The 109,716-nt window shown below is 30.1% G+C and overlaps 14 protein-coding genes, 2 non-coding genes and 1 pseudogene across 35 annotated transcripts; 8 read left to right on the forward strand and 9 right to left on the reverse strand.

The window, feature by feature from the left end:
* The first annotated feature begins 690 nt into the window (after window positions 1-690).
* Window positions 691-3,901, forward strand: LOC101218541. Of its 2 annotated transcripts, XM_031881405.1 has the most exons (4): window positions 691-873; window positions 1,349-1,409; window positions 1,509-1,593; window positions 3,694-3,901. In XM_031881405.1, exons 1-4 carry the CDS (start codon window positions 776-778, stop codon window positions 3,762-3,764), a joined length of 315 nt encoding a protein of 104 aa, XP_031737265.1. In that variant the 5' UTR covers window positions 691-775; the 3' UTR covers window positions 3,765-3,901. The 2 variants fall into 2 exon arrangements, with proteins under 2 accessions (XP_031737265.1, XP_004141024.1); XM_004140976.3 differs by lacking the exon at window positions 3,694-3,901 and having other exon boundaries at window positions 699-873; window positions 1,509-1,883.
* A 562-nt stretch (window positions 3,902-4,463) lies between these two features.
* On the forward strand, window positions 4,464-9,870 carry LOC101218300 (hexokinase-1). 6 transcript variants are annotated; one of them, XM_011650326.2, is made up of 11 exons: window positions 4,464-4,705; window positions 5,002-5,059; window positions 5,157-5,565; window positions 6,284-6,434; window positions 6,518-6,700; window positions 7,568-7,642; window positions 7,789-7,944; window positions 8,153-8,251; window positions 8,350-8,480; window positions 8,902-8,983; window positions 9,072-9,870. In XM_011650326.2, the coding sequence occupies exons 3-11, from the start codon at window positions 5,294-5,296 to the stop codon at window positions 9,417-9,419; spliced, it is 1,497 nt and encodes a 498-aa protein (XP_011648628.1). In that variant the 5' UTR covers window positions 4,464-4,705; window positions 5,002-5,059; window positions 5,157-5,293; the 3' UTR covers window positions 9,420-9,870. The 6 variants fall into 6 exon arrangements, with proteins under 6 accessions (XP_011648628.1, XP_011648629.1, XP_011648631.1 ...); XM_011650327.2 differs by lacking the exon at window positions 5,002-5,059; XM_011650329.2 differs by lacking the exon at window positions 5,002-5,059 and having other exon boundaries at window positions 5,188-5,565.
* Window positions 9,871-10,173: 303 nt separating this feature from the next.
* LOC101218062 (probable 3-hydroxyisobutyrate dehydrogenase-like 1, mitochondrial) lies at window positions 10,174-11,536 on the reverse strand. The gene has a single exon (XM_004140974.3). It carries the CDS (start codon window positions 11,456-11,458, stop codon window positions 10,430-10,432), a length of 1,029 nt encoding a protein of 342 aa, XP_004141022.2. The 5' UTR covers window positions 11,459-11,536; the 3' UTR covers window positions 10,174-10,429.
* A 1,370-nt stretch (window positions 11,537-12,906) lies between these two features.
* LOC116402204 lies at window positions 12,907-15,602 on the forward strand (annotated as a pseudogene).
* A 318-nt stretch (window positions 15,603-15,920) lies between these two features.
* On the reverse strand, window positions 15,921-17,222 carry LOC101217826 (probable 3-hydroxyisobutyrate dehydrogenase-like 1, mitochondrial). Its single transcript, XM_004140973.3, has one exon. The coding sequence runs from the start codon at window positions 17,219-17,221 to the stop codon at window positions 16,178-16,180; it is 1,044 nt and encodes a 347-aa protein (XP_004141021.2). The 5' UTR covers window position 17,222; the 3' UTR covers window positions 15,921-16,177.
* A 1,172-nt stretch (window positions 17,223-18,394) lies between these two features.
* LOC101217588 (mitochondrial import inner membrane translocase subunit TIM17-2) lies at window positions 18,395-19,518 on the reverse strand. The gene has a single exon (XM_004140972.3). It carries the CDS (start codon window positions 19,422-19,424, stop codon window positions 18,714-18,716), a length of 711 nt encoding a protein of 236 aa, XP_004141020.2. The 5' UTR covers window positions 19,425-19,518; the 3' UTR covers window positions 18,395-18,713.
* A 734-nt stretch (window positions 19,519-20,252) lies between these two features.
* On the reverse strand, window positions 20,253-22,714 carry LOC101217356 (cytochrome B5-like protein). The gene is made up of 6 exons (XM_004140971.3): window positions 22,555-22,714; window positions 22,234-22,316; window positions 22,102-22,139; window positions 21,239-21,319; window positions 21,037-21,128; window positions 20,253-20,680 (listed from the first exon to the last, which is right to left on the reverse strand). The coding sequence occupies exons 2-6, from the start codon at window positions 22,301-22,303 to the stop codon at window positions 20,614-20,616; spliced, it is 348 nt and encodes a 115-aa protein (XP_004141019.1). The 5' UTR covers window positions 22,304-22,316; window positions 22,555-22,714; the 3' UTR covers window positions 20,253-20,613.
* Window positions 22,715-22,917: 203 nt separating this feature from the next.
* LOC101217117 (tRNA A64-2'-O-ribosylphosphate transferase) lies at window positions 22,918-27,176 on the forward strand. 3 transcript variants are annotated; one of them, XM_031880556.1, is made up of 8 exons: window positions 22,929-23,289; window positions 23,495-23,649; window positions 23,947-24,640; window positions 25,069-25,169; window positions 25,252-25,360; window positions 25,610-25,669; window positions 26,157-26,348; window positions 26,814-27,176. In XM_031880556.1, exons 1-7 carry the CDS (start codon window positions 23,007-23,009, stop codon window positions 26,315-26,317), a joined length of 1,563 nt encoding a protein of 520 aa, XP_031736416.1. In that variant the 5' UTR covers window positions 22,929-23,006; the 3' UTR covers window positions 26,318-26,348; window positions 26,814-27,176. The 3 variants fall into 3 exon arrangements, with proteins under 3 accessions (XP_004141018.1, XP_031736416.1, XP_011648633.1); XM_004140970.3 differs by lacking the exon at window positions 26,814-27,176 and having other exon boundaries at window positions 22,918-23,289; window positions 26,157-26,521; XM_011650331.2 differs by lacking the exon at window positions 26,814-27,176 and having other exon boundaries at window positions 22,946-23,289; window positions 23,500-23,649; window positions 26,157-26,509.
* Window positions 26,381-28,491, reverse strand: LOC101210842. Its single transcript, XR_004214302.1, has 4 exons — window positions 28,370-28,491; window positions 28,072-28,140; window positions 27,622-27,693; window positions 26,381-27,045 (listed from the first exon to the last, which is right to left on the reverse strand). It is a non-coding gene; the product is annotated as an uncharacterized LOC101210842 (transcript).
* Window positions 28,492-36,578: 8,087 nt separating this feature from the next.
* Window positions 36,579-36,929, forward strand: LOC105434709 (E3 ubiquitin-protein ligase RNF115). Its single transcript, XM_011651791.1, has one exon. The coding sequence runs from the start codon at window positions 36,579-36,581 to the stop codon at window positions 36,927-36,929; it is 351 nt and encodes a 116-aa protein (XP_011650093.1).
* Window positions 36,930-44,185: 7,256 nt separating this feature from the next.
* LOC101211045 (E3 ubiquitin-protein ligase RNF181) lies at window positions 44,186-44,533 on the forward strand. Its single transcript, XM_004150801.1, has one exon. The coding sequence runs from the start codon at window positions 44,186-44,188 to the stop codon at window positions 44,531-44,533; it is 348 nt and encodes a 115-aa protein (XP_004150849.1).
* A 6,142-nt stretch (window positions 44,534-50,675) lies between these two features.
* LOC101210309 (2-oxoglutarate-Fe(II) type oxidoreductase hxnY) lies at window positions 50,676-54,970 on the forward strand. Of its 3 annotated transcripts, none has more exons than XM_011650332.2 (12): window positions 50,676-50,833; window positions 50,985-51,128; window positions 51,229-51,424; window positions 51,510-51,617; window positions 51,695-51,746; window positions 52,310-52,431; window positions 52,522-52,622; window positions 52,716-52,774; window positions 53,032-53,088; window positions 53,723-53,768; window positions 54,000-54,079; window positions 54,538-54,970. In XM_011650332.2, the coding sequence occupies exons 2-12, from the start codon at window positions 51,024-51,026 to the stop codon at window positions 54,617-54,619; spliced, it is 1,008 nt and encodes a 335-aa protein (XP_011648634.1). In that variant the 5' UTR covers window positions 50,676-50,833; window positions 50,985-51,023; the 3' UTR covers window positions 54,620-54,970. The 3 variants fall into 3 exon arrangements, with proteins under 3 accessions (XP_011648634.1, XP_011648635.1, XP_031736358.1); XM_011650333.2 differs by having other exon boundaries at window positions 50,705-50,855; XM_031880498.1 differs by having other exon boundaries at window positions 50,705-50,855; window positions 51,513-51,617.
* A 626-nt stretch (window positions 54,971-55,596) lies between these two features.
* On the reverse strand, window positions 55,597-65,411 carry LOC101210798 (golgin candidate 1). 3 transcript variants are annotated; one of them, XM_011650334.2, is made up of 21 exons: window positions 65,024-65,410; window positions 63,510-63,590; window positions 62,809-62,858; window positions 62,095-62,718; window positions 61,922-61,984; window positions 61,082-61,159; window positions 60,607-60,810; window positions 60,069-60,125; window positions 59,879-59,953; window positions 59,709-59,780; window positions 59,263-59,325; window positions 59,040-59,138; window positions 58,560-58,637; window positions 58,404-58,472; window positions 57,700-57,747; window positions 57,507-57,602; window positions 57,259-57,338; window positions 56,925-56,970; window positions 56,748-56,846; window positions 56,605-56,649; window positions 55,597-56,114 (listed from the first exon to the last, which is right to left on the reverse strand). In XM_011650334.2, the coding sequence occupies exons 1-21, from the start codon at window positions 65,049-65,051 to the stop codon at window positions 56,043-56,045; spliced, it is 2,127 nt and encodes a 708-aa protein (XP_011648636.1). In that variant the 5' UTR covers window positions 65,052-65,410; the 3' UTR covers window positions 55,597-56,042. The 3 variants fall into 3 exon arrangements, 2 of the variants coding, with proteins under 2 accessions (XP_011648636.1, XP_004150848.1); XM_004150800.3 differs by having other exon boundaries at window positions 62,095-62,721; XR_968616.2 differs by lacking the exons at window positions 55,597-56,114; window positions 56,605-56,649 and having other exon boundaries at window positions 56,823-56,846; window positions 57,259-57,334; window positions 62,095-62,721; window positions 65,024-65,411.
* Window positions 65,412-65,629: 218 nt separating this feature from the next.
* TRNAA-AGC lies at window positions 65,630-65,702 on the reverse strand. Its single transcript has one exon. It is a non-coding gene; the product is annotated as a tRNA-Ala (tRNA).
* Window positions 65,703-68,828: 3,126 nt separating this feature from the next.
* LOC101210555 lies at window positions 68,829-70,082 on the reverse strand. The gene has a single exon (XM_004150799.3). The coding sequence runs from the start codon at window positions 69,922-69,924 to the stop codon at window positions 69,292-69,294; it is 633 nt and encodes a 210-aa protein (XP_004150847.2). The 5' UTR covers window positions 69,925-70,082; the 3' UTR covers window positions 68,829-69,291.
* A 14,622-nt stretch (window positions 70,083-84,704) lies between these two features.
* Window positions 84,705-90,825, forward strand: LOC101211583 (protein phosphatase 1 regulatory inhibitor subunit PPP1R7 homolog). Of its 6 annotated transcripts, none has more exons than XR_004214413.1 (9): window positions 84,705-85,117; window positions 85,549-85,779; window positions 86,055-86,201; window positions 86,321-86,463; window positions 86,560-86,674; window positions 87,313-87,439; window positions 88,005-88,121; window positions 88,341-88,447; window positions 90,645-90,825. XR_004214413.1 is itself a non-coding variant. In XM_004139307.3 (7 exons), exons 1-6 carry the CDS (start codon window positions 84,839-84,841, stop codon window positions 87,397-87,399), a joined length of 1,002 nt encoding a protein of 333 aa, XP_004139355.1. In that variant the 5' UTR covers window positions 84,705-84,838; the 3' UTR covers window positions 87,400-87,439; window positions 88,005-88,286. The 6 variants fall into 6 exon arrangements, 1 of the variants encoding a protein (XP_004139355.1); XR_004214414.1 differs by having other exon boundaries at window positions 88,349-88,447; XR_968617.2 differs by lacking the exon at window positions 90,645-90,825 and having other exon boundaries at window positions 88,306-88,566.
* Window positions 90,566-96,188, reverse strand: LOC101211333 (SNW/SKI-interacting protein). Of its 3 annotated transcripts, none has more exons than XR_004214410.1 (4): window positions 95,955-96,188; window positions 92,144-93,988; window positions 91,872-92,009; window positions 90,566-90,942 (listed from the first exon to the last, which is right to left on the reverse strand). XR_004214410.1 is itself a non-coding variant. In XM_031880814.1 (3 exons), exon 2 carries the CDS (start codon window positions 93,964-93,966, stop codon window positions 92,149-92,151), a length of 1,818 nt encoding a protein of 605 aa, XP_031736674.1. In that variant the 5' UTR covers window positions 93,967-93,988; window positions 95,955-96,188; the 3' UTR covers window positions 91,744-92,009; window positions 92,144-92,148. The 3 variants fall into 3 exon arrangements, 1 of the variants encoding a protein (XP_031736674.1); XR_004214409.1 differs by having other exon boundaries at window positions 90,566-90,949; XM_031880814.1 differs by lacking the exon at window positions 90,566-90,942 and having other exon boundaries at window positions 91,744-92,009.
* Between the last annotated feature and the right edge of the window lie 13,528 nt (window positions 96,189-109,716).

A 109,716-nucleotide genomic window follows, 5' to 3' on the forward strand; every position in this document is an offset into this window, starting at 1 on the left:
GTGTGCCACCACAAAGGAAACGAAGTAGCATCCTCCGAGGTCAAGAGGGTATATTAAGCCTATTTGTCCAATCATTTCTCTCGTTTTTTTTTTCTTGGACCTATTGCTTGGAATTCTTTCAATCAGATTCTAAGTTACCTAGGCATTTTGCTCCTTTTGAGATTGTTACTCTTAATCTAAAATAACCCATAAAATTAACATAAAACCAAAAGTTTATGGACATTTTACAAACCTCTGAAAGTTTAGAGATCTATTTTCGTTAATAAATTTGTAATCTTAGATAGATAAAAAGACCTAGGGTTGTTTGTTGGGCATGTTGGGCCTCTTCTCCCTTGCATCGAGATGCCGCCCACCCATTGAGCGGCTATGGAGAACCAACGTAATGGGCTTTCCATCCGTTTATTGGGCTTCCATTTTGGCAATTCCGCATTACTAATGGGCTCAATAAATGGGCCTGGGTCAAACTGATCTTCTTGTATTTGTTCGTAAACTTCGGCGCAGCCCGCATCCACTGGGCTTCGACCTAGGGCTTGTTTTTTGGGCCTTTTGTCCTAGTGTGGGCATGTTGGGCCTCTTCTCCCTTGCATCGAGATGCCGCCACCGATTGAGCGGCTATGGAGAACCAACGTAGTGGGCTTTCCATCCGTTTATTGGGCTTCCATTTTGGCAATTCCGCATTACTAATGGGCTCAATAAATGGGCCTGGGTCAAACTTATCTTCTTGTATTTGTTCGTAAACTTCGGCGCAGCCCTCATCCACTGGGCTTGCTTCGAAATGGAACGGAAAGTTCCGATGCCGCGAAACGACCGGGAAATTATGGCGCCTTCGTCTCAGATCAAGCGGCGGAAAATCGATCATCCTCCGTCGCGCCGGTAATTCTTGCATCTCCTTCACGACCACTGCCGTCGTGAAAATTGACAATCTTTTTGTTGTTCGCCTCAGTTTATTTTTCCTTGCCGTGGGCCGTTAACGATGAAGCTCCAGGGATGTGTGGGTTTTACTATTTTGAAGGTTGGGATTACGACGTAGATGTTAGTTACCGCTAATAGTTTGTTAGGCTATTGAAGAGACTGAAATGAACTTTAACAATCTTCAATCGTTGAGGTCTCTTAGGTTTGTAGCTGTTAGTTTGAGAAATAGAGTTGATTTGAAGGATAGAATGAAATTAAGTAGTGTGGAATTTTGATATGTTCCTTTTGGATGATTGTATCAACTTCTGGTTTGGATTGCATCTTTGTAATTGATTTATTTGACAATGAAATAAAAGATTAAAAAAACATCGGAATTTTGTATTAGTTGCTTTAATAATTCTGAGTTGAGTTCATTCGTAAGACTTCTCTATTGCAGATCTTCATCTTCAGCTGCTGTAGAGAGACATGGAGTTTTAGCATCAACTAAAGGCTCAACTGTGAGAACTTTCATTTCTTTGGTCTTGCCTTCACAGTAAATTATCATGATTATTTATCAAGCATTAGCTTATAATTACGATGACTTTGAATTTACACAGTTCCCTGTTGCTAGTGGGAGTGAATTTCGGATGCTACAGGATAAGAGTTCTGCCATAGCAGAGGCCAAACAAGATGGTTGCACTGGTAATTTTAAGGTCCTTGATTCTCCATTTGGAAATTTTCTTTTACCTGTTATTCCTTCTTCCACGGAATTCTTTGAATAGTAGTTTCGAATCTGATACTGATTCCACCAGATTTTTATAGCTGATATGCTTTTGGTGTTAAACTTTTTTGAATGATTGAGATACGATTACTGTAAGAAATTTAAGATAATGAGCGGATTATGGATTAAGTTTGTTCATAAACTACCAAATGATTGAGAACCCAGTTGTTACAAATTAGAATCCAATGAATAAATCGCCACTTTGCTAAAAGTTGAGAGTTTAAAAAGTGTCTTTCAACCTTTAATTTTTCTATACAGTGGTGCACTGAGAACTCTTAGGCATAAATATCAAATCACAGCAATCTGATCACTATGATTAGGCATATTCGTCCTACCCATTTCCTTCTCCATGTGTTGGGTTCTTGTGAGTACCAATCTAGTATTGACAGGAAAAAGTAGGAGAACGAACTATTATACTCTTTTGGCATATCAGAACCACGGGAAATGGAAAAGAGTGGAGGGTTGGATGCCCCAGGCATAGAAACGTGGCTATGTCTTACTTAACAATCTGTTAGTCGAAAAAGGAAAATTACTCTTCTGAGAACGTGTGGAATCAGGAATTTTGATTTTTATTTGGATCTAGATATTGAGTGACAAGGACCTAACTGAAGGCCTGTGTGCCAAAGTCCCCTATTCCTGGATAGCCCTTCAAGAGTTTGCCTTCTATATTTTAAGGAAACGTTACCTTAATTGTTGTTAGGTACAATGCATGTGAATATCACATCAATATTGAAACTAGCATTACCATTGATATTTTGTAATTAGGATAAAGTTTCTAAGGATATGGCATATTGCCTTCTTAGGGATGAAGCACCTCGAATAATCCTTTGTATATCAATCCAAACATCAGCCAAATTTTGATGAAAGATTTCTTTTTCTTTCCCAAATTTCTAGAAAGTATAGATTGATTCGGGGTTAATTAAATAATTATGGCTCTTATATGAATTTTAAGTTAATGTGACTAAAAGTAATCCAATTACATTTGCAATTGTGACCAATTATGATTGAGTTATCAATGAAGTTTGATTATGATCCTCAATTTTCATTTCAAATTGGTAAACGTGGCCCAAGTGTAGTACATAGTTTTTTGTGTAATTCAAGCATCCCAACATTCTCAATATAGGTTTCCAATAGTCTTGACCTTGATTGCTTATGTAATGGCTTAACTTGCTTACAACTTAAGCCATTATATATATCTTAACTTGCTTACAACTTAAGCTATATCTTGATGTGGGGAACTAAGATCCATTACACCGCTAACTTTCATCATAGTTTTGTTAAAAAGGAACTATATCTTTTTGCTAGGAACCTCTACAATTTCAAATATTTATATGAAGTTGCCTTTTCACAACTTCATATGAAGACATGTGGTATGCTTTTCTCCTAAGGATGACATGTCCACTCTTTAAGTTTTCCATTAATAATAAGAATGGACTAATTAATTGTGCATCATTTGTAGAGATGAAAACAGTAGTGAAACATTATAACAACACAAGATCATCAGTGATAGATTCAAAATTATCTAAATTTTTGTTGATAGATGGTTTTATAATCCAATAAAAATTGTAAAAAAAGGTGATTCGAACTTGGGTCTACAGGGAGCTAGAAGACTAATTTACAAGTGATCTCTTTATTACATTTATAACTAATATGATGTTGAGAACTTTAACTTAGGTTAGAAACTATAGGGTTGATCTTCTTTAGCTGCCTAATTATTAAGATATTAAATATGTCATAATACTTTGCAATCAGAGTCGTATTCTTTAGATTTGGATGGAAGTGGACATAGATATCTCAGTTGCACTTTTTTTCCTTCTCTTTTTTTAGTGGAAAATTAACTTCAACCTTTCTTGGAATCTCTTTATATATGGAAATACTTTACCTTTCTATAGATTTTTATTTTACCATGTTTTTCTTTAAGATATTGCCTAAATTGTTAATGTGTTACTATTTTTGCAAGTTGAAATTTAATTATATGATTTTTTTTACATAAAACCGACCTAATTATTACCCTCTTTCAGGGAGGTTCATACATCAGATTCTAGAGGCAGTAATTAAATTTGATTTCATAAAAGAAAAAGCTCTTTTTTAGTTGATAAAGTGTCGTAAATATATAAGGTTGATATTTATTGGATGGTAATGAAATAAAATGTAATGTAATCCATATGGATCCATAATCCATATTTAGATGGAGCATTTTCAATATATCTTTTCTAAGGTTTTTTACTATCTAAATTTTTATTTCGTTACTTTTGATTTTCCACCTATTTCAACATTCTTTCGATTCGCAATAAGATTATGTTGTAATATATCACAAATATTTGCGTGAAGTTTCGGTTAGAAAATTTACTAATAGCTTTTTTAGCCATAAAATTTAGAGAGAAGCTCAAATAAAAGGAACGGACTCAATTGTATGGTCAAACATATTTTCGAGGGAAAAATGCTCATTTTCAAAGTCCAATGAGGAGGAAGGACGCTTTTTGATGCAACTCATTTGACTTTTTACTGTTGCATCATCTTTTTCTCATAACTCAAATCATATCCAATCAAATACTTTCTAAAAAAATACTCATAATTCATAATTTACGGATAATTATCATTATATAGTCCATATTTGCATCTCAATGATTTTTTTTTTCTTTCTTTTATACCTTTTATAGTTAGAATGAGCATTTTGTTTATTAATTTAAAATTTAAGAAGCAATTTTAAAATACGAATAAATGGTACTCAAAATAAGTCATATGAAATATTTGATTGGTTTGTGGGTATCTAATGGGTGAAAATTAGTTCAATGAGTTCCATAAATTTGAATCCATCTCTACCCAACATATGCTTGAGTAACGTATGAAATGACAAATAAAATAATCAATGATAAATCGGATATAAATTTAACCTTTTCGATATTCAGATTATATGAATCCAATTGTGTCTAGAAGCTTTTCTTCCATTTTGTTGCTTTTTTATTTTATTTTAAATTTTATTTTTTTTTTGTCCTCTCCGGCGATCATTATTTTAGAAGCATATGATCCGAGGTAATATTATATAATATCGTCATCATTTTCATTTCCTTTCTTCAAAATCAAAATTTTCCATTATTATTCTTTAGAGAGAATTCTGTAAGTGGAATCCATATTCTTATCTGAAATAAAAGGATAATTATAATTATAAGAAAAGTTTGTAAAAAAATTAGATTTTGTAAATTTTTATCAAGTTGAAATCAAACTGAAGGTCCAGGATAAGAATTTGCATGTCCATAAACGATCTAACTTTTCCCTCGGAAAAGGTATAGAATGATTTTCGATTAATCACTTTTCTGGGTTTCTCTTAGGTGTTGAAATCACCGAGAAAAAAGTCGATTTTACTGGAAACTCGCGCAAATTCTTTGGGTTTCCTTCAAAATCCCTAATTTTACTTTTTTTTTTCTTTTTCCTTTTAATGAATAATACATTTTTCTCCATTTCTACTTATTTTTCAAACTCATAGGCACTGACACGAAGCTTTTTGATGAATCAAGAATTTGCGTGATTGAAAAGAGTTGAAACGACAAAGTGTGTGGCTTTTGCCTCCGCGCCTGACATTCTCATTGAATTAGAATTTGGGGTGTTTCCGTTCGTTGTCAGATGGGCAAGGTTGCGGTGGGAGCGGCGGTGGTGTGTGCGGCTGCGGTTTGTGCTGCAGCGGCGTTAGTGGTGCGGCATCGAATGAGAAACTCCGGGAAGTGGGCGCGAGCAATGGCCATTTTGAGAGAGTTCGAGGACAAATGTGGAACCCCAATTGGAAAACTCAGGCAGGTGGCCGACGCCATGACCGTCGAGATGCACGCCGGCCTTGCATCCGAAGGCGGTAGCAAGCTCAAGATGCTGATCAGCTACGTCGATAATCTCCCGACCGGGTACACACCAAATTGTTTTTTATTCTGTTCTTTTTTTTTTATTATTGTTATTTGCCTTCTGAATTTTATTAGATCTGTTTGTTCGAGACGATTTAATACAATGAAGCCTTTTGTTTGTTTGAACAAGTTCCCATCTTTTCTGAGATGGTTCAATTGCTGATCTTGAACGAAAAAATCCTGTTAATGTTTTTGTCCTTTGGTTTTGAAGTTACTGTTTCCTAAGCTCATGCAAATGCCTTCAAATGATGACGAAGCATTTGATGTTCATTTTGTGATTTGGAGAGTTTGAAGTTTCTAATTTTTATATGTATTATCTCATGCAGTCCTTCCCTAGATCTGTCTTGAGGTTTTTTATATAGTATTTATGCTGTTCATTTTAATTATTGGTCTGTTGAATTTATATTAGTTCTTTCATTTTGTTGCTATGACCTGTATAACTGTTACACTTTGTTTTATTCATTTGTTTTATCTCTTATGTTATTGCTATCTTCATTTCTTTTTTTTGAAGTTGTTTCAAATCTCAATTAATTCTACCCTCTTTTAGTTATCTCAATCGACTCTTTTATTTACAATAGCAATTTTGTGGATACACTTCAAATGCAAGATGCACTGTTCACTGGGATACAAAATTTTGTTGGGATAGTTTGAATCTAATTGTATATGGCATATACCACCTTTGATGATGTATTTTGAAATGACACTTTCCCCAAAAATTTAGAGATGAAAAAGGGCTCTTCTATGCATTGGATCTCGGCGGTACAAATTTTCGAGTGTTGCGTGTGCAGTTGGGGGGGAAGGAGAACCGGGTTGTCAAGCAAGAATTTGAGGAGGTTTCAATACCTCCACACTTGATGGTTGGGTCATCAGAAGTTAGTATTCTCCTCTTGAATTTATACTCTGGATTTCCTTAGGATGGAGCATATGCTGAAGTATCTGGTGCTGGTTCTGCCAGGCTCTATTTGATTTTATAGCTCAAGCACTTGCAAAGTTTGTTGCTGAAGAAGGTGAAGGCTTTCACCCAGCACCGGGTAGGCAAAGGGAATTGGGTTTTACCTTCTCCTTCCCTGTTAGGCAAACATCAATATCATCAGGGACACTTATTAAATGGACGAAAGGCTTCAGCATTGAAGACACGGTTAATCCTAATTCCTTGAACTTTATTCTTTAATGTTCATAGGTGCCCACTTTTTGGACCTTTTAATCTATTTTAATATTGTTGTTTCAACATTGTCCTATAAAGTGGCACCAAAGCCATACTGTCATTATAGATGAAAAAACAGTTCGCATTCTGTTATAAGGAAGAATTATGCCCTTGTCCTTAATAAGGAATTCTTTCATACCCTCTGGGATGAGGAAAGATGAAGTGACTTTACAGTCTTTACTATTGTAGTGCTAGACTTCATATTAAAAATGTAATATGTCATGCTTGCAATATAATGTATTGAATCAGAAGAGGATTTCTAAGTGGAAATTAAGATAATAAATGAGTCCATTACTTTTTTGACTGTTATAAAATTTCCATGCTTGTCCTATGCATTGAAAATGGCCACAACTCATATAGAAGTGCTAGACTTCATATTTAGTTATGAAATGTGTCATGCTGGAAATATAATGCTTCGAATTAGAAGATGATTTATTTAAGTGAAAATTAAGATAATCAATGTCCATGCTTGTTTTATGCATTGAAAAAGGGCCACAGCTCTTACAGAAGTAAAATCATCTTGCCATGCTATCAAAATACATTAGTTACTTTCTTAAGAGATTATCGATGGACCACTGATTTTGAATCTGTTCTCCATACAAGAAGTTCACATTTAAACAAATCATATTTGATCTTGGCTGTACATTGTCTAAAAGATTAAATGAGTAAATGATTGTGATAATAGTATAGGAAACCTGCTTATATCTCGTCAGGAGTTTTCCACCCACCTGAAACATTGATTCAGTATTAGATCTTTATTGAAAATTGTCATTCTGTTTTCTCTTGGCTGATGCTATTCAGGTTGGAGAAGATGTGGTCGGTGAATTAACCAAAGCCATGGAAAAACTGAAACTCGACATGCGTGTAACAGCGTTGGTAATTCTTTTTTCTGATGCTAATGCTAGATGTTCAGTTTTACATTATCTGATTATCGTTGGACAATTTTTCATTGTGAGTTGACGGTTGCAGTGGGTGTGAGTGCATGTACTTTTTATGCTGATTTTGTCCTTTTTGAAATTTAGGTAAACGATACGATTGGAACATTAGCAGGAGGTAGATACCATGATAACGATGTAATTGCTGCTGTGATTTTAGGCACCGGAACAAATGCAGCTTATGTAGAGCGTGCCCATGCAATTCCCAAGTGGCACGGTCTACTTCCTAAATCAGGAGAAATGGTTAGTTAATTTTGATATTTGTTATTTGTTCTTTGGCAAGTAATAATCCTACAGGCTTCCCCTGCACTCTCCCCTTTAATCAGAAGAAATGGTTAATGGATTGTGAGATTTATTATTAGTTCTTTGATGATAATAAAGGTACAATCCGAAAGTCTGTGCACGACTTTACCAAAATATTGATACCTGAGGGTAAAATATATTAATGCAGGTAATTAACATGGAATGGGGTAACTTCCGGTCCTCGCATCTGTCGCTTACAGAATATGATCATGCATTGGATGCTGAGAGTTTAAACCCTGGAGAACAGGTAAAACCATTCTTAATACAAACCTCATCTCAAGCATCACTTAAAGAAATATGGTTTTCCTGAAATGTATTGAATAATTATCTTCATTATACTTGCAGATCTTCGAGAAGTTGATTTCTGGTATGTACTTGGGAGAAATTGTACGTAAAGTATTGGTCAAGATGGCTGAAGAAGCGGCTATCTTTGGTGACACTGTTCCACCCAAACTGAAAATTCCATTTATATTGAGGTATATATTATTTGTGAAAAGATACAATCCGTTGTTCACAATCATATTTCGTTTCCCCGTAACCAACGAGATTGATATTGGAGTTTCATGATGTGACAACTTTCCAAATGATTGTGGCTAGTTTATATATTAGCTGGCACTGGCTAGCCCATAATTGATACTCATCGTCATGCCCTCTGTTTCAGACTGATGTTTCAAACCCGAAACTTAACTTTCTTCATCATAAACAGTTTAGATTGTATTATGGCTTCACGTTTGGCTTATATTAATGTACTTGACTGTTGTAAAAAAGTAGATGCTCATCTTCTCTACCTGTTAAGAGTTAACTTCATATTTGAATGTACTACTTTCATTTTAGTTTTATCTCTAAATTCTCTTTCAACTTGCAAATGTAACTTTTTGTTGCTCAAAAAATTTGCAGGACTCCTCACACGTCTGCGATGCATCACGACACGTCACCCGACCTCAAAGTTGTTGCAAGCAAACTGAAGGATGTCTTGGAGGTTAGGCACCCACCCAAAATCTGTGACTTCAAGAAGTCTTTGTTTTAAACAAAAACTACTCACCCTATGTCTTTTGCTTGACTTCCAGATATCCAATACCTCCTTGAAAACAAGAAAAATCATAGTGGAGCTCTGTGACGTAGTTGCAACACGGGGCGCCCGACTCTCTGCTGCTGGTATCTTAGGCATCCTGAAAAAACTGGGAAGAGACACCGTCCGGGTTGGGGAGAAGCAGAAGTCTGTTGTAGCATTGGATGGAGGGTTGTATGAGCACTACACAAAATTCAGAACTACCATGGAAAACACACTGAAGGAGCTACTTGGAGATGAGGTAGCTGCAAACGTCTTCGTCGAGCATTCAAACGATGGTTCTGGCATCGGAGCTGCACTACTTGCAGCCTCTCACTCTCAATATCTTGAGGTAGAGGAGCCCTAACGAAAAAAAAAGGGATCAAATTACAGATAGTATATTATGGAGTAGCAGAAGCTTTAGATTTTTTGTTGAATTTTCTGCTCTCCTTTGCATGTTATCACTTTCTGATGCCTTGGACCCTAGCTCAGGAGTTCTCTCCCAATCTCTCTCTTTTTTTTAATTTATGGTTATTGAGAGCATACAAAAAATTGAGTCGAGTTTTCTGGTCGGATGAACCTTTAAAAAGTAGCCAAAAGAGAAAGGGAGGGTAAAAAATTGGTGCTCTAAGGATCATTTTTCGTGGTTGCTATGCAAATAAACAAGGCACAAAGCATAAGCAATGTGGTCGTTTGTACTGCTATTGAATTTTGGATGTTGTAAACCAAACATCCAAGTGCCTTTTCATGTTATCTTTCATACAAAGGTTTATCTTTAATTTGAGATAGAGGAAATATTTCCATCATCTTCTCTTTCTCATTATTATGGTCCATTTTTTTCAAGTAAGTTTTCTTCTTGCACATGCATGAATGGCTTAAAGTTTGTTGTTGTTTTTGAGTTCTAACAATTGTAAGGGTAAGATTGAACCATTGATTTTAATGTGAGGTTTATAAAACTACAACCCTTATTCATTATTCAAACACAAATTATAGTAATTGTTAATTTTTCTAAAACTTGACAATTGTTTTTCAATGTGACAAGGTCTTAACAAACTAAAGATTAGAGATGAAATTTTGAAGTTGTAGAGACAGAAATCTTTTATCTATAAAATAAAATAAGATTTGAGAAAATTGAACTAATGGATGCAAAGAATTGAAATGAGTTTTGGTGCTATCTTGTCTTGATTCTCCTCATAATTCGTCATCTACCAGAACACAATTGTTTAGCAAATCACTAAATCCAAACTCACACAACTTCATAAGTTCCTTGTTTATAATTGTAATAAACAACAAATGGTCATAAAACAACCACAATTTGGAAAGGTGAAATTTATATGATGACCTCTTTCTCCATTGGTATAACCAAATAGCTTAAAATCAAGAAGAACCACTGCCCTCAAGTGAAACATTATTGAGCCGTTCCAGAGACAAAATCAGTGCCTGAGTCCCTAAATTCCCTTCCCCATAAGCCTTAAGCGAAACATAAAGTTGTTGAGCCAATGCCAATCCAGGAAGAGCAAGCCCCATATTCTGACATTCCTTCAAACAAATTCCCAAATCCTTCACAAAATGGTTCACAAAAAACCCAGGTTCAAAATCCCTTTTCAAAATCCTGCTTCCATACAAATCCAGAGATTTTGATCCAGCTGCTCCTGTTGATATAGCATTCAAGAACAAACCCACATCAAGCCCCGCTTTCTTAGCATAAATCATCCCTTCCACTAGTCCCACCATTGTTGAAGCTATGGTGATCTGATTCGCCAGCTTTGCAAATTGCCCTTTCCCACTTTCTCCCATGTAATTCACTTTCCCTAAAAGAGAAAACAACGGACTCAATCGCTGGACTTCGTCTTCATCGCCACCGGCAAAGATCGCCAGAGTGGCGTTCTTCGCTCCGCGATCGCCGCCTGATACCGGAGCGTCGATTGCCCCACAACCCTTTGCGGTTGCAGAGGCGGCGATTTCAGAGGCGAGTGATGGTTCGGAAGTGGTCATGTCGATAAGGACGCCTCCAGGGCGAAGGCCAGCAAGTGCGCCGGAAGAGGGGTCGAGAAGGACGGAGCGGACGTCGGATGGGTAACCGACGATGGAGAAAACGACATCGGACTGGGCGGCAACGGCGAGAGGGGAAGTGGCTAAATTGGCGCCCAAATCGAGGAGGGGTTGGGCTTTTGAGATGGTGCGATTGAAGACGGTGAGTTTGTAGCCGGCTTTGATGATGTGAGAGCACATGGAGCAGCCCATAACGCCGGTGCCGATCCAGCCGACGCGGGTGGTTGAAGGGCTGACGATGTCGCCGGAAGTTGACATTGTGCGACGGAGGAAAGAGAGGAAAGGAAGGGATAGGGTGGGGGTTAGTTTGTGGGATTGAGTGTATAGAGACCGAAGAGAGAATTGGATCGGCATCCTTTTTCCTTTATAGAAAAGAGAGATTGCGAAGATTTTTCCTTTCTATTTTGGTTGAAAATAAGACATATTCGAAGAACTGTAAAAAAAAAAGATTGATGTATTCTTAAGAATGTTTCGTACTATCTAACTTTTATCTTTACTTTTGTTCATTTTTCGAAAGATTCATGAAATAGAATCATAAAATCACCAATACTTGTTTTGTTTCTACTAGTTAAGTTGTAGTCATGTTGACAACCTCACATGTTTAATAATTATTTCCTTTAACAATAATAAAAAAAAACCTTTCGAAAAAGACTTAGAACCAACAATTTTTAAGCCTAAACCTACCCTTTTCATTTTTGAATCCTTATGCAGTAATTTTTTTACTACGGTCTAGCACTTTACATAATTAAGGAGTTGCAAGCCTTAGAGCATGGAAAAAAGGAAAATTCAAGAGATAAAATCAGTGTCATTTTACTCCTATAGAAAGATATGAAAACTCAAATAACGATTAAAACAACAATGAAAAGAATTTTTAAGCATCGAAAGGTCATTTCAAAAATACCAAAAGTGTAGAACCGTCAAAGTAGTACACCAAATGTTCAACTTAACAAAAGGTGTGTTTGCTAAGAGAGTCATTATTCCAACCATGCTCCACAAAAACAAAATAGATGCATCCATTTAAATGGTTTAATCATATACCATTCAACCCCAAACTATTACAACCTTTTTTTCGTTGGGTATATGCAGTACACAGATGCTACAATAGAAACGTATTTTGGCTGATACTATTTCAGGTTGGGGGAGATATGGTAGGTGACTTAACCAAAGCCATGACATGCGTGTAACAGAGTTGGTAATTCTTTTTACTGATTCTAATGTTTGATGTTCAGTTTTACATTATCTGATTATCGTTGGACAATTTTTCATAGTGAGTTGATGGGTGCAGTGGGTGTGAGTGCATGCATGTATTTTTTGTGCTGATTTTGTCCTTTCTGAGATTTGGTAAACAACACGATTGAAACATTAGCAGGACTATGAGGTAGATACCATGATAACAATGTAATTGCTGCTGTGATTTTAGGCACCGGAACAAATGCAGCTTATGTAGAGCGTGGGCACGGTCTACTTCCTAAATCAGGAGAAATGGTTAGTTAATTTTGACATTTGTTATTCGTTCTTTGGCAAGTAATAATCCTATAAGCTTCCCCTGCACTCTCCTCTAAATCAGAAGAAATGGTTAATGGATTGTGAGATTTGTTATTACTTCTTTGATAATAATAAATGGTACAATCCGAAAGTCTGTCCACGACTTTATCAATATATTGATACCTGGGGGTAAAGTATATTAATGCAGGTAATTAACATGGAATGGGGTAACTTCCGGTCCTCGCACTTATCACTTACAGAATATGATCATGCATTGGATGCTGAGAGTTTAAACCTTGGAGAACAGGTAAAACCATTCTTAATATTAAAGTAATTAGATTATTTTTAGGTAGATATTATTCTATATTATTTCCTTAACTGTATTTCTCTTTGGTTATATATAAGTTTGTACTCTACTAAATTATCAATGAAATAGAGATTTATTCCATAGAAAACAACATGGTATCAGAGCCTTGTCTCTTTTGAATTCAAGTCACCACATCCCGTTCTCTGCCTCCGTTGATCATTCATCGACGGAGGTAGAACCCTCCTCAATGTTTCAAATCCATTTTTGTTCTTGGTGCAGAACCATCCGCTGCCTCTCCTCTTCGTTCTTCGCCCAAGAAGTGAAACCAAAACCCATTTCCTCTCTCAAAACGCCGCTCAGCCTCGCTAGCCACTCATTGCTCATCGTCTTCTCTATACACGTGTTTGTCTTCTCCGTTCAGATCTGAAGACAGATCGTCGTCTTCTCCATGCACGTTTCTGTCTTCTCCGTTCAGATATGAACACAAATATGTCTGTCGTCGCACACACGCTCCGTCATCGCACACCTCACCTCAGCGCCGGTCACACCATCTCCAGCCTAGATCTGTCTCTTCCCAAGTATAGCGTCGACCTCCCCTCTGTTTTCCTTTCTCTCTGTCTGCGAAGCTCCAACCCAGATGTGTCTTCCTCCAAGAAGCTATGCTCGTCGCCGCTCCTTCTCTTCTCAGATTTGCCACCGCTACCTCTGCCGTGAAACCCACCGATGACGAAGTCTTCCGTTCGCGCATCGCTCAGATCCAGTCACGCATCTCCACTCACATCTGATATGAACAAGATCCACAAACGAATCCCCACAAATGTGTATCTCCGCTCTTCCGACCTTCGAAACCACTGCCTGCTGATGAAACTTCCATTCTGAACCGATGAAAGGCGTAATTCAGATCTCGCTTTCGTCTCATTCCAATTCTGCTCTGTTTTTCCTTTGTTTTGCTTAAAGTTTGTTTTAGCTTGTTTTTGTTTTTCTATTTCCGTTCTAGATTCTTTGTTCTTAGCAAACTCAAGTTGTGAGTTCAACCTTGAGTTTGAGGGAGGGTATTAAAGTAATTAGATTATTTTTAGGTAGATATTATTCTATATTATTTCCTTAACTGTATTTCTCTTTGGTTATATATAAGTTTGTACTCTACTAAATTATCAATGAAATAGAGATTTATTCCATAGAAAACAACACTTAATACAAACCTCATCTCAGCATCACTTAAAGAAATATGGTTTTCCGGAAATGTATTGAATGATTAACATGATTTCTGGTATATAGTTGGGAGAAATTGTACGTAAAGTATTGGTCAAGATGGCTAAAGAAGCGGCTCTCTTTGGCGAAACTGTTCCACCCAAACTGAAAATTCCATTTATATTGAGGTGTACATTATACCATCTGGGTGTGTTATTTGTGAAGAGATACAATCCATTGTCCATGAATCATGATCACATTTTGTTTCCCCGTAACCATCCAGATTGATATTGGATTTTCATGATGTGATAACATTCCAAATGATCGTGGCTAGTTTATATATTAGCTGGCACTGGCTAGCCAATAACGGATACTCATCGTCATCCCCTCTGTTTCGAACTGACGTTGGATCTGAAACTAATTTTTCAAACCCAAAGCTTAAATTTCTTCATCATAAACAGTTTAGATTGTACTTTGGCTTATATTAATGTACTTGACTGTTGTAAAAAAGTAGATATTCATCTTCTCTACCAGTTAAGAGTTAACTTCATATTTGAATGAACTGCTTAAAAAAAATCATCCTATACGCCATTTTCATTTTAGTTTTATCGCTAAATTTTCTTTCAACTTGCAAATGTAACTTTTTGTTGCTCAAAAAATCTGCAGGACTCCTTAGATGTCTGCCATGCATCACGACACGTCGTCCGACCTCAAAGTTGTTGCAAGCAAACTGAAGGATGTCTTGGAGGTTAAACAAAAACTGCTCACCCTATGCCTTTTGCTTGACTTTCAGATATCCAATACCTCCTTGAAAGCAAGAAAAAATCATAGTGGAGCTCTGTGACGTAGTCACAACACGGGGCGCCCGTCTCTCTGCTGCTGGTATCTTCGGCATCCTGAAAAAACTGGGAAGAGACACCGTCCGGATTGGGGAGAAGCAGAAGTCTGTTGTAGCATTGGATGGAGGGTTGTATGAGCACTACACAAAATTCAGAACTACCATGGAAAACACACTGAAGGAGCTACTTGGAGATGAGGTAGCTGCAAACGTCTTCGTCGAGCATTCAAACAATGGTTCTGGCATAGGAGCTGCACTATTTGCAGCCTCTCACTCTCAATATCTCGAGGTAGATGAGCCCCAAGGAAGAAAAAGGATCAAATTACAGATAGTATATTGTGGAGTAGCAGAAGCTTTGATTTTGTATTGAATTTTCTGCTCTCCTTTGCATGTTATCATTTTCTGCTCAGGAGTTCTCTCCCTTTTTTTTTTTTGTTTTTTTTTTGTTTATAGTGATTGAGATTATACAAAAAAGTTGAGTCAAGTTTACTGGTCGGATGAACCTTTAAAAAGTAGTCAAAAGAGAAAGGGAGGGTATAAAATTGATGCTCTAAGGATAATTTTTTCGTGATTGCTATGCAAATAAACAAGGCACAAGGCATAAGCAATGTGGTTGATTGTACTGCTGTTGAATTTTAGATGTTGTAAATTAAACATCCAAGTGCCGTTTCATGTTATCTTTCATACAAAGGTTTATCTTTAATTTGAGATAGATCATCTTTTTCTTCATTATTATGGTGCAATTTTTCAAGTTGCTTACATGGTAGTTTCCTTTAAGATGAGAATTAGTATTTCATTCACACGTTAATGTGAGTTTTATAATTTTGGTAAATTTGACCATTTTTTACAATGTGCATTAACAAATTAAAGACTAGAGATGAAATTTTTAAAGTTGTAGGGGCCATACTGAAAATCTTAAATTTTTAGAAACCTTTTATCTATAAAATAAAATAAGATTTGAGAAGATCGAAATAATGGAAAGAATAGAGCAAGAATTGAATAGAGTTTTGGTGTTATCTTGTCTTGATTCTCCTAATAATTCATCATTTACGGACACACAATACTTCATAAACAGAATTCTCCAAAATCACTAAATCCAAACTCACATATAACTTCATAAGTTCCTTATTTATAATTGTAGTAAACAACCACAAATTGGAAAGTTGAAACTTATATGGATGACCTCTTTCTTTATTGGTATAACCAAATAGCTTAGAATCAAGGATTAGTGGTCTTTGTAATGGAGGCATAATCAACAACCACTGCCCCCGCTATCGCCGTCATCAAGTGAAACATTATTAAGCCGTTCCAGAGACAAAATCAGTGCATGAACACCTAAATTCCCATCCCCATAAGCCTTAAGCGAAACATAAAGCTGGTGTGCTAACGTCAATCCAGGAAGAGCAATCCCCATATTCTGACAGTCCTTCAAACAAATTCCAATATCCTTCACAAAATGTTCCACAAAACCCCCAGGTTGAAAATCCCTTTCCAAAATCTTACTTCCATATAAATCCAAAGATTTTGATCCAGCTCCTCCTGTTGATATAGCATTCAAGAACAAACCCACATCAAGCCCTGCTTTCTTAGCATAAATCATCCCTTCCACTAGTCCCACCAATGATGAAGCTATGATGATCTGATTCGCTAGCTTTGTAAACTGCCCTTTCCCACTTTCCCCCATGTAATTCACTTTCCCTAAAAGAGAAAACAACGGGCTCAATCGCCGGACTACGCCTTCATCGCCACCAGCAAAGATCGCCAGAGTGGCGTTCTTGGCTCCACGATTGCCGCCTGACACCGGAGCATCGATTGCCCAACAACCCTTGGCAGTTGCAGCGGCAGCGACTTCAGAGGCGAGTGATGCTTCGGAAGTGGTCATGTCGATAAGGACACCGCCAGGGCGAAGGCCAGCAAGGGCGCCGGAATTGGGGTCGAGGAGGGCAGAGCGGACGTCGGAGGGGTAACCGACGACGGAGAAAACGACATCGGACTGAGCAGCAACATCAAGAGGGGACAAGGCTAAATTGGCGCCTAAATCAAGGAGGGGTTGGGCTTTTGAGATGGTGCGATTGAAGACGGTGAGTTTGTAGCCAGCTTTGATGATGTGAGGGCACATTAAGCAGCCCATAATGCCGGTGCCGATCCAGCCGATGCGGGTGGTTGAAGGGCTGACAATGTCGCCAGAAGTTGACATTGTGCAGAGGCGGAAAGAGAGGAAAGGAAGGGATAGGGTGGGGGTTGGTTTGTAGGACTGAGTGTATAGAGATCGAAGAAGATACAATTGCAGTGGCATCCTTTTTTCTTTATAAAGAATAAAAAACTGAGATTTTATTTTGATTGAATTTAAAAATATTCTTTTTTATTTGGATTGAATTTAAAAATATTCCAACAATATCAAAGTTTGAATATATTCCATAAAAAGTTCCATTTTGTTTTTCTCGCCTATTAACTATCTAACTTGATCTTTATTTTTCATTCTTTTCAAAAGATATATGGAGTAGAAAATCGAACCCTATTCCCTACTTTTAACACATATACATTATACGTTTTCTTTATACGAGTTAAGTTTATAGTCATGTTGACAATCTCACATATTTAATAATAATTTCCTTTTAAGAATAATAATAAGAAGAAAAGCCTTTCCTTGAACAATGATCAAGGAACCATATACCCAATGTCATTATGAAAAAGAGAATACAAACCATTTTAAGCCTAAACCTACCTTCTTTGTTTTAGAATCTTTGTAAGAAAGCAATGACATTGTTTCTTCCAGAATGCAAGAGATTACTAACCTGTATGTTCAATAAGAAGAGATATTCAAACCTTCCAAATCCTCAAAACCTGTACTATTGAATCCATGGTGTCAATCAATCTGTTCCGTACCGTCTATGCAAACTCATTCATGCACAATGAACAGGTCAATTATCAAATTCCAACACCATATTGAAGCCAACTGTAAAATGCAGCAGAAAACTCTGATGTGCAGAGTATCAACAACATAATGCTAGACATCAACATCAACAGATATAAAATAAACCATCAGAAAAACAAAGAATGGCTGTCTTCAACTTCTAAACCATTCATACAACCACAACAACTTGATAGGGGGCAATCTACAATATGATTTCGCAAAGAAGCCTTTGAAAATTTTTCTCTACTCTAACAAAAACAAATGAGAAAAAAAGAGATATGCAATTAACATCAAAAGTATCTGCACAAAAACAAAAGGTGTATTTGCTAAGAGAGTCATTCCAACCATGCTCCACAAAAACAAAATAGATGCATCCATTTACAACCTCAAATGTTTTTGAACTAAAACAAATGCATACCTGAAAAATCCAAACTATTACAACCTTTCCTTTTGTTGGGTATATGCAGTACACAGCTTTCTTATCGATGGATGCTACAATAGAAACGTATTCAAAGACAAGCAGTTGAAGGACGTGAAGGAGAAATTGAACTTGAGTTTATAAGCATGCTAGCAACCAACAATATAATCAGATCATGACTAAAAAGATATGAATCAGACCCATAAAGTGGTAGTTTATTTACAACAGAAAATAATACCAATACTAAAGCCTACAAGCTTATTGTACAATTCAGCATAACCTGAATGATAATTTGATAACTTCATAACAATGTCAGCTGATTGCACGATAATCGTTAATTAGAAGTAACCTATAAGGCGGCTATAACACACACCATACATTCTACAATTGAATTCATTGTCTACTTATATAAAAATCTCAGCTTATCTCAAGCCTTAAACCCCAGATATAAATATTTTACTTAAACTCAAAATTTGGCACAGGCGGTGCATCGAAGCTCTCCAAAATCGTCGTCTCGCTTCCTCCACTCGATACTTCTGATTCCTTCTTCTTACCTCCGCCAAACCAACCTCCAAACCACGAGCCATTACCAGAATCTGAAGAAGAAGAAGAAGAAGAAGAAGAAATACTTGCTAATTCAGCTTGTGGTAGAGACATGGGAGGAGCACGGCCAGGTAACTGGCCTGTAGGATACCCAGGCACACCACCCATACCAGCAGGCTCCTCAATCACAACAGGCATATTCTGTTGCTGGCTCAGAACTTTGTTGAGCATAATTCCAGCTCCTTCAATCAAAGCTAACAGAACGCCGCCAAACAACGCCGAACGAGCTGCCGATGCAGGTCCCTGTCGCATCTGAAGAAAACCTCCGGTTGCGGCGCCAGCGATAATTGAATTCCATGGATCCTCCTTCTGGCGGACATAGACCATGGTGCAATCGAAAGCAGAGAATAAACCACCCCAAACGGCGAAGCTTCCACCGACGCGCGGCGCATTCATCCGGACAGCCTGAGTACCGCCGATAATCCTGGTTCCCCTGGGAGAATTGTAAAGACCTTTAATAAAGTGAAAAGCTGAACCACCAACAGCTCCCATGCCGAAAGCGCCGCCAATATCATCGAGAATGCGATCGGGGCAAGGTTCCCTGGAAGTTTCCGGCGTTCCCATAGCGTCGATACAATCAGTCTAGGGTTTTTCTCTGTTGTATGCGTTCACTAGCCACCGCCAAATTCTAATGTAGGTTTTTTTAAGAGAGTTTAATTGCTTGGGGTTGTAACTATATATATATAGTCATTTTGTTTAATATTTTTTGGAAATAATAATTAATTGAAACAAATATCTTAAACCTCCAGGGGTGTAAAATTGAAAGACATTCTCAACCCAACGGATTGGATTGATAATCGGAATGATAATCGGAATAACTGACATTAATTTTCAATTACATCTTTCGCTATTCTTTTAACTTTTTATCGACTAGCTTTCCATATGATCATTTAACTTCACAAAATACTCTTAATTTTACTTTTTATCGTAAAAAAAACTAAAAATTTTCAATTCAACCCAATTCATATCCAAAATTTTCAACTCAACCCAACTAATATAATATGAGTTAGGTACTCCACATTGTCGGCCACCCAACTCATTTGATAGAATCCAATCCAATTCATATTTTAAACTCACCCAACTCAACTCATATAATATGAGTTAGGTAGTCAAGGTTGTCAGGTTATTCGTGTTGAACTTACACCCTTGCCTCCATCCAATAAAAGTTTCCTAAAAAAGTAATTTTAAATTCTTTGATTTTAAGTCACTTCATTAGGTGATAAATATTTAAAAGTTTAGGTGAATATATGAAAGTAATTTACGATGAGAAGACTTTTATTTCTATATTGCATTTACTAGTGTCTATTTTTAAGAACACTGCAAACACTAATTGGTGAAGAAAAGTTAACTTGAATTTAACCAATTGCATACAAAAGCAAATCTACAGTCAGATGGGTCTCAAGAATCTCAACAGCACCAAATCAGATTACACAAACCAGATCAATTCTTGAAGAATAAAAAAGCACTTTACCAAATGCTACAACAGAAAATACAAATTAAACAAGACTACAATGAAAAGTCTCTCCCCTCTAGCAAATTAGAAATCAGAATATCCACAAGAAATGTAAAGATATAAATCTAAAAAGGAGAAGATTTAAATTAAGTGTACACCATCTATAGATGTTACAATTTTCCAAGAATGCTAACTAGATAATTCAGATCTTTACATACATACCCTGCAATGGCAAATCCAGATCTGCGATGTGAAATACGTCCTCGCCTTAACAGCACAAAGCCAAACATTATTTGGATGTTACAGCTTCAGATCTCCAATATAGAAGTCTTCAATCATGTCAAAGACTCGAGTTGCGTGTTGTGGCCTGCATAATAAGTATCGAGGTTGAAATTAATATGTTTAGAAGATTGTTGCGTTGATGGAATCTAATATTATAGCTTATATGTATGTTGAGTAAAACCAAACATGTTCCTTACAGTTTGAAGTAAAAATGAAGGGAAAAGGTTCGGTATCTTTCTTAGTGAATACTGTCTAGTTGCGAGTGAAAGTTAATAGGCAATATTCTCTCACTCGATGGTCTTTGTTTAGTGAATCAAGCATGGTGATCTCAATTATTGTCTATTTATGCCAAAACAATTTTAGAGCAATTCAATCAAGATTGTTTGGACATATCAATTTAACATGACATAATACAGATGAGGTGATGTCCGCTTGGTTTACCCATAAAACCCTTCTGTAGAATCATCCCCAGCATGTGTTAGGATGGCATCGCCTCCAGGATGTTCTTCAACGTAGGAGGTAACATCATACACCTATGCTCAAGGATAATCAAAAAAAGATAATAAGTACAACAATAATATACAAGCAAACTCTAACTTTTGCTAAGAGCTTGGAAATCAAACCAGAAGATAGAAGATTATACCCTGTTCTTGATAATGACCCAACAATCAGTTCTCTTGTTATGAACCGAAACTTCATCTTTACTGTAGTAGACTTTCGATGACTAAAAGCAAGAAAAAACATTTAGAATTTAATGAAAAATAAGATCAACGCAGATCCTTAAATTTAAAAAACTAAGGCCTATCCTGGAACTGCACATTACCAACAGATAAGCTTATGCTAAACCAAGAGATTTGAAATCACAATACTAAAGTTCAGCAATCCAAGCAATAACGGAAAGGAATCCAACAGAGAGTTAATAACTTAAAAGGCGCTTCAAACATTTGAGAATTAAATTTGGGCGTACAGCTTTGTTTCTATGGTGAATGAAGGCACAAACTGTTTCACTAAATCTCTTGTAAACTACAGATTCTTTTCTGTTTCTCAACTGTGCATTGTACAAGTTCAGTATTTATAATCCTAGTCAAAGACTCAAGCCACAAAGCTTTAGCACTCCAGTTATAAGCAGTTGGTTAGTACAACAGCACAATCATTTAAAACACTTGGACTAGCAAATCAATCAATTTACTCTACAACTTTTTTTCCCACTTGTTCATGTTTGAGAAAAGGCTGAATAGATTGAACATTATACATTTGAAAACTCCAACATATTTTTAACAGGATTCAATATTAAAGCAATACATTATCTTTAGCTGGATTCTGGAAATAGAAGATTGCACAAGCCAAAATATTTACCTATGCTACTGAAGCTAAAAACATTCACGTCCCAGCTTCTCAGCTGGCAAAGAATTGATCAATTCATTTATAAAATTGAATCTAAAAGACAACTAAGTCTTCAAATTTTCAGTAAATGTAGTAAAAAGAAAACCTCCATATCCAAAGTACCTTGTTGATAGGATTTAGTTGGACCTTTTGTGCATTTCCTGCATTAGAAAATAGCATTGTCTGTTCAAATCGATGTGAATTTATGCATTGGAGAATTGAAGAAATGAAACAAATATACTTCTTCAAACTTACGGTCGCGTGGGATTAAAAATAGAGCTCCCAACAAAACACTGAGAAGCAATGCAGCTATCACGATCACCATTTTATGTACCTGACTGCAAAATCAGATTCACAATAAATGCAAAATCAGCATACTGAAACAAAGCAAGAAGCAGCATGATTCAGATATTGAAATCTTAAAAAAAAAATTGAAAAATCTGTTTGGTAAGAGCAAGAGAAATGCTCCTGAGCTCGGAAATTCAGCAAAGAATCTCGGACCATCCAAGGTCACTGATTCATGCTAGTCTTTGAAGCTGATGATTTAGCTGAATTAGAGCGAAACTGAGAACTTACCGTAAGAATACCGATCCGATTTAGAGATGAATCAGAGAGATTATCCACTGACCGGTGAACTGAATGCCAAAATGAATTAGCCGGGGAAATGCTTACCAGAATCACTCTCAAAATTCCGCTGCATTCAGCCAAATACCAATCGGATCCCCGTCAAAACATAAACCGGGTACGGACCACCCGGCAATTCTAATTCAGGCTTGGGCTTGAGCTTGAAATTGGGCCCAAGCTTCGGTTTTGGGACGGGCCTGATTTTCTGCTTCGGTTTTGGGACGGGCCTGACTTTCTGCTTCGGCTTGGGCTTGCGTTACAGCTCAGGCCTGGCTTCCCCTTTGGCTTAAACCTCGGTTTCGGCCCGGAGTTAAATAAATTATGGCGCCGGCGGTACAAAGTTGAGCCGCATCCTTTCATCTCCTCGACGACGACGCTCTGCACCGCCATTGCTTGATTTATCCATGGAGGACGGCGCGAAGCTGAGCATATACAAGGCCATCAGAAACATAAAACGTAGAGATAATACTCTCTACAACGCTCTCAGATCAATTTACGAGGACTCTATTTTCGTCGGCGAGATCGCTCAGCTATGGCCGGAGCTTCCTCTTCTCGCAAATCTCCGTTGCGGCCTTTGGTATTCCCAGAAGTTTCACTCCAATTGCTACTTCAAGTCCACCGACGGCCACAACAACAACTGGTCTTTCAGTACTTCCCGCCTCAATCTTCATGTGGCGCAATTGGCTGGTACATCCTCTCTTTTTCCCTGTCTGTTTTTCTTTTATTTTTCTAACGAATAAGCTGCTTGAATCATGACAAATAATTACAGACTGTAGAATTTTCTGTATTGGCTTATTAATTTTGCCGACTTTGAATTCTCAAGGAATGCATCGGGGGATTGTTTTACATTTTTGAAGTGTTTATGTGATTCGCTTTTTTGTTTGATGGGTAGGACAGAAGGGAGGATGTTTTATAGTTGATTCCACTCGAAGAGGAAAGCGCTTTCCTGATAGCATGTCCAAAACAATACCCATTTGGACTTGTGTTTTGAATCGGTCTATAAGCAAACATTTGAACAAAATCCACGGCAGTTCATTGGAGCTTGGGGTGAGTATTGGCTATTTTGTTCTTTGCTTTTTCATCATTTGGCAGTCTATGATTCTGTGCAGGTCTAGGATCAAGAATTCACTCCCTCTAAGTCGGGTTTTAGTCTGAAATTGATTGAAAAAATCTGTTTGATGGGTCAGCAAGTAGTTTGAATTGGTTTCTATGTCAGTTTTTTTTTTTTTTTTGTCCTTTTTAAACTGATCGACCTAAACTGACCCGTTTACATCTCTATCTCAAGGGTGAAACTCTAAATGAGAAAGTTCATACATTTTATGTATGGCATGTCTTTTGTAACAGGAGCCTTCCATTTCTGATGTGCTTGCTGAAAATGGAAAGGAATGTGCTGTTGGTTGGGACTGTTCCTTGCATCTACCCCTTTGGGTTTCTGAGACCGAGAAAGCTGCTATTGAGGAACGTCTTGAAGAATGGACGAAACAGTTAGAGGACTGTGGAGCTGATGTTGCCACATTGGCATCAATCTTGAGAAAGCCATTGCGCCCCTTGTGGATTTCACAAAGATCGGTTATTTGGTTGAACGAAGTACCAGATCATGACTTCTGGGATTTCACCCCCATTATACTTGTTAATGCTTCGTCCTCTACTGGTGTGGTTCAACAAAGGACCACCACAGAGTTTAGCTGGAACTACATTTCTGGAGCAGGAGACGATGAAGAAAGTTGGGCAAGAGGCTTGACTCCAAATCTGTTTTGGAAGCACGCACATGATCTTATGAGCTCTGGGCCTGATGTTTGTAATCAGAAGGTAGCTGAAATAGTTGAAAAGGACAGAGTATATCGAGCACTAAGGGGAAATGATGCACCTCAGATCAGTGTTAAATCTCAGAAAGGATCATCAACTCAAGTCCCGCCTATAGAGCAAATGTTATCTTTTGATATTTCTGATGCTGAGCTAGATGTAAAGTCTTCTGACGGAAATTGTGGATTATCTTGGCTTGGTTTAACTAGACTTGCAGTAGGCTCATCTCAATATGGTATTTACCTCCAATTTCTGTTGTGTTAAGGATAATACAGTAGATGATTATTGGTTTAGTATAGAGTAGAATGCTTTCTGTATCAATATTGGAAAAGAAGGTTCAAAAGGAAAGAAAATATAAAGCCTGGCTACTTGTTTTTCCGCTAAAGGTCGTCTTTGTCTTAATAATTGAAAGGTTAATCATATTTCAAGAAATAAAATGCAATATTCAACATCTGTAAAAGTGATCAATGATTGTTTTACATGAGAAAATATTTCCAATCTTAGCCATTTTCCAAATTCACTTTTGACTATTCTTGGTTTTCCTGTGGAAATATTATTAGTTTGGCAACAAATGTAGGAGTGTATTTTATGCGGTTCACTAATTACATTATTGTTTCTTGACATCACTTATCTGATGATTACTTTTGTTTTATGTGTGTGCAGCTGTGACTGCGTGCGATATTGATTGCATTTTAAATTGCGATCAAGAGACCTTATCTGTTTGCCTTCCAGTTGCTAGTGCATATCTTCATCTACCTTTGGTGGTGAGTATGGGAAAATGAGGGTGTGACCATTCTTTAGTTTGCAGCACCTAATTCAACTTATTTAACAGCTTTTGCTTTTCAGATGTCAAAACTGGATCGATTTTCCCTGTCGCGAAACCTTGCTTCTGCCGTAGATTTTGCAAAGTTGAATCTTAACCAAGGGAAAAGACTTCTAGTTTGCTGTAGCAATGGTAAGAACACCCTTTATTTAACTATAACTACAATAAACTCACCTATTTGAGATGAAAATCTACTGAAGAGGGTTGGACAGATTAGGGGAAGTGTTAGTTCTCTTCTTTTGAGTAGCTGGGCTAATCGCTCTTTGTAACTTTCTTTAAGTTATTTATTTAGTCAGTAATATGGTGTATGAAGATGTCAAGCATGAGTTGATGCAACATTTCTGAAACTTTTGCTAAGAGATCTCTTTTGTTTACTTGCAGGAGAAGATATTAGCATATGTGTTTGTTTGGCAATACTGACATCTTTATTTGACGAAGAAGGTACCCTGGCTGAATCTTTTTCTGTTAAACTTTCTTAAAGTACACCAAATGCATACGTTTATGCTCTTTTCATCTTTTCATCTGCCCTTCAGCCCCTTCCTCTATTAGAACTTAGAAGGAGAGTTGTTAATAAATGTCCTTTTAGGGATTTTGGATATTTTAAGATGTAAGGGTGTTTTTTTTGGAAAATGAGTCTTCAGCAAAATTTGACTCAAAATGTGAATGAGGTGAAGTTGAAAAGGAGGTTTTAAATACTCAATCCCTTCTAGTAGATTTTGTGTTAAATTAATGTTGAAAATGTACACTTGAGAAGAGGAACTCTTTTTTCAATTTCAAATCCAATTTGAGTCTCTCAGCACCTCTTCTCCAAGAGAGAAAAAGAGAGCAATTATCTTCCTACTTGTACAATTTTTTTTATTTCAAAGAATAGAAGGAATATGTTGCTTTCATGTATTAGTTCATTAGTAACTGTGTTAAATTACACCAGGAACTTTCGATTGCGGGAAATCTTTTAACAACACGCTTATTACAAAATTGGAAATGAAAAGACGACTCGTATACATCTGTAAATTTGCAACAAATGCAAGGCCTTCCAGAGGAAATTTGAGGCAGGTTTTCAATTTTCTTAGTGGAGGAAGAACTGATTAACTACAGCAAAGCAGCTTCAACAACTTTATAGGTTTTTCCTTTTACTTTTTATTATTCTTTTTCTTTTACTATCTTTTACCTTTTATACTGTTGAAGTTGATAAGGCCAAGATCCCCTGATACTTTGAAGATATTGCTTATTCTTAATTATTTTCTTAAAATGAAACCAAGTTTGTGGGTAGGATCTTGTATATTTATGCATCTTCATTTCATGGTGTAGTCAGGAATGAATTTAAATACTCATTTTGTGAAACATGATTTTGATTACTCCGAACATTGCATATGAGAAAATAAAAAAGGCATTAAATTGATTTAGAATGATTAAACATGTGTTTCGCCATGCACCGAAAAAGTGAAGCACTACAAAGGAGAACAAGATGGTTAAACCTTAACCTTATTACATTGGTCATGGACGTGCATTTTATATGATCTAAAGTATTTATTTTCTTCAATGTGGGTAGCACATTAAACTTCTTGAATCTATCTTGGACGAACAGCACGCTCAGAAGGTCCAGCTTGTCGCATTAGCTGATTTAGTAAGAAGATCAATTGTCAGAATAATGTATAGTGCTAGATGTATAAATACACTCACAGACACCTACATACACACATGCACGTACGAATGTATGTATGTACAGAGAGAGAGAGAGGGAGACCTGGAAGTAATCCTGGAGCCTACGACGCAGACGTATATATTCATTATTTATCCGTTCCACAGCAGCCTTGGCCCTATTTGATAAGTTCCATAGAGTTAGAACTTTGCACTCAATTTTTCCTTCTTTTTTTTTTGGTGAATATGTAACTATCTTTATGAGATAAGAGATTGGGCTATTAAAAAAAAGTTATATTTAAATAGTTAAGGGTATGTTTTATAAATTTTTCTTATCCTGAAATTCATTCTATAACACTTAAATTCTTGGCTAAATTAGAAAAATAGATAATTATAGAAATAAGATTTTAAAAGGTTTATAATTGGGTTGATTTTAATAACATTTCTAAAAAATAAACTATAAATTATTTATAAAAAAATGTATTCCACCCCTTCTCGCCCCAGTTATAAACAAAAATCAAAACCAAACAAGGTGCTAGATGCAACCCTTTCCCCATTTCTTAGACGTACCCATTTTTTGTCGTGCTTATGAGTTAAATTTTTAAATTAAAATAAATAAAAACTCACATTTTGCATTTTACTTATTTTGAATGATAATATTTTTTAAAGTATAGCAAAATAATATAAAGTTAATTTTACTATATTTTATAAATATTATAGTTAATTATGCTATATATTGAAATGTAATATTTTACCCATCCACGTCATCTTCCCTGCAAGCTTGAAGTGCAAGGTCTACTTCACGGGTCACTCTAATGGCACCAATGCTACATAAATAAGCCATAATAGAATAGTTAATAAACCATAATTGAGAACACAAAACAAACAGAACATCTACCTTTCAATGGAAAAGTATTCATATAAACTACTTTTTAAATTCAAGTGGTAAAAAGGTAAAACTATAGTCTTTCCAAGTCCAACTCTAATGTTCATGATTTCTATACATTTTATTTTCTGTTTTGTTTAGCAGAGTTTCAAACATTCAATTTTCTCATAAATTCAAAATAAGAACATATAATTACTAAATTACTAAATGTGAAATTGAATTTATTATCCACCAAGAAAAATTCTAAATACGTGAAATCTAAAAGTACACAAACTAAGTTCAGATCTCATTGTACTAAAAAGAAATAAGAAGATCGAACCTGACACAGGCCCCCTTAAACTTATGAAGTGGCCTTTCCAGTGTTCTGAGATTGCACGAAGGCCGCTCCCTGTCAGGAAGCCTCGTATTATTAATTTTTTTCCAACAATATAAGATGAAGAAGAAAACGTCTAACCTCAAGGTCAATAGTTTTATATATGAATAACTAAAAGAGATATTATTAAAATTTTAAACAAATGTGTTCCCTCTACTAATAATTGTTGAATTTTCACAATTAAAAAACAAAAAATAAATAAAAGTTAAAGAATTGAAGTAAAATATTTTGAATTAGGGCTTACAGTGCATTTTCCAAAGAAGTAATAGACTGGGTTGATTCTCTAAAGTACACAGTGAGAAGCCTCTGGAGAAAGTGTGGATCATCAAACCCTAATTGCTCAACTTGGGCAAATTGTGCACTCAAAATTCCCTACAACAACAAGCAATTTAACTTTGATTTGTACAATTTCTTCATAATATAATCACAAACTAAAATTTTCAATTTAATTTAGCTTCAATTAACTTAGAAACTCATCAAAATTTACCCACAACAGAGCGGAATAATATGAAAACTTGAAATGCCAATGGATTTCTTCAAACTTTAAAAACTTATTTTTCCACTAAATTTATAAAAAAAATCACCATAAAATAAAACCATTTTAGGTTCAAAAAACATATTTTTAACAATTTATTAAATACAGTCTCAACATAAACTCCTTGATAGCATTTTCCCTTTTTTTTTTCTTTTTGTTTTCCTACCAAACTAAGAAATATGCTATTTGATCATAACTTTTTTTTAAAAGAAATTTACACTTTCTTCTCCAAAGAAATAATTTAATTACATCAAGATTTTGAAAAGAAAATGTATGAAACGGATAATTTTATCTATATGCGAATGAAAAAACCACTAAATGTTGTCATTAATTCATTTCCATAAACATTTCTATGCAATTGAAAGAAATTTTTCAAAATGAAGAACAAGAAACTAATTTTTTGAAAACAAGAAACACATTATATGAATAAACAAAAAAAAAAAAAAAGAATAGAAATGGTAATTCAAAGATGAGAAAAAGAAAATCATAAAAGAGAGAAAAAAAACCAACATCACCGAATAACGATTGCCTCATTTCAGCAATCTCTTGATGCAAGAGAAAATTATTGTCCATTTTGCATACAAATGATAAAATGAGCAATGCTTTACTTAAAATCCCATTCCAAGAACACACTATATATAACCCTCAAAGATAAACCATTTTTAACTTTTCTTTCAAAAAAGAATTACAATATTTCATTTTTTAAAATACTATTTACTGTTTCATTCTTCTGATGTAATCTCTTGTTTTAGTTAATTTTTTTTTAATTTGTTAAATAATAACCATAATTTTCATGAAAAAAAAAAGTTGCACAATCAAATAGATTAAAATTCTTAAACGAATTAACAATTTAGTCCATAAACTTTTATTTCTAACGATTTAATCTATATTTTTTCAATTTAAAATAATTTAAGGTTTAGTGTTCCTACTTACACTTTATATATAACCATTCTTAACTTTTGTGTTAGTTTTAGAAAAACCAATAAACTAATATTTTTTAACTTTGTCTTAGTTTTAGAAAAATTAATAAACTAATATTTTTTTAAATTACAAAATAATTAGGCTTAAACAAATATTTTTAAGAAATTAATTTTTTTTTGTTTATATAAAATAAATAATAAATAGAATTTTGAATGGTAATAAATAATAAGGCAGTAATTATGAGAAGAGTGACAGATTGCAAGCATGCATTTGCATAAAATGAAAATGAATTAAGAATTTAGTGGAAAAATTATATCGAATATTTCCATGAGAGAATAAATTATGAGCAGAAAAAAGATCAAAGGTTTTATATTCCCAGATTTTGTATTAAATGAACCCAGATTTTAATAAAACCATGTTACATTACATTCACTGTTTCAGCAACAATTTATTTAAGTTCGTGTTTGGATTGAGTTCTTAATTAAGTGTTTACTTTTTATTAAAAATATATTTGTAAACATTTATAAAGTTAAACTTCATGCATCCTCTCATATGAAAGTTGATTGTCGATATTGTTTTTGTTATTTGATTTCTCCCATGTATATATTTTATTTTTTATAACTGTTAGAAATTATTTTTAAAATTTCTATAGTTATATAAATTATTATTGAGTTAAGCTCCCTTATGCCTCCAAAATATATTTTTAATTACTCTCTCACAATAAATTAATACAAAATTTTATATTTGGAAATTGGATTCGAACGATTTTTATTGATGATTTTGAAAATAACAAAATTATTTTAACCGTTTGAAGTTACCAAAATAAATTTTAATTAAATTACTTAAAAGTTTATAACATATTTGGTAGGCAATATGGATTATACTTTTGAGAGTGGTTATTAAACTATGTGATTGAAAAAAAAAACTCGAAAACAAAGTTTTTATGTTACATTCTTGAATGATTTTGAATTTTAAATTTTAACCAAAAAATTATATTAGGGAGTGATTACATCTAGGAATATCTTTTAGCACAAAACATGCTACTAAGTTAATAGACCAAAGTTTATATACATTCAAATATTGAGTGAGTAATTATAATTAGTTTTATGTTTTATAAATATACTCTCAAATTCTCAAATACATTTAAAACAAGGTTTAAATTATAATCAAAATCTAAATATGTTAAAAAATTAGGTTTGAAATAACAAAATATCACTTCGTTTTCATCGAAAATTATTCTTTTTCGAAATTATTCTTTCGGATTTCCTACCAAAACAAGCTATTAGTCTCTTAACTTTCAAATTTACGTTAAAGATTCTTCAGACTTTAAAAACGAGTGAATGTGTCTCTGCATATATCAAATTCGGGTTTTCATGACACGAAGAAAGAAAGTCAAATCTAGGGTGAAGAGAGAACAAAATTGTCAGGAAATCCAAAATTGAGCGTTTTCTTTTTATTGAAAATTGAGTTTTTTTAATTTTTAGAAATCTTTATAAGGAAACTGTTACGAAAAGCAGAGAAAATGAAACTGTTTACAAAATATAGCAAAATAACTATGTAAACAAGAGAGAATTGGATCCATTTTACTATATTTTGTAAATAGTTTTAATATTTTAATGTATATTTTTATAATTTTTCACATCACCAACTTAAAATTAATTAACTATCATAATAATAATAAGAGAAACAAAGAGAGACAACTCAAAACAATACTCCATGGGAAAGATTAGAAAAAAAAATTCCTCCAATCCATTATATATATAACATTTTCAAAAATAACAAAATATTAAAAAAAAAACAGTAATAGATTTTACAAAATATTTAGAATCTACACCAAATTTTATCACCGATAATCATTGATATGTTATAGTAATAGAATATTAATAATAATAGAATTCAAAATTTTGCTATAGCTTGTAGATATTTAAATTTATTTTGTTATTTTTAAAATTGTCTCAATATTAAAACTGTTCATAAAATATAGAAATAGAAAAAGTTACCAAACAGTTTACAGTCTAATAAAAAATTATATTATATCTCGTAAATAATTTGACTTATTATTTATAATTTTCTCCTTTTTTTAATTTGTTATTTTGACGTGAGTATTTCAATCTTTCAAATCTTTATAAGAAAACTATGTAATAGTTGGAATATAACATCCCACAAATACTACTTTTCATCCATGTGTATGTTTCATTTATTATTATTATTTATTTACTTTTCTTAGAGGAAGAAAAATCAAAGTCTAAACCCAATTTTTTTAAAAAATGAAAAAAAACAATTGAGAATTTTATTCTCTTTGTATAAAAGTTGCAAAATAAATTTAGAAATATTACGAGAAATACTAAAGAAATGGTGAGTATAGTTTAAGTTTTAGGTAAAACAAAATAGGTTCAAATATTTATATAGCATTGATATATTTCATATTCACTTAAATTTTTAATTAGTAAATTATACACTACAAGAAAAAACATATTTGTCGATGTCTAAAAGTTTCGACAGATACACAAAAAAAGTGTTTGTAGATGATTTTCCAATAAAAGAAAAGTCGTTCGGTAGTGTGGTCAGGAGAAATTAAAGGCATCATAAGTTGATATGTTGACGCCATGAATATAGTGTCAGCATATAAGAATAATTGTCGATAGGGCAATACGTTGTTGGCATTTCATTCTCCCAACGTCTTTACTCTATTTGTCAATGCATTATGTAGTCGTTGGTAGATATTCGCGAGAACTGATTAAACTATTTTATGTTAAATCTTTCAACGACCTATTTCAACGATTCTAACGTATTGATAGGTCTTTTGTCTAATTTTTTTTAATCGTCTTCATATAACCTAATATTCCAACAATTTTATGTTAACATCTGCTAACAACCTAACTTAACATCGTTAGTAGTACTTGTTTACTTTTTAATTTTCTCTCAATTTGAGCATCAACATAAATGACCTTTCTTTCTACTCTTTTAATACGTTAGCAGTAGTGTTATTATATCTTTCTACACCAACATCCCACGTCGACGAAAACATTATTTATTGACCATTAATCCATCAACGCTTCTTTTTTACATCAACAGATGCAATTTTTCTTATAGTGATAGCGATGATATGACTACTAGTCCACAAAGATTTAATTAATTTGTAAAATTTGAAACATAATCCGTACAAAGGTTTATTAAATTGTTATATTCAAAGCATACAGACATAAATAAATAAGAAATATTTAAATAAAAAGTAAACGTTTAAAAAAAACACTAAAAAATAAATATGTCCAAATCATTAGCTTAATTATTGTAATTAGAAAGTTATATATATATATATATATATATATATTGTAATTATTAATTAGTTTAATCAAGTTTGAAGTCTAATTTGGTTCAAGAGTGGAATTTTTCGTCCAAATTATAAATATAAAATTAATATTTTATCCCATTAAATTCACTAATCCCCACTTTCCCGAAGTTTTAGTATTTTTTATTTACTTTATAAGACTTTTTAACAAAACATTAACACTTTCACTATTTGTATATTGTAATAGTTTGAATTATGGAAAATTTGAAGCTGCTTTTGGTTGTAATATTTCAACTTTCATCCTCATCTTTATCCATGAGAAGAAGCATATATTTTGTAAGATCCTGGTTGTATGACTTATTTTAGGGTTGAGGTATTTTTAAATATAGCAAAGAAAAATGAAATTTTACTATATTCTGTAACTATTTTTCTTAGTTTTGTCGTTTTAAAAGAATTTATTTATGTTAAAAGCAAATTTAATTCAATTTAGTGATAATTATACAACAGTTCAATTTCTTACGACTATAATGCTTTTAGTGATAATCATACAATACATTAACAGTAGTTACTCTTCGATTATAGGGAGAAAATTTATAGTTTAAGATTTTTTTACTTGAAATCTTAAATAGGAAAGAAATCAAGGAATTATTCTTTATTAGTGCATAAATAATTTGGCTAAGTCTAATGATCCAACAACACTATATCATAAACTAATAATTAGACTCTTCCGTAAATTTTTAATCAAAACGTATCATCTAAAAATAAAACTAAAGGAATTTATATGTGTGTATATGTGTGTGTATGTGTGTATCTATACGTATATATATGTGTATATGTATGTATATATAAACTTTTTATATTAACAACGAATCGATAATCCCAAAAGAAAAGAAATATCAAATGATATAGATATATAGATATTTATTTCTCTCTCTTTTTTAAAATATATAGATATAGATATTTCATACTAACATTAATTACGGTCCTACACTAATATTCAAGGTCTAACCAATTGTATTTTGTTTATGATATTTTTCAATAAAAGGATAGAATTTGTGTGGTATATATTTTAATCCTAAAATAAACTAATAGATTAGAATTTGTTATTAATTATGAGTATTTTGTACTAATTGCTTTTTTTTTTCTTACTTTAAATTTGAGTAGAATCTAATTTAGTTACTTTTATTATCCATCATCGTTTATCAACAAAAATATTATTTTCAACCACACTTTTCCATTTACAATAATTTTACACTATCATACTCTATAAAAAAAATCTATATATATACATATATAAATAAATGCGAGTAGTTGAATGAGAAATTAAAGTTACATAACTGCATTTAACTTTGTGTTATATCTCTATCATCAAACGTTTCTTTGATTGTCCTGTCCTTATTGATGAAATACATTATAAATAAATCAATCTAACAAAAAAGGTTAATCCTAAAATGCGTCTCACTTAATTAAAAATAACTCTCCCACCTGCCAACTCAGCATATTTATTTATTAAATATTTTTTTATAAGATTGCAAGTGTGACAAAATATATTAAGAGAATTAATTAAAAGCATACCTCTAAATATCTTTGACAAAATATTCAAATTCTAATCTTTATTTCTTCATATTCACCAATATTGCCAAGGATGAACAAGAACAAATCATGATGGTTTTAAGAAGATAGATTAGTTAAAGACTAAGGTTAGAAATTTTAGGAGAAAAATAAATGTTAAGAGAGAAAAAGTTTGATTTTTGAATTGCAAATATGAAAATATATTAAGTAATTAAAAGTGAATGTGCATGTTTTTTAGAGTATATTAACGATATCACATAACTACATCAAGTATATACATTAGTCAAATGTTTTTTCGTATAAAAATGTGTATATCATTATCAAAGTATATCAATAATATATTAGTCAAATGTATTACTTTGAGATTCATTTGAGTTATATCGATCATCGGCCTTGAAAAAAAAAAACTATTTCTTTTACCAGTTCAGTTTATTTGTCGATTAAATATGTTGTAAATAAATGAATTTTAGGAGAAGGTGATCCTAAAAGCCCACTTTGTTAGAAACACCATCCCACCTACAAATTCAGCCTAATTGTTGATTGAATCATAGTATAAATAAAAGGTGGATCTTAAAATGATTCAATTAGAAAAATTAGAAAAATTATAAACATATATATTTTTCTATGACTGTATCAGTTTGGTGCATCAATTTTCTATGCTTGATTCTAATAGGTACTTGTTAAATTCAATATATATTATGATTCAACGTGATATATAAATATAAATAAGCAACCATTCGTTTGATATGTAATATAGGTATAGATTAACTCGTTTTAAATTTTATAATCTAAATCGTAAAATTTTGAAAATAATATTTTTACATTTATTTCTTATGTCTAAATTTTAAATTTTAAAACAGATAATTAGATTAAAAGAGAGTTTTTCAAAATTAGAAGAAAAAAAAAAAAACAAAGCCTTTACCTTTGAAATTTTTTACTAAAAAGTTGGTAAAAATTTACTAAAAAGACAAAATTAACGTTTCTTTATTTTTGACAATTTTACTTAAAGAAAAGCAAAAACTTTGTTAAATATATTATTTCTCGTGTAATAAACTCATTTCTTTTTTAAAAGAACAAAGTATATACATTTAATCACTAACATATTACTTTTAGGGTTATGTGATAATCAAACAACACATAATTTAAACAACCATTTTAGTTTGATACAAATGTGAACAAAAATGGAAAAAATAAAATAGCTCTATTTTCCAATGAGATTGAATTGAAATGAAAAAGAAAAGAATTCAATTTTCAAATGTGTTTAGAAAAAAAAAAACTATATATTATACACTTCCTAGAAAAAATCACTAAGTTAAAAATCTTCTCAACACTTCATTTTATTTTAAATAGAATGTATACTTTTCTCTTTTTTACAATTTACCTATTTTTACATATAATAAATATCCACCATGAAAATCTAACCTCAAACACGAGTATATATCAATTAATTTATATCATAATTTATTTTATCGATATTATATATATATATTACATGTCCCTCTCATTTTCTGTCATTGCAATCAATTTTTAAAAATAAAAAATGTGACCCACCATAACAATAACATGATTATTCAAAGTAGTATAATAAATCATATGGTGCAACTTATATTCTGTCTGACTTAATATATTTTGTAATTTATCTCTAATATCACTATAAAAAGAAAAACTTGTTTTTCTCTCTCAATGCAAGAAATATATATGTGGGGGAAAAAATAGACTTTTCAGTGCTAAATTAACTTTCAAGAGAGAACAACCTCTCCAACACCATTTTCAACAATAATTTCCCTAAATTATTTATACAAACAATTAATTTTTGAAGTCTCTTCTTGGAATAATTAGTCTTTTAAAGTCTCCAAATCATAATTTTTCACTACATCCATCCATCATTTCAGATCATCCCTCTCTAATTAATAATTAGCATGGATGATGTTAATTTTTAATTAGTTGCGTACTTAAAACTGTTTAATGACAAAGACACATTTCCATCCTTAGCTAAACGAATTAATATCTATAAAAAAAAAAGTCAGACTTGGGTTCCTTTCTATTTATATATAATACTCACATTGTATAGCTAAGGAAAATATTGAAATCTTCTTACAAATCGATAAAAGAAAAAATAAACAAATACTGATCTCCATGGCTACATCAGCTAATTATGCAGCAAGTTACATCATGGACATTGAATCAATGTTCGATCTCGACACAGTCCTCACCGGAGCCGATGACTTCTATTACTTCCACACCGTTGTAGCGCCACCACCCGTGATGGTTGCTGAATTACCGACAGTGGCTGCAGCGGACGATGTATGTGCGGTTTGTATGGAGGATTTTCTGCCGGATGAAGGCGGTAAGCAGATCCCATGTGGCCATGTGTACCATCAATCTTGCTTATCGTCTTGGCTCTCTATCCGCGACTCTTGCCCTCTCTGCCGTTGTCATATCGCCCCCGGTGACAAAACGGAGACGTCCAAAACCGTACAAGTTTAGTTTGGTTTTGTGCTAGATTTGAATATGAAATTTGGAATTCGGCTATCATTCAATCAAAATGTGGTAAAGATTCAAAAACTCACGTTTTGAACAACTTGTGTATTCGATTCGACGATTATTAAGAGCAAACAAGTTCTGGATGTGTATATTGTTCTAACGATCTCATGACAGTAATAATAATATATGATTGTTATAAGAACTTTATGGAATGAACTTTCCTTCACTGGTCTAATAATTATAATTCTCTTCCCCTCCTTTAATTTTTCTATTTTCTATGTTTACTTTTTATGAAATCTTTAAAGAAACATTAGGCAAACAAACGCTTCGAAAATCAAGTTTACGTATAGAAAAGTAACGTTAACTTTTAAAAATTGAAGTGTTGTTTGATAATGAATTTATTTTTTCTAATTTATGTTTATCTTAAATTTCATACTCACTCTTGTGTATTTTTGGAGAAACTAAGCATAAAATTGATTTTGGAACATACTTTTATACTTTAAATTTGTCTTAAATTTATGAAAATATTGGTAAAAGAGTGATTAGAAAACGTTATATAAATCTAAATTTTTAAAAATTAAAAACTAAATAGTTATTAAACTTGACATAATTTATATAAAATATAATTAACAAATTTGGCAGAAAATATATTAATAGACGTGAACGTGTGTGCACTTATATAATCCTGTAAATGTACTAGCACAAACCTACTTTATGTCTATTAACTTGAATTCATTTGCACAAATTCAAACTTTCCCAACTTAATTGTGGCATAATTTTAATAATTAAGTAGAGAGGTTTGTTAATACCATACGCCAAACATTATTAAAAGTTTTAATTGAATTCGGCCCCTTTGTGATATTGATTTTTTTAAAAGCTCCTTTTTTTCTTTTTGATAGATGATTTTGTTTTCAAAGTTATCTACTACTAATTCAAAGATTTTTTCTCTCCCAAATTCATTAATTACAAGGGACAAAATGAAAATCAAATCCCCGCCTCTAAAATGATATAAGGTAATAATAATATACATGAATCATTTTATAAAAAAAGAAACCTCAAATAAATCTCAATTAAACTTGACATATACACAAAATGAATCAAATATTAATTTCTTACTGGATGACAGGACGATTATTTGCATAATGAAATCAACCGACAAGATGCGTAATCTTCTGCTAATTAATTTCAATACTGGTTTAATTGATGAAGAAACAAAGAGATTGCTAGTCGTTAATTTGTTAATTGTTTCATGTTTGTTTCTCTTTTTCATCAAATTTGTGTCATGAACTTTATCAAAATTGTAATAATTAAATTGGTATAATTGTAAAAAAAGAAAATAAACACAACTGATTGATCCAACATATATGAAATTGAATTTCAATTTTGTGGAACTTAGAGGTTAAGAATAATTGTTTGAATATATTAATTTTAAGCCATTAATTCAAATAACAGATCTTAATTAGACAGAGCAAAAGTACAAGACTCAATTTGTAATTTAATCTAAATAGTTCTGTATATTAATATTAATTTTAAAGAAAATCTTTTCAAGCCATGACAGTCTTTGGGATTGAAGATTTTGTTTATTTATTTATTTTTATGATAGAGGCTTTAGGATTGAAGTTTATATTTTTCTTTTTTTATGACAGAGACTTTGGATTAAAGATTTGGTTTTTCTTTTTCTTTATGCCCAAAAGTTATTAAAAATTATTGAAGAAGTCCAAATTTCGAAATCTAATTGGCCAAGTTGGTCAAGAGCAAACTTTGTCAATTGCCATCCCTCTAAACTGCAGGAGGATAATAATAATCAATTTGTATATTTTCTAGTCAAACCTAACGTCGTTATCACAAGCAAAAACAATAATATTAACGATTTTAAAAGGAAATAGTCATCGAGAATAGTTTACAACATGTCGTAATTTGTTAACTTTAGTTAGGAAAACAATGGGGGTATATATGTCTATATATTTAATAATAAAGAATATAATAATTTCGTTAAATTTGTAGAAACTAAGTGTCAAATAATCCGTGTCGTATCGTAAAAATTACTATTGTTATCACGACTTTGATGCTAATCGTCTCACGTCAGTTACTTTCTAAGGCTAACACAACAATCTTCGTAGGCATTTGAGCACTTGTTGAAAAATAGTTGAAATAACCAAAAAAAGAGATAACTCCTGCCCTAGAGAGAATCAAAGAGATGCATGGAAAATAAAAAGGAAAGAAATCTATATGTTAAAATATAATTTCTAATCTCTATATATAGAAAAATTATAAACGTTATAGATTTACCAGAAAAATATTCGTAATTGTAAAAAACGTTTGTAACGGTCAGAATATTAAATACGCAACATTTTAGTCAAAATGTATCATTAAACGTTTTATATTTTTTTAAAAAAATTATTATAAATGATAAAATTATTCAAAATATTTACAAAATATAACAAATCTTCTAATTCTGTAATTGATATCAATGTCTATCAATGTTACTAGTAGACACTGTATAAATTCTAAGTATCTTTCATAACTTAAATTTTTAATATATTTTAGTTTATTTTACAATATTTGAAATGTCTTAACATTTTTTAAAATGTATCCACTAAGCGTGAAAGTTTCAAATGAATTAAAATAATATGTGATATGATTCAAAATATATATATATATATATATATATATATATATATATATATATATATATATATATATATATGAGCTTTTTAAGCTCACATTCCTAATTTAGGTTAAACTAATTAGGTTAAGTAATACATTTTAGTCTCTCGATGTAAAATATTTTGCACATCTATAAGCCATTTAAAGGTACAAAATATAAGCTATATTTTATACATATATAATCGACATCTATATTTTATACATATATAATCGACATCTAAGAATAAGTATTATAACTATTAGTAAAATAGATGTCTACTTTCCATTATGCTTAATTTATTCATATAGCTTAGTGTCATCTTTTCTCTCATTCAGCTCCTATGTTACTCGTCTTGAAAATGTCAATCCCTAATAGTCATATATTATGCTGCAAGAATGTCAAATTGATTATAAATAATGACATCAGGTGGATTTTGAAAGAAACACATCCATGAAATTGGAAGAAAGTGGAGAAATTTGTTTTAAAATTATCTATTTTAATACTATATTTTTCGGATATCCGTGTTTGGCTCTGCCTTATTTTTACAACATTTAATGTAAAGTTCTACTTCATTGTAGACCATAAGCTAAAGAGATGAACTTTGGGCACATCTGTGTTTAAACCAACCACATGGTTCTGGTCCACTCAATTTCATGGGCCTTTCCTTTTTCTTCTTTTTTTCTTTCTTTTCCCTTTTTTTCTTTTTTTGTGTGTGGAATTATTCTATGTGCGAAAATTTCTGTACAAATAAAGAGATGAATAGCAAAGACTTTGAAATAGCTCCACATGTCATGGAAAATTAATGTTAATTGCTTGTTTGAATGATTGGTATAATAATAAAAAATATGCCCTCAATTTTTCTTTTTGAAATTTTCTTTTTTTAACTTTTCGTTTAATCTTTTATGGAAGATGAACTCGGTCTACCAAACCGTCTTTAATCAATCGGTTCTTAAATACTTATTTAATGTTGGTTTTAAAACAATAATTAGTTTTCGCTTCTTTATAAGCCAATATTTTTATGAAAAAAATTGTTAAATTTCAAAGACAGTAAATTTCTAAAATTGCTTTTTAGGTTTTAAATAGTTATCAAACCCCAAAAATTATGAATAATGTTGGAAAGGTATTCTCTTTTAGGTCATCATAAGAACTTATTGTCACTTTATGAAGAAGAAAAAGTTTATTGCCCCTTCAAAATTATAAAGTTTCGTCTAAGTAAAAATAAAGAAAAACAATCTCTTTTTTCTACTTTCACAATTGACATTAAGAAAATAATTTTATTTCATTATTATTTTTAAAAATAGTTGCGTTGGATCAACCAAAAGTACAAGTTCGAGGGCTCTAACTCATTCAAATATATATAAAAACTAAAATGGTATCAATATTAGTAATTAGTTTAATAGTAAAATTGTCTGTGATTTTGTTTAGTTAATTATGTTAATAGGTTAGAAGTTTAGGTGTTTAGTTAATTATGTTAATAGGTTAGAAGTTTAGGTGTGGAGGACCAATAAGTGGCATCCAATGGAAATTAATGATTAATTCATCTAAATTATTTATACAAAACAATTAAATAAACTCATGAGAATAAATTAATCGATTATAATTTATAAGAAATGAAACGGCAATTTTCTTTTTTTTTTTTCATTTAACTTTTTCTTTTTGGAAATGGATGAATGAGAGAATCAATTCCACGATATCTTTTCTTCTAGAAACCCTATAATAAATTAACAATCTAACATGTTTTTTTTTTCCTTAAAAAAGAAAAATTAATTATCTATCATCCCAATAATTGAGCTTCGTATATTTTATTTTTCGAAAAAACGAGACATGATGTTAAAAAATAGAAAATTTGTAAAAAGAAAAAATAAAACAATTTGATAAAATGCATACAATTTATTTTATAGCATAAATAGTTTATCATTTTTTTATTTTTAAAACTCTAAAAAAATATATCCATTATGAATCAAATTGTATTTTAATATTTTTTTAAGTATATATATTTTCTTCCAACATAAGTAACGTGAAGTATTTTTTAAAAGAAAAATTACATTAGATTAAAATTTAAAAAAAACAGCTCATGATAACTCTTTTTTTACCTTGCAAAAATGACAAATAATTAGAGAGTTATCCATTTTTAAATTTACTATTTTTACAATTTAAAGAATGTCGGTTATATTGGTATTGTTATAAATTTGTTAAGATTTTTCATGTTTAAATTGATTCATTCGATTAAATTATCAAATAAAAAATCAATCACGTTAACTCATGTGTATGTTATGATTGGTTACTTCAGAATAATATCATTAGAGCAACAATAGTACAAAATTAAATTATCAACGTTGAATATAATAATTAGTATTTTAATTAGAGAGTACGATATTAAAGGAAAATATTTAAAGAACGAAGAAATAATAATAATAGGACCCTATTCAATTCCGTTGCCTCCAATAATCACACCCTCTCGAATATTGGGACGTATAATAAATAATAAACTACCATGTTCGAGAGATTCTCTAGTAATAATATTAAAGCCACATTTTTAAAAACCATCTTTAAAAAATAGTAAAGTAAATTAAAATATTTACACGCTAGTAAAATTTGAATTCTATTGATAGTTATTTCAACTTTTATAGAGAGTACTATATAACAAAAGAAATAGAGCTTTGAAATGGACACTATAATATTAACAAAAAAAAATATATATAGAAATAGTAGACAAGATTTGAACCAAAAATCTTGGAGATTTGAAGGAGGAGCGTAATCACTATAACAGAGTAAAATTTTAATAATAATAAAGTATTATTTAATATATATTATAATCTAACGCTTCATAATTAATATTAGGAGGCAAGTGTCACAATGGCCCCTTAATATTAATAGAAATATATCAATGACTACTGATGTCTATTATTGATAGAATCTGAAAATTTTGTTATATGTTATAAATATTTTGTCAAATTTATTATTTTGACAATTATCTCGTTGTATAAACTATTCTAAAGTTCGGATTAATTGAAAATACAGTTTACAAATTATTTAAGAAAAACGAGTAAATTTTTTTTTTTTTTTTGTATTTGAGAATGTTTCTCACGAAGTGACCCACTTCAAACATGAGTTCTTTAAAAGAATAAGAAAAAATTACGAACAATTTACCCTTCATATAACAAAATTTGTAAAAGACTCACGGTTTTATATTTTATTTTTAAGTATTTAATTTTTTTCATAATTTTCTTATTTCTTTATAATTTTTTTTTACTCTTATCAGTCACAAGTTAGACTTTTTTTCTTCAATTTAATGTTCATTAAATTCTTTTTGTTTACGCATTAAATTGTTATTTTTCACTATTTGTTATGTTTTTTTGTTTCTTCAACAAAATTTAATGTTTGTTATTATTTTCCGCATTAAAGATGAAGTGTTAAAGTTTGATTTAATTTCAACGCAATTTTTCTTTCATTCTTTAAATTTGGAGATTTCAACGAAGTTTGGAATTTGGAATTATTTCAAGTTTATAATGGAATTCAAATTTTACAAGTTAGTGTTATTTTTTACAAACGATTATTTTATATCTTACATTTGTAATTTCGTACGTTTATTAGTTTTTCAGCTTTATTATCAATCCAAAAAATAACATACATTTACTTTTAATATCATTCAAATTTTTCATTAAATTCTTACGTTTTTTCACCACAAAGTGGCATTTGCAATAGACATCGTCTAAATATTGAATTCTTATGGAAGTTATGATTAAAAATCATTACAGTCTAATTAAGTTACAGTCAAATTTTCATTTATTATAACCATTTTCATCTATATTTTTATAATTTTTTTATGAAGTTTTCATTGGCATCGGTATTCTTATAAACTGAGGACCTCAATATTTCCAACATTAATATTGATTATCTCAAATCTTAATTAATTATAGTTAGATTTACTATTAACAAATGGAAAAATTCGAATTAAAATTAGGATTGATCCAACTTTAAATTAGAAAAATAATACCTTCTACAAGAATCAAGTTAAACAAAATTAAAAAATGAAAACAAATACAGTTATTTATTGAAGCTAAAAAAAATGCATAATGTCAAACCAAACTTTAACATTACAACATATTTGATTGGAAAAAAGCATATCAAACAATGAAAAGAAAAAAAACGATTTAATGTGGAGAGGAAAAAGTCAAATTTCTAATGAATTACAAGCCAAATCTTGACAGAAAAGTTTAAAAAAGATTATAAATAAAATATGAAATGCTCTAACAACGACAAAAAGATTTCCCTACATTATAGTGGTAATTACAATTAAAATTAAAAGTTAAGTCTCCAAACTTATCCAAGTTTTAAAATTGCACTAGGGGTGAAATACAATATTATCATCAAATTGTTTTTTTTTTTTCTTTTATTCATCACAATTCAAACTTTATTTATTTGTTTTTTCTTGAAAGATAAAAAAAGAAAAAGAAAATTATACGATTGATTGGGTAAAATATTTGACATAACAAATAAAATAGTGTATAAGAATAAAGCCTTCTCACACAAATAGAACCCGCTATCTACTCCTCCATTTCCTTACTTCCTAACGCACTTTCTCCCTTAAATTCTCTCAACAATCTCTCCAATGGCTGCCGCTGCTGTCATGACTGAACCCACAATTAATTTACCTTCGCCATATCCAATCGAATTTCTCTTTGACCTCGATACAGTTCTCTCCGGAGCCGACGACCTCGGTTGCTGCCAGATCACCCCTTCCGATTCTCCCGTGGCGGATTTCCCGACGGTTGTGGCCGATGTTTGTGCCGTTTGTTTAGACGATTTCCACCCAGATGAAGCCGGTAAACAAATACCCTGCGGACACGTGTACCATGAGTCTTGTATTTCCTCCTGGCTTACCGTCGCCGACTGTTGCCCTCTCTGTCGATGCCTTGTCGCTGGCCAACCGCCGGATTCAACTTTGATCCGACGGTAGAGGTTTCTTCTTTCTTTCTTTTTTGGCTTTTTTTGTTGATGAGGTTTGTTCGACAAATTACAAGTAATTAATTGTTGTTGATTATTGTGATTGCGACTCTTCTCCAAATTTGGAATTAGCTGCTAATTGAACATATTAACTCTCTCTCTCTCTCTTAATTTCTTTCTCTAAAGTTACTTAGCTAAAATGAGGTTAGTTTAACCTCCACCTAACTCACTTTTTAAAAATTGGGCACATTTAGTTTATGGAATAAAGTTTGTGAAGTTATGATATTATGAATGACTCATAAAAAATGATAGCTTTTTAACTGTAGAACTCGTAAATTCTAGAAGGATAGAGTTCATGAACTCTCTACAACTTCTTCTCCATTAATTCTTTCGCCGAACATCCATCATGTCTAATCTGAGTTTAAAGATTTAACATAGGTCTTTAAAGTTGCTATTCTAATTTTGGTCCATCACCTATTTGGTATATACTTATTTACACACACTGCTGTATATTGATAGATGAAATTGGAAGTAAAAGAAAAAAGTCTACTATTTTGATAGTTCACTCAAACATTATTCAACCAACACGTGTATGAGATTTTATAGGTTAGATTAACTTAGCTATATTCAATCGTAGCAATTTTCAACAGTTTAAAAGCTAATTTTGTTATAATATTTATATTATCAATTTAAAGTCAATGTTAATTACACTCCTCGTGTAGAGTTAAAAGAAAATAAGCTTCTTTAAAATTAATTTTTTAATAATAACATTATTTATGTTTTGGATTAAAGGCAGTGTTGTGTCAGTTTGTGGGGGCAGCGTGTCACAATCGAGCGGGAAGACGTTCAATAGTGACTTTGTGGCGGCCCCTTTAAGTCGGGGAAAAGGAAATATCGTGGAATTATTCATTTCGTCCAAAATTTTGTTATTTCCAATTATGACATGAGAGTTTCTAGAAAATTTAATTAGTTATTTAAAAAAAAAATTAAAATAGAATATTTGATAAAATATTTAGATAATTATAATGAATTTTATCGGTTAAGTGTAAATAATTTGTCATTTTTTTTTATTTTTAAAAAAATTTGAATTTAATAATATATAAACATAAAAGGCCGTTTGACCCTCACATTATGAAAGAACCCTAATTTACTCCAAGGGTTATCATAGTCCTAAGATTAAGATTAGGACTATTATATTTATTTCTTATTTCTCTATTACCGATGTTTACTCTCCTTTCACCACTTTTTACTTTCTCAAATATACATTATAATAATTTATACTAAAATAATGCAGACTATAATAACCCACAAACTACTATCATGTATCCAAATAACTCCAAAAATATTATTTATTCAAATATCATATCATTCCTATTAAGAAAATAAAAATAAAAGAATTGGATTATTGTTTCACTTTGACGGAGGCAATATTTTCAATCTCTCATTTTTTATTTTTATAAAAGTAATTTATTAGTGACCAAATATCTTTATAATCTTAAATACTAAAAGGTTAATTATAATAATAAAAAAATGATATTTATTTTAATGAGATATTTCATGTTACAGATCCATCGATTATTTTATAATAAAGTTTAGAGATTAGGACCTCGTTTTATATTTACTTAATTATTTATTTTTGTTTTATATGTATGTATGTAATCATAATCGAAAATGATAAATAAAGATAAAGTTTAGAAGTGCTATTTACTATTACTCTTAAAATATAATGCAATTAGGTTTGGTATGTAGCTTTCCACTAGGAGATGTTACACATTTAAAACAGCCTAAATATCATTTCATCAATGTAATTTGTCAAACCTAATGCATAATGATTAAGGATAGTAAATTAGCACCCAATAAAATATGAATGATGATTTACAATAAAAATTATATAAACTACCTGACTCAATATAAACTATGTACCATAAGATTAAAAGTTTGAATTCTTATGCAACTATACATGTATAGTAATTTTATTCAAAAGAAAAAATGTAGCTAGTTGCTTGAAAATCGACTTAAAAAACATGAATGGTGTTTCATTTTATTGTATTGGTAGACCATTTTATAAGAAGTAATTTGTTTAAACAATCTTTTGGGCTATGTTCATCATTCATATATTTAAAAAAAAAAATCATTACCCTAAAATCTATTACCATTAAAAAAGCTTAACATTGTCAAAGTAAAATTAGCTCAGTAATAATTAACATGATATTTCATTTTAATTAATGTGAGATGTTAGATCCACGAACATATCCAACTTCATTTAATATTATATTTGTCAAGGTATATTTTCCTCCATATATTTTTTAAAATTATAACTCTACCTTAAAAATAGTTTGAATTTTGATTTATTACTGTCATTAAGAAGAAAATTCTCCTTAATAATTCCAATCTTTGATAGTGAAAAAAATGGGAAATGATTTTATAGAAAAAGAAAAAAAGAAAAATCCACAACAACTACCCATAAGTTAAGTAAATATTTCAAAATAGGATATAAAGAGCCACCCATACATGGAGAAATGATAATCACGTTAGAAAAAATAAAAACTTTCGAAAATTGTTAGTAAGTTTTAGGGTTTAATTATGATATTTGTAAAAATTTGATGGACTAATTTTTATAACGGATTATATCATATTCATTTCAGGTAGTTTTTCTTAATAATAAAGCTATATTTTCCGATATATAGTTTTGAAAAGTCATAGCTTTCAATTATGTAAACTTAGATTAAAGAAACAATATTATCCCTAACTCTAATTAGTGGCAACTTTAGTCCCATCCAAACAAGTTCCATTCATTTATAATATATATGGAAGAAGACTTTTGTGCACTTTCATTGAAATGACATTCTGAAAATTATATTCAAAACATATCTATGGTTTGAACACCAACATACATAGCTTATATACTCTTAGTTGACAGCAAACTGAACATTGAATATATGATAATATTACTGATCTATTTAGTTCAAATTCTTCTAGAGAAATATTTCGATCATAAACATAAACTAATTTAAAAAATCACCGTTCAAATATTATATAAAGAAATAATTTAATAATTAACTTGCACTTTTTCTATTCGAGTAAAAAGGTTTCACGTTTCGACCAGTTTTTATATTAAGAAGAAAAAATGAAACAAAAGTTAATATAAAATACGTTTCGAGTAAGAAGGCAATTTATATACTATTTTTCGGAAGGAAGAAAAATAAATCTTTTAGTTTTATGATCTAATGATTTATTTATTATTTATAAATTTTAATATCGTATGATATTTGATATATATATAATTTAGGATAAATATGAACGTTTAAACCATAGATATTTAAACCATATGGTTTAAAAATCTATACTAATAATCATATACAAATTTGGATTTTTAAATTGTATTAATTTAAATCTTATACTAATAATCTTAAAATAATTATATTAATTTAAACCATATACTACTTGTGAAAAAGTTAATGAGAAGGGAGACTTTGTGAAAAATGTCAAATAATTGAAAATGAATTTTTATTTATCAATTTTGTAAGTTTATTTTAAAATTTTAATTTATGATGCATAAAAATATGTTGAAAACAAAATTTAAAATTTTGAAAAAATTAATTATGCTATAAAAAGTAAATTTAAATTTTATGTTTGATAAAATCCTAAATTTCTATTTTTTCTATTAGGTGAATTTTAATAAATTATATCAAAGTTTATCATAATTATTTGTTTTATAATTTCGAAGGTTCACCTACTCCAAGACTAAATTTATAATCTAACTTATAATAAAATATACGAAAACTTTACCATCTAATCTCCAAACTTTAAAGAATATGTTAGATTAAATTTTTGAAAGGTATATATTTTTTTTCGAGCTTTCTGAAGAATATTTTTTTAAGAAATAAAATATTACTTTATATTTCCAGGATATATTTTAAAAGGTTTGGAAGTGATTTTTATTATTTCAATTTTTTTAGAGAAGTGATAATCTTTTAAAATTCAAGATCTTGTACTTTCAATTGTCAAATTTATTAAATTAAGAGAAAAAAGAAAAAAGAAAAGTTGCCTCCTAATCTTTTAAGCCTATTTTCAAAAGGTCGAACATAGAATGAATTCCTTCTACTTTGGATAAATAGATAATTATTAAGAGAATTTTCAAAAATAATAAATTGTACAAAATATTTAGGATCAAATTTGATACTCAATCATATACTACTAGAATCCAAAATTTATTTTGCTATAGTTGGTAAATATTTTAATTTATTTTTTTATTTTTGAAAATGCTCCTATTTATTAAAACTAAAATCTATAGAATAAATTGGTTACATTAGCCAAACAAATTTTAAAGATTACCATAGAATCTAACCTTTTGCATAATTTTTTTATTATTTTGTTATATTTAAAAATACTTCAAAATTTTAGACTTTTTATGATTAATTAAAAAAATGTTCGTAAAATTAGAAAAAAAATAATGATAATAAGATCTTATTACTGTATTTTCTAAATTGCAAAAATAACATATTTAAAAGTCGATAGCTCTATCATAATTGTATGATATAATTAATTAGTTTTCATATTCGTAATATGCAAAAAAAAAAAAAAAAAAAAAAAATCTTAATATTTTTATTATATGCAATTTTCCAAAAAATAAAAAACTCATCCCACACAATTTGCCATAAAATATAAATATTTTATCAATTTTATCGTTATTTTACTACTCCCCTAAAATAATCTTCTTCCTTTTTCATATAAATAAAAGTAAATATTTCATAAAGTTAATAAATATAAAACCCAAAACTTAAAAAGTTTCCATATAAATCCATTGCTCATCTTCATCATGAACTTGGTTGCCTCCATTTTCTTCAATGTCACTTTATGCTTTTTTTTCTTCCCGAAGGAAAGGACTTAAAAAGAATCATTGTAGTGCAATTCACCTAAAGCTTAAATGTGCTCAAGTAGTCTCATCCAAACCCACAAAAAGTTCTAATAAATTCTAAGAAGAGACTCAAAAGTTTCACAACTTAATCCATTAAAAGCACATTTTTAAATATAACAAAAAAAACACACACACACTTTTAAATATAACCAAAAAAAATTGGAGCTAACTTTAAAAACAAATAGCAAAATTTATTAAATTGTACATTATTTATTTATTATATTTTTTAAAATAGTTTCAATTCTTTTTTGCTATCTACAATAATTTATCCTTTAGATTGTTTATAAAATATTCAAAAATTATATCTTACTTTTTTTTTTCTCTACCCAAAAAGTGAAGTTCTCTTTTTTTTTTTGCTTTAATAAGAAAGAATCATGTCACCAGCAACAATTCCATTAGGGAATTCTAAAATTTTATTTAGAAGGGGCATCATGCACTATATAATATGCATGCTAAAAGATTGTTAAAAAAACATATCGACATTTAAGTGACATTCCAATAACATTCACTACATTTATAAAAAGATCGACAACTTTTATGCAAGTTTTTCTAAGGTAAATATGTGGATTTAAAAATTGCATAAAAAAATAAAAAAGAAAATACATTTTTCATGGAATATCATTAAGAGCGGAAGTTTGGATCACCAACTTTTTACATTTATTATGAGAGCTAGAAAACAAGACAGTGTTATATCTAGATATATATATATTTTTCATCTCTTTTTAAAAAACTATCTTCTTTTTAGAACATCTTTAAAATTTAGGAAGAAAATTGATATTTGAAATAGTTGTAATAGACAAGAATCAAACTCTTAGCGTTTTGCGATGGGACACAACTACTCCATCGGAACAAAAAATTAATAAAAATAAAGCATTATTTAATATATATTGTAATCCGACACTTTAAAATTAATATTAAAATATAAAAATCGATAACCTTACTAACCTTAAGCTGCACCTAAATAGTTTAGTGGAGGTACGAGTACACCTAACCCCATACTTTATTATTATTATTATTATTATTAAAATACAAAGAAATATATATATTAAAAGAGATTGTCACCCAGACAATCTTGTACCATAAACTTAATTTTTTTCTTTACTAATTGGAATCAAAGATTCGAATACAAAGATAGATGACCATAGATAACACTTGAATTTATAATAATAATATTAACACAAAAATAAATAAATAAATAACACTTAAGTTTATAATAATAATAATATTATTATTATTAATATTAACACAAAAATAAATAAGTGGGCATATAAATGAAATTGATTGCTCATCGTTCATCATTAAGTTGCCATCTTCGTCAGTGCCACTCTATATTCATAAATCATAATCTAGTGAAATTGTTCTCATCAATTGCCAAAATCAGCGGCTACAAATTTCGTATGTAATCATAACAATACCTGTATGTCGCACCATTACAGATTACAATGATTGATTTGTTTTTCTTCAACTTCTTGCTCTGTTTCCTAACGAATCGTTCTTTTCGCCGATTCTAATGGTGTTTTGTTCCATGTTTTTTGTTGAGCAATAGGAGCTATCTATCCTTTTGTTATCAAGTTTCTCGGCGGCTATGGAAAATCCAACTGAAAACGATCCGAATCCAGAATTCTTAGCTCTCAACTGTATCGACCTTTCGAGTTCAGATGTCAATCTATCGGTTTCGTTACTCAAACAGGTTATTTACAATTACATGATAAATAATATTAGTTCATTTTTGTTTTTGTGTATAGAAATCGAATTTGTACTGTGATTGAACGAGTTTTTGATTCATTCAGGCCTGTTTAGATACCGGATTCTTTTACGTTGTGAATCATGGAATAACGGAGGAATTCATGGATGAGGTTTTTGCTCAGAGCAAAAGGCTTTTCGATTTGCCGTTGAGTGATAAAATGAAGCTTCTGAGAAACGAGAATCATAGAGGCTACACTCCTATTCTCGACGAATTGCTTGACCCTGAAAATCAAATTCGAGGTATATTTTGTGCAATTCATATGTTTTCTTTGAGTTGTGGAGATTCGATATTCTTCATTGTATATTGATATTGTTTTCTATTTAGTAGGGGATTACAAAGAGGGTTATTATATAGGAATTGAGGAAACAAATCCTGGAGATGGTTCAGATGGAAAAAGGCCATTTTATGGTCCAAATGTATGGCCTGCAGAAGGTATATATCATTGAAGTGCTTATTTTTGCTTTTAACTTAGAATGACGGTTTATACAATATGTTCTGTTTTCTTTTAGATATGTTACCTGATTGGAGCAAGATCATGGAGAAGTTTCATGCACAAGCACTGTATGTTCTGGTTTCTAGTTATTGTACAAATTTGTTTTTGAATAGCCAATAGATCTTCACCTTACAAGTTATGTTGTCATAAAATGTTTGTTTGTTTGGGTGAATGGTGACATTTTTGTTTTTACAATTATGTGAAGCGTCCAATCACTAGCAAAAAGAGTTCTGTCAATCCTTATCCCATTTTTAGTTTCAAATCGTTATTTACATATTGCTGATCTAAACTGACAAGTTGGTGGTTAGCACCGTTTGAGCCCAAAACCAACGTGTCCCGGCCGATGATCAGCCCTAATCTGGAAATTGACATAAGCAGTCACCAGATGACAGAGGTGAAACGTAGCAATCAATTCTTGGAAGATTCACATTATTCGGTTCATATCAATTATTATGTAATTGGCATTTTAGAAATCTAGTTCTTAGTTTGTTAATATTTGAACCCTTTTCTGATAATTTGCATAATTCAATGGATTAGTTAAACAAATTCATGTGTTTGTTAGCCATCCCCTACCCGCTAATGCGACCCTTGTAAATGTGATTTATTATAATTTTTTTTAATGTGAAATCAGAGAGGTTGCAAGAGTAGTTGCAAGGCTCATTGCTCTTGCACTTGGTCTTGAGAAAGAATTTTTTGACAAGTCCGAAATGCTCGGCAAGCCTACTGCAACCTTGCGCTTGTTACACTATGAAGGTTGGATACAGACTTTTTGTTTCTTTTACTATTGGCCCCAAGGTGTATGCTGGCTATAGAAATAATAGAACAGTCCACTTTGTGCATCAGGCCAGATTTCTGAACCCGCAAAAGGAATATTTGGAGCTGGAGCTCATACAGACTATGGTTTAATCACACTGTTGGCGACAGACGAGAACCTTGGTCTCCAAGTAAGAATTTCATTGTACGCAAGGATGCTGTTTAACCTTTATTACAATATTGCATTATTGGATTACCAGTTTATGTGTTTGTAATTAGTACAGATTTGCAAGGATAAGGATGCTAAACCTCAAGTATGGCAATATGTAGCACCACTCAAAGGGTGAGTTTTATGGATAATTAGGAACTAGTTCACATGTTCGATATCATTTTAATTTTATACTCTTCCATGTAAAAGTTCGAAAGGCTGTGAGTATATCACAGAATTCTTCAGTGTGCATCATGTTAATTATGATCTAAAATTTCATTCAAGAATTGAATAGATGATAATATATAAGAGAGAGCCAATCTATTTTGAGAAAGAGTAAACAAAAGATTGTTTTCTGGCATCTTGGTTTCAGTCCGTTTGGTTTTTGACAGAGCTTTTGTGGTGAACCTTGGAGACATGCTGGAGCGCTGGAGCAACTGCATATTCAAGTAAGATACGTTATCCTGAAAGAATTATGTGATGGAACCTTGGTATATTGAACTATAAAAATAGCGGAATACTCTCAAGCCCTAATATATTTCACCAAATATTGCCTACCTATCACTTTCCTCACTTCTTGTATTTTGTAACTGAACTTTTCAAACAAACTCCTTAACTAATTGCTAATAGCCCTTAATACTCTAATTATATACTAATTGCTAATTGCCCTTAATTGTATGGTCCTGTTTTACATGATCTATTCTAATTTACAGCTTCAATATTAGGTTGACTTTTTCGTTTTATTTAAATTGTTTTACATCATAGCAAAACTAAGCTATGAATTGAGATTTCATTCTATACGGGTGACAGTTTTAATGTATATGTTAAGACACGTCTACTTTCAAATGTGATATTTTTTTTATCTCGGTTTCAATTTTTCTTCAGTATGCAATAATGAATTGTTTACCTTCTCAAATGCCTTCAAGAATATCAAATGACTATATCGTTTGTAGATTTCATGTTGCATCCTATTGTATAATAAAAGTAGTTAATAAGATCAACCATTTAAGTATACATACTTCATTGGTTCTTTTATCCTAAGTTCCTGTTCCTAACATTTTTCCTTTTTATATATGATCTCAGGTCCACATTACATAGAGTTCTCGTTTCTGGTCAAGATAGATACTCTGTAAGCCTCTTGCAACCAACCTTAGCTTAATATATCAATGGATTATCCAATTACCAATACCATTATAAACATCTCATCCCAATATTCTCCATTAGTCCCACTATTTACAAATAAACAAAAAGAAAAGAAAAGTAGACTATTGTCTTAGCCGCCATGATAAATATGTATTGCTTGTTACGCGGCATTTCATCTGATTACTGATAGCAAAAATTTATTTTTTCATGGGAGCAGATTGCATATTTTGTGGAACCTAATCAAGATTGTCTAGTCGAATGTTTGCCAACCTGCAAGTCAGACAAAAACCCTCCAAAGTAAGTATATACTGATTAAATATTTTTCTAGCCTAACAAATACATTTATAACACATGAGATCAATAAAGTTTTCCGTGCATACACACGCACACAGAGGCCTTGTTTTCTCTTTAGTTATTGGTGTTTGATGTTGAGCTCTTCAATTTACGGATGTACTGACATGTTGAATGCTTTCATCCCTTCGATACTATTTACTAATTTGAAGCCAAAATAAAAAAGTAGCCTACTCTGTTTCTTCCTAAAACTGATGAATGTTACATCTCCTTTTACTTTCATAGTTTTGCTAATGAGTTAATGTTGGTGCATATGCAAATTTGAGGACACCGTTCATGCATTCAAGCCTATTCTTTTAAAGCTTTGGTCTTACCAATTTAATACTTAGGACATTTGTTGGATGTACACCAAAAATAACACTCTTACTTTGCTGCTTCTGCTGCTACTTTCTTTTTTTTGTCAGGTTTCCTCCAATTAGATGTGGTACGTATTTGAGCCAGCGTTACAAAGAAACTCATGTCGATCTAGAAACTTACAAAAAATAAGCTTTGATTTGAGCTTGAAATTTGGGTTTCGCCATGCTAAAGGAGCAACAACGATATTTTCCAATGGTTTGAAAATAGTTTAAGGGTAGTGATAACAATGAAGAAACTCACGTGAGCCTAAGTCTCTCGAAGGGGGCAGGCAGAAGGTGGGGAATATGGCTGAGGACAGAGGAAATCTTTTTTGCCCAAATTTTAGGTTGGATTCACTCACTCACTCTCCCTAAACCTGTACCCTAATTTAGAAAGCAAGTAATTCTATGTTGTCTAACCCAATTTGTACTTGTATTACTCATATAATTGGAAATATTTATTCCTTTTAAAACTAACAAGTTTGCGAGGGTTGTTTTATTATATAGTAGCATATTAGCTTTTACAAAACATTTTATAACAAATTGAATGAAAAAAGAAATTTCATTTACTTTATGAGTTTTCGATATTTTTGTAATTTTCTGTGCATGTCAAATTGATAAATTGTTTGCTCATATCGACAAATAGTTTTCCTTCAAAAGAATCCAAAGAAATAAAAAAATAAAACTATTTTCAAATATAATAAAATAAATAAAAATATTTAAAGTAGTAGTATTTAGCTATGTTTATAAATATATTATATTCAAATGTTGTCATTTAAAATAATTTTCTTGTACTTACAATTAATATAATTTGTCATATTTATAATTTTTTTATAATTTTTCTATAATATTATTATATAGTTAATTATTATTTTTAGAATAGTTATCTATTGTAATTACTCTATATATTCTTTATATATTTTTTAAAGATAAAACCGAGTTTTAAAAACTAAAAGAAAGCTAAAATTATTTTTTGAGCTTAGGCTAAAATTCCAAATCTCCTTACATCAAATAGGCTTTAAAGAAAACACAAATTTCAAATGATTTCCAACTTCAAATTCAACTTTCGAAACACAGAACATTTTCATAAACACTGACGCACAACTCAAATCCTATATGAACTCAAGCTTTTATATTGAAGTTGAGCATAGCATAAAGTAGGGGTTAAAGGTCCCAATCTCTGTTGAACTTAAAAATATCAAACCTAAAAGTAATACAAATCCATACCTCTATTTCATAAAAAAAAAATAATAATAATAATAAATAAATAAAAAAACGTAAAAAAATAATTAAGTTTATCATAATAAAAATAAACAAAAAGGGAATTTTCCAGTGCAGTATAAAGATGTGAAGACTTCTTTCATCTATATATCACCCATTCTATTTCTAAATCGATTGCTTCTCTTCTGTTAAGAAACAACCAAAAGGAAAGTAAATAATTAATTCATTATGCAGTTGACAATAGATGAACAGAACCCAAGAGTTTCAACTTTTCAGTTGAATTTTCTTTATCTTCACGTCAAGAGCTATTTGTCATTGTTTGTATAAAAATTGGAGACTGAAGTTGAAGAGTCTTATGGTAAATTAGGGTTGGTTAGGCCCATGGATTCGGCAACTTCTCTAGCAGTAATAGTATCCGCTTGAGCCTGCAAAAAACTCACCACGTTTTTGTGTTAAAATACACGTGTAGATCCAAAATAAGAGAAAAGAAAGAGCTTAAAAAGTTCAACCAGTCGAACTCGCCAAATTGAGTTGTTTGGTAAGTTATAAGGTACATTCGTGGCTCGATTTCAATCATCAATTTTGTTTTAGGACATATTTGAAAGTGATTCTAAAATCATTTTAAAAATCAATGTGGAACATATTTGATTCAAAACTATTATTAAAAATGATAACACAAGCATGCACCTTCCTTAAGACGTATGAGAAAGATAAAAAAAAAATCATGAAGTAAACAATAATAATAAAAAATATAGCTCTTTCTTTCCTTCGAAATCGTGATTCAAAATTGACGATGATACGAGTGCTTATATCGAAAACAAGCTACATGAATTTCACGATATCCAGAATCAGATTCAGATAATAGATGGGGTTGGGTGAAAGGTAGAAACATTAGGAAAGAGACTAAAAACATACCTGTAAACGGTGCAATAGATACATCATGAAAAGGTGAACAAATACCTGCAAATATAATACTTTCATGGTTACGATCGGGACTTCGATAATAGCCTTGCTCGTCATTCCAGACAATTTTTGGAGAACGAGGAAAAAATTCTCACCAAATAAAATAGTAGAATTAGTCTTGCAGTGGGATACCGCCACAGAAATCTTGTTGCTCTTACTGCTCCAGAATCTAATAGTTTGGCTGCTTTTTGCAACTGCATGTTGCAAGTTGAAAAGTATGATCAAGTCCAAGTGAAAGGAAAGATAAACATTGCAATTAGCAGGATATTTACCTGTACGCTTGTCCCGACCATGTATCGGTGATGCAGCGGTAGGGGCCTGAAATCATTACTTGGTAAGGGAAGTTCGAAAGTGAAAGAATAACAAGTATAGATCACAAGACCAACAACTCATTCATGTAAAGATATAAAGCAGTTTCATGTGATTAAATAATAAGTATCATTTCATATCATCAAGAACCTGATGTCAATATTATTTCTTCAACACGTTCAAATATTTAATGTATCTCTGGGCATTAAAAAAGGAAAACAATATTTCTTTGTAGAATAATAAAGTTGAAAGTTGAAGAATCTAAAAATGACTAAATAACCAAGGCAAGGAACATACTCGAGAGATTTCATTTCAGCATCTTCTTCCCAAGATGCAGAAGAAGCTCGACGGGAGGCTCTACTTCTTTCTACCTCTACCTTTTCAATAACGCAGCCAAGTTATAAACTAAATATAAGCTTTCTTGGTTTAATGAACTTTATACAATATGACAGATAAAGGTTATTTGTTCAACAAATAATATGAATAGCGAATAGGGAAACAACGGTTATTATTAATTAAAATGAATAAAGCACTGAAAGGCAGACCTGTGCCTCTTGAGCACGGTTAATTTCCTTCTCCAGTTGAAACTCAGCGGCAGCTTTTTCACTTGCCATAGCTTCCAACTGTGTTTGCTTGTAGTACTACCATAAACATATAATTTCATGTGTAAGAAACCGAAGAATTCTAAACATCCTTTTGTAGTAAATAGTAGTGTGCATGGGCAATTAAACTCGGTACCAATAGGTCAGTTAGTTCACGATAACGCTTCTCAAGCTCCATGTGCTCCTGGTCATTTGAAACTATAATCAGTGAGTTGATGATTTGGTTAGTCAAAAGTGAACAAAAAGGGACAAAGAACATCTTCAATATTAAGAAAAGACAGTCCAAAAATATCATAAGGGCTTTAAAAAACGCCCACAAAGGGAGGCAAACTAAAGAAAGGGCCTTGTCACCAAAAGCACACAAAGAAACATTAAACATAAGAGCCCAAATATTGTGTGTACTTCCCTAAATTTTGTATAAAGAACTATTTTGGTCAATATCATTTATCCATCAGTTTTTAAACTGGCAGGTTTCTATCAAATAATTTTTGGGAAGTTACAGCGTGGACTAAGATGGTTTTTTTTAAGTCCAAAGTTAAAAGGACTAAAATAGAATGTTTGACGGTTCAAAAACTAAAATAAGAATTGTTGGTGATATATAATTAAATTTGTCTTCAACTACCACCTTAAGCTTTTGGATGAATTGATGGTTTAATAAGAATAAACAAAAAAGTAATACTAGCCGTGGATGTGAAGTGAGTTTGTTAGGTTAACAATAACTGCTAATGCTAATCACAATAATATGCTAAACAATGGAGCAGACATCAACAAACATACCCAAGTGTATTTGATCAAAAGGGTATACTCAATTTCTTGATCAAACAGAAATAAATTACGGACCTGACGTGAATAATGTTCAGCATCCCTTTTCATAGCAGCCATTTCAACTCTCATTTTCTGCAATTCAGCCTGACATTGAGAAGATAAAAAGGATAGGGTCAATGTCACTACACTTAATTCAATGAGCTAATTTGCCAATATTCCTTAGACACTTGCCTCCATGGAAGAAAGTTTCAGTTCAGCATCTCTCTGACCTTGCCGAGCACGTTCCACTTCTTCTTGCCAGGCTTGCATCTTGATGTTCAAAAGTAGAGGGGAAAATAAATGATAAGTTAGACAAATGCAACTTAGAGAGAGACAATACCACAGCTTTTGCAAGAAAATAAATGCTTTTTCTTTTCTTTTGATAAGATATATGTGCAGTGCTTAGTATAGCCTCCAAAAGATAATAATCGCATTGATGACATTGCTGTCAGAATAGTTAGCTATGTATAGATATAACCCTAGGCTTGGAAGATGACCCCATGAGTCAGAAATCTCTATCTCGAAAGAGATTATGCATGAAAAGAAAATGGAGTGGAATCTGATCCCATAACAATATAGAAATTAAGTTGTAAAAATCAAATTCCAGCCCATGGTAAATAGAAGTAACATATGGGTCCCAGAAACCAGCTTCAACATCAGTTTTATTTTTACCTGAATCAATTGGTTCGCCTCGTCAGGTGACTTCTTTTGTCCACGGCGAGCACGAGCTTCTAAATCTTGCAGTTCTTGATTTAATGATGAGCATTCGACCTAAAGGAAGAGACTTACTAATTATATGAAGATTAAATCTGGTCAACTAAGGAACGAAAATGCATAGTTGAAAATTATATCAGCATTGGTATTTCATAAAATAATGAATTTATGTCTATCTTACCTCAAGCAGTGCTACCTTCTGCTCAAGCTCTGTTGCTTTTGACGTTCGCTCATCTGCTACTCTCTGAATAAAGGGGAAAAATAATCACAGGAAATGATACATATACAAGTTAAGGTGACACAAAGGATAGAATCGTGGTTCAATTTTTTATCAAAAATTTGCAGATGTTGAGAAATTAAAATTCATTAATTGGGTTAAAAAATAAAAATTGGTACAGAACTTTTAATTTTGAAGTATAATTCTCCATTGTTATCAATATGATTATATTTTAAAAAATGTTTGGGAGAGCTCGAGAGGAGAGACATAGGAGGGGGGAACTTCTTAGAGTGGGGACAAAATGATAGGAGGTCGTATGTTGGAGAGAAAAATGAAAAGTTGTATTTTGAAAGAAATTTTTGAAGAGAGAAAGGTTAAAGAAAGTCCAATTTGACAACTTCATGCTTTACCTGGATCCTTGCGAGAGCTGATGCCGCTTCCATGGCTCTATGTTCCAGTTCCATTTCCCTTTCCATGGAAGCCTGTAGATACCAATGATCATCTATTTGAAGACAATTGGACAAAACACACACCAACATAAACATAAAAAAAGGGTCGCAATAGGTTTGTGCACATATACCATCTTTGTAGCATTATGGGCAGAACGTTCTTCTTCTGCTCTACGCTCTGCAGAAGCTAGCTCCTCTCTTAGAGCCTATAAAACAATGGATATTAGATGAGGAAAAATATTCAAATAATAGAAAGCTTTTCTTGTTTATAAGAAATACAAAAATTGTTACTACAAATAAATAAATAAAGAGCTAACTCACTTGCATCATCCTAGTCTCAGTTAGCTCTCTATTCCTCATCACTGACTCCATATTTGCCTGAAAAAATCATGTAATAAAACAAAAGGACAATATATGTCAGTAGTCAAATATTATAATCAGTACAAAAAGCAATAAAGATTTTCCATTGCATGGGAATTATAGGCATATAAAAAATAGAGTATTATTATAAGGAACATTGCATAATACTAGAAGAAAGGAAAATTATGAATTATTAAGGAGCTAACTGCAAACCCAGACATTTGAGTTCACAAGTTTAAAAGGTAGTCACTAATTATAAGTTAAATGTCTAAGGAGTTTTTTATATCAAATGCAATAGGGTAGTTGTTCTATAAGATTATTCAAGGTTTATGTAAACCGGTTTAAATACACGTCTATCTTATAAAAGTAGCAACTGATTTTTAGTAAACTGCACAAGACAATAAAGGTAAGGTGAGAAGGAAAGTATATGTGCAGGAGTTACTATTTTCATAGTCACAACTCATCCTACATTACAACAAAAACAGAGTAGGCAACAAACCTGCATTGATGCAAGACTTCCTTCTGATAAGGCAGCTTGCTTTTTAAGTGCATCCATTGAACCAATAAGAGCCCCAATTTCAGTGTTCTTTGCTGCCAAAGCTTCAGCCATACTTGACTCAACTCTAGAAACTTCATTTTTGGATTCCAACAGATTTTCCTCTAGCTGCTTTATGCGAGCGTCATATGATCTACTCAATTCTCTCTGTCAGATGACAATCTTAACAAGTGAAAAGAAGGAAAATAAATAACAAGCTGGAGTGTACCAAGACCAGTATAAGACACTAATTATTGTTAATAATGACTATGGTATGGCATAGACATAAAGATATAAATTCAAAATGCGTTTGGAGCAAGAAGTAGGGTTGTGATTTCTTGGAGCCAAACAAGGAGTGGTGTTCACAACTCCACACACTCAAATCCTTGGACCAAACACTCCCTAAGAGTTCACTTGATCCATATGCGATAGCTCTCACCTCTGCAATAAGAAGTTCCTCCAACTGTGCATTTTCAGACTTGAATTCTTGAAGTCGTGATGAAAGTCCAGCACAGACCTATGCTCCAGAAAGAAATCAGTCAATCATCCATTGAATTCTAGATATCTGATTATTAAAGAATAAACTATTAAAAAATAACAATTCCAAGATACAATTGTATTCTTATAAGCCTTGCACATCAATGAGGTATGCAGTTTAAGATTTGCAGAGCAACATGCACTTGGTTGAATTTTACCTTTATGATATTATCATATCAATAATGATATATACAGAACAGACGTAAGATGTAAGGAATGCCAAATGGTACGATAGAGCAGATAACCATAGCATGTAAGCAACAAATTCACAACAACGCTTACTTCATTATTCCAATAATAGCAACAAGATTTCCATGCCTATGTAAAAGATGAATAAATAAATTCTTAAATCACCTGTTGATCCAAAAGCTTAAGCTTATGGGTGAAGATACTTTTTTTTTTTCACGAATCAAATAGCTTTCATTGAGAAAGAATGAAAGAATACAAGGACATTGAAAAAAACCAACCTGCCAAAACACCCCTACTAACCGAAGGGGGACCAACTAAAGGTAAATTTAATTATATATTAGTAACATAAATCATTGTGATAATGGATATGTTTTTTCTCCCCACTTTTCCAACACCTGGACTCCAAAGTTTACAACATATGTAACATCATCAAATATCATTTTAGAGTAAGTAATTCATTTAAGGGGACTAAGCCCAATTCTACACCTGTCATATTCTGATCATATACAGAACAAAATGAAGTTCATGAATGGGGCATGAAGCAAGAACATACCTTAACTAGCCTTGCTTCTTTTGACTGACCAGTGGAATTGGAAGTTTTAAGTAGCATTTGTGCCTGCAAGCCAACTAAATGACTTTTAACAAAACTAGCCATAGAAAGAGGAATAATACTCAAAGCTAGAAGACCCAAATAATATGATACTACTCATAGAACCACTATTATACCTCTTCAAGTTGGTCCTGCACTTTTATAGAAGACTTGTCGGCTGTATTCTCTTGATGCTTTTGATTGACTGGGGATTGAACCTTGTTAGAATCATCTTTTGTTTGACTTTCGCCATTATTCTGGAACTCTGTAGGAGCAGACTCAGACATTTCTCGATCTATCTTTGAGATAGTTTCTACACTTCCCAATTTATTACTCTGCTCCTCGTCTTGATGCTCTTTATTGATCTCCACAGCTTCTTTATTAGGTGTTGAAAGTAAATTTTCTTCATGAACATCCGAGGCATTCACATTAGTTAGTTCAGTTTTAGAAGTTGGCGCAATAACTTCAACATCAGCAACGGCAGCTGAAGTGTCCATCCCATCAGGAATTTGTTTTCCTGCTTCAACTACCAGGCCATCTGTTGATGGAATTTCTAACACAGGAATAGTATTGTCATTGTCATCTGGCTTCCTTTCATTTACTTGGGTTGGAGACTTGTCAGATATCATTCGGTCATCTTCAGTGGAAGAAACAATTCCATGCTTTCCAGGTGACAAGACCACATCTGCCTTTGATGCTAATGTGCTTGATTGTTCTTCTGGAGTGGCACTTGCTGTAGGAAGCTCGTTGGATAATACTTTCTTCTGTGCCAAAAAATATTCAAACTCAGAAAAGAATAAAATTATAAAGCTTATATGAGACAATGGTATAAGAGAGTCTAACCCACCCACCTTTTTCTTTGGCTTTGTCTTCTTGGTTTGAGATCCTTGGCCATTAGAAGCTTCATTCAATACAAAATGAAAACAGAAATTAAGCAGATTCATGACTAACTCACGATAACAAATGACAACTTATGAGAAGAGTCCAGAAATCAATTTCATAATTAATATTTGTGAGTTCTGCTTTTTTAACTCAATTTTTATCAAATTTTTGCTTAAATTTTGTCTATGCTTGAATTGTGTACTCTGAAGGCAGCATAGTCAGAGATAAACAAACATTCCAAAATTCAAAGTTTTATTTAAGAATATAATAGTCTAATAGACTTACAGCTGAACATAAACAAATATATATATCGATAATTTTATTGGACATTGAGGATTGACCAGCCAATATAAGTTTCTGAGGACATTCAAGACGAAAAAAGTAACAGTGTATTTGGATGCTTCACTAAATCCATCATTTAGCTGCAGCATATTACTTCAACTTTCAAGATACAGGTATTAGAGAGCTCGACAATTTTAGATTTGAAATTAGAATGTTTAGTAAAACAATCGATCATATTGATTCAAACAATCCTATTTGGCAAAGTTTTCTTTATTTTTTTCTTTGGTAAACATTCTTTTTTTTTCTATAGTAAACAAACAAGCATACAATCAATTCTAAAATTAAAATGAAATAAAAACATAGAAAGAAACGAGCTTGCATCACATACCTGCTGTTTGAGCATTAGACTGCTCTTCTGATAACTCACTGACAACAAGCTTTGCCTTTCGATCTACGACTTCAAACAATCCTGACAAAAAAAAATGACATCTAAGATATTTCTATGCAAGAGCAATCTACATATAGATGGCTAAATAGGCACGCCCAAAGGTATTTATAACATCTTTTTATGACTCATTGCCCAATTCTTGCTAGCCCATTCTCACTAATCCCCGGGAAGGATATTACCGGGCACCTCCGGAGAATAAGAGGAGGTATATAAGACCATTACAAATCTAAAAAAGAAATGTGGGAAGGTAGAGTACAATAAGAAAAACATAGATATGATCTCCGATTGACTATAACATGTAAATTCTATGTTTCTCAAAAAAATGTGGATATAACCTCCAAGTGATCACCATAAGGTTGCATAAACAAAAGATGTTAAGTGGAACTTCTGTTTTTCTCAAAAAACATGGACATAATCTCCAAGAGACAACAATATGAAAAGTCCTTTTCTCCATAAGAACTATATATAGATATGTGCAACAGTAAAAGTAATGAAAAGAAAAATAAACTCTAAATGACTTTTCAAAATTAAGGTAATAGCCAACACCCGATGGTAACAATCAACTGAGAAAGTACAAAGGTTGATGCTCATTCAAAGTTCAAACTCACACCTCAACTTACTTTTAGAAAGCAAGAAAAAAAAATAATGATTTTGTTAATCACTCCTATCGTAAACCTTGTGGTGATTTTGTTACTTTAGGGAGGGTTCAAATCGATAGAATGCAGGAGCAACGGGTGGTTTTCAAAATTATAGACAATAAAATTAATGCAGAAATTTTAATTATTATGAAACTTAGAATTATAACAATGGTTCTCAAATTTGATGTTAACTCCCGCGGTGAACTTCTGAAATTGTAATCCTCATTCCTAGGCATCGATCTACTTTTAAATCACGAATGAACCAAAAAGCTTGAACTCATGGATTACGGTAAATTTAATTACATCAATGCTTCAATATCTACCATTACTAATATACTAAAGATGAAGGAAAGTTACAAATAAGAAGTTTTAATTTGGTATATCTGCAATTGGGATCTCTTTATTAGATACTCACAACTAAGCTTGAGAACAAGAACCTTGGTATGATTCCATCAGAACGAAAATTAACGAAAACCTAAATTCATCATTTATTAAACCAGGTGAACTCAGGTTGGAAGCAAGTTTAAATGAATTAATGGGGGAAAGAACCCAGGCCGACGTAATGCACTCTCCATAACTTTTCAATCACAACACTGATTCGAAATTCAACTCAGAATGTCATCATAAGTCAATAGCATTTTTACTCAGACGATAATTCTTAAACAGTAACACATAAAACTCGAATTCATTGAATTTCAGAATCTATGAAAAAATTAAAAGCTATAATTCAATACAAATCTAGAATTGATTAAAAACCGATTCAGATCAACGAAATTACGAGCACATGTAAGCAATAGAAACTGAATAACGTCGAACCTTCGGCAGCTTTGAACCAAGACGCCATTAGAAAGCCGAAACTCGGATCAGAAACAATGCCGAGCTCAACCAAGCTGTAGCCTGGGATTTGATGAACCAAAGTGAGCGATTCCAAAACGGCGACGTACGTTCAGATAGCACGAACGGGGATCTTGTTTCGTCAAATGCCACTTGAAGCTCTACGAAAACACTACAATGGCGGGGAATTTTGAGCTCAACCAATTAATCGGAGATTCGGAGAATCGGCCACCGAGTGCGACGGAGGATTACGAGAAAATGAGAATTTCCGACGAGGCAGTCGTTAGTTAAGGATTCTGTTCTGATCGACGAGTGAAATTGAAGGAAACTCGGTAGAACTGATCCAGTGCTGTGATGAGTTTCGCGCCGATTGTGTTCCACCAGTTAATAGGTTCCACGTCACCAATAGAAGGTTTTTTATTCTTTTTTTATTTTAAGAAAATTGCATAAAATATAAATATGTTTTCAGCCAAATTAACTTAATTCGTTTAAAATAATTATGGTATTTGTGTTAGTGAGAAAAATTCAATATTATAGGAAGCAAATTAATAATTAGATTTGAATAAATAGGAAAAAAAACAAAACGAGTGGAGATGCGGGGTATCGATCCCCGTACCTCTCGCATGCTAAGCGAGCGCTCTACCATCTGAGCTACATCCCCATGTGTACTTTAGGCTAAAGATTACCCTAAATAAATCATAAACTTATCTAATAAATGGGCTAAGGCCACTGATATTCGACCCAGTGGACCTATTTAACTGATTGGAGACATTGGGCCCAACTACTAGCCCAGACCTGAAAAGGGATAATTGCATTTACTTAACTCTCACATTATATTACCAAAGATAAATGAATTTGACCATATCTTTGTATTCTATCTTTTTAATAGGATTAAGTAAGTTAGTTGTTTTTACTTTCCAATTAAACTATATAAGGTATATGTTTCGTATTGTAAGTAATAGCTTTTTAAAGTTTTGTCAGTACTTATAAAAAATTATCGAAAAATCTCTATTCTTTAAAATCATTGTCAAACGTTCTAATATATATCAACAAATATGTTTTTTATCCTTGCACTTGAGAGTCATGAGGACTATATTTATAGTCTCTTAGATTGTTTGGAGTAATTAGAAGTGGTTATTATAGTCTTACATATTTCTCACCCAAACGGTCCTTTCATGTTCGAACACACCATTAACATCATTAACAATAATTTTCATGAAAAATATGCAAATTTGATTTCAAATTTGAGAGTAAAAATGCAATGAAAAAAAAGCTAGCATTGGGACTAACATTTATTTATAGTTACTATTTTGTTTAGAAGAATTATCCACCAAATTTTAGGAATTAAGAAGGTGGGAAAAGTATTCAATGTCTTTTTGCTAAAATTTAGACAAAGCTTAAATTGCACTCATGTTGAGTATGAACTCAAACACTAGTAATTAGCTTTTACTTTGTTGCTTGTTGTTTACTCATAATTATTATGTCTAATCTTACTTTTAACCCATTAATCATTAGGTGAAAAGAAAGTGCAATTTTAAACTTTTGGCACGTTTAAATTGGAAAAATATAATCTATAATAATAACATTTACATGCAAAAGCTAAAACAGTAGAGAGGATATGCTCTCTCTCTATATATATATAATTTAGTTTTCATAAATTCAAATATTTAACAATTCATTATATATTGTATGAAAAGTTGATATGGTTAATTAGGAACAATAATGATGATAGATAAAGAAACCTTTACAGAAATAGTTGATGATAACACATGTGATGACTTATGAAAGAATACTTATTGGTTGTCAAACTTTGAATGCTGCATGCAACAACGACGACTAAAAGCAAGACTACGATCGTGTCATATAATATGAAATGACGACACGACTACTATTAGGTACACGTGTCTTCGTGTTTAAATCAAACTGTTTTTAATTGTCGTACGTGGTCTAAATAGATGTATAACTTAATAGAATTTTCTTGTTCAATCAACAGTGTGTATCTTTAAGATGATAACCATAAATAATTATACCAAGTGGACGAATAATACGAGTTATTACAGTATTATATAATTACATCTACAACAATATATCTGATAGATAAAATGAAATCATAATTCAATGTATACTTCTTTCCATTCAAAATGTCAATTTGGAGTGTTTTAATTTAAAAGGATAAAACAGATCGAATGGTTGATAGATTACACGTCAGCTTTTGTTAACAGTTTTTAACACATGTAACCTTGTAACCACGCAACGAAATGGAACTAGAACCACAAAAGAGACATCACTATACAAAAGAGAGAACTAAAGAGACCCATAATAAATTCCAAAGGCAACCTTTCAACGACCATGAAAAAAGCAATCTAAGGAGAGAGAAATATTAACATATGGGGTACCGTTGAAGAAAGAGAGTGAAAGGGATAGCTTTTAAGTGTATGTGTGAAAGTTCTTAAAGTATGACGATGATATCGAACTCGTGTCGAAGAGATGAATAGTGAAGTTAGATACGAATGTTTTTAGTACACCAAATTTGAATTTGTTTACGTATAAGCTAAGGTTGTAACTCTCAAATAAACTCTGATCATCATTTGTTTATAATATTAGAATACTTTAAGAAATCATCTCTTCTTCTAGCATTGAAGAAGTTGTTGGATTTCCTTGTAATATTCTAAATTTATTCTCCTTCCGCCTTTTATTCACGATAAGGTATATGGTATTGTTATTACTTATTAGCTTGTTCAACAGATTTGTTTTGAGAAAAAAAATGAGTTAAAAATGTAACACCTATATCTATAGTTCAATAGATATGAATTTGTACTATATTATATTTGATATTTGATATTCAAAATATTTAAATATATCTAGATTTTAAAGAGAGTTAGATCTTTTGGTAAAGTATTTGTTTACACGTAAATCTACTATTTTGAAATTAAATGCAAAGATATGATTCAAGTATAACATCACTTCAATCATTTCCTAGTTGATCCAAAAGTTGTGGATGAAACAAAATAAATCATTTTCAAAATATTGAAAGCATTTATCAAGATTTTTTGTCCCCTTGCATTATTATATTTCATTCTAAACTTTTAAATTATAAGTTTATCATTTATAATCTATATTTTTCTAATATTCACTCTTTTATTTTTAATTGCAATACTAACCATGAGGCGACAATGGATTTAAACCATCACATATGATACACATCTTTTGTTTCGATCTTATCTTTAAAGAAACCTTGTCCATATATATTATAATCCATCCGCTTGTCTTTTTGTTATAAAGTAAATTTATTGGCTATGTGACATGCATACTAATGTTATTTCAATTTATATATATATACAAAACATAACATTGAACGAGACTTGAGCCCCAAAACCAAGACTAAACCTACGTACATCGAGAAATGCTAATAAATTAATAATTAGATTCAAAATAATTAAGTATATAACATCATTTTAAGAAATAATTAGATTCAAAATAATTAAGTATATAACAATATTTTAAGAAAGTTGCAAATATTGGTGTATCGAGTCCATCAACAATATAATAGGTTTTGCTATATTTATGATTTTTTTAAAAGTTTGATATATGCTTAATTATTATTCATAAAATTGCAACTAATTATAATTAATGGAAGTTTAAAAATTTATTATCCAAAAAAATTATTAGATTTTTTTCTCATACTTTGCCAAAAAAAAAATCTAAAAACTAAGCATATGACACAATATAATGATCCATGATAATGTCTACTCTATTTGTCAACACATCCACTTGATTCGATCGAGCATAAAATAGAATAAAACTTTCTATTTGATCCAAAACTCATGAATACAACATATGGTCACGATCAAAAGTAAAAGATTCTTGAGAAGGAATGTTCGAATTAACTCAAACAACTACACTGTGACATTTTCAGTAAATTGAAGACTCAAATTTCGAGTCATCACTGAAATACATACTGTATAATAAAAAAAGAAAAAAGAAAAATTACTCTAAAATTAGAAAAAGATTCAAATCTAAATTTTATTACAATTACTAAAAAGAAAAAGAAGAAAGTAATGATCCAAACTTATAGATATGAACTGCTCTCGAGCTTTAAATGAATCTCACGTCTCTCGAGGCCATTAAACACGTCGATTCGACGCTCATTTATGACGATGTGTAATGTAATTGTAAACCCAAACCCGCCTATTCATCGCCAATTAAACGCCGATCGGAATTAAAAAAGAAAAGGAAAACAAAAAGCACCTTCATCGGCAAAGTGTGTTCCGATACGGCGATTCAAACGCCGCTAAACTTCTCTCCAGCCGTAGATCCGTGTAGAATTTCTTGATGAATTCCTCAGCGGCTTTATCAACGAACTGACTATCGCCGTCGTCCTTTAACGAAAACGGCGAATCCGTAACACGTAACTGCCGTACGACTAACGGACTTTTTCCAAATCCAGGCAACGGCACTAACGGCGACGCTTCGGATTTCTGATCGGTATGAAGAATATCAAGAACTCTTTGAACGGCGGTAACAGTGGAGAAATCGTCGTAGCGGTAAGATTTGGGGAAATAGTGTTGTTTACGGAGTTTTTTGTTGAAGTAACGGAACGGATATGCTGTATTAGCAGGACTGTTACTGCAACTAAATTCGTAATCACGAGTTGAGATGTAAGAATTAGCGATATCAATTGTTTGGCAACTGAAAGCAGATCCGTGGTGGAATTCGACGAGATTCGCAATTGCTTTTCCAGCGATTTTGCTTCGTTTAAGCATTAAATGAAGATCGAATGTGATCTTGCTTTTGCTTAATCCTTTCCTCAACATGAACACAACCGCTCGTAATACGTTCCATAGCTTCTTCTTCACTGCCGGACGAATCGGCTCCATTTCCATTTCTAACAAACGAACAGAATTTCAGAAAAAAAATTCGTAATAATACTGCCGCTCTGTTTCTTCCTCGTCTTCGAGAGAAACGATTTCCTTCTTTTCTTCTTTTCTTCTTTTCTCCTTTTTCTTTTTCAGTTTTGAGGTGCTTGAACTTAATCGGTTACAATGAGAGCGATATATAAAGGGAACTAATGGTACTTAGTGAAGAATATTATCTCACTCGCAGTAACAATTCGTGTTCTTAATTACAACAAATATAAAGGTGTTTGTGTATTGTGCAAACGCCGTTTTCGCGAGTGGGTGTGAGATTTGTCTTTCCTTTCGTTAAGTAAAGCCAAAAGAAAAATAATAAATATCTAATACAAAGGCTAATAATATTTCTTTTTTGGGAGTTTTTTTTTTTCTTAAAAGAATGGAAGTAACATTAATTAATTTGGAATTTTCTTCCAAATGAATCGAAAATTCGAATTGCTTTTTCTTTTTGTGAAAATTAATTTTGGAATTGGTTTGGCCAATGATTACATATATCATGATCGTCAACCTTTGCCCAAATACCAAGTTACTAGGTGACATGAATTCCAAGTTTAAAGTTTTAGATGATTTCTTCTTGGAATTCCCACCATCATTCTATTCTTTCTAACGTTGAACATTATCTAATTTAATAAGATTTCTAAAGGGTTAAAATAGAGGGCAAATTTTCGAAAATAATGTTTTTTTTTAAATAGTGACAAAAAAAAATATGGCAGTGTGAATTTTTTTTTAATTATGTTTAACTTGGAGGTCGAGTACACGACGTCCATTAATCTACGTCAACTATATAATACTTTATTTATTTTAACCCTAATCTTTGGTCTTCTTTTCATTCCTTTGCGGGGGTCGTCTACATCCCTCTCTAAGCTTCATCTTCTTCTCATAGGAGTTGGAGTCGCCAATATCACTTTTCATCTCCATCTCCATTCAAGTGTCGATCCTTAGTTGCAAGTCACACCTTTTTGTCCGAGTTCAGCCACAAGTTAGTTGTGCCCTCTCCTCTATCACGCATGTTACCTGCTTCCGCTAGTTGACTGTCACATAGGATTGATATGTGTGCAACATCGTATACCACATAGATTTGGTACACAGATTCCACCCTACTGGTTTTTACCTTTCTTTTCCGTCTATCCTACTTTTTACATTATTAAAAAAATAAAAGTTTAGTTTTAGTTTAAGATTTTTTTCATTATTTTTAATAGGTTATAATATATCTAGTTTACTTTACTAGTGAACTTATTAGATATAGTTTAAATTATGTTTAACGAAAATATTAGACTTTAATATTTGTGTTTAGTAGAATGGTTAACTTTTAAACGTACGGAAAACGTCAACTGCTTATGAGACAAAAATATAGTAATGATTAAAAATGTAAGAGAACTAGTCAAGCTAATGAGAATATTTTAATGTTTAAAAGAGAAAAAACCTAATAAAAACATTGCACATATGTCATCGAGTCATATGTGTAAATTTCCTATCGTTTTTAAATTTAAAAATTTAGTCAAGTACAAATTAAGTTTCTACATAATTACTTCGATTTAGTTTAAAAAAAACGCATCTCTATCGTATTTAAAATCACTATCAAACATGTCTTTAATCAATCAAATATAATTCTATACTTTTAATTGCAACTTCTCATATCGTGAAAATTGATTTTAAATTATAAACGCACGCTTAGAAGCGGGACTTCCAGAAATGCTAACTTTACTTTCCAGAAATGCTAACTTTACTTTTTTAACTTTATTTTAAAAAAGTTTTGCAGATCAATTTAAAACGTTTCAATTCATATCTATTAAATTTGAAGTAAATTTAAATATTTAATGATATATTTTTTTAAAATTCAACTATAGGTTTACTGTGAATTTGAACCTCTAAATCTTTAATTAATTGATGATATATATATACACGATTAGTTCACTTGCATGTTTCTTTCTTACCTACCAATAGGTTGATATTAATATTTTATAAATGTTGTGAAGTTACCAAATTAATTGACTATTTAATCTTGAAATATTTGTTAAAGAATATTTGTTAAATGATTGATAGAATAATATTCATTTACAAGAGTTTGGAGTCGTTTATACTTTTCCAATCCGACTTTCTTTAGTTGGTTTGGTTTCAAATTTCAAACTTTTCAACTACAAATATTTTTTAGTAGAACATGGGATGAAAGATTGAATTTCAAATTATAGAAACTATATCATACTAATATCACTAAGCTAAGTCCATTTTAACATAAACAACAAAATAATTCTACCATGTTACCCTTTTTCATCGTCAACAAATAAGTATACGAACGTTTTTCAAAATCAATACTATAAAATTAAACTATTACCACAAAAGTTACTTTATAATTTCTCCCAAATGTCCATTCTAATTTCAATAATTCTTAAATTTAATTCTTCTGTGTTTTTAATCAAACAAGCTAAATAATATTAAGAATGTTTTCCATGCAATAAAACACCACATGTAAATATGTTTTCAATTTTTATCGTAAACACGCTATTATATAACAAACAACTATTTAAAAACAAAATCAACGATAGCTACTCAGGTTTATATAGTAAATTTTATCGCTGATAGTTATTTATATACTACCGTAATAGAATATAAAATTTTGTTATAGCTGGTAAATATTTTAATTTATTTTTTTATTTTTTAAAACGATAAGAAAAAGAAATAAAAAAATAAAAAAATTTAAAAATGAAAATAACGTATACATACTTATTTTTTAAAAAAATTACAAATTAAAAAACGAATACTATGAGTATAAGAGTTAAAATTAGATTGATTAAAATTGGAAAAATTTTGAAACAGAAGATTAAAATAGTAACTTACTTTTACTATTCTCTAAGAAACTATTCGGATTGAGGGAAAAAAGTATTAATATATCTAAAGTAAGAGAGGCTGCGTTTTATTTAACCGAATCCGACAAAAGAGTGGTTGAGTCTTTTGACGATTTACACATGAAAGATGGAAAAAGTGCAAATTTGTATTTTTTTTTTTTCGCCTAAGAGAAAAACAAAATACAAATATTGTAAAAGAATGGAATCTATTTTTTACTTTAAAATAAACATTATTAATGATTCAAATACTTCAAAATCAACAAAACTCCAACTTCCAATTCCATACAACACCAATAAACATATATATATATATATATAAACAAATATAATTCAAGTTATTATATCAAATATATTTCTATACATTGATGAAGGATATTACTAGCTATTAAAATTTTGTTATGATATTAATATGAAATTTTGCTATAGCTTATAAATATTTTGTCAAATTTGCTATTTTTATATTCTTTCTATTATCTTCTTATCTATATATTAAATTAGTCTAAAAACACAAATTGCATATCCGTTGAATTACCTTGTATCAAAAATGCAAAGTTAATACAATTAAATTATGTAACATTCACTTTACCGCTTTAAATTATTTATACGTCGTCAATTTCTATCTAATAACTAAATATGAAATTTCATGTATACGTTTACGACTAAAAGTCGAATTGATAAATGTATGATAAACGTAAAAAAAAAAAGGACTAAAATTAAATTTAACATTATTTATTAGTGATTTGCAGTTGCTTTTACTTGATATGGTTTAAATTCAAGTAATTAACATTATTCTTGTCTAAAAATCCTGCTAGAGTATTACCCAAAAAATTATTTCTAAATAAATAAAAGAACAACTAGAGAAATAAGAACCAATAAAGATTAACAAATGCAATAAAATTTTCAATTCACTTTTAATAACATCAATGTGAAATTGAATAGCAACCCTAAATAAATATATTACTTTACAAGTTACAGATGAATAATTTACATTACGAAGAAACCAAAATTTAATATCCAAATTCAATATGGGAAGAAACCTGACCCCAACTCCTTTCATTTTCCAGCTTAAATGCAAACAGAATTTAAAATTTAACAAATAAATATAGAATACAAATAAATGAATGAATGGATGAATGAAAGCTTAGAGAATTTCTTGTGCTGCGTTTTATACCACACGCCGCCCTCAGCAGCCAGCTTGAGAAAGTTGGCAGAATGAATTTCATTACCTAACAAGTTGACACGTGTCACATTAATGCCCTTCTTCCGAGCTACTTTTATAATATGCAGAAACGATGATGATCTTACTAACGTATTTCTATGTCAGTTGAGTCTGATTTACTTTGATAGGATGATAGGTTTTTTTTTTATATTCGATATAATATCAATTTATTACGATTTAGTATTTTAAACTTATCGTTAACTATTTATTGATTTAAATACGAACTTATATTTCATACACCTAATTTAACTAGTCATATTCGATCATCATTATTATTGTAAAAAAATTAAGTTTGTAATTATTGTTCTCACGATCTCATACATACACACACATATATATATATATATTATTTGTTACTTTTTTATGAATATTATTTTGAAAACTATGTGATTTTTTTTTTAATACTGATAAAAATTAGTTGTAAAAGAATTTGTTCATCTTGTTGTAATTTTAAGATTTAGCAAATTTAAAAGTGATGATTCTCTGATAACCCTATGATTACCGTTTGATAACTCTCTGGTAGTTCTATGATTATTGTTTGATAGTCATACGATATTATTAATTTTGTTATAGTCGCAAATATGCAAAAAATTGGTATCATGAGCTATTTTTTTCTAAATGTTCTTTTTCACAATTTTAACTATAATACAAAGTGCTTGGTTAGAACAAACAAAACAGAAAAGGAAAAGATTACAAGTAGGTATATTAAGAAATCTTAAAAATTGAAAATACAAACGTCATTTTTTTAAAACATGAAATGACTAAGGACAAAATTATTATTAAAATAGCACGTTTTTGCAATATGTTTTTAGTACATAACGTTTAACAATTATTACCACTTTGATTCTTGTACTTATCATGCTCGTTTTCACTATGATACATGTATACATGTACTTAAAGTGATATCATTATAATTTTAGTCTAATGACTAAAATAGAGCAAACCTTGCAAACAAAAACGCAAAAGTAAGGTTGAATTGAAACAAAAATGAAATTTGAAAAATTCATTTTAAAAGTTTAAAAGTTATTTATTTATTTATTGAGGAAATAGCAACAAAATTTCTGTATATTTTATGGCATTATTATTTTTTTAAAAACAATTATTTTAAATAATTCAATTGCACAAAGATAATAAAATTAAATATTCGTCTTATGTGTCTTACTGCTATTTAAAATAGTATTAAATGTTCATGTACAACCTTTGTACTCAAATTCTCTCATCTTATATCCTTATGTGAATTATTTATGAAGTTGTCGCCTTTGAGCTCGTTTTTATTTTAATGCTTTGTAAATATCTTAGAAAATCAATTTATTCTCATTAAATTATCGTCACTATTATTTATTTGAATTATATATTTTTTTCTTAGGTTGGAATTATTATGATTACAACTGAATTCTTTTTTTATGTAAATAATTTTTTTTTTGGGCTCAATCACTAGAAATTTGAACTTTTTTCCTTTTATGAAATGCATTGGAAATCAAATAAGACTACAACTGTAATTAATTTAGAAGTAGGTAACAGTTTGGAAAGTTTAAAACATAAATATGTAATCGAGAAGAAGAAGAAAAATCAATCAATTTCAATGGTTAAATAAATAAAATTGAATTCTCAAAGTCATGAATGTATCCAATCTCATTGCTGATATTTGCTTTAAAAAAAATATATAATTAATTTATAAGTACGGTTTAAAAATTATACCATAGATAATAGTATTTATTACATGTCGTGGCAAGGATATATAATTCAGCTGACAAAGTTTATATTACTTATTTCAAAGTTTAAAGCTCAAATCTTCACCCACGGTGAGAAAAACACTTATTAAATGTATTTCTTTTCTATATACATATTTATTAGTTGACACCACGTTAATTTAAATCTAGAACAAGCTAATTGAGTGAAGTTAACTTAATTGTTATAATAAAAAATTTGAACTCTCGAGAAGAAACAAAAGAAAATACAATAAGGCTCTCGACACCCTCGATCTCTAACACGCAGTAGATGTATGTTGATAATTAGTGGATGATTCTAAATTTATTTGCAGGGTTTAGTATAATCGTTTAGGGAAGATAATTTGAACTTTAAATAAGATGGCCAATAATAATAATAATGTATATCTTGTATACTTATTTTGATAGGATGATATATACTTTAGAGTTTCTATTTTTCTCAATGACAATGGATTTTTATAACCACTCGATTTAAACATCAATACACAAAGTTCATTATTTATATCTCTCGTACTTTTAATAAATTGTCGTAAAACACAAAAAAAAAATCGTAATATAAATACTAAAAACAACATCAATAACTTAGTTTGGAAACACACAAAACTTTAACTATTAATCTAAATAATCTTTATAAAATTTTTTAACGAAACATATTATTCAATATCAGTATTTTAAATCTATATATATATTCGTAAAATAAAAATCCTCCAATCCATATCTCTCACCATCAATATTTTAATTCTTACTCACTTAAGTATATTATATACTAAATCCATGTATAGTCTATTAACATATTAATTGTGGCAATGGACATATCAATTTGTAAACAAATGAATATTGCACAATCAACTTCTCAACAAGAAATTTCCATGCAACAACAAAACAACAATAAATAGAATCGATTTTTGTACATAGGTCTTCGTTGAAATTATATTAATAATTAATCCAATGAAGAAAAATATATTGTATAATTTCTTATTTTTTTAATAAAAATCACGAATCGCTAGTTGGTGGGTGGTTTAAGTTCAAAGTCTTCGCCTAGTGGAACGACGTTGTGGGGTCGGATAGTTACGGGGGCCTATACGATATTGAAAGTTCATAGATCAAATATGTGATCACCAAATCAAAAGTAAATACCCACCAATTTTCATCGTCTATTATATTTGTATATTTAGTCTTTAGTCAATTATTTATGAATGAAAAATACATAAACAAATTATTTTTTCCATAAAAAAGTTACCAACTTTGTTGTCAATACAAGAAATTTCAAATTATTTCTTTAACAAAGTTCAAATTATATATCTACAATATTTATCTTATGAATAGTAAATGTCGGTTTGAATTGAGTTAAAAAAAAATTGAGAAGATTTTGATGAATATGTGCACTTGGTTATAAACTTTTTTAGTTTTTCCAAGTTTACAAGAATGAACTCATTTCATCACTGAGTTTTCAAAATGTATGTTTTTAATCCTTAAGATTTTAAAAATAGGTTTAAAAAATCCACTAAATAATTACATACATTTTTATTTTGAAGAATAACTTCTAAAAATCATATCATCTCCATAACAATTTTTTAAATTTTAAATATTAATAATTATTTATTTTAAAAAAACAAATATACAATACTTAGGACTTTTTAAATCTATTTTTTTAAAAACAAGTTGATTAAAAATATACATTTTGAAAATTTGATGACCAAAATCATCTATTGTTATAAATCTAGAGACTAAAAATGTTCATTTTAAATGTGAAGACAAAAAAACACATATTCATATAAACTTCAAGCCTAAAAAAATAAGTTTAGCAAAATATTTTTTAAAAAAACTCATTTTTATTTAAATCGGTTTAAAATTCACTCTCTATAACTATTTCAAGTGGCTGCACTCTCTCTCTCTCGTATACTTACCTTAATTTCATTGTATAAAATTTTCTATTCACACGTCAACATTTTTCATTAATATTATCTCCAATACTTTGACAAAAGTACAACTTTGACCTAAAGACTAAATCAACATTTTTATCATATCACAGGAAAATCATTAAAAGAAAACAAACAAAATATGAGTATAATCAATAAAAATATTTAAAATAAAGTCTTTAGAATTCTTTTTAAAAAAATATCTATCTAATTTTCGTAAAATAACTCCTAATCAATTTAAACATTTTAATCATAAATGTCAATAACCAAAACTCAAAAAGAAAAAAAAATCAAATTAAATTTTTGACGAAAAGAATAGAGAAGTATAGAATGGGAGAAAGAAGAGGAGACCATTTTTTCCTTAAAAGAAAGAGAAAATAAATAAAGTTGTCAACTTCAGAGAAGTTAAGTAGTATATTGTTTCCATGTATATTATTTCATAGACAAAATAAATACTAACTTATTTATTGTTATTGATGTTATAAATAAATAATAAAAACAATAAGAAAAAAAGGAGGCAAAATTTGAAAAAATTGATATGAAGTTAGTACAATAATGGGAGTGAAAGCTGGCTTTGAATATGAAGTCGTGGAGAGAGACCAACCAAACCATTTTTATTTTTCTCTCACCCACTAAGTATATATATATATATAAAAGATATGTGTATTTCATATTGGTAATTTTTAATAATAAAGCAAAAATGGGTGCTGGACCGTTTGGGTGGGGCCCGGGGGGGCCACTTTCACTATTAAAGTCTGTTTTCATTTCTTTTTTCTTTTTCTATTTTGAACGTTTATGAATAAAATTAATATTTATTTTATAATAAGTGGTGGAAGGGAAGGATCCCGAGAGGCTTTTTCTTGAATTTTATTTATTTTTATTAGTATTTTTTCTTTTATATAAGAAATTTCAATTGTTTTTCTTGGAGACATTTAATTGAAATAGAAAGCTTCGAGGTGACGTTGAAATAGAGAAGGATAAGCTTTACCTTTAAATACTAAAATAGTTAGTATATATATTACAAATAAGCCTTTTTTTTTTTTAATATAATAAAGTGATAAAATATTTATATCGTATAAATGAATTTTGAAAATGAAAAAAACTTACGATCCCACAATCAATAATATAAAAAATGCCTTAGTGATTAATTGAAATTCATATTTGGTAAACAATAATTTAGATTTGGATAAGAAAAACCGTAGAGAATGAAAAAAAATGATAAAAAAGAAAATAAAAATTGGTGAAGAAAAAAAGAAAAGACACACCTGTAATATTTTAAAAAAACAGTTGGCTTCATGAGCCATTAGCTTTTTTATTTTGTTACATGACTCGTGAATATTTTGATGTTTTGTTATATTTATGAGAATTTTTGTTACAAATATGTCAAAAAAGGTATTGAATCTAAAATAAAAATTATATGAGATGAGAAAGTCTCTCGAGAAAACTATGGAAATATGGCTAAGTACTAACAATGTGCACTCTAGCTTTCGATAGCTTAATATTGTATCTCTATATAAGTATGTTTAGATTTGAGCGATTATATGTTAGTGAACCTATAACAAATTTTCTACGAAACATGTGAGTGATGTGTGTATATGTATATATCCTATTTGGTAACCATTCGTTTTTAGTTTTTCATTTGTAAAAGTTAAACATATTTCCTCTCAATTTCATACCATAATTTATATTTTTCTCAATTAAAAGAAGTTGAATTATTAGCTAAATTCAAAACTACTTTTTCTAGTCTTCACAAATTGATTAGGTTTTTGAAAAAAAAATCGATAGAAAGTAGATAACAAAATAAAAAATTTAAAATTGAGAGTTTATATATTTGATTTTAAAAAACTAAAAAGAAAAATGACATTCCACCAAAAGTCAAAATTTGAAAACTCAACAAAATAGTTTTAAAAAAATCATTTTTGATTTTAAAATTTAACTAATAATTCAATTATTATATTTAAGAAAGATGTTAATCATTATAATAGGGAAGAGAAAATAAACTTAATTTTCATGTACTAAAAATAAAAAACAAAATGATCACACAAAACGTGAACTAAATTATTACGAAGTCGATGGTTAGACAAATTTTATGTTTCCTTTTAACCCATTTCTTAAGAAAATCGTGTTATAATACTCGAGATGTATGGTTAAATTTAAATTTGTAAGAGAATACTTAAGAGTGTTTTAATATTTTAAAATCTACTTTCGATTGGATTTAAAATCACTTTTAAAACATGTGATTAAACATTTAATAACAACCAATTATTTGATTTTATGAATTTTCATATCATCCAAGCCAATTTTAGATTCTTAAAAATACATTTCACGCTAATTTTGAATCATGCAAAAAAAAAAAAATCACTTACTAACAAAATCCTAAATACATGAAATGATTTTTTGTCACTAAAAAATACATTATTAACCACTCAAAACTAATTTACTTTTTTCAGTGCAACTTTTTATATATCATCAAAACTAACCTTCACTAATTAACTACATATTTCAAAGTTTATTTCAATCCTTTCAAAATTACTCTCAAATATACTGTAAGTTGTTAAGATAATATATTATTGTTGTATTAAATATCAATCTTTCTTTAAAAAAAATTATCCAAAGAAGATTTTGGCTTCCACCTGCCAACCCAATCAAAAACCAATTAACCAAAAGACAACAAAAAACCATCATGAAGAATTACACTTTTCTTTTCCTTAATGCAAACATTATGATATAATAATTGAGCAATTTCAACTTTGGATAACAACTTGGGCTCTTTCACTAAAGTGTTTCTTTTTTCAGTTTAAAGTGAAATTGAAACTGTTACACATTTGAGACATAATCATTACTTAGCTAAGCATGCCTCTAAAGGAGAACCCAAAGTCAAGCTTTTGTTAGAAACTCTTTGTAAAGCAATTTCCATTAGCTAGAGATTCCTTAGCTTTTCACTAATAAATTAAATTGGTGTGGAAGAAAATTTGAAAGAAAAAAAAAAAAAGATACCAATCAATAACCATTTGATATTCCTTTTTGAATTTTACCTTTCACTTTACCAACATTAAAAATTGAAATTTGTGATATATGCTTGTCAATTATAATATGTTCTATTATTATATATGAATCTCACTTTTATCTTTAATTAATTAAATCTTTTTTCTTGATATCCGTGCTCCTATCATGGTTCAATAATGCTTCTTCAACTAATTATAATGGTTGTAATTTATTTTAGGACCCCTAAATTCAGGATTTATTAAAGCACAAAAACTAGATCAAGGTTTTTTTTTTTTCTTTCTTTTTTTAAAGAATAATAAAAAAAACAAATTATTATTTACACTTAAAGTGTAAAAAAAACTATTAAAAGACAAAAATTACAAGTTGTTCATTGCACTTCATTTTGTCACAAGTGTAAATAATTGATTTTGTCTAGTTGGTACAAAAATTTCAATACCCTTGATTTTGTCGTGAGTGCGAAAAATTTGTCCACTTTTGTTATTTTTGAAAATTTTCTATTTAAACATGATCAATTATACCGACTAAGTTTAGATAATCGAAAACATAGATACTAAAATTATAAAATTATAAAAAAGGTTATAGAAAATAGAATGTTTGACATAATATTTATATACTTCATAGAAAAATCAAGTGTCATTTTTTTTTGTCTTTCATGGTTTTATTCCATGAAATGTAAATAGTTTGTCAAATTTTTATATTTTTGAAAAAACACCAAAATATAATGTAACCAGAAAGATTTTAAAAGTAAAAGAAAATACAAACTATTTCCGATTCATTTAGAAAATCGATAAAAGATATAATTCATTACACTTCATTTTTTTTTGTCATGTATGATAAATATTTTGTCAAATTTTGAATTTTTGACAATTTTTGGAGGTAACTAAAGTATAGAAACAAAATGGTGTTTTAGATTTATATATATATATAACGAAACTGAAGAATAAAAACATCATAATGTATATTAAAGAAGACTTAATTTGGTATAATCCATTAAAGAAAAACATTTTAAAAATTATTGTTATATTTCATAAGCTACAAAATGTAGTTTTTTCTCCCGCGAATTTCTTTTCGTACGTTTTGCAAAATATTTTTGAAAGGCTTGGACGAGAAAATGTTAGCATACAATCTTTTATTTAGTTTAAATAAACATGTAAAAAAAAAAGCACTATTATTTTTTTAAAAAAGAGAAAAGAATAATAAAAACAAACTATTTACACATTACCCGATAAAATACTAAAATAAAAAATATATTGTATTGGATTTTATCATAAAATATAAATATTTTATTTATTTTGCCATTTTTCACTATTCTCATCCTAGAAACAAAACAATGTCATAATAAAAATAGATCGAATAAATTTGAAGAATTTAGTAACTTTGATAAGATAATAGAGCCAACATTACAACATTTTTTAAATCGACAAAAGTAGCAAATTTAAAAGCGATAATTCTTGAATAAAACGTTTTTATATCATTAATTACTTGTTATAGTTGTCATATTCGCAGTATAAAAAAAGAGGTGCTATGAGTTATTTTTTTATAATTCTTTTTATTATCGGATGCAATTTTTTGATATTTTTTAATTGAAATAACACACGCCACTATTATATATGTACAAGAAAGAGTATTTCTTCTTAGCCTTTTGTCTTCTACCTTAGCAATTGAGTGTAAAAATTTTCAAGCCTCCCTATATAAAATATTAGAGTAATTCATAACTAAAAGTAGTTGTAACTTTCCTGATCTTAATTTGATACTAATCTACAATTTCTACAATTTCGTATATGTGATTGTATTATATAGTTCGAACAAATATTAAATTTAACTTTCAATTTTAGAATTGTATCAATTTAAATTTTTATTTTTGAATTATTCTAATTTAATCTTCAAACTAATAGTTACATCCAACTCAAACCTTATTTAACATAAACACATAAAAGAAAACTGAGTAAAAAGTTGCAATAAAAACAAAGTTTATTTTAAATTTAAACAAAAATAGGTGGAACAAATTTTTTTTATCATTGTCATTCTCTGTAAACTTATTCACTTTTCCCCGCTCCCATAACTTCCTCAAAACGTCTAAAACTTCATTTTTCTTAATATTCATATACCACTCTCAATCATGATGAACTTAAACTTGAGGATTTAGTTTATATGATTGCCATGTGGTCATTTGTTCTTCGTGTTCAAATATTTGAATGAATTCGTAATTTTCACGTTCTTTTAACTTATACATGTAACTATATGAAAAAAGTTTATCAATATTGCTATCTATTTATTTATTTTTATATAAAAAAGTAGTTCTTACAAATAAAAATTATTTAGTCCAAAATATTTTCAAATCCTTCCTCACGGTAAAGAATTTATGATATGCCATAGAAGTTTGAAATCTTTATCATGTTTTTTTTTCAAATGATAATAAATACACAAAAACCTCATATCTCTTATGCATGTCAAATTTCCAATTGAATTGTCATTTTTTTAACAAAAAGAATGAAAAAAATTTGAACATTTTAAAATATGATGTTAGTTTATGCACAATATTCAAATTTACAACAATCACGATGTTTACGATGCAGATTAAGTACTATATGGTTATTGTTGAATCATTGATAAGTCTTTTTCACATATATACGTCAATCGATGTTCATTCAAATACTCGTATATTGTATATGCATTCAAATGTGTAATTTTCAAATTAATTTATGTTAAGTGTCATTGAAAATTCAAATTTAGAGAAACGTAGGCATGTTACATTAATAGAATATAATTGAAAATATTATACATGCAATCTAGTATCAATAGTAGTAGTTTGATTGAATCATCGAAATTACGATTCTCTATTTTTCACATATTTTACCTTCTATGTATGTGATTTTAAGTAACAAGTTTTGATTTGACAAAAAATGCAATGTGAATTATATACTTAGAGTTTCACTGTAGAGAACAAGACTCAAACTATAATGATCAAAATAGTAATTTGACCTACATAATAAAAGCTCAAGAGCGGCCCTAAGCTGTATGACCTATCAAATTATTGGTCAAGCTCATAGCTAGTTGTTTATCTTTTCATAAAATGACGCGTACAACATACTTTTATCTAAAAGCGTATCAACTTTATTTTATAGATCACGTGAATTAATTTTTTTCCCTCTCATTATTCTATTTTACCATTAAAGTTAATAATATGTATGGAATCAACTGACATTTATCCAATCTACTTGATGTACTAAGAATAGAAACTACTAACATGTTTGTAAGTCATTTTTAAAATAGTTAAAATCAATTTTATCGTTTTTAAAATCATTTTGAAAATTGTTTCAAATCAATCGTAATTAAATAAATATTTTCATAATTATTCTAACCGTTAAAAGTTAGTCACAAACAAATAGACAAGTATATAAAATAAATAAATAAATAAAGTTCAATTATTAACTTAAAACAAGCTCTCTTCCTCTAGAAATAAACATGGGACAACCTTAACCTTGGAGATGGACTTTGGGCCTTGTGGCAAATTTTGATCAACAATTTACGAAAGAAGTTAGAGAAAAGTTAACTAGATAAGACGTTAATTGCTGCAATGAATAATAGTATTGTAACTACCTAAAACGTAACCACTTAGCGGTTTCATGAATTAGTAAGGAACCAATAAGTCTACGACTCTATATAAGCAAATCAAAACCATTCATAAAAAATACGCCCAAAGCACCTGGGACTACTTTTTACTACTCTTTCACTCATCTCGATCCTTTACTAACTTGAACATCAAGAGTACCCATGTACACCACACCCGTATTAGATTGACTTCATTTTTGAAGACATTAAAAAGTTTCAAATTTAATCGTCGATCCATTTTTCCACGTCAACAAAAGAAATTGTAAAGATAATTTTGTATCAAATAGGAGATATAGCAACATAGGGCAAAATCTAGATTCATACTCTCAAATTAATTGTTTGGGCCTTACCTTGTTGGATCTGATTTCGGAAAGCCCATTAGATAAATTGGGCCCATTAAATTTACCTTCGTTAGACACCAAAAGAGATCAATTCCCTTTCTTGAACGCAAATTAAGAATTTCGATTTCCCAATCAATCAAGCGCAAAGCAGAAGCTCCATTTCTCCGCAAAACAAGCTTCAGCTTCAAGATTCTTTGCCGTCTACGTCTCAAGGTTTCGCATGGCCGCCGTAAGCGAACCATCGCCAGTTTCGGAATCGAAGGAGGATGATCTCAATTCTACGTTTCTTGATCTCACCAGCTTTCAGCTCCATGACCTCGACTCTATCGAGTTGCCTTCGAGTTTAACGGAATTGGACCTGACCGCAAATCGACTTACGAATTTGGACCCTCGGATTGGAGAGCTCTCGAACCTGAAGAAGCTCTCTCTTCGTCAGAATCTCATCAATAATGCTGCTGTTGAATCGCTATCTCACTGGAACGCACTGTCAGGTCTCGAGGTATTCAATCGTTCTTCTTCGTTGTGTTCTTGTTTTTTTGAAAATTATTTCAAAATCGACGGGACATTTTTTCGCATTACATTATCAGATAGCTATTTTCGCGTAGTTCTTGCTGTGTGAATGCGTACAGTGAGAGTTTCAAAGCTATATCTATATTCTAATATCGCTCGAGGTGTTCAATCGTTCTTCTTCGTTTAGTTCATGTTTTTGTGAAAATTATTTCAGAATCGACGCAACACTTCTTTGCATTACATTATCACATAGCTATTTTCGGCAGTTTTTGCTGTGTGAATGCGTACAATGAGAGTTTCTAAGCTATATCTATATTCTAATGTCGCTCGGTGACTTTCCACACTTAATCTAAAATGTAACTCGATGATCGTTTAAGTGAAACAAGATCTTTCTGCATTTTTATCTTCGTTGTTTTATAGGAACTTATTCTCAGAGACAATCAAATGACGAAGATACCTGATGCGAGCATATTCAAGAGGCTTTTAGTATTTGATGTTTCTTTCAACGAAATCACTTCGTTACATGGCTTATCGAAGGTCTCCAATACACTGAAGGAACTTTATGTATCTAAGAATGAAGTTACTAAAATGGAAGAGCTAGATCACTTCCTTCAGTTGCAGATTCTTGAGCTTGGTTCCAATAGACTGCGGGTTTGCTCTCTAAATCTTTTGTTAAAAAAATTTCACATATCAATTAGTCTACCATATGAATTTTATCTGTGTTTTCTAGCAAGAGCTGTATTCTTTATATGCAATTAAAGACTCAATGCACATGGTGAATCAAAAAGGCTTTAAAATAATAGTTGATTATTCTCTCCTGAAGAATTAAACAAATAAAACTTTTGTTTATCTCCACTAGTCTTTTTTTCTTTTCGAAGATCTTTGGATAATAATACTGTGATTGAAGTTTCTACCCTGCTTCACAGGTAATGGAGAATATGGAAAACTTAACCAATTTACAAGAGCTATGGTTAGGGCGTAACCGAATTAAGGCAGTAAACCTTTGTGGACTGAAATGTCTCAAGAAAATTAGTCTGCAAAGCAACCGTTTGACTTCAATGACAGGATTTGAGGTATGCTACCTGAAGATGATAGATATTTCTCATTTCAATTTGCAAGATAAACATCCTGGTGCATTCAATCACTGTTGTTCACTCTCAACAACTTTTCTGCTCTTCTCCTAACTCATCAGGACTGTGTTGCTTTGGAAGAACTGTATCTAAGCCATAATGGAATTTCAAAAATTGAAGGTGTTTCAACCTTAGTCAATCTTCGGATATTGGATGTCTCTTCAAATAAGCTAACGAGTGTGAGTGACGTTCAAAATCTGACATGGTATGACAAATTCCCTTGCTCCATGATCCATCTCATTCATCATGCTTATCTTTTCTTGTTGATAATCTGGTTCTCTCATTGGATCAATGTTGGCAGTTTAGAAGATTTATGGCTTAACGACAACCAAATTGAATCACTTGAAACGATCGCTGAGGATGTTGCTGGTTCGAGAGAGAAACTGACAACCATATACCTTGAGAACAATCCATGTGTAAGTTTTCACACTCACATCACTCGTAAACTTTCTGTCAACTTGGTAATCCGATATGACTGCTAGCTTCTGAGCTCTGGATGATTCACTTGTGTGCTGACGTATAGGCTTGTATTCATAACAATTTATTTTTAGTTTTCTGTTTTTAAAGAATAAAACTAATTACCTTAGGGCTGTTGGATAAAATTATTTGTTTAGTTTTCTTCTTTTCAAACACTTTTGAAATTTTAGTAACCTTTTAAAGAAATTGTCAGGAACAAGCCCCCCTATTTTATTTTATTTAAATCAAATTGGTATGAATTTGATTTATTGCTTTTGAAAATTGAGTTTATTAACACTACTTCAGTCTATTAGTTTCTACATTTTGTTGTCTACATGCTATGAGTTCTATTAGCTAGTTTTTGTTTTTGGAAATTGGCAAATAATTCAATTGTTTACATAGGAAATTTTTAAAAAAGATGGTGCCTAAATCATTATCAAATGAGGATACCTTTTTTGTTTTCAAATTTAGCTTGATTTTTTTAAAGCATTGGTTGAAAGTAATAATGATCTTTCTAATTGGCATTTCCTCTAAGTTGTCAAACATATTCAACGTCCTTTCATTGATATATAAACAAAATTTGATGGTCTGTTTGCAGGCGAAGACTTCAAATTATTGTGCCAGACTAAAAGAGATCTTTCCAAACATTCAGCAAATTGATTCAGAGATCTTTACGAAGTTATGAGAGCAAAATGCAGGTTCTCGTGGACAGTCACAATATACAAGTAACATGCCTCCACTATCCATTCTTTCGCTGTTTTAGTTAATTTTAATTTTGCAATTAATATTTTTAAACTTGCTTCCTTATCAATCTTCTAATTTAATTTGCTAAAAAAGATCTGACAGTACGTTCATTAAAATGCACTATACATACTTAAAAGATTCAGTATTATTGGTTAAAACATCATGGGAAGAGTGGAAACCAATTATATTTATTATTTTGTAAAAATGAGTTGATTATATATTGTTCTCCTAATGTTTGAAAACAGAAATGGATACAAAATCTCTTTCACATATAAAACCAATCAAAAGATTGGATAAATCCGTCAAGCGTGAGCATAAGTATGACTCAGCTTACGTGAAATTATACTATTAACCTCGAGTTTCGAGGTTCCATCTAAAATCAAATAGAGTAAATCTGGAAATTGTGTAATATTAAATGAAAAAAACTGACACTTTCTTTATTTGAATACTAAAACCCAACTTTGATCATGATTACTAAACAGACTTAAATCACAATCAAATTAATTGAGTATCTAAATTGTTAATTGTTTTTATTCTTATGGGTAGGTTCAGCAGGTAAATTATGGATAAACTCGATGATGTTTCATGTTAGGAGAGAGGGAGATAACAAGATTAAGGAGGCTTTATCTGCTTGTTGACTTCTGCCCCACTCCCTATTTAAAGGTTCTGTGTTGAATAATTAATACTATTTAACCAAATTTTGCATATTATTTGAGTGAAAAAACTTGTTTGTAAAGTTTGAAATTGGAGAGTCAATAGAAGTTTTGATGTCCTAATTAATTTTGGTCAGTTTCAATTGTTTAATGTCTTATTCTATGCATTGTAAAATTTTGTCTTGAGTGGGCAGCTGAAAGTGACTAATTTGTCCCTCCGTACCCAAAGGAAAACAGGAGCAGCAGCAGTAAAACCAAGGGCAGAACCGAACAAGTGTTCTACGAATGCTGTCGAATGTGACAATGCAAACCTACCTTGGTCTTGCTCTTGCTCAGGTGAATGCTCTATATTCACTAACGTACAAATGTTCTTTCATTATTCATTGAGATTATAATCAGCAGTTTTAGTAATAACTTTAATAATTATTATAATAATCTTATTTTAATACTTAAAACTATGCTCATGAATTTTCTCAAAGTAAATAACATTAGGGGAAAAGGATTGATTTTACTTTTTTTTTTTAAAATGCCCCAACATTATGTTTCATTTTTCTGAAAATTTATTTAAACACGGCTTTTTTTTTTTTTTTGGAAAAGTTATTAAAATAACACTTCACATTTGTGTGACTAATTTATTTATCTTGGTTGTGTCTGTCTGAGTAGTTTTTTAAATTAAACGAATAGCTATGTATTGAGTTAGTGTTTTTTATTTTAAGGAAGAACTGCCAAATTATTTGATAAAATATTTATAAATATTTTACTTTAATTTTTTCTATTTTTAAACATGTCGCTATCTTTAAAGTAAAATTTTTAGAACTTTTTTTAATCTTTTAAATGGTTAAAGTCAATTTATCACTTTTAAAATGGCATCAAAATGCTTTTTTATTCTATCTAAAGTTGTAAAATATATGTTAATTTTGAATAATTAAATAATGTGATTATTTTTAGCCATTTCTATAACTTTTAAAAGCTTGAGTTTATTTCGATGATATAAAATATGTATTCAAGGTTGTGAAACTAAACAAAAAAGATATTTGATTTCTTCAAGGATTATATAATTTATCTATATGTTAATTTTGAATAATTAAAAAATGTGACTATTTTTATCCATTTCTATAACTTTTAAAATCTTGAGTTATTTTGATGATATAAAATATGTATTCAACGTTGTGAAACTAAATAAAAAAGATATTTCATTTCTTCAAAGATTATATGCTTTATCTCACCCTTCTTCCTTTTCATATTTTCATCGATCATAATTTCTTAAACTTGATTGTTAATGCATATTTATTCTTCCTCAAAAAGTTGCCAAAAAAAAAAAAATAATAATAAATTTGAGGGCTCTTCTTCATGATGCACAATTAAATACTATTGATAATTGGTGGACTCTTAAATCTACCATTTACCTAGCGAAGAATTAAAGATAATAAGTATTTTAAAAATAAGGGCTCATTTATATATGTTCGATATTTCATTTTTGTTTTTTGCAATTTAAAATTAAAAAGATAAGTGATGTAGCAATTAGTTAACCTTTTCTTTTCGCTTTCTTTAAAAAGATGCTTATACTTTAAAGTTCTGAATGAAAAAAAAAATACATTTTTTTTAGAAAAAAGAAAACAAAATGATTAGTCAAACATAAGCAAATTTTTTAATAACAAATGAAAAAAAAACAAATAGTTACTAAACATAATCTTTGAAATAAACGTACTTAGTAACTAAAAATGGTCTAGTATAACAATTTCAGATTTCTGTTTTTCAAATGTACATTTTGTTTATTAAAAACAGAAAACTAAATTCGTTGTAACACATGGTTTTTGTTTTAAAAACAAAAACGAAAACTGAAATAGATACCGTACAAAATTTATAAAACATTTTAAGATATCATATGGAGTAGTTTTAGTTATCAAATAACATTCATTTTGTTCACAATTAAATACTATTAACTTATTTACTAATCAATTTTTATTCGGACAAAAATGTTAAATAAAATAAAACTTGAATGAGTTATGAAAATTTTGATTGATATTAATAGTATCAATTTTTTTTTTTTTGCTATATATAAAAATGTCTCAAAATTATATAATCTGAAATAATTAAGAAGAAACATAATTTAAAGGATTCAACGTGTCTTAGAAAATTTAAAACTAAAATTGTGATCAAATGAGTTATTGTAACGTGATGAATAAAAAAGAGAAGAAAAGGTTCAATGAAAAATACGTTAGTTGAGTGAAGACAATAAAAGTTAGGTGAAAGAAAACAGCTTAAAATCATATTTCGGTAAAAATTAAATGTTAAAAATAAATCAAAATCGAGTTTCCGCAATGAGACCTAAAAGTTTTTTATGTTCTTTAAAATTCTCACATTTCCAAGAAAAAGAAAAATAGTGTTTTAAGGTTTTGTTACAACAAAAACCAAGGAGGTTAAATATCAGTCAAACAATTTATAGTTTAAAAATTATGAAACAGAACAAAATGCAGCAATTATATATATATGTTCTAACCATAACATTCAACGTAAATTCTTTTTTGTAAAGGTATGGTCGAATGGGAATACCTGGCTGGATCTTCGCCGTTGATCTCCTGGTTTATTAATTTTATAACTTTGTGATGGGTGGGTGGGTTGTAACAAATCATCCATCGTTTCTTTGCTTCGTTACTTTGCTAAAAACAAAAGGTTTTGGTCAATAAAGAGCAATACAAACAGAAAAAAGATCACCCGAATCTGCTTTTCATTTTTCTTTTCCTTCATGGACGTAGCGGTTGAAGGGATTTCTCTGTTGATCCAATTCGTCATTGACGAACAAAAAACTGATCGACACTGAAGATAACAAGCTGTCCCCTAAAGAAAGAGTTGGTTCATTAAAATGCACAAAAAGGATAGACAGTAGTTGATCAGCAATCATAAAACAGATATTCATATCTAAATCCTAGGTGGAATCGTTGAAAAGAAAAAGATTTATAGCATCAAGATTCAAGTAATAGTGTGCTTAAATAAGAAATTTAAAGGATGACCATATTTGCGAGCGGAATTTTGATTGAAACGAATTATCAATTTGAATGAAATTTTCAATGAAATAAGGGAAAATAAGGCATATTGACCAAAAATTTGTATGTATTTAACAATAGTAAATGACGTGGAGAGGTTTTCTTTAGTTGCAATTTCAAACCCCGAAAAGAAGATGCATACACTAATTCATCCTTCTGGAAAAATACAAAACGCATGCAAATACATGGGACTGTAAGGGGGGGTATCGCAATACCAAAAACGAAAATCATACACAGAAATTTCAATTAAAAAAACCAAATTCCAAAAAGAACAATATACATTTTTCCTTTCATAAGTGTTTCAAAAACTATTTAAAATTAGAATTCTCTTCAAATTGTTGGATAAAAATTGAGACTGGTGTAGTGATGACTTGGAACACAGTATAAAAGTAGTTGGGCACTAATTTTTATTCTACGTCACTACCAATTTTCATCCGACTTCCTACGATATGGTAAGACCAATGTGATATTGCAATTTTCTAAAGAAGTTTATTTATTTATTTTTTTTTTGAAAAAAATTATGGGCAAAAGTAACAAACTGAAACGGAAACGGAAACGGAAACGGAAATGAGAAAAAAACAACGATGCTAAACAGAGAAGAAATAACTTAAACTTAATCAAGTTGGACCAACTCAAGAAAATATAGTGCTGATTCATCAGTTAATAAGAATACCAACGGAATATGTTAAAGAAGGAATATCAAGTAAAAGTGTCACCTGAAGGCATCTAAAATATATGTGGAAAATTTGGCCCCATTTTCTTCGAAAAAGTATCCTCCTGATCGGGATGCCAAGTTTTCCACATGTCGCAAAGAGAAATTCAATCCAAATGAATGAGAGATCTTCGAGAAAAATCTGGAATAAAATAGCAATATATTAAAAGCGCAAACAAACGAATACTGTATGTTACTCACAGTTTAGAAGCGGTTTGTGTTGCCACTTGAAAATTAAAGAAACAAATCGTAATATAAAACTGATTGGATTTGTACCTCTCCTAATGCCCTCTTTCAAATCCAATGCGAGTTCTACCTGAGCCACCATCGTAGCCATCTCGCGTCGATGAGCCACCACTGGCTCTCATTGTCCCACCACTGCCAACTTTATCCATAGCTTTCTTACCTTTCTTCACTTCAGTCAAGAACTGATCGAGTCCAAATGGATCGGCTTCTTCAACTTCTCTTTCAAACTCAACTGGTCGGTCTCTAGGTCCGGACCTTTCTGATGTGCCTGAGAATGACTTGTCTGGTTTGAAGCGATCTGTTTTCGTAATCTTGTCTAGCTGTTCATCAGCACCACCGTACATGTCGGAATCGGCATCTTTTTTAGGTCTGTAAAGGGTTGAGAGAGTGGGTTGAGCAGTAAATAAACCCCTGTCGTATATATTGTACTGGTCGTCGTTGGCAAATCCCGAGTCCATTCCTTTATCTTGGTTAAATAGCCTTTGATCATACATAACTTCTCCTTCTCTACCTGCTCCAGTAGAAGCCATACCAAGTGCAACTTTCTCACTAATATCGCGATCTCTATCTCTTGTAATCTTGCTCTTCTTTCCCATTGCTGCATCTTTCGCCTCCAACCTTCTTTCCCTTTCCCTCTCTCGACGTCGTTCCTCACGAATCTTCTCACGCTGCAACCGCTCTTCCCTTTCTTCCCTTGATTCCTTTGGTAAATCCTTTTCTTTTTCTCTAACACGCTCGAACTCCACGCTTATTTCAGAAGTATCTCTATCAACAGTGCTCCTCTCAGATGAATAATGAACTGCAGAAGGAGGCGCAGCACCAGTTCTCTCAGACCGAGCCTTTTGAGCTAAGGCTCGAAGCTCCAACTCCTTCTTCTCCTTTTGCTTCATAAGCATTTCTTTCTGAACCTTAGATCTCATTGCAACTGCTTCTCTAGCTTTCTGTTCTGCAACATATAAAGCTTCGGATAGCTTGGCAAAATTATCGTTGATTTGCACCTCTTGAAGGCCTCTTCCATCAGCTGCAAGCCGCTTGTCAAGTGGAATTGTGTAACCTTTTGGATTCTTCCAATTTGAAATACAAGGCGGTATCTTCCAATCCTGTTGATCCTTCACGGTGACAGGACGAGGAGGGGAATGCATGACTGGCACAGGAGGAGACCCAGAAGCTTTAGGAACACGCTTATGCTTGAACTTTGGAGGCTCAAGTGGATCGACAGGCATTTCCACCATTCTAATGATTCTCTCCTTGGCGCCTGAATTAAAAGCTGCTGCTTGCTGAGACGGTTTATACTTAATAAATTTTGAATCTGAAGATTGCTTGGCTACATTTTTAGGCTGAGCTGCACTCAATCTCACATTCACTATCTTTTCAAGTGCAGACTTTGTTTCCTCTGTTGTTTCGTCAATCTCTTTCTGCAGATCTTCACCTTCATCACTCTCTTCATCATTTTTCAAGATCTTTGGAATGAGGTCTTTGTGTTGTGAATAAACGATCTTTTTAGAATTTTCATTCTGTTTGACAATAGCATCATATGCAACATTTCCATGAGCATCCACCGTAACAGGAAGGATCTTCGATCCAGGCTTTGATGATTTGTCTCTACCCATGTCAAGTGGGTATTGAGCAATGTGAATCTCTGGGAAAGCACCACCATCTCCAAAATCCTCTACTCTCCGTGGAACAAAGCCACTACGCTTCAAGTAAGGCGGCACGGGATTGGCCTTTACAACAGAAGTTTGCTCTGCTTCGGATGAACTAAACCGCTGCTTGAACCATGGATCATTTGAGTGATCATAGTGTGTCACAGTTGTTGACTTTACAGCAGGAAGAAGGTCTTTCAGAGTTGCCATAATTGTTGGCTACCTAATCTCCCTGCGAAACATATGAAAGATCAACTTAACACACACCTTTACCTAAAATATAATACAGACTAGAGTTATTTGTCACAGAAATATGGATGAAATTAAAGAAAAACCATCGAACTCTGACCAAAGTATAACATAAAGAAGCTGAAATGTTCCCAGAACAATAAGTTTCAATTTATAGAGGAAAGGGGGGAAAAGGTTGTTTCTAGTTGCCCGCAAAACAGGCGAAACTACGTTGGGAGCTAAATTTATTTCAGGAAATACTACCTTAACCGCAACATTTTTTGGCATTTCCAACGTAATTTAAGTTATTTAATATTTGCATAGAATGTTTCAATCAACTGTTTCCAATGTGGGGCATGTATAAATACCTTCGAATTAAAAGTGTTTTGGTACTGAGTAGAAGAACCCTAAGGGTTAGTCTGCTAAGAACAATCCAATAGCCATTTCAAATAACCATTTGCATCCAGCGCGATGCTGATATTATAAACAAAAACCACAAAAGAAGAGCAAAGTTATCAACTAGAACTACCAAATCGATTCACCTTCAAAGAAATCCAAAACTTGGAATAAGTGTGGCAATGGGAGTTGTGACTACAAACTTGAAAGTCACCTAACTAGTTCAAATTTTGGATCCGTATAATACTACCAATTTCTGAGAATTGTTAATCCAGTAATATTTAGTTACACTCTACAGTACCAAGCAAATTAACTAGTACATTAAATTTAAAATCAAGATAATCAAGTACAGTGTCCAATAAACACCAGAAACCCTTAGCAGAACTTTCAGTGTTCAGCTTAAGTGCTTAACAATTCCAAATTCCAAATTCTAAATAGAAGAAATGATTTAAAGCATAAGTAATTACAATTCTCGCCAATAGATACAAGAATAACACCATCAATATTAAACTCAAAGAATTCGAAATTATACAGAAATCATATTTTACCAAGACTGGAGTACGATACGAACAGATCATCTGAGTGCTAAAATGTGAAGCAACAGACACGAAATAACATGTAACATATAAAATTGAGATCATCACCGTTGGAGGGAAGAAAAATGCAATGAATATTCTACAAAATAACTACTCAAGAGAGATCATTCTCGATTGACTCAAAAATAATAATACGTTTTCAGAATGCTAAAAGAAGCTTTCCGTTCTAGACGAACGTGAAGCAAGAGCAAAGAAGCAGCTAATAGCATAATAAATCGATTCTGACCAACGGAGACAAGAATAACACCATCAATATTCAACTCAATGACTTCGTATTTACAGAGAAATCACTCTTTACCATATCTAAAGAACGAACGGATCATCTGAGTGCTAAAGTATGAAGCAAGAGAGAAGAAATAACTTGTAGCATTTAAATTTTTTTTTTGATAAGAAACTTGTAGCATTTAAATTGAGATCCTCCATTGGAGAAAAGAAAAACACGACGAATATCCTACAAAATGACTATTCTAGAGAGATCATTCTCGATGAACTCTAAAATAACTAAAATAACGATACATCTCCAGAATACTAAAATAAGCTCTTCGTTTCATACGAACATGAAGCAAGAATAATTAAGCAGCAAATAGCATAGTAAATTACGATTCTCACCAATGGAGACAAAAATAAAATCATCGATATTTAACTTAATGACTCCATATTTATAGAGAAATCATTCTTTACCAAATCTGAAGTACGAATAGAATATCCGAGCACTACAGTATGAAGGATGAGAGAAGAAAAACGCAATTAATATGCTACAAAATGACTATTCATAGAGAAATCATTCTCGATGAACTATAAAATAACAATACGTCTTCAGAATACTAAAATAAGCTCTCCGTTCCAGACGAACATGAAGCAAGAGCAAATAAGCAGCTAAGAGCATAATAAATAACGATTCTCACCAACGAAGACAATAATAACACTATCAAGTTAAAGATTCTAGGTTAAAATGCATCAACTGCTAAGAAAACGAACCTCTAAGATACTATGATAGAAGTGGAAACCGAATTAGTTGCTGCAACTAGGAAATAGACGCCGAAACACGTAATAGTCGACGATCTCCGTCAAGAAGAACGGTGAGATTCTGGCTTCCGGCTATTGGCCTCGGTTGAGAAGAAAGAAAGCGAGTTGAGGTTGCTGAGAGTCGAAAAAGAATAAGGAGTGATTTTGATTCGATGATCGTCAGTGAGAAGTCGGGCTCGCTGAGACGAAAAAATGACTTGGTCAGGGGGCAGGCGCTATATATATAGCAATTTTACGCGCGCCCTAGAGCTGTAAATTCTCATTATTACCCTTTCCTTCATTTCATTTTTCACTTTTTTTTCTGTTTACAATTAACAATACATGGAGCAACCATAGTAATCAATTTTTATCGACCTGTCAATATGATACTTTTTTGTTTTGATACTGTTATCAAAGATGAACTGATATTTTCCCTATATCTAAAAAATTTCACTAAACACTCCAAGTATTAGAACTTTGGTACTTTCGTCAACATCGTTATTTTAAACCATGCAGACAAGCTTTACATGTAAATATAGTTTTTATGTGGCTTTTAAATTTAAAGAATGTCATACACTTTAACAATTGGAATAGTTATAAATATAGTAATTAGATTCAAAATAATTAATAATATAGCCACATTTTAAAAAATTTACATATATAATAAAATCTATTAGTGCAAGAATATATTGTAAATATTAGTTTATCATCGATAGACCATACGAATCTATGTTGATAGAGTTTACTACATTTATAATTTATCGTAGAATGTTAGCTATTTACTTACTAATTATTTAAAATTTTGCTATCTATTGTAATTGCTCTAATTGGTAGTCCGAAATTCCAATGGGCTGGCCCAACATAACAATATTCTCTTTCCATTGTGCAAGCCCCAAAACAGCATAATTCCAACTTGTATGGCTCTTTTATATCCATTGGAAATGGACCGCCAAAGCCGATCACATCCAATAGGGCTTCAACTCTCTTTATCTTTTATCGTTTCTTCAAACTTTATGGGGGAAGAAAGGAATTTAAACAAATAACTAACTCAGTAGTCAATAGTATATACATGAATTAGTTGAGCTAGTTTAACATAAACCCACACGTACATATATGTGAATGTAATCGACAATATAGGTCAATTTCATGAATATTGGAAGAATATTGTTGATTAGAATAGTCAAGTTAATCAGTTCTACGTACCAAAGTAGACACAACCAACACCTCTTTCTAAACTATGGTGGACTAGTCGATCTTCTCGATGTATATGATAAATATATCAATAATTACAAATCAATGATCATTAAACAACCACTCAATGTCAAATTCCTATAAAAGATGATCAATAAATACTCTAAACTAATAATTTCAAATTATATTTAAAACACTTTTTGGTAGTAGTGTTTTTATGTTTTGTTCTTCTTTTAGTATATGATGATTGGTGTGGTTGTTAGAGATAAATGACAAGAGTTGGTTCATGGAAATCATCTCAAGGTTAAATACCCAAATGTCATGTCAGAGTTGATCGCCAAGTGTGGTATTTAGTGAAGTTCGTTGCTTGAAGTGAGTCAAAATTTGATCGTTAAAACTCAATATTACCTACATTTAAAGTAATTGGTAGGTCAAATATTAAGTTGGTTATATTTAACAAGTCAACTTAACTTATGTCACTGAACCAAACACCCTCTAATTAAGATAAAACATACACATAAAAAATCATATTCTAATATATCTCTCGCCAACATGTACATAGTTCAGTAACAACTAATGTTATTCATTAATTCTTTTCATACAGTCAAAAGTTTCTCATACTCCACATTCATTGCAATTGAAAAAGATTCACTCTCCATCTACGTTGTGTTAATGGTTTGTTTTTTCCTAAAAAAATCTTAATTTCTTTCTTACGTTGGAATTTTGATTTATTTTCCAAATAAAAATGTGGAGTCACTATTTAAAAAAAACAAACAAACACGTGCGCCAAGGTAGTGACACGTGCGACACCATCTAAAACCAAAAAATTCCCTTTGAATCCCAACATATGAGGACGCCGCAAATCCAGGGGTCCCTACGCGCTGCTTCACTGTAAAAACACCACACCACCAACCAATCCTATACCGACACCTCTCCAACTCACAGTCAAACTTTTGACTTTCTAGCCCCCATCGCCCAACCTCACCACCCCAAAATCAGTCTATTTCTCTTATTGTCACCCAGATGTGACCCTAGATATCTGACGGCAAAACCATGGACAAGGGTCCTTTTTGGTTTGTCACGTAGACAAACAAATTACGAGTTAACGAAACGCGAGCTGTGTCGGCACATTCCTATTGGTCCGTCTGGTGGAAGCCAACGAGGCAGGTGTCACCGTCAAGAGTCGCCATATTTTATATTATACATATATATGCATGTCATGGCTAATCAAGTTGGTGACAGTAATTAACAATCGAACGATTGCAACTTATCTTAACATATTATTTTTCCTTTCCTTAATAACTTTATGAGGTCTGTGGCCAGAAATTAATTAAGAAAAAAAAATGTGAGCAATTCGGGGATACTTTATAAGATAGATTGTGATTTCCCTCAACTGTATATCACATTTCATATATATAATTTGTCGAATGGATTGATATCAACTGTTTTTGTTTTGTCTATAGTTTGTCTAAAATTAATGTTCCATCATATTTTATTTTATACGATGATTTAAAAGTAGAAGAATTTGTTTCTATTGTAATAAATCTAATTCTCTATTTAATTTATAAATTTAGTCTTTTATAGTTTATTTATATTTAGTCGTTAAGATATTTTTTGTTCAATTTAGATAACATATTTAAAAAATTCAAGCAAAAGCATAAAGATTATAGTTAACCAAAGTCTATAAGGGACTTGCAATGTAGGTTGGGTCTAAGCGAAAGTCGATCGTGGAAAAACCAAGTAAAGGCTAAATCTTAAGGTCGTCCAAATTTATAGAAGTGGGCTACGGAAATTAGATGAACAAATAAGACCTTGAAAGAGAGATTTTAGGTCAACAACCCAGGCTAAGAAATAAAGGGCAAATTTGGGCAAATTTAAGAGGAAACAAAAACTAAATTCACTAACATTCCAAACTTCTATACTTGCTATATATAGTTTTTACTACCTATCAACTGAGAAGTAACGGAGCTTGTACAGGGATCATCACATCGATCAGTATATTAATTCTATCTCTCTTGCAAGTTGATTCTTCTCAAAAGTAGAGATTCATCATGGTTATAATAAGAAGCTAACTCATATTTTACTTTTACTTTGTTCATATTTACATAATGTTTACATCATAGGAAAAGCCAAAAAGTGATGATGAAAGCTTTTACTTTTAATTGTCGGACAAACTTTTGAATAAGATGTAATGCACGAAAGGGTTTGGCACTTTATCATATTTTGATTGGATGATCAATTTATGTATGCTTTTCCCTTTATCTATATAGATAGATCGATAAAATATTATGTCAAAAAATTACCGACATAATATGAGAGCCATTTGAGTAGTTTAATTGCTTCCATATATTAAGGCCTATATTATTATACTATTGGATTTCATTTCTTTGAATTCCAACGTTTCGAATAATTAAACACAAGATATCATTATTTGTGAATGTAACCAACTTACTATCAAAATAAATTATGTAAATATTGGTATTATTTCTGTAGTCTACACTTTAATTTTACTTGTTGATTTAATTTCTATCATAACACCACTTTATGAATATTGTTAAAGTGAAAAAAAAATTTCACATATATTGTTGTTTGAGTGCATGTAGTAGAACATAACAACAACCTTAAATAAATAAATAATGTCTAACGATTAGGATATTGAGTTGGAATTCTTAAAAAGGAATGGGAAATCAATGACATTTCTTACTAACTTTATGATCTCCATTTATTCTCCTCGTAGTGATCAATCCCAATAAATAATAAATAACATGAAGAAGAAAAATTTTCTCCCGTCGACAGCCGCAAACCTTGAAAATAAGAACATAAAAGACTTTAGCATTAAATTAGAAAATAAAGTAATTAAAGGAACCAGTTTTAGCAATTTGAACTAAATGATATTTACAAAATATTCTAAGATATAGTAGATTACTATATGTATTTATTTAGTAGATTAAATTGCATCCACATGGTACTATTTTGATATGTAATAGAATAGATACATATAATAGCTATCACAAATATATTATAGTATTTTATTCTATTTATAAATATTTTTAAAAGGTTTATCACTTAAAATAATTATTGTAATTTTTTTTTTAAAAATAGAAGCAGATTTGTTGAATAGAATGATGGGTTTTCTAATTTTTAGATTAATACCGGCTATATATATATCTTAATATTTAATTCTCGTTTTCATTTGGTTTCTTTTTACCATTAAACTTTAGAGTTACTGTTAATTTTGTGGTAGGTTTAATTTCTATCCAATTTTAAAAACATTCTAGTTGAATAAAATTGACAATGCGAAATTAAATATCACTTTCTAAATAATCTGTTAATAAAAATCAACATTAAATCAGTAACAAAAGCCTCGATAGTCGATATATTATTTATCACAAAACTGACATTTTCTCTTGACATTGATTGTTTTTAAAAAGATTAAATCAGAAAAGTTCAATACATAAAATAGGAAATATAACTAAAAGGACAGAAAGATAAAGGCAAAAAATAAAGACAATTTATGTACAAATAAATTTATGAATTTGAATAAAATCAAGGGGAGAAAAAAGTTTTTTTCTTCTAAAAACTATATATATAAAAAAGATTTAAAATGCATTTTAAAGCGATTATTGAGAGATTGTTGTGACGCCATGCTCCAAAATCACTTAAACTTATTTTTAGAAATCACCATGTAGCGAAAAGTAAAATCAAACTTCTCTAATTAATTTTAGTTCAAGAGTTCTACAATTTCACCTTACATACAACCTTAAATCAACATTATACAATTAACTTAAATGACATACGTTTTAAGCTTTCCGCGTTAAAGACCAAGAAAGGAAAGTTGTGATTTTAGGAGGGGATGTAATATTTTCATATTTCAATTTTTAAAAAAAAAAGTTAACTTATTTTTTAAATTAAACATTTAAAATTGTATTCCAATTGCTGGTTTGAGGGAAAAAACGTTTTTGTAATGAAAATAAATATATGGAGGAGGAGGAAGAGAAATGGCAAATAAGACAAGTTTCGATATGCTGGTTTTGGACCACCGTACGAAGTGTTATATCTCACATAAGTATTCATTATTCATTCATAGTACAAAATCCAACCATAGATATTTAAAATTGTATTTAGTACTTTTTTAAAAAGTATACTTTTTTAGGTTAAGAGTGTTAGTTAATTATAACTTTGGTGGAAATTAGAGGATTTAACGCTTAGAAAAAACTTAAGTAAGTTGAAAATAAGAGTTAGTTTGTAAGTGTTCTATTTCAAAGGGTTGTATTTCTCCAAATGATGTTGGTGACTTTACCTTTGTTTCGAACTGGGATTATCGACTCTTATGCTATGATCGTGTTGTTTATGTGCACTGTGCTACAACTTTGTTATACATTGTGCTAAATCATTATGCTTGAGATGAGTTGCACTTTGATATATTCACACATTTATTTTCTAGAAAATTATACTTCTAGCATTTGAGATATAGATTAAAATTAAGATAACATTTGAGTTTTTTTAGTTCTCTCGATATTTTTTCGACCAAAAACTAGGATGGTAGTAATTTATTTCGTAAAACTAAATTACATCTTTTGTATTTTTTCCTTCTTTCTTATTCTTCATTTTCTCCTTCCCTCTTTTAATAAAATGATAACACACACTGATTTAATATGTTCTAGAAATAATAAAATATGTAAATAATATAACATTATATCTACGCATTTAAACTATACAAGAACGTGTCAATTATAACTTTGAGCCCCAAGCAGTTTAATTATGCTCCATTAATATTTATCTTTTGATCAGTCACAGTGTCAATATGGTCACCATATTTTGTTAACATCACGTTGAAAAAAACATTTGATCAATACAAAAAAGAACCAAACAAATTAAATTTAGAAAATATTTGTCCTTTTTTTATTGTATTTATGTACCACTAAATTAGTTCTCTTTCTCGAACATTTTATTCTTCTAAGTTATGGTAGAATAGAAACACTTTTCTAACATCATAAACACATGACGTTAACCTATCTTTCAATCAAATTCAATAATTCAATACAACCAATTTTGCTTTTTAAAAAAATGCAACCCATATTGCACCTATGTTATTCAACATTTATTTAACATAGTTATAAATATATATTTTTTAAAACATTGTGTTAAATATGCGCAATAAATAAAACATAATAATAATTTATTTTTTCTTCATCTCATTTTCACCCTCACCTTTTTCTCTAACTTTATAATGCGTCTCTCTCAACTCATGGTAGATTCTTATATTTTACAATACCTTTTCACTAACTTTTCCTCGATCAAATTAGTCTTTTCTAAAATAATATTTAGAGATTTAAGTATATTAAATATAATTTATTTATAATAAATATTAAATCAGTTGAAGAATTATTTTAAAATAATAGAATCAAAAACATTTATTATTAATAAAGTTGGAATATAAAAGGAGGCTGAAATTGGTTTAAAAAATTTATGAATTTATACCAAAATATTACTAAAAATGAAACGTCCAAAGATGTAGAGAGAAACGAAAGCCAAAAATTTAAAATTTGAAACTTATATAAATCAATCAACAAAAAAAATATATATAACATCTTAAAGTGGAGAGCCTAAATTCAAATTTAATGGTTAAATATTGTGGTGTAACAATTTAAAACTTAATGTATATATAAAAGGATAAATTTTAAATAATCGTTAAACATAGATTATAAATTAAGCTAAATTCCACAGGTAATTAATTGGAAATGTGAAATACAATAAGTCTAAAAAAGAAACTGTAATTGAGCTTAATTAATGCAATAATTCATTTTTATTTTCCCATTTAATTAATGTATTGTAATTAATTGTGACAAAAAAAAATAGTGATATCTCATGTTACAACCCAAGGGTGGGGAATGTTTGAAAGTATTGTTTATTGTTTCTAGAATGAATGTTTGGAGGAATGGCGTTGTTGGTAGCATAGTAGTGCCAATAATTTCCTTAAATAATTGACTAATTACAAACATCTTAAAAAACAAGTTAATTAACATATAATTAGTTATATATATTCAACCAAGTTACTTATAAATATTTTTATTAGATATAAACTTATTTTTTGTAACAACTTTCTTTATAAATGAAAGATATTGTAATTTACAAAATTAAATATTTAAGTTTTTATAAAAATAATTATAAAAAATAACAAATTTGACGAAAATAATTAACATATAGCAAAATTTCAAATTCTATCGATAATAAACATTTATATGCTGACCTTGTATCTAAAATTTTGCTATTTTAAAAAATGATAAAAAGTCTATCAGTCTTATCAATTTATCTTGTTATTGTATAATAGGAAGTCTATCAAAATTTTGCTACAACTTATAGATATTTTAATTTATTTTGTTATTTAAAAAAATACAAATTAAACTATTCAAACCTAAGAATGGATTGAAATTACCTTTCATCAATTATTTACGATTTTAATGTCAAAATTTATTTTAATCTCTGTGGGATAAATAATTTTAATGTTTTTTTTGTCCAAATTTATTAAAGAATGTTTTTAAAAATAGTAAAATATTTTAGATTACATCATTAATAGTCATATCTATCATCCTTAAATTTTTTTTATCTGTTTAACATAATTAAAATAAGTTTAATGTTTTTCGAGGAAATATTAAAAGAAATTTTAAAAAAGGAATTAGTGCTAAATTTGGAGTGGGAGGCAAAGCCCAAAGTGATGGAGACAAGGCAACAACAGCTATATGTAAAGTAAAGACAAGATAAACTAAAATTAATGTACAATTAATAATTAAGGCACCGTTTTTTATGGAAGTGAAATTGATGGTTTATTACATAGTTACCCCCGCTCATGCATGCATGTAGATGTAGGACTTTATTATTTAATCATTCATTTTTTTTATGCTTTGTAATTAATTATTCAACTAATCAAAGAATTATGTGATTGATGCTTCTAAAAAAGCATTTAACTAATTTGAATAAGACATACCCAAGAAGACAAACGGATAACCATCAAACTTGAGACAAAAAGTTTCAATTTTTTTTTAGTAATTATAGTTAGGAAAATATTAAATGACATAAGCTCATTTAGATATTCTTAGTTTCCTCTAAATTATTTTTTAGTTATTTTTTCTTTTCTTTCCTAATATATATATATATATATATATATATATATATATATATATATATTTGGACAAAGGTGAGAAAGGTGTAATTCACTTTTTTTAAGTGGTTTCTAAATTAAATGCTTAACCAAATTATAAAAATTTGATATTAGTTCATGTTGGTTTATATATGATTGGGCTGCTTCTTAAATCTCAGTTTAAACGTTATTTTGTCTCCCTAATATTTCTATTTTAGTTTATTTTCTTTTATAGACTTTCAATTTTCATTAATATTAATTTTTGTATTTCTATGTTTTATTTATACTAATTTTTGTACTTTTGGATTATCATATTTTTAATTTGTGTATTTTAGTAAACACTTTCATTATATACTTCCAAAACACGGTCATTTTTATTTAGACCAACGTGTAATATAATATATATATATTTATAAAAGACAGATAAAATAAATATTAGATTAACGATATATATAATGAGAGTATTTTTATACAAATTTAGGATTACATTAAAAAACTAAAAATGATGAATTTTTGAAAAGTACGAAACTTAAAACATATATCTTGAATATATATAGACTAAAATAAATAAAAAATGAAAGTACGTACAAACAAATTTGAAAATACAATTATTGAAATATGATATATAAACTTAAAATTTAAAATATTGTAGTAGTTAGATCATAAAGAGAGGAGTAAATTACTAGCTGATATATGAAAAATAGAAATAAAACTATTTTAAGAGAGGAATAGTAAAAGACAGCAAACTCTAGGATGGAAATTTAATTTGGGTAGCCAAGAAATGTGCATTTAATTATTACATTATATACAATACAATATATAATGCCCACTTTTCTATCAACTTATTAATGGTTTGACAATTTTGTGTATCATAGTTGGAAGCCAAATAATTGAATCAACTTTGGGAACAGGAAAAGATGTTTATTTACTGTTCATTCCCAAGTTTTCCACTTACCTTTTGATTTCATTGGTATTATAATAATCCAAACAAGTTATGTATAATATATTATATATATATATAGGGATTTGAAAATGACCCCTCAATTAAATCTTAATTTCCACTCTTGATTTTTCACATTATTAATTATTATTATTGCCTACTATTTTCTTTTTCACTTTGATTGGATTAGGTGGGGAAAATGTTTTTTTTTTTCCTTTTCTTTCCTTCCATTCAAAAATTTTTAATTTTAGGTTAAAAACATTTTGCTAAGTAATAATCTTTGGTCAAAATTATAACACCTTAATTCCTAAACGTTACAAAAAATATTAATATGATTTAATAAATTAAAATTTATTTTTCCATCTGGTATGTATGTTATAACAAAGCATCGAAAATTAATAAATGTTTTTTAAATGATAAAAAACGGTTATGCGCTAAACACTAACACTTAATTTTGTTTTTAAAAAATTTCACAATAGACACTAAGGAGATGTTTGAGGTAACGAGTGAGTTATTGCGGTTGAGTTATAATAGTTTGTGTTTGTGGTGTATACTACTTTAATTCGAAAAGAAAATAATAAAAAACACTATAGTAAATAATAAAAACTGTAGCAAATGGTTATGCACAACAACAAATTACGAGTTGTGAAATAGTGTTTACTGTAGTTAATTGAGAATTTTGAAATAATATTTACGGTAACTATAGGTGATTATTATAGTGTTGTATAATATTCACCTCAAATGGCCCTAAGTCGTTACAAATTATAAAGTATGTATAAGGTTAAAATGTCACTTTACTTATTAAAGTGCATTAGAATAAATTACAACCGATTAAAGTTTAAGGACTAATTCGTAACTTTCACAAAAATTTAGGAGAGAGAAAAAACGTTCTTAACCTAATGTTTTACCAAGAGACTACTATTATATTTTTTTTTTAACCCCTATTGTGTTGTTTTAACATATTAGCTACTTTTATTTGATGGTATCTAAAAAGGCAAACTCAATTATGCATAAACCCTAGATTATGAGAATGATTCCAAAATTGTCAATTTAGGAAGAAAAAAAAGTGAAGAGGTGGTTTCTGAGTTGACTCCAAAAACTCTTCTATATTCATGTGTTGTTGTGCTTTGCAATCATATGTATTTGAAGTTCTCTTTTATCTTCTAGCTCTTTCTTGGTCCCCAAGGATCTCTCCCTCAATCTTTTATTTTCCCCATCTCTTACTCTATCATTACTTTTTACAATTTAATAGCTTTTTGGTTTAAAAATGTGTATGCGACTTTTTTTTTTATAAAATATACCAAACGAATCAATATATCATGATCTATTTACTGCGATATATTAAAATAAACCGTAAATAAATTACTATTTGCATACACTGATAATAGTTTATTTTAATTTATAGAGATAAATAGTGATATTTTACTATATTTATAAATATTTTGATTAAAAAAATTCTTTAAATGTTGTTTTGAAAAAGCTTTTCTATTTTTCATCTCCCATTTAATATTTATTTTATATAAAAAAATGTGCATCACATTTTATGAATTAATAAAACCCACCTTTTAACCACCATTTTTTTTTATTGTTAAAGAATTGATTGGATTTTGTGTTATTACAATTTGAAAATTTGTTGAATTTTATACAATGGCATGTTTAAAAATTGAACAATAAATATTAATTAATTGAATTTCCAAAGCTAATTAAATAATAATAATAATTTTTACACAAATAAATATAATATTGAATACATTACTAAAATTGATATACAAATAAATAACAATTAGGTTTTAAAAATCCAGCTATGGTCAGTAAGAAATTAAATTTAAGATTTATTAGAAAAAGAACAAATAGATTGAAAACCGAAGTAAAATATGAAGTATTTGATTCAAAATAACATCTTCATGCTAAATTTAAATAATTATAATTTTATGCCAAAACTATATATATACATATAACTTATAGCTCAATTTTAACGTGTATAAACTTTTACTCGCCATATCACTTTTAGAAATTGCTTTCAAAACCAAAAGGTAAAACTACTTTGAGTACGATTTTTCAAAATACTCATAATTTCTTTTCACACAATAATTAATGGGGGAAAAATAACAATGTGACCTATGCTTTACAATCACCTATATATTTTAAGTTTTATATATTTATCGTCTACTTTTTTTTGGGTCCAAAGGATCTCTTATTCAATCCTTTTCCTTATTTCTCTCACTTTTAATTTCTCACCAAGAGTTAGGTTTACACATTTTTCTATTACTTTCATGATAACATAACATAACTTAACTTTTTTAAAACAAACTAAATTATTCTTAATTTTAAAAATAATGCAAGTGATTTCCATGTGTATGGTAATACAACTAGTGAAAATAGTTTTCATTATAAACACTTTTAGTTTCCTCTAGAAAAAAAAGTAAAGAGTGTTTCGATTGACTTTTTAAATACTTATCACGATTATTTTTACTTTTAAAAAAATACTTTTTAAGCCCTTAAAAAAAGTGTTTAGTTTGGACTGAAAATATAGTAAACAAGTAACAAAGAAGAAAAAGATGATAATTAATTAAAAAATAGTAAATATTGTATGAGAGTTATATTGTAGTTAATTATATGCTATAATAGTTAGAAACTCAATATTTATAGTTGGTGTCCTAAACATGAAATGAACTATAATAACCTAACGCACGTGTGAGTTAATTAATTTGAAAATGTGTTACCTTTTAAATGAATCTTACATACGTTCTTTAATTTTTTTCATAGAATAGAATAGGCTTTATATTCTTTTTTAAAAAAAAAATTAAAAAATTGAAATAGAGTATATAAATAAAGTAATTAACATTTGTTTATTTTATTGTAGCTTTCAAAGTTGTTTTGGGGCACTAGCTCAAGTGGTCCTTTTTCTTTTTTCTTTGAAATGGTTGAGATTGATGATATGAAAGACCCTAGGAAGAATGGACTTAATTTAAGGACACAAATCTTTACCAAATTTGACATTAGAATAATGTTTGGGGGACAAGAGAAAGTTGGGTGTGGAAAATAGAAATATTATCCCATTTCACAGTGGGATATATATATTCAATTATTATTATTTCTAAAAAAGAAATCACTCCATATAACTTTTAGCTTTTAAAAATATTTGCTTTCTAGCTAGCTTTTTGTCTCACCTTGTTTTTTTCTTTTAAAAAAATCATTATTTGATTTCCATTGAAAAGAAAAAAGAATAATAATAATAATAACAATAATAAAAAATTAAAAAAACAGTCCCATTTTTTTATAATACTTTGTTTATTTTTATATTTCATAGTTTCAAATGTTTAATAAAATTCTAACTTACTTTTAATAAAATAAATTACCAAGATCATAGTTCAATATTAGTTAAACATATATTATATATCTAAGAAGATTTCGTTTCTTTATAAGAAGTTATGCTTCTTAACTCTAGCGTCCATATAATTTCTGAAAGTCTTCTATATCGATACTAGAAATGTCTCATGAGATGTTCCATTCATTTTTCATTTAATTATTTTAAAATTTAAATGTTTATTTTAATCATCGAATATAATTTTCAAATTATATAGACTTTTATAATATTCTAATAAAAATAATAATATTTCATATAAAGAATATATTAAAATGTTTATTAAATGTTATTTTTTTTAAAGAAAATGTATCCTTCTATTTAAACAATACAAAACATAGCCTACCAAGTATATATAATTAAAAGGAAATAAAAACGGAAATAAAAAATTTGCATGTTTATGCTCCATTTAAGAAAAGAATATGAGATGAAAAATATGCATGTCCTTATTTCGTTTAGTCAATTAGAAGAAAATATGTGACTCTATTTTTTTCTTTATTCACGTAAATGAAAAATTTTCAACTCAATCGAATTCATATATAATAAATAGACCTATCTAATAGTAATTATAAAAAATTCACTTAATCATACCCCTCTTATGTCTTGATATTCATAATATTCATACAAAGATCAATTAAATAGTGTTAATTGGATTATTATTGACTCACATATTACTAAAGTCCAAAAGGTGATTTTTTTTTCACTTTTCTTTTAGCTCTCCAAAAATTAAAATATACCCTCTTACCAATAATCAATATTTAATTTATCCATTAGAGAAAACAATCCACACATTAGTTTCAAGTTTAATCATTAATCCATCTTCGTGAATGAGAGAGAAAAAAGAAGAAAAGAAAAGAAAAGCACAAAGTGTTTGTTGTTTTGTCACTTCTGTTTCTTGTTTGGATGTGTGGTTTTTAGAAATTGGAAATAAATGTGTGCATTCTCATTTGTCAATTTCCATCATTAGGGTTTTTCTAAAGGCCAAAAATTGTATATTAAACACACATACCTCAACTTTCTATAAACATTATTATAATCACGTTTAAATTAACTAAAGTAGATAAAAATCAAAATCATTTAAAATTGACGATACTAGATTTGG

Source organism: Cucumis sativus, chromosome 2 (assembly GCF_000004075.3).
Source record: "Cucumis sativus cultivar 9930 chromosome 2, Cucumber_9930_V3, whole genome shotgun sequence".
NCBI classification, from domain to species: domain Eukaryota; kingdom Viridiplantae; phylum Streptophyta; class Magnoliopsida; order Cucurbitales; family Cucurbitaceae; genus Cucumis; species Cucumis sativus.

Coding starts and splice junctions, on each gene's coding strand:
- LOC101211583 (XM_004139307.3), top strand. CDS start 84,839: ATGGCCGCCGTAAGCGAACCATCGCCAGTTTCGGAATCGAAGGAGGAT. Junction 85,118..85,548: donor ACGCACTGTCAGGTCTCGAG/GTATTCAATCGT, acceptor GTTGTTTTATAG/GAACTTATTCTCAGAGACAA. Junction 86,202..86,320: donor CTTCAATGACAGGATTTGAG/GTATGCTACCTG, acceptor CTAACTCATCAG/GACTGTGTTGCTTTGGAAGA.
- LOC101218541 (XM_004140976.3), top strand. CDS start 776: ATGGAACGGAAAGTTCCGATGCCGCGAAACGACCGGGAAATTATGGCG. Junction 874..1,348: donor GATCATCCTCCGTCGCGCCG/GTAATTCTTGCA, acceptor TCTCTATTGCAG/ATCTTCATCTTCAGCTGCTG. Junction 1,410..1,508: donor CATCAACTAAAGGCTCAACT/GTGAGAACTTTC, acceptor GAATTTACACAG/TTCCCTGTTGCTAGTGGGAG.
- LOC101217826 (XM_004140973.3), bottom strand. CDS start 17,221: ATGCCACTGCAATTGTATCTTCTTCGATCTCTATACACTCAGTCCTAC.
- LOC101210309 (XM_011650332.2), top strand. CDS start 51,024: ATGGAAAATCCAACTGAAAACGATCCGAATCCAGAATTCTTAGCTCTC. Junction 51,129..51,228: donor CGGTTTCGTTACTCAAACAG/GTTATTTACAAT, acceptor TGATTCATTCAG/GCCTGTTTAGATACCGGATT. Junction 53,769..53,999: donor CTGGTCAAGATAGATACTCT/GTAAGCCTCTTG, acceptor TCATGGGAGCAG/ATTGCATATTTTGTGGAACC.
- LOC101211045 (XM_004150801.1), top strand. CDS start 44,186: ATGGCTGCCGCTGCTGTCATGACTGAACCCACAATTAATTTACCTTCG.
- LOC101218062 (XM_004140974.3), bottom strand. CDS start 11,458: ATGCCGATCCAATTCTCTCTTCGGTCTCTATACACTCAATCCCACAAA.
- LOC101210798 (XM_004150800.3), bottom strand. CDS start 65,051: ATGGCGTCTTGGTTCAAAGCTGCCGAAG. Junction 59,139..59,262: donor AGAAGGTAGCACTGCTTGAG/GTAAGATAGACA, acceptor CTCTTCCTTTAG/GTCGAATGCTCATCATTAAA. Junction 58,638..59,039: donor AGGCGAACCAATTGATTCAG/GTAAAAATAAAA, acceptor TTGAACATCAAG/ATGCAAGCCTGGCAAGAAGA.
- LOC101217588 (XM_004140972.3), bottom strand. CDS start 19,424: ATGGGAACGCCGGAAACTTCCAGGGAACCTTGCCCCGATCGCATTCTC.
- LOC101210555 (XM_004150799.3), bottom strand. CDS start 69,924: ATGGAAATGGAGCCGATTCGTCCGGCAGTGAAGAAGAAGCTATGGAAC.
- LOC101217356 (XM_004140971.3), bottom strand. CDS start 22,303: ATGGTGATCGTGATAGCTGCATTGCTTCTCAGTGTTTTGTTGGGAGCT. Junction 21,320..22,101: donor AACTAAATCCTATCAACAAG/GTACTTTGGATA, acceptor TCTTGCTTTTAG/TCATCGAAAGTCTACTACAG. Junction 21,129..21,238: donor GGGTCATTATCAAGAACAGG/GTATAATCTTCT, acceptor CCTTGAGCATAG/GTGTATGATGTTACCTCCTA.
- LOC101218300 (XM_011650326.2), top strand. CDS start 5,294: ATGGGCAAGGTTGCGGTGGGAGCGGCGGTGGTGTGTGCGGCTGCGGTT. Junction 8,481..8,901: donor AAAATTCCATTTATATTGAG/GTATATATTATT, acceptor AAAAATTTGCAG/GACTCCTCACACGTCTGCGA. Junction 8,984..9,071: donor AACTGAAGGATGTCTTGGAG/GTTAGGCACCCA, acceptor CTTGACTTCCAG/ATATCCAATACCTCCTTGAA.
- LOC101211333 (XM_031880814.1), bottom strand. CDS start 93,966: ATGGCAACTCTGAAAGACCTTCTTCCTGCTGTAAAGTCAACAACTGTG.
- LOC105434709 (XM_011651791.1), top strand. CDS start 36,579: ATGGCTACATCAGCTAATTATGCAGCAAGTTACATCATGGACATTGAA.
- LOC101217117 (XM_004140970.3), top strand. CDS start 23,007: ATGGAGGACGGCGCGAAGCTGAGCATATACAAGGCCATCAGAAACATA. Junction 23,290..23,494: donor TCATGTGGCGCAATTGGCTG/GTACATCCTCTC, acceptor TTTGATGGGTAG/GACAGAAGGGAGGATGTTTT. Junction 25,170..25,251: donor ATCTTCATCTACCTTTGGTG/GTGAGTATGGGA, acceptor TTTGCTTTTCAG/ATGTCAAAACTGGATCGATT.